Below are 141937 nucleotides of genomic sequence, written 5' to 3'. Positions count from 1 at the left end.
ATCAGCTTTATCCTAAGGCCAATTTCACTCATAGTAGCAATACAGCTGCAGCATTCTAGGCTTCTTATCCGAACACAACATTTTGGAAGTTGAGAAAGATAAAGAGAGATTTTTTTCTTAGATGTTGCCAGAAAATATCTTGTCCACTTTCTTTGATCCAAATCAGCCCATATGTCACCTCTGAACCAAAATCTCGGCCAGGTGATAGGATTATGTTGCTGCATATGCAACCCCCTCCCTAGAGACAGGAGTGAAGTCAAGTTCCCACAAACACATGCACTGAGTCAAAGGAGTAGATACTCAAATGAAAATCAAGTGACCAAAAAAAAAAAAAGAAAAGAAAATCAGGTGACCAAGAGAAGGGGGAATGAGGAAGCAACCACAATGGCCACTATACCCTGAATTTTGCTTTTCAGAGCTCCCTTGGCTCCACGTTCTGAAATCCATATTCAAGCCTCTCCCATACAACTTCAGAGTCTGACCCCAGACCGGAGGGGGGCTTTAGAATAAATAATATCTTGGAAATAAATTTATTTCATGACCTTATTTCTCCTTATTTCGCTACATATATCTGTAATATACTATATTTATCATCACTGAGGTGAAATAACTTCAAATACTTAATTCAGTACTCAAATAATTTATCTTCTCTGTGTCTCATTTTCCTCATTTGTAAAATGGGAATAATAATTGTACTTATTTATGGAATTTCAGAAGAAAGTAAGCTTAATGTATTAATACACATAAAACATTGAAACACGCCTGAATGTAGGAAACATTCAATAAATGTTCACTACTTATTTGTTATTTTTATATTATTATTTTTTAGTAGCAGTAATACTGTTAGTATTGATATTTGAATATGTGACAATATACAGGTCCATTCATGATGTGACTCAATTAGAGACAATTATTCTTCCTATATTTATCCCTTAGGCATATCATCCCTTTATTATCTCAAAGCATATATATACATAATACTATCCCAAAGCAAATATAGCCATGCCAACTTTGTTTCCCTAGAAATTTATAAGTTAAAATAAATTATGTTGATATGGACAATACCTAAAAGGGCCTTTTTGGTTAAACAAAATTGTGAAAACATTTAACAAAGGTTTGATAATACAAATGACCTATAAAAGTTACTGAAAGTTAATTTTAATGTTATATAAAATAAATAATAAAATATATAAGTGGCACATTCCAAACAAGCCATGATAATGGGAAATACCCAACTCGTTTCTAGTATTTGGAAAGGTAAGGATTCCTAAGAAGGTGGGTTTCAAAAAACCTGAGACGATGTTAAGGAGGCAGCTTGTTAATTAAAGAGGCAATCAAATGAGCCAAATTTGGACAAAGATGGTAAGCCCTGGGGGAAAAAAAAATTTAATTTTTTAAAAGGAAGGGGAAAAGGTAGAAAGGGAGAGAAGGGAAAAGGGAAGGAAGGCAATAGAAAACATCTAGGGGAAAAAGATCTGGATTTGTTTCCTGAATCTGCCACCTACTAGGTATGTACTCTTGGGCAAATAACTTAACCTTTCTGATTCAATTTATGCACTCTTAAAATAAAAATAATAGTACCTACATAATATCGTGTTGTATCAGTTCTAACAATTTAACATCTCTGAAATGAGAAAAAGCATGTCTTATAATCTATGGAATCTTAGATTCAATAAAATGTGGTAGTACTATGATGAGCATTGACTAAGATACTGTATGTAAAGCACTTAGCACAGTGTCAGGGCAATCTTCTTATTTAACTTCTCTGCCTACACTTGTAATTTCTTAAATTAGAAAACCAAAGTTATTTCTCTTAAATTAAGCAGCTTGCCCAGGGTACAAAACAAAATTTGGAAGGAAGAATATCAAAATGTCTACTAATCATTAATAAAATTAAATCAACAAGAATTAGGAAAGCAAGCCCTAAAACTGACTGCAAGGAGAAATAAGAATATAACTCCATTTGAAATAAATAATATGACCTCAAAAAAAAAAAAAAAGAAAAGAAAAGAAGAAAGAATGCAAGGAACTGGGACTGTATGTCCTCAGCCTAAGAAAAATGTATTAAAAAAGAAAAAAAAAATCTAGGTAACTTTAGAATCCAAGTACCTATGGCTCACTGACCAAATCCAGATCACTGCCTGCTTTTTGCACATAAAGTTTTATTGGAACACATCCAAGGTTTTTTGTTACATATTGTCTATGGCTGATTTCTGTAATGGCAGAGTTGAGTAGTAGCGGCAGAGGTAATGTGGTCCACAATGCCTAAAATAATTATCTGACCGTTTACAGAAAAAGTTTGCTGACCCCTGCTTTAGAACATAATTGTGATAGCTAATTTTGTATGTCAAGTTGACTGACCACAACATTGTCAACTTGAGGTACCCAGACATTATTTCTGGGTGTGTCTGAGAGTGTTTCAGAATGAGATTAGCATTTGAATCAATGGACTCAGTAAAGTAAACTACCCTCCTCTATGTGGTGGGCATCATCCAATCCCTTGAGGGCCTTAATAGAACAAAAGGCAGAGGAAGGAAGAATTAGTAGTCCCTTTTTTCTTGTTTCACTGTTTAGCTAGGGCATCTCATCTCATCTTCCCTGGCCCTTGCAGTGGAACAATTTGAGCAGAAAAAATAATAATGTAGTATTGAATTATAACCCAAAGAATAAAATAAATATGCATGAGTCAATACCAATATAAACAAATGACTTAATAAATAAATAAATGGGAACAAATTGAAGGGACAAATATACCTTAGAGAAGATAAAATATTTCAAATAATATATGTAGATATTCCCTCCTTCAAGAAGTGGAGCTTAATTTAAATCCACTTGAGTGTGGGCTTCTTTCCAAAGAAAAGTGTCTAGCTTCCAAAGAATAGAGAAAGGAAAGGGGAAAATAGAAGACTTCAGTAGAGAAATCTAGCAAACACTGCCTTAAGCAAGTGATCAAAGTTAATGTCATCAGTGATGAATCAGGTTAATATCATGCACCACCTAAATATAAGGCAATGAAAAAAGCACCTTACCTCTGTGGTATCCTTCCCCCAAACCCATAACCCCAGTCTAATAATGAGAAAATATCGGACAAATCCAAAGTGAAGGACTATCTACAAAATACCAGACCAGTAATCTTCAAAACTGTCAAGGTCATGAAAATAAGGAAAGACTGAGAAACCACTACAGATCAGAGGAAACTAAGGAACTATATTGTCTAACTGAATTGTGGTATCCTGTATTGGATCCTAGAAAAACTTGTGAAAGGCAAATAAAGTCTCTAATTTAGTTAACAGAAATGTTCCAACGTTAGTGTCTTAGTTCTGACAATTATATTAATGTAAGATGCTAACATTAGGGGAAACTGGGTGAGGAGTATACAGGAACTCTCTCTACTATCTTTGCAATTTTTCTGTATATCTAAATTATTCCAAAGTTAAAAGTTTATTTTAACAAAGACTGACAATAACAAAGAACTGTAATACATTTAAGAAAACAGGAATGCAAGAGTACATACTGATAGTAAACATAAATGAATGAATGAATGAATAAGAAAGAAGGAAAAGCTCATTCTAACTGCAGAATATCAATTGATAAATGTTAAAGGAATGATAGAGTTAGAAAATTCCATTTTACAACTATCACAGAAATAATTCAAGCAATAATCAGAAAAAGATGTTATAACTATTGGGTGTTACTTTAAGGAGAAAAGGATACTCACACAGTGTCAGAGAATCTTCTCACATATTACTAATTTCCAAGGGAAAATGGTTAATGTTGCCAATAATGGGACAAATGACATCACATACCCTCTAATATGATGCACTGAGAAGGACACAACATCACTTATATAATTTTCCTATCAAAAATTCCTAGCCTGGATTTACTCATAAGGAAACAGGCAAACCCAACTGAGAGACATTCTGTAAAACAACTGGCAGATATTTTCCAAAAGTATCTATGGCATGAAAGAAAAAAAAAAGATCAAGGAACTACTACAAGTTAAAGGAGACTACAGAAGCATAACTACTAAGTGCAATGCATAATCGTGGATTGAATACTGGTTTGGAAAGAAAAAATATTATATTACCATTGGTTCACGCTAATAAACCATTCAATCTACATCCATTTGTAACTGAATGAGTTCTGCCATACATGATGCTGAAAACAGAGGCAGACAATCATGTTCAAGAATTCTAGGAATTAACACTGAAGAAATAATTAAAGATAGTCCAAAGAGTTAACAGTGTGAGGATGTTCATTGTAACTATTTATAATAGCCAAAATTTCGAAAGTAACCTAATTGCCTATATTTAGGGTTCTTTAGGTTGCAAGTGACCAAGAACTCAATTTATAAGGGTTTAAACAAAAAGAAAATGTGTTGGCTCTTGTAACTAAAAAAAAAAAAAAAAGGCAAAAAACAAAACCAAGAGAGGCAGGCTTTAAGGCTGTATTCAGGTTCCAACAATGTCACCGGAATGAATCTTTTGAGTCTGCTTATTCTGAGGATCAGCTTCATCTTTTAACTGGTCCACTTAATGGTCATCATTTGAACACCACCAAATCCAGAGCATGAAAATCTTCTTTTTCCCAGAAGTTCTGTCAAATGTGTTCTTGCATCATGCTAGCTCTAACTTGGTTACATATCCACCCTGATCCTGATCATACAGGTTTGCTAAAGCAATCTCACACAAAACATACAGCTAAAATTTGGGTAGTAGGAATTTACAAAAGAAATGTGGGATACAATAACCACTAACAGGGAGAATTGACACTAAGCAAAAGACAGGGATTTACTATGATGTCTAGTGATAAGCCAATGCTTAAATATATTACATCCATTAAAATTATGTTGAAGAAGAATATTTTTCCATGGAAACATTGCCACAATGTATTAAGACAGACAAAAAGCACTAACTAAAAGAATAGAAAACATTTACAACAAAATATTAATAGTGGTTATCTCTGAGTAGTGGGAGTTCATAAATCATCTGAACTCATAAGCAAAATTTTGTGTGTAAAAGCCATTTAGTATGGATAGGCTTCATAGGATTCATCTGGTTCTCAAAGAGTTATATAGTTCCCCAAAAAAGGATAAGAATAAATGATTAGGACACCCTTGCAATTTTGAAGATGAGAAAACTGGGGTTCAGAGAGATTAAATGCACTCCTCAAGGTCACAACAGTCTGCTAAATGACGGACCAAGGTAAGAGTCCCAGTCTTCAAATCCCTGAACAGATGCTCTTTCCATTTTGCCATGATGCCTTAACTTAGCTCACTGGGCAATATGGCCCAGGTTGCAACTCCTTGCAAATTAAAATTCTACTGAAAGTTGTGAACTAGATAAACTATTCTATTTTTAAATGTATTGCAAAAGTTAGGAAGTTCATAATGCAAAAGAAAGAAACTAAAGAGAGCAAGCTTTCTCAAATTTGGATCATGGATCTCTTAGAATGTGCCATGGACTTATTCCCAAGGGTCAACAAGTTCCTTATAGGAATATTTTTATTTCTATTTTCATTTTATAATAATCTAAAATTAATATTCTAAATCATCTGATGATTCCTAGTAGAATATAAGCTCTGTAAGGGCAGAGCCTTTTTCATTTTTAATCACTGCTGTATCCACAGTGCCTAAAACAGGGCCTGGCACATAGAAGTATCTGGTATATGAATTACTAATGAACAAATAAATAACTAATTTCTGCCACATAACTTCAGTGCTCATGTCTGTGTTACATTTACACTGGCACTAAATTGTACTGTTTTAATTATTAAAAGCTAAAAAGGAAAGGGAAAGATAGATTAAGTAAGTAAATGATATGGCTGCACTTAGTCGAGGCCAGATAACATCCCAGTTTACTGTGCAAATAAATAAAGGAAACTGGTTAAACAGTTGAGTCATGACATGGCACTATTAATTAAGTGTGCCAAAGTCAAAGAAACCCATCACATAAGACAGGATCAAGTAATAGATGATTAGGTTTCAGTAAAACAACATCTTCCAGCTTATTAAGTTAAATTAAATTTTTAGGTCTTTTATGTTTAATTTATTGATGTCCTTCTATTTTGTAGAAACTACAAGCGTAAGACGTGTATGCTTAATTTTATGTTCTTAAATATTTACATAATTCACAATAAATAATTTGACCACATCAGGAGTCTAAAATATCTTTTCCTCTAAAAGTTGTCTTTGTATTATTCAAGCTTTTTAAAAAACATTTATTTATTTATTTATTTATTTATTTTGACTGCACCGGGTCTTAGTTGTGGCACACGGGATCTTCTCTGGGACATGCAGGATCTTAGCTGCAGCATGCAGACACTTAGTTGCAGCATGCATGCGGGATCTAGTTCCCCAGCCAGGGATTGAAGCCAGGCCCCCAGCATTGGGAGCATGGAGCCTTACTCATTGGACCACCAGGGAAGTCCCTGTATTATTCAAGTTTTAAAACCAATAAAGTAGTGTTAGCGTGAATCAAGAATTAGGAATTCAGGGCTTTCCTGGTGGCGCAGTGGTTGAGAATCTGCCTGCCAATGCAGGGGACACAGGTTCGAGCCCTGGTCTGGGAAGACCCCACATGCTGCGGAGCAACTAGGCCCGTGCGCCACAACTACTGAAGCCCATGAGCCTAGAGCCCGTGCTCCGCAACAGGAGAAGCCACCGTAATGAGAGGCCTGCGCACCGCAACAAAGAGCCCCTGCTCGCTGCAACTAGAGAAAGCCCATGTGCAGCAACGAAGACTCAATGTAGCCAAAAATAAAATAAATAAATAAATAAATTTATAAAAAGAATTAGGAATTCAAATCAGTTTTATAACACTTACTGTATAACCCAGAGTTTCAATACCACTGTGGTTCCATTTTTATTCATAAAAGTGGGATTAACTTGAAAAGTATTCAGCAGAGTAGTTTTATTAATTAATTATTAATTAATTATTTATTAATCATAGTTAAGAATCTGAAATAACCTGGAAAAACATCAAATCCAACCTGTCATTTTACAAATGAGGAAGCTCAGAGGCATTAGGGTGACTTGCCCAAGGTCACCTAATAAGCCATGGTAGGAGTGGGCTGAGAACATAGATCTAATCATTGCATCCACTGAAAAATGCCAAGCATTGTAAAAATACCTCTTAATGATAATGATACTTTAACTCAACAGCCTATTGTTCTTAAATTGATTCCTGGGCACTGTTCTTGTTACATTCTTTAAGTACAAAGAAAAGCAGCGTACTGTTCTGGATTTACACAATCAGATTTGAGGGCTGACATTATTGTAATTGCTTGGTCCTTGAGTCAACTGGCAATGCATCAACGATTAAAATCAAAAGCATGTAAGGAAGCAGGAAGATCTTGGCAATGCATAAATGCACTTAGGAAGAAAAGTCAAATTTGAACCTATCAACCTTGGCAGTTTTCCTTTAAGAGAACACAGAAAAGCCACGGTGGCCATGGAAATTAAAACCGTGTTCTAAATGAATGAGAGATGCTGCAAAAATGAGGAGCTGAGGAAAGAATAATAAGCAGCTGAAGCCTCTATATACCAATCAGGGTTTTTAAGATACATTTGGGATTCCATGTAATAGATGAAGCATTGGAGTGAATAATAAGACCAAACTATAAGAATAGTTCTCTTCTCCTTATCTTAGACCAATCAGTGTGATAGTGCACAATTTATATTTAAATGTAAATTTCAAAACTAATTATGATTTCCAAATAGCAGATGGTAATTCAGTTAGAAACACAGTCAAAAGAAAGATTCATTTAGTTTGCTTAAAATGTTTTAGCAAACAGGTTGAAAAACAAAGTTCATACTGGTCATGGGTTTCAAAAAGTACACTGGAAGCTGTGGGCTTCCCATGGATATTCTAATCAATTCAATTTAATTAAGGTCCCAATTGAACCAGAATCTTCTGGTTTCTTGCTGAAGTTACTCTGAAGACTTACAGAATACCCATGTCAACCCATTCCCATAGGAGTTCCTCTCCAGAAACAGTTCAGCCAGTAGACGATACAATGGCTTTCTTTGCCAAGCATCTTAGGCCTGTCTTTATAGGTACCGTACACTATATCGTATACCCTAGATGTGCTGGAATGGTCTCAATCTCAGTTTTTCTATCTCATTATCAGAATCATGAGTCCCAATATTTTGGCTAGGGAAACATGATCTCTACGACATGGCACAAAAGTGAACCAACAAGACCCCCTTAGGGGGCTCCCAAATATTTGAAGCAGGCCTAGAATTTGGCATTAAAGATGAGTTCCTGGTTAACATCATGTAGAAGCCAGTTTCATAGAAAGAGGACCAATGGGCAGTGAGGTAGCATGTTACTACTAATTTAGCAACCAGCAACTGGTGAGTCATGAGTACACTCCCATTCTGAAGACATTGCACTTAGCTAGCTTTACCATAACTATATGTATCTGCTACCAATGTCTGCAATATTTGTGTTCAAAGAACATTCTCTAACTGAGGCACTATGTGCATCCAGCAACACCATCTAAAATGAAATTATGATATTTATAGAACAATTTCATTTCTCCCTGTAAAATAACTCTGGCATTCTGGATTTCTCATTGCTAACAGCACCTATATTTAGGGAGAGAGAAAATATATCTATAAACTTTTACTTTTGTTATCACTTCTTTGCCTTTAAAGGGAACTAACAATTAGTTGGAAATATTCAGCTGATTGCTTCCATATGACAAATTTTGTTTTCACTAACAGAAAAGCAAAACCAAGGAGAGCTCTGGTATACAACTGTCACTCAGCCAGCTACGGATGGCCTTGACACTCATAATTCAGGTATTTTCTTTGGGAAGCTGATTTTGAATTTTTCTTTCTTTTTTATTTTTAAACTTTACATCCCTGCCTAGGAGGAATAAGCACAGCTCTCCTAGGTCTCAGTTATGTCATGAGACTAAAAAGATGCTGTTCTGGGCTGAATTGTGTCCCCCCAAATTCATATGTTATAGTCCTAACCCCCAAATTGACTGCATTTGGAGACAGGGCCTTTAAAGAGGTAAGTAAGGATAAATGAGGTCATAAGGGTGGGGTCCTAATCCAATATGACTGGTGTCCTTATAAGAAGAGGAAGAAACACCAGGGGTCTGCTATGCATGAACAGAGAAAAGGCCATGTGAGGATACAGCAAGTAGGTGTCCATTTGCAATCCAAGGAGCGAGGCCTCAGGAGAAGTCAAATATGCCAACATCCTGCTCTTGGACTTCCAGACTTCAGAACTGTGAGAAATAAATTTCTGTTGTTTAAGCCACCCATTCTGTGGTATTTTGTTATGGCAGATCTAGAAGATTTATATAGATGCCAAATACTCAATATCAACTAGATGATGCCTGAAACCTCTCTTTAAGTACTCCTCTTAAATTTTTTTAGAAAGCAAAGAACTGAGGCCCAAGTACATGACATTTGGGACATTAAAAACTAGATAGAAGCACACAGTCTTACTGGCTTGACGTGTTAAGTAAAGGCTCCAGGTTAACCACAACATCTAGAAAGAAGGACATCCCAGAAAGAAGAGAACCAGAAATGAGTGTCCAAAATTCTGTGTATAAACTCTGCCCAAATCTCTGGCCAACTCTTGAACAATGTTTGCACAGGACAAATTCCAATCAGTCTAGATAAGGCTAAAAGAACTGAAGTTAAATTTTAGCTATTGCTCTCTACAGAAAAGACTAAATTTTCAGTCTGAGCTGAGCCAAACTGATAAAACAAAAGACATAAATATATTCAAAAAATAAATAACAGGAGTGATATTACCAAAAATGGCAGAGTAGAGAACTCCAAAACGCCACCCCACCATTAAAGCAATGATTAAGCTTAAAAAAATGTCAGAATCAACTTTTTCAAAACTCTGGAATCTAATCAAAACCTTGCAACATCCAAGAGAACACTTATGAGGAAAGAAACTACTGAATTCTGTTAAGAAAGGGTTGTGGCATTTTTAACCTAAAATCTCCCACCTGCTAGCTCAGGTGGCAACCATGAAGATGGTGGTGCAGACTCTTGACAGTGCCAGAGGGAACAATATGGACATTGTTCTAAAGGATTGTGGTTGTGTGTTTTGACCTATCCGGTGGCTCCTGGAGAGATCAGCTCAGGGGTTTATCTACTCCCTCTCTACCCCTGTACATTTTGGAGCTTTCTCAGTGCTAAAGAGTGGTGGGAATATAAAATTGTGCATCTCCTTTGGAAAACAGTTTAGGAGTTGCTCGAAAAATTAAATAAAGAATTAACATGTAACAAAACAATTGTACTCCTAGGTATATATCCCCCCAAAACTGAAAACAGTTATTCAAACAAATACTTATATATGAATGTCTCTAGCACCACTATTCATAGTACCCAAAGGTAGAAACAATCCAAACATCCACCAACTAATGAAGGGATAAACAAAATGTGGCATATCAATATAGTGGAATATTATTCAGACACAAAAAGCAATGAAGTACTCATACATGCTACAACATGGATTAACCTTAAAAACATAATGCTAAGTGAAAGAAGGCAGACACAAAAGGCCACATATTGTACTATTCATATATTTATATAAAACATCAATGGAGAAAAAAGGCAGATTAGTGATTTCCGGGGGATGAAGGCAGGGAGGAATGGGAAGTGAGTGATCAACTAGTGCTGGTTTTCTTTTGGGGCAGTGAAAATGTTCTGGAACAAGATAGTGGTGATAGGGGCTTCCCTGGCGGTCCAGTGGTTGAGACTCCCTGCTTCCACTGCAGGGGGTGCGGGTTCGATCCCTGGTCAGGGGAACTAGGATCCTGCATGCCACGCAGTGGGGCCAAAAAAAAAAAAAAAAATAGTGGTGATAATTACACAGTATTGTGGATGTACTAAATGCCAATGAATTGTATACTTTAAAATGGTTAAAATGGTGAATTTTATGTTTTATGAATTTTACCACAATTTGTTTATTAGAACTAATAAATGAATTAAGTAATGTTGCAGGATATAAAATCAATACACAAAAATCTGTTGTGTTTCTATACACTAATAAAGTATCAGAAAGAGAACTTTTCAAAAATCCCACTTACAATTGCATCAAGAAGAATAAATATCTAGAAATAACTTTAACCAAGGAACTGAAAGATCTATACACTGAAAACTAGTAGACATTAAGGAAAGAAATTGAGGAAGACACAAATAAAACTTAAAATATCCCATGTTCATGGATCAGAAGAATTAATATTGTTAAAATTTCCACACTACTCAAAGCAACCCACAGATTCAATACAACACCTATCAAAATTCCAATGGCATTTTTAACAGAAATAGAACAAACAATCTTAAAATTTGTATGAAATCACAAAAGATCATGAATGGCCCAAAGCAATCTTGATAAGAACAAAGTTGGAAGCATCACATTCACTGATATGATTTCAAGCTATATTACAAAGCTATAATAATTAAAACAGTATACTATTGGCATAAAAACAGACATAGATCAATGGAACAGAATAGAGAGCCCAGAAATAAACCCACACATGTATGGTCAATTAATTTACAACAAAGGAGCCAAGAATATACAATGAGGAAAGAACAGTCTATTCAATAAGTGGTGTTAGGAAACCTGGACAACCACTTGCAAAAGAATGAAATTGTAGCACTATCTTACACCATACACAAAAACTAATTTGAAATGTATTAAGAATTTGAACTTAAGACCTGAAACCATAAAAATCCCTAGAAGAAAACATAGGCAGTAAACTCCTTTACACAGTTCTTGGCAATGATTTTTTTAATCTGACACCGAAAGTAAAGGGAACAAAAACAAAAATAAACAAGTGGGACCGCATAACACTAAAAAGCTTCTGCACAGTAAAGGAAACCATCAACAAAATGAAAAAACAACCTACCAAATGGAAGAAGATATTATATCTGCAAACGGTATATCCAATAAGGGTTTAATATCCAAAATATACAAAGAACTCATACAACTCAATAGAAAATAATAATAATCTGATTTTAAAATGGGTACTTCTACACATTTTTAAATTATTTAATAATTTCTGAACTGATTATTTTGCCAAAGAAGACATACAGATAGCCAACAGGCTCATGAAAAGATGCTCACCATCGCTAATTATTAGAGAAATGCAAATCAAAACTACAATGAGGTATCACCTCACACCAGTCAGAATGGTCATCATCAAAAAGTCTACAAATAGGGAATTCCCTGGAGGTCCAGTGGTCAGGACTCAGTGCTTTCACTGCCGGGGCCCAGGTTCAATCTCTGATTGGGGAACTAATATCCCACAAGCCGTGCAGTGTGGCAAAATAAAAAGAAGTCTACAAATAATAAATGTTGGAGAGGGTATGGAGAAAAGGGAACCCTCTTACACTGTTGTTGGGAATGTAAATTGGTACAGCCACAATGGAAAACAGTATGAAGGTTCCTCAAAAAACTAAAAATAGAGTTGCCGTATGATCCAGCAGTCCCACTCATGGGCATATATCCAGATAAAACTATAATTTGAAAAGACACATGCACCCCTATGTTCATAGCAGCACTATTTACAATAGCCAAGACATAGAAACAACATAAATGTCCATCGACAGATGAATGGATGAAGAAGATGTGATGTGTGTGTGTGTATGTGTGTATATATATATATATATATATATATATATATATATATATATATACACACACACATACACATACATACACAAACAATGAAATATTACTCAGCCATAAAAAGGAATGAAATAATGCCACCTGCAGCAACATGGATGGACCTAGAGATTACCATACAAAGCGAAGTAAGTCAGAAAGAGAAAGACAAATACCACATGATATCACTTATATGTGGAATCTAAAATATGACACAAATGAACATATCTATGAAACAGAAACAGACTCGCAGATATAGAGAACAGACTGTGGTTGCCAAGGGGGAGGGGGTGGGGGAGGGAAGGATTGGGAGTTTGGGATTAGCAGATGCAAACTATTATATACAGGATTGATAAACAACAAGGTCCTACTGTATAGCACAGGGAACTATATCCAGTATCTTGTGATAAACCATAATGGAAAAGACTGTGAAAAAGAATGTGTGTGTATATATATACATATATATATATATTTATATATATATATATATATATATATATATATATATATATAAATGGATCACTTTGCTGTACACCAGAAACTAACACAACATTATAAATCAACTATACTTCAATAAAAAAAATTTTTTTAATAAAATAAAACCCTGGTCCAGAGCAACACACGTTCCTTACACCCACATACCACTAGAGAGATGTAACTCACAGCCAGTTTACACAAGTGAAGTCAAAAAATATAGTCCCAGGCTTCCCTGGTGATGTGGTGGTTAAGAATCCACCTGTCAATGCAGGGGACATGGGTTCAAGTCCTGGTCCAGGAAGATCCCACATGCCACGGAGCAACTAAGCCCGTTTGCCACAACTACTGAGCCTGCACTATAGAGCCCGCAAGCCACAACTAGTGAGCCCACGTGCCACATCTACTGAAGCCCGTGCTCCTAGAGCCTGTGCTCTGCAACAAGAGAAGCCACCGCAATGAGAAGCCCATGCACCGCAAGGAAGAGTAGCCCCCGCTCACCAGAACTAGAGAAAGCCTGTGCACAGCAACGAAGACCCAACGCAGCCAAAAATAAATAAATTAAATTAAATTTAAAAAAAATATATATATATATAGTCCCTGGTGGAACAACTGCCTCCCAACAACAACTCCACATTATAGAAGGGAAAATACTCCTTTCTGGTAGACTCTGCCATTCCTTCATTCCCCACTTATGCCTAAACTCCCAAGGAAGAATGGAACTTATCATCCATTCCAGGAACTGTATTATTTTCTTCTCATACGTTATCTCACTTAATCTTTCCAAAAGCTCTGTGAATTATTATCCTGACTTATCAGAAAAAGAAGTTGAGACTCCAAGGTAGGAAATGAGTAGCCCAATGTGATGTAGTTGGTAAATGATAGAACATGAATTTAAATCTAGTAGTCTGATTCCAAAGCACATTCTCTGTCCACTGAACCAAGGGAGGATTCATATTACCAAGGATTTGCCTATTTCTTCAAAAGAATCTGAGTTTTAGCTGCACTGATGGTTTATATTATTGTATTGGACTAATCTTTAAAATATATTGAACAGTTTTTTCCTCTTGATTAGTGGGTGAGAGTCTAGGGAAGATATGTGAATTACTTATGGACAAAATAAGTTAAATGAGTTAATCTTTTGCTCTCTCCCTCCCTTTGTCCCTGTCTCTCTCTTTCTTTTCTATGTGTCAGCTTTAGTCACTTCTACTAAAGAATGGCTTCCTCATATGATTCCATTTATATAAAATGTCTAGAATGGGCTAAATCATAGAGATAGACAGAGTGGTATACAGGGGCTGGAGGAAATGGAAGGGACTGCTAATGAGTACAAGATTTCATTTTGGGGTGATAGAAATATTCTAGAATTAGTGGTAATGGGTGTATAACTCTGAATATACTAAAAATCACTGAATTGTGGACTTTAAAATTGTGAAATTTATGGTATGTGAATTATATCTCAATAAAGCTGTTATTAGAAAACAAGCAAAAAAAAGAATGAAATCTTGCAATTTGTGACAACATGGATGGAGCTCAAGTGCATCATGCTAAATGAAATAGACAGAGAAAGGCAAATACTGTATGATCCCTCTTATACATGGAATCCATAAATTAATTAATTAATTCAAGCTCATAGATACCGAGAACAGATTGGTGGTTACCAGAGGCGGGAGTTTGGGGGTGAGAGAAACGAGTAAAGGAGTCAAAAGGTAAAAAATATTTTTAAAACATAATGGAATCCAGAGTCTTGACAACATATTTTTCACAATGTCCAGGATATAATCCAAAGTTAGTTAACATATGAAGAAAGAGAAATCTGTTTTCTCAAGAGAAAAGACAGTAAATGAAGTGTGACCTCAGGATGACCCAGATGTTGGAATTAGTTGACAATGATTTTAAAGGAGTTATAAAACTATACTTAAGGATATAAAGGAAAATATGTTTGTAATAAATGCAAATATATATCACAGTACAGAAATAAAACCTACACAAAAGAAACAAATGGAAAACATTGAGCTGAAAACTAAAATATCTGGATAGATATTACATGTTCACAAATAGGAAAATTCAATATGGATAAGGTGTTAACTCTTCCAAATTTGATCTATAACTCCAATGCTATCACAATCAAACTACCAGAAAATTATTTTGTGGATATTGAGAAACTGATTTGAAAGTTCACATGGAAACACAAAAGACCAATAATACCCTTACACAATACTGAAATAGAAAAGCAAAGTCAGAGAACTGACACTACCTGACTTCAAGACTTACTATGAAGTTACAGTAATTAAGGCTGCATTGTATTGGTGAGAGAATAGACAAGTAGATTAAAGGAACAGATTAAAGAGCCCATTAATAGATCCACCCTTATACAGTCAATTGATCTTTAACAAAGGAGCAAAGGCCATTAAATGGAGAAAGGATAGTCTTTTCAACAAATGGTGTTAGAATAATTATACATCCATATGCAAATAAAAAATTAGACACAGATCTTACACCTTTCAAAAAATTAATTCAAAATGGATCATAGACAAAAATGTAAAACACAAAGCTATATATAAAATACAATATAGGAGAATATATTATAGGTAAAGTTTAGGTGACCATGGGTTTGACTGAGTTTTTATATATGAAACCAAAAGGACAATTCATGAAAGAAAAAAATGATGTCATTAAAGTTTAAAACTTCTGCTCTGTGAAAGACACTGTTAAGAGAGTGAAAAGACAAGCCCCAGACTCAGAGAAAATATTAGCAAAACACATATCTAAGACTTTTATCCAATGTTTACAAAGAACTCTTAAAACTCAAAAATAAGAAAACAAACATCTCATTAAAAATGGGCAAACTATCTGAACACTTTACCAAAGAAGATATACAGATGTCAACTAAGCATATGAAAAGATGGTTTACATAATAAGTCATCAGGGGAATGCAAATTAAAACAACAATGAGATACCACTACACACCTATTAGAATGGCCAAAATCCAGAATACTGACAAGACCAAATACTGGCTAGGATGTGGAGCAACAGGAACTCACTAATTGCTGATGGAAATGTAAGAGACACTTTGGAAGACAATTTGGAAGCCAGTTTGGCAGTTTCTTACAGAACTAAACATACTCTTATCAAATGATCCAACAAGCATGCTTCTTGGTATTTACCCAGATGAATAAAAAACTTCTGTCCACACAAAAACCTGCACACAGATGTTCATAGCAACTTTTTTATAGCTGCCAAAACTTGGAAGCAACCAAGATGTCCTTCAGTGAGTGAATGGATTAGTAAACATCCAAACAATGGAATATTATTCAGTCCTTAAAAGAAACGGACTATCAAGACATGAAAAGACATTGAGGAACCTTAAATGCATATTACTAAGTGAAAGAATTCAATATGAAAAGGCTACACACTGTGCCATTCCAATATTTGACATTCTGGAGAAGGAAAACTATGGAGACAGTAAAAAGGGCAGTGGTTGCCAGAGGTCGGTGGGGTTGGCAGAATGGGATTAATACATGGAGCGCAGAGAATTTTTTAGAGCAGTAAAAAATACTCTGTATGATACCATAATGATGGACACATATCACTAAACATTTGACCAAACCCATACAATGTGTAACACCAAGAGTGAGCCATTATATAAATTATGGACTTTGGGTGATTATGATGTGTCATTTGTAGGTTCAGCAATTGTAACAAATGTACCACTCTGGTTGGGGATGTTAATAATAGGGGAGGCTATGCATGTGTGGGGACACAGGGTGTATGGAAAATCTCTTGGCTATTGTAAATAATGCTATAATAAACATGGGCATTCAGATACCTGTTCAAGATCTTGATTTCATTTCCTTTGGATGTATACCCAGAAGTGGAATTACTGGATCACATGATAGTTCAATTTTTAATTTTTTGAGGAATTTTCACACTGTTTTTCATAATGCTTATTCCAATTTACATTCCCACCAACATGGTACAGGGGTTCCCTTTTCTCCATATTCTCACCAACATTTGTTATCTCTTTTCTTTTTAATAATAGACAACCTAACAGGTGTGAAGTGATATCTCATTGTGATTTTGATTTTCATTTCCCTGATGATTAGTGATGTTAAGCACTTTTTCATATACCTGTTGGACATCTGTATGTCTTCTTTGGAAAAATGTCTTTTCAGATCCTTTGCACTTTTTTAAAAAGTTTTATTTAATTAATCAATTTTTTTGGCCACACTGCATGACATGTGTGATATCAGTTCCCTGACTAGGAATCAAACCTGCTCCCCCTGCATTGGAAGCTCAGAGTCTTAACCACCGGACCACCAGGGAAGTCCCCCTTTGCACACTTTAAATAGGATTATTTGTTCCTTGTTTTTGTTTTTGCTACTGAGTTGTATGAGTTCTTTATATATTTTAGATATTAATCCCTTATCAGATATACAGATTAAAAATATCTTCTCCCACAGGTTGCCTTTTCATTTCTTGACTGTTTCCTTTGCTGTGCAGAAGCTTTTTATGGTTTCAGGTCTTATATTGAAGTTTTTAATCCATTTCAAGTTAATTTTGTAAGTGGTGTAAGATAGGGATCCAATTTCATTCCAATTTTCCCAACACCATTTATTGAAGAGACTCCCCTCATTGTGTGTTCTTGGCACCTTTGTCAAAGATTAGTGGGCAGTATATATGCAGCTTTATTTCTGGGCTCTCTATTTTTTTCCAGTGATACATGTGCCTGTTTTTAATGTCAGTGCCATACTGTTTTGATTACTATAGCCTTGTAATACAGTTTGAAATCAGCTTGTTCTTCTTCCTCAAGATTGCCTTAGCTATCTGGGGTCTTTTGCGGTTCCGTATGAATTTTAGGATTGTTTTTTCTGTTTCTGTGAAAAATAACATTGGAATTTTGATAAAGATTGTGCTGAATTGGTAGATTGCTTTGGATAATATGGACATTTTAACAATATTAATTCTTCTGATCCATGAACACAAGGTATCTTTTCATTTATTTGTGTCTTCTTCAATTTCTTTTATCAATATCTTACAGTTTTCAGTGTACAGATCTTTCACCTCTTTGGTTAAATTTTCTTTTCTTAAAGTGTCCTTGTCTGGCTTTGGTATGTTAACCTCATCATGAGTTTGGGAGTGTTCCCACCTCTTCAATTTTCTATAAGAGTTTCAGAAGAATTGGCATTAATTCTTCTTTAAATGTTCAGAAGAATTCATTAGTGAAGCCATCTGGTCCTGGGCATTTCTTTGCTGGGAGATTTGTGATTACTGATTCACTCTCCTTCCTAATTATACATCTATTCAGATATTTTATTTCTTCATGATTCAGTCTTGGTACACTGTATGTTTCTAGGAATTATCCATTTTTTCTAGGTTATCCAATTTGTTGGCATATAATTGTTTATAGTAATCTCCTATGATCTTTTGAATTTCTGTGCTATCAGTTGTAATATCTCATCTTTCATTTCTGATTTTATTTGTCTTCTCTCTTTTTTTCATAGCCTAGCTAAAGTTTTGTCAATTTTGTTTAGTTTTTCAAAAAATAGTTCTAAATTTTATTGATTTTTCTATTGTTTTTCTAGTCTCCATTTCATTTCTCTCTGCTCTGATCTTTATTATTTCCTTCCTTCTACTAACTTTGGGCTTGTTTGTTCTTCTTTTTCTAGTTCCTTGAGGTGTAAAGCAAGATTTTTTTACTTGAGATCTTTCATTTTTCCTAATGTAAGTGTTTATTACCAAGAATTTCCCTCTTAGAACTGCTTTTGCTGCATCCCATAAGTTTTGGTATATTTCCATTTTCATTTGTCTCAAGATTTTTTTTTTTTTTATGGCTGTGTTGGGTCTTCATTGCTGCACGTGGGCTTTCTCTAGTTGCGGCGAGTGGGGCTACTTTTCATTTCAGTGCGCGGGCTTCTCATTGTGGCGGCTTCTCTTGTCGCGGAGCCCGGGCTCTAGGTGCATGCTTCAGTAGTTGTGGTGCACGGGCTTAGTTGCTCCGCAGCATGTGGGATCTTCCCGGACCAGGGCTTGAACCCATGTCCCCTGCATTGGCAGGTGGATTCTTAACCACTGTGCCACCAGGGAAGTCCCGCTCAAGATACTTTTAAATTTCCTTTTTGATTTCTTCTTTGACTCATTAATTGTTCAGGAGGGTGTTGTTTAATTTTCACATATTTGTGAATTTTCCAGCTTTCCTCCTGTTATTGATTTCTAGTTGCATATCCTTATGGTTTGGAATGATACTTGATATGATTTCAGTCTTCTTAAATTTCTTTAGACTTGTGACCAAAAATATACCAATCCTGGAGAATGTTATGTGTGCATTTGAGAAAAATGTATATTCTCACATTTTTCTACTGTTGGATGGATGTTCTGTATATGTCTGTTATGTCTATTGGGTCTAAAGTATAGTTCAAGTCCTATCTTCCCCTATTGACTTTCTATCTGGATGATCTATCCATTGTTGAAAGTGGGTTACTGAAGTCCCTTAGTATTATTGCATCGTTACCTATTTCTGCCTTCAGATCTGGTAATATTTGCTGAATATATTTAGGTGCTCTGATGTTGGGTGTATATATATTTACAATTGTTTTATTCTCTTGATTAATTGACTCTTTTATCATTATATAATGACCTTTTTGTCTCTTGTTACAGATTTTTACTAAATGTCTATTTTGTCTGTTATGCACATAGCTACCCTTGGTCTCTTTTGGGTTCCATTTTCATGGACTATCTTTTTCCATCCCTTCACTTTTAACCTACGTATATGTCTTTAAAGCTGAAGTGAGGCTCTTGCAGGCAGCATATATACACACCTTGATTTTTGTCCATTCAGCCACTCTGTCTTTTCAATGGAGAATTTAATCCATGTACACTTAAAGTAATTAGTAATAGGTATGGACTTACTATTAGCGTTTTTTAAATTGTTTTCTGGCTGTTTTGTAGTTCCTTTGTTCCTGTCTTCCTCTTTTGCTGTCTTCTTCTGTGATTTGATGATTTTCCATATTGATAGTCTTTGATTCCTTTCTCTTTATGTTTTGCATATCTACTATATGCTTTTGCTTTGTGGTTACCATGAGGCTTACAAAAAAAAAACTTATAACAGTCTATTTTAAGCTGATAACAACTTAACTTTAGTCACATACAAAAACTCTACCCTTTTACTCCCCCCCTTTATGATTTTGATATCACTTTTTACACTTTTTAAAATTATGTATCCATTAAAAAATTATTTTAGCTACATTTTTCATTTTTTGATCTTTGTACTAGAGTTAAGTGATTTACACACCATCAATATAATATTAAAGTATTGTGAATTTGACAGTACACTTACCTTTACCAATGTGTTTTATACTTTAATATATTTTCATGTTACTAATTAGTGTCCTTTCATTTCAACTTGAAGAACTCCCTAAAGGAGTATTTCTTCTAAGTCAAAACAGTCTGTTGACTCAGGAAGTGTGAGGTGGGGCCCAGGAACCTGTATGTTTTCTCCCCAGGCGCTGATGATCAACCAGTTATAGGAAATACAATGGTGTACAATGGTGAAACTCTCAGAGCCTTCTGAGCAATATAGAACTGTATTTCTTCTACATCTTAGGCTTGGACAGTTTGCACATCTGATTATGAGCCATAGTGAATCTACAACCATTTTTAAGAGATCCAGAGTAATTCCAAATTATTCACTAAAGAAGAACCCATAAGTCACCAGCCTGTGCATATCATCAGAAATGACTTTGTTATTACTCAAGTTATTATGATATGATCCCCACTGGCCTACTACCTGGAAGTTAAAAGTGTTTCTCTTGGTCCTGTCACCCCCAGAATAATTCCTGGGAGTTCCCTAGTGAGTTGCCACAAGCATGCTCCCGAATAATTTCCTCTGTATCTTCTGCTATGCCCTCTCATCTCATCACTATAGTACACGGCCTCTTCCAGGACTGCTCCTTTGGAGACTGCTGCTCTGCTGAGCATAATTTCACTAGAAAGCCTGTTGATGTCCCCGCCGTAACCTTGGAGAGGAAAAGATGCTTCCCCTAAATTCCACAGTAGAGTAATACTTTTAAAAGACTTTATGGAAGACCTGAAGATGGGAAGTTCAACACAGAATGTGGCTTATACTAGAATAGCTCTTAGAGGTCTTAAGGTACCATCTGACTTTGAATCCATGCTTGGCTCCTGCAAGAACAGCTTGTGAAGCAAAAGCCATTCAACTCACATCAGTGGAATCTCCATGTAATCCTGTACCTCTGACTTTGTGTTTAATACCCCTTTACTCCTAATAAAAGGAGAAAAGGAAAATAGGAAAAAAATTGTCCTTTCTCCCCTTCAAGTGGAAAAAGTCTATTTCCTTCAGGAAAATCCCATTTACTCCACCATATCATTTCCATAGGTCACGTACTTTTTTAGCTAGTACCCAGGTCTCCTACTTCCATCCCAATACTCTTTCCACTGCTGTGTTGAGTGTGTATCATTCAAACACTAGCCCAGAGAATTGTGATTTTTTTTCAAACACAATACACACAAACACACAGATTGGCCTAACTGACCAATTAGGAAGCTACCCTAATAATCCACCCAAGAGTTGATGAGAGTCTAAACTAAGGCAGTACCAGCAAAGAAGAAGAAAAGGGAAGAGAATTCAAACCTACAGTTAGCAAAATGTAGCGACCAATTCAATGTGAGAACTGAGGGCAAAGATAACAAGACAGAGAAGACCAGGAGCTGAGTAGCACTGAGACTCTGTTTAGACCAGAGAGACTAGGTATCAAAAAATTAACACCATAAAGTCAAAATAGGGATGAGGTAAAAGTACCATGTGTTCAAATGAGAATATGAAGTTCAAAACTCATGGTAGGTAGATAGGAGGGGGCACAGTTCTCATTAAACCACCTACTCATAGATGTGTTCTTCTGGCAGAGCTGACAATAGAAGCTCTTAGAAAAAAGAAGATGAACCTAGGATGCTTCTTTATTAACACATTAAATAAGAAGAGTTATTTCAAAATACTCTAATTTGAAGTACAGTAAATATAAATGATATCTTAAGATTTAGTATAAATTGAATGTGCTATAATAATATCTGATTTCTATTGATGACAAAGTTACAGGTACTACTAATATCATGATGTTTTGTTGCCTACATTCATAATTGAAGGAAATGATAAATTTCAATTAGAAGTTAGTGAAAATTAAAATGGAAGTTTTAATTCCCTTTTCTCCACATCCTCACCAACACTTGTTATTTCTTGTCCTTTAGATAATATCATTCTGACAGGTGTGAGGTGGTACCTCATTGTAGTTTTGATTTTCATTTCCATAATGATAAGTGATGTTGAACATCTTTTCATGTGCTTACTGGCCATCCATATGTCTTCTTTGGAAGAATGTCTATTCAGCTCCTCTGCTCATTTTTAAATCACATTGTTTGGTTTCTTGGGTTGAGTTGTATGAGTTCTTTATATATTTTGGATATTAACCCCTTATCAGATGTATTATTTGCAAATTTCTTCTTCCATTTGGTAGGTTGTCTTTTCGTATTGTTTCGATGGTTTCCTTTACTGTGCAGAAGCTTTTTAATTTGATGTAGTCCCATTTGTTTATCTCTGTTTTTGTTTCCCTTGCCTGAGGAGACACATCTATAAAATATTGCTAAGAACAATGTCAAAGAGCATGTTGCCTATGTTTTCTTCTAGGAGTCTTATGGTTTCAGGTCTTACATGCATGTCTTTAATCCAATTCAGTTGATTTTTGGGTTTGGTATCATATAGTGGTGATCCATTTCTTTTCTTTTCTTTTTTTCTTTTTTTGCTTGTGGCTCTCCAGTTTTCCCAATATCATTTATTGAAGAGACTATCCTTTCTCCACTGTATGTTCTTTACTCCTCTGTTGTTTATTAACTGTCCATATATGGGTGGGTTAATTTCTGGGCTCTCAATTCTATTTCATTGATTCATGTATCTGTTTTTCTGCCAATACCATGCTGTTTTTATTACTATGGCTCTGCAGAATTCTTTGAAATCAGGAAGTGTTATACCTCCAGCTTTGTTTTTTTTTCTTAGATCTTGCTAGTTTTTTTTTTTTATTGCTATAAAGAAGAGAGAGACTTTGGATTTCAGTCATCATTGATTAAGTAATTCAGATCATCCTACCAACAAAGGATGGATAACATATATAAAACATTGACCTGAATGGGTTGGAGAGCTAACAAGTTTAAAGAATAACTTGTCTAAGATACTGGAGAAGTCAGAAATCCAGAAAGGTTAGCTGAACATTGGCCTCTTCTGCCCTAATGGCATTTGTCAATTTTGGGTGAAGTGACTGAGATACTAAAGAACACTTTTTTGACAGGCTTATGTAGCAAAAATAACAAAATTGAGTCCAGACCTCCTAATGATAAGGGCTCTAGTAAGTCCTCCATCTTTGCATTGGCACTCCCAAAGGGCTGTACCTTATGAGTTGGGAGATCCAGAATGAAATCTCAGCTTCAAGTCATCTGAACAGTCCAGAAAATATCAGTCTCTAAGATGGATTAATGTGATGCCAAAGGTTAGTGCTTGCAGACACTTGAAGGAAGAGAAAAAAATCCACTCTGGAAGAAGGTAATGTCTTGCAAGTTCCCAAATAATTTCTACAAATAGTTTTTCAAATAAAATATCCACAGAAAATCAACTAGAAGACATAAGAGAAGGCAAGACAATATACAGCAGACAATATACAGCAGAATAAGTATAAACAACAGGAGAAACAGAGCCATAAAAGCTCCAGATATTAAACTGATCAGATATGCACTTAAAATAGCTATGCTTCTTTTTTTCATTGAAAAGATTGAAATTTTCATCAGCTAGAAACTATATACAGTGACTGGAAAATTTATAAAGAGCCAAACAGAAATTCTAGAATTGAAAAAGATAAGAGCCAAAATTAAGAACTCAATCAATGTGTTTAATAACATTAAACTCAGCTTAAAAAGACAATCTGTAAAATGAAAGGAAGAAAAAAATATTTTAAGAATAAAGTACAAAAATAGAAAAGGATGGACAAAACAGAATTCAAAATGTGGTTGTTTTAAAATATATCCAAAAATTATCTAACATTTGTCCTCTCAAAATGTAGAACCTAATTACTCTCCCGTTGCATGAGCTGGACTTACTAACTCACTTCGAGCAAACAGAATATGGCAGAAGTAACAGTGTATGACTAACAAGACTAGGTCACAGAAGGCAATGCAGTCTCTTCCTTGCATTCTCTCTCATTTCACTTAATCTGGGGAAAGCCAGATGTCATATCATGAGACACTCAAGCAGCCTTTTTGAGCAATCCATGTGCTGAGGAAATAAGGCCTCCTTTCAACAGCCATGTGAGTGAACCGTCTTGAAAGAGTTCACTTCGGCCCCTTCAAACCTTTAGATGACTACAGCTCTGGCCAACATCTCGACTGCAACCTCATGAGAGAGCTTAAGGCAGAATGATGGTTGCTCCTTAATTCCTGATCTAGAGAAACTGTGAGATAACTAATGTTTGTTTTATGCCATAAATTTTGGGGTAATTTGTTACTCAGTCACAGTCAACTAATTCACAGAGTAAAATAAAGCAGATACAGTAAGAATTTTTCACATGCATCTAATTGAGGTTTCAGAAAGAGAGAAGAGAGAAAATGGGGTAAAAATAATACTGAGAATTTGTCAAAATGAAAAAAATCCATAGGTTTATGAAGAAAAACAGTCCCCAAGATGTGTAAATTTTTAAAAATCCACATGTAGGTACCTTATATTAAAATTACTGAAAAATAAAGATAAAGATAAAGAAACTTAAAAGCACCCAAAGAAAAATGATAAAGGTGAAAAATTTGACTGAGATCTTACTTCTCACCAGAATACAATGGGAGCCAGAGACAATGAAATGATCTATCTAATGTGGTGAAAGAGATTAGCTATTAATCTACAATTGTATATATAGTGACTATATCCTTTAAAAAACAAAATAAAATAAAGATATTTCCAAGCAAACAAAAACTGCAGGTCACTAACAGACCCACAATTAAGGAAATACTAAAAGTATTTCTTCAGGTGGAGGGAATATGATCACAGACAGAGGCATGGAAATGAAGAAAAGAAAAAAGAAGAATAAATAGCAATAGAAAGGTAAATATCTGAGTAAATCTCAATGAATATTGACTGCATAAAATAAAAATAAAGTTTCTGGTATTTAAAATACATGTATAATTGAAATGCATAACAACAAAAACACAAAAGGCAGAAAAGGGAAAAGTCTTTTAGGAAATAGCAAAAGTATTAATTTATATTAGATTTTAATAAGTCAAAGATTCATGCTGTACTATCAGAGTTGACACTAGAAGAATTGTAAAAGAGTGTGTAACCAACAAGTAATGGAGGAGCAGAAATGGAATTTTAAAAACAAAACACTTGACTAATATAAAACAAGACAAGAAAAGAGGACGATAATATAGAATAGGAGGGTCAAGTAGAAAACAAATGATATACCATTAATTATATTAAATATAAATAGGCTAAATAGACAAGTTAAAAGACTAAAATTATCAGATTGGAATTTTTTAAATCTTCAATTATATGCTGCTTACAAGACTACATTAAAGAAATAGGGATGACAGAAATAGGCGAGGGAGATTAAGAGGTATAAACTTCCAGTTAATGAGTTACGAGTATGAAATGTACAGTGTGGGGAATTTAGTCAATAATAATGTAATATCTTTGTATGGTGACACGGTAAGTAGACCTATTGTGGTGATCATTTTGTAATGTACAGACATATCAAATCACTATGTTGTGCACCAGGAACTAACATAGTGTTGCAGATCAACTATACTTCAAAAACAAACAAACAAACAAATTCATAGAAAAAGAGATCAGATTTGAGATTCCTGAGGTGGAGCTGGGGAGATGGGGAATTGGATGAAGGCAGTCAAAAGGTACAAACTTCCAGTTATAAGATAAATAAGTACTAGGGATATGTTATACAACATGATAAATATAATGAACACTGCTGTACGTTATATATGAAAGCTGTTAGGAGAGTAAATCTTAAGAGTTCTCATCACAATGAAAAAAAAAATTTTGCCTTTCTTGTATTTTTTATCTATATGAGATGATGGATGCTCACTAAACTTATTGTGGTAATCATTTCATTATGTACATAAATCAAATCATTACATTGTATACCTTAAACTTATACAGTGCTGTATGTCAATTATATCTCAATAAAACTGGAAGAAAGAAAAAATAGGGTTGCAAGTGAAATTATATGAAAAGATACAGCATGCAAAGGGTAACCAAAAGAAAATTAGTATAGCCACACTAAAATTAGAAAATAAAACTTTAAAGCAAGAAATATTACTGGAGATAAAAAATATATTTCATAAGGATAAAAGGTCAATCCAACAGGAAGATATAATAATTCTGAATTTCTATGCATGCTAACATAGCCTCCAAACACATAAAGCAAAAATCAAAAACACTAAAAGCTGAAATGGAAAAATCCCTAACTACAGTAGAATATTTTAATCTACCTCTTTCAGAATGTGCTAGAACAAACAGACAAATAATAAATAAGATATAGAAGATTTGAACATTATTAGCGAACAAATTAATGATATATATTGAACAATGGCAGAATATATATCTCTTTCAAATACACATGAAATATTTATTAAAAGTGACCATATCCTGGTCCATAAAGCAGGAAAGTCTCAGGAAATTTCAAACAAATCAACAATATAGAATATCTTCTGACCCACTGCAATTAAGCAAGAAGTAAAATTTTAAAGTAACTTAAAGAACCCATAAGTTTGAAAATGAATAAATCCATTTCTATACAACCAATGGATCAAAGAAGACAAACTCTCAATAGAAATTAGGAAGATTTGGAATTGAATGATAATAAAAATACTACATATCAAAACTTGTGGGATATAGCTAAAGCACTGTTTAGAGGGGAATTTATAGTCTTAAATGCATGCATCAGAAAAGAGGAAAGGCTGAAAAGTAATAATTTAAGCAAACATCACAAGAAGTTAGAATATGAAGAGCAAAATAAACTCAAATAAAGAAAAGAAAAGCCAAAAATATGAGCAGAAATTAATAAAATCAAAACCAAAAATATAATAGTGAAGATAAAGCCAAATTTGGGTTCTCTACAAAACTATTTAAATTGATAAATGTCTAACAAGACTGATCAAGAAATAAGAAAGACGGCATAGCTATCCCAAGAAGACATCATTATGGATAATTCAGATACTATAAGAGAATATTTTAAATAACTTTATGCCATAAAATTTGGAAATTTAGATTAAAGGGGGAAATTCCTAAAAAATACATAACTTACCAAGGAGAAACAGAAAATGTCAACATTTCTATAACTATAAAAGGAATTAAATCTATAATTAAAACCTTCCCAAAAAGAAAACCTCAATTCAGAAGTATTTACTGGTGACTTCTACCAAACATTTTAGGAAGAAATTATATCAATTTTTCACATTCTTCTAGAGAATTTTAAAATATAATAAATAAAGAACCTTGCATATATTAGTTTCCTATGGCTGCTGTAACAGATTACCACAAACTGGCCTGAAACAACAGAAATTTATTCTCTCACAGTTCTGGAGGCGAGAATTTTAACATCAGTTTCACTGGATCAAGGTGTCAGCAGGGTCACACTCCCTCTGGAGCTTCTAGGAGAGAATTCCTTCTTTGGCTATTCCAGCTTCTGGAGGCTGTTGATATTCCTTGGCTTGTCCAATCTCTGTCTCCATCTTACACTGCCTTCTCCTCCTCTGTGTGTAATCTCCCTCTGCCTCTCTTTGTGGGGATAATCTCTTCACAAGATTCTTAACTTTATCATATCTGCAAAGACTCTTTTTCCAAATAAGGTATTAATAGATTCCAGGGATTAGGTCATGAATGTCATTTGGGGGGTCATTTTTCTAGCCTACCACCCATCCCAATTCATTTTATGAGGCCAGCTGAACTTTGACATCAATACCTGAAATGACATTACAAGAAAGGCAAATTATAGGCCAATATCTTGAGTAAACGTATGTGCAAACCTTAAATAAAATATTAGCAAACCCAATCCAGCAATACATAAAAAGAATAAATATACCATGATCCAGCTGAGGAATGCAAAACTGTCTTAACTTTAAGAAATCAGTTTAATTCTCCGCATGAACACTGACCAAAAACAAGGGAGAAAAAATAGGGAGAAACACAGCTCTTTACATCCTCAACCAGAAAGAGGAGTTGTTATATGTCACTTTAATCTACAATGAACAAACTGAATGAAAGGAGCCGTAATGCCTTCACCACGTCCACCAGCACCTCCCTCAAATAGGAGACCATTGGGTCTGTGGATGCTTGCAGGTATCCCCCCCACCAGCTACCTATAATTACCAAGAGAGCCATAACAACTTTCCTGGAAGCCCAGAACTGATTTGATGATCGAAGAATACCTTCTTGAGGTAGGGAGCAGGAGAAAGGCAGATTATATCTAGGTAATGTCTAGCACTTTGTTTTATCATGAAGATGGGGCATGTGAAAATTTTCTCACTGGTCTCTGACTTTGATAACTTAAAATTGCCAGCTCATTGAAATCAAATAAAGTCAATGTATGATCTAGTCCAGAGATGGGTAGCAGACCAAGTTTTAGCAGTCCCTAAAATATTATAGTGCAATAGTTTTCAACCCAAAGCATATCCCAGCCACCAGGGGACTTTGACAAACTACACAAGCCTTAGCTCCACCCTTGGAGATTTACAGGTATAGGGAGCCGCTATTGTGATGGAAAGGTATCACATTCTTCAGGTGTATTGTTTGTGTATTATAGTGGGGAAAACAGAGTAGAACCACTGGAATAATGATGTAACAAACATAAAAATAGAAATGTATGAAACATAAATACACTCCTTTCCCTTTCCCCTGATATTTTTGGACTTTATCACACAAACCAAATTAATGTACATGTATTCATTTTCTATTGTTGTATAATAAATTACCACAAATGTATTGGCTTACAATAACATTTATTATCTCACTAGGTCAGAAGTCTAGGCACATTGTATCTAAATTCTCTGCTCAGGGTCTTACAAGGTTGAAATCAAGGCGCCAGCTAGGGCTGCCATTTCATCTGAGGGTTGGAGGTGTCTTCCAAGCTCACTGAAATTGTTGGCAGAATTCAGTTCTTGCAGTCATAGCTGTTACTGCTAACAGCTCGTAGAGGTTGATCTCAGCTCCTAGAGGCCACCTTCAGGTCCTGCCCATAAGACCTTTTAAAACATGATAGCTTACTTCCTCAAAGCAAGCAGGAGAATCTCACTCCAGTCTGCTACAATGGTCTTACATAAAGTGAAATTACAGAAGTGAACTATCACATCACCTTTGCCACTTTGATGTAATCAATCAAGGGGGCCATGTTCCCACCATATTCACAGGTCCAGCCCACACCCAAGGGTACAGGATCATACAGGGGGTGTACACCAGTGGCTGGGAATCCTGGCGGCTATCTTAGCTTCTGACCTACCACAGTGTGCACTGCAGAAAGGGAAAGAATATAAAAGAATGGGAAAACCTTGGATGGGCAGAGAGTAACTGGAGAAGAGAATCAGATTGATTGAGGAGTGGTGGCAAGAGGAGAAAGAGCTGGGCAAACAGCCTTGGGGGAGAATCGGGAGAGTTAAGAGTTTTGTCTGGCAATGGACTTTACATGAGGCAGACAGAAAGATACAATAAGGAAGGAGGACTTTAAGGAAATTCTTCTGACTACTAAGAACTTACTCCTTTTTTGATATTTTCTTTAGAGACTGCCATAAAATATCTTAATTTCTTTCAGCTAATTGTATGTGTAGTTGTTTATCTTTCTTATTTTTATTTTTTGCTTCACTGTCATTCATTTCAGTGCAAATCTGTGCTCAGAATGAAACTCAATGTGATCCAACAATATTTTGATTACATTGTAAAGATGAGGCTTAGGATTCAAACAGACCTTAAATCAAATCTCCACACCTTCATTTACTAAGTCCGTTATTTTTTTAAACCTCCACCAATTATTAAGCACAATATGCCTATTCTAAATGATGTTGCTTAATTTAGCTTGTGATCAAGATATAGCCTCCATTTGATTGATTTATCTCCTGTTATCTGGTTAAGTGACAGCTGTGATCACCAGTTTATCCAGATTGACAACAAAATAAATAAATGCAATGAATTGCTTCATTAAATTCCTTAAGTGGTGGTACATATTAAAAAGAATATCGGGCTTCCCTGGTGGCGCAGTGGTTGAGAGTCTGCCTGCTAATGCAGGGAACACGGGTTCGAGCCCCGGTCTGGGAAGATCCCACATGCCGCGGAGCAACTAGGCCCGTGAGCCAACTACTGAGCCTGCGCGTCTGGAGCCTGTGCTCCGCATCGAGAGGCCGCGACAGTGAGAGGCCCGCGCACCGCGATGAAGAGTGGCCCCCGCTCGCCACAACTAGAGAAAGCCCTCGCTCAGAAACGAAGACCCAACACAGCCAAAAATAAGTTAATTAATTAATTTTTTTTAAAAAAGAAAACTTAAAAAAAAAAAAAGAATATCTATAACTATTTAAGGTGTGCAATAGATGTCAGCTTCTACTATTATAGTTTTATTATTTCCTGCACCCTGGCAAACCAACAGGCAAAATGTATTATTATTATGTAAATGACATGAAAAACTAGGAAAGTGAAATTGAGACATATCAGGAGGAGAGCTAATATTAAGCTCATGCTTCTCAGCCTAGACTGTAAAGCACCACAGCAGCTGAAGTTTCTGTCTATCCACTGATGTTTTCTCAGAGATTTGCATGTAATAAGTGTTGAATGAATACAACATTTAATAAATGAAAACAATATTCTGTGTCTAATTACCAGTTCCATTTATGGTGCTCAATGCCTTATTAAGGGGTCCAGGATCAGGATAGAGGTGAAAGACCTACCTATCAGAAAATTAAGGGCTTGGAAGAGTTGGGAAATAAATTATGTTCTTGCTGGAAGATATTATAAGTAATTTATGCATTCATTTAAAAATATCCTTTGAGCACCTTCTGTGTTCAGATACCATAATAGATGTTGTAGGGGTTAAATAAAGTATACAAGATTTAATTTCTACTCTCAAAGTCTTCAGTCCAATAGAGAAAATACTTGTATACCAATAATTTATATACAAGGCTAGATGTGATAAGCGGCATGTATAACACAAACAAAATTGTATAGGACTTCAGAGAAAGAAGAGATCACCTTAGACCATGGATTGGCTAACTATGGTCCATGAGCCAAATTCATTGTGGCCTGTTTTTGAATGGACCATGAGCTAAGGATAGTCTTTACATTTTGAGAAAACAAAGAAGAATATAGAGGCTGCATGTGGCAAAGCCTAAAATTTTACTGTTACTTTACATAAAAAGTTTGTGGACACCTGTTCCAGACAAATGAACAAAGAAGGCTTCATAGAAGGCAAATTTGATCTAGGCCTTCAACTGATGGACGGAGCTGGGGTTGGGGAAGGGCACTTGGAATGAAGGGAATTACTTTTACTCAAGCCCAGGGGCAGTGGACTTCAGGACCCACCTGAGAATAATGGTGACAAATCCCATTTGGCATGACTAGGAGTTTTATGAAGGGAGAAGTGGAGGAGTCTGGAAGGGTTGTCTGTGGTAGGTGGGCTAAGGAAATGGACTATGCAGTAACTGAGGACATCACAGTTGCCAGAAAGAATTTCATGCAGTTTTTGCAATGGCCTCTCTTCAAGGATTCTAATGATGAGAATGAAGATGATTTTTCATAGCGAAGGACTATAGTAATGTAATTTTATGACAATTAGCCAGAGATGAATCCCATGCTTCACTCCAGCCACCAAAACACTCATGACAGCAATGCATATTCTCTTAACTTCAGCCTAGGTCAGACTGAAACTCCCAACCAGCTGCTTAAAGACACCTTGCTTTATTATTTCCCATCTCCTCCACCAGCTAGCTCCCTGAAAATGTGACTGAAAATGGGATTTCAGACAGACTCTCTAGTGTAGCTTTGTTTCACATGACACTATGTTATTAATGCATGACACTATATTATTAATAATATTCACCAACAAGTCTCAGACCCACTATTTCACCCTCATTTAGTGGCAATCTCCAGCAATCAAATAATTGCACTTGTCTGTCTAGCCCAGCCACAAGACACACTTACACAGACTGTTCTGTTGGTCAGTTCCATTTGCTGACAGCTCAGCAGGGAAGGATTGATTTATTCAATGCATAAAGCTGCTGCATACAAGTGGAACTCGGGCTAGGGAAGGGGGGAAAAGACTGAGAAAGGCAATGGAAAAAGACATGCAATGCGGAATGAAATGGCGGGTTGGTTGGGAAATCTCCATTTGGGAAAAAACACATCTAGTCCACCCCAATTTCCAACTTTCCGCTGAAATCCTGAACGCCTCAGTTTTCCTCTCTCACAGGCTGAGAAGATAGCAGAGCCTTTATCCAGAAATACATGCCTTCTGGGTGCTGTCACTCTGGTCAGACACATTGCAATTCTCTGACTGGCCCTCCACTCACATGCTCTGGACTTTGATAAGGACAACAGTTCTTGTTATTAGAAAGGAAAGTAGGAAGTCAGACTAAAACAGACGCAGCAAGGAAAAAATAAAACAAGTTGAAGAAAAAGGAAAGAAAATCACAGGAGAAATGGTTATAAATTATTTTACAATAGCCACAAGGCAGGGTGGGATCGCCTGACTTGGATGCAGATAAGGCCGACAGGAGGAAAGGGTGGCTGAACCTCAGCCTTCCCTTCTGACTTTCCAACATCCCCTCCGCTTCTCCACTGCCCTAGGCCCTCACATTCCTACCCAGGCCTGTCCTCCATCCCACTTGCTCTAAATATCTCCTTTCTTCTTTCCATTCTGCACCAGAATTAGAGCATTCCTTTTACAAGCTATAATAGTGAAAGGATCTCTTAAAACACTTCATGAAGGAGTCTGTTGATCATAGCTCAGTATGATAATTTACTAAGAATATTCACTTCCAAACAGGGAAAAATAGGATGAATTCCCATTGGTAGATTGTCAGGTCATGGTAGGATCACTGAAGGTAAGGAGGAAAAGAAGAAGATTAAAAGGGGTGGAATGAAGGAGAAGGGAAGGGAACTAAATATGTACTGAGTGACATTTAGTTTTACATATAGCATTGTGAGCAGCTGCCTACAAGAGATTCTATGGGCTAAATGGCTGCTAGTCAGGAACTTAGACTCCATTGACCCAGATGTGAGCAAATTCCTTAAGGGTGGTAAGGAAATATAGAGAAAGGCAATTCTATGACCCTCTCATGACCCAAACATTATATACATCTGGAAAGTGGACAATAAGGGTGAGCAATTACTGGACTCTGTCAGGGCTTTAGAAAAGTCAGCCAACCATTTTGAGGCTCAGTTTCCTCACTTATAAAACAAAGCTGTTGAGGTGGAAAGGGTCTCTACATTTCCTTCTCATTCTTAAATTATATAATTCAATAAATTTTGTCTAATTTTTCCCTCTGTAAGTTCATTCCTATAGCAGATAAACATGCTTTTATTTCTTCTATCTTAAAAAAAAAAAACAAAAGCAAAAAACCTCTCCTTATACTGCTTCTCTGTCTGATTTCTCTAATTTATTTCTCTAATTCCCTTTTCAGCAAAATTCCTTGAAAGAGATGTCTTATAATCCATATGTCCACTCTTTCTCTTCCCATCCTCTCTTGAATCCACTCCAGTCAGACTTTTGTCCCCATTGTGTTGCAGAAACTTTTCTCATAAATATCACCAAAGATCTCTAGTAGCCAATTCTCAGTTCTTCTTTTTTTTTGACTATTAGCAGTATTTTATACAATTCCTCCACTGAACACTTTCTTCATTTGGCTTCTAGGACACCACATTCACCTAGTTTCTGGTCACGCTTTTTCAGTCTAATTTCCTGGCTTTTCATCATTTCCCCAAATTCCAAATATGAACAATACAAAAACACAGCCCTTATTCCTCTTCTTCTCTCTCCACTCATACAATGGATGATTTCATCTGTTCCATGGCCTTAGAAGACTATCTATGGGCTGATGACTCTCAGACCTCTCTCCTGACACCAGACTTGAATATCCAAATGCCTATTTGAAACTCCTTAAATATCTAGTTGCTATTTCAAACTTAACACAACAAAAGCTCCCACCGCCAGCTTGCTCTTCCTGAAGTCTCTCCATTCCCATTAAGTGGCAACTCCAGCCTTCCAGCTAATCAAGGCTACTGCTTGGGAGTCACTCTTGAATACTTTCTCTCTCTCACACATACTATATCTCATCCATCAACAAATTCTATCAGCTCTTCCTTCAAAATATAAGCAGGAGTCCAGCCACTTCTTTCCACTTCCACCGCTACCATCATCTCCTACTTGATTGCAGTAGCCTCTTATAACAGTCACCATCCACGTTGGAAACAGATGGCATCCCCCAATAGAGTAACTGAAGAAATTTTAATTAAGGACCCTTTATGAAGGTATGGACAGGATTAAGGGAAATTAGCAAATGATGGTCAAGTGCCCAGTGTCTAGCATGGCTTTGAACGCCAATGGAGTCATTACTATCCTTAGACATACATGAAAAAGAAAAGGAGTGAGAGTAATTACCTGAAGACACACAACAGGAACTGCATTCTGCAGTGGAAAAACTCAGCCAGCCTTTGGCAACCATCAGAGAGGAAAATGGAGAAATGAAGACCATGAACTCACTGTCCTCCTGCCTTCCGATCTTCTGATCACAGACATAACTGAACCCCAAGCCAGAAGACAAGGGAGCCCATTGATGCAGTCCATTAAGGTCAGCCTCCTAGCCTCCTGTGCTCCTCTGGGACACAGAGCAGAATGGAAAACAGTAGAGAAGGGATCTGGAGGGGAAAACAAATGTATTTGGCAAAATATCTTCATCTGCAAAACAGAATAAATATTACTGTCACGGAGTGAAGTGAAATAATCAACATAAAGCATTTAGCACAATGCCTGGCACATAGTTTTTAGGGGGAAAAAAAACAACTTTTATATGCCTGGCATCATATTTCCAAAGGTGGATTTTTATGGAGTGATGTTTTCCAAACTTCAGATCATGACCAATTAGTGGGCTGTGAACTTAATGGGTTTCCTGGCATTTTTTTTAAGAAATAGAAAAGACCAGCACGCATCTCATGAAGCAAGTACAAGTATTGTCTCAAAAACATTAATTTCCTTTAAATTCACATTAAATTCAATGCATGTGTGTGTGTGTGTGTGTGTGTGTGTGTGTGTGTATGTGCGCACACGCATTCAACTGTGTATTTGTTTCCTAGGGTTAGAAGGTAAAATATATTGGGTTGGCCAAAAAGTTCCTTCCGTTTTTAAGTAAAAATAAAAGACACATTTTTCATTTTCAACAAGAACTTTATTGAACAACGTATTCACCCTTTTGTTCTACTACCTTCTGCCATTTTTCAGGCAACTTCATAATTTCATCTTCCCAAAACTTTTTATCTTTTTGAGCAAAGGACTGTTCCAGGTGCCTTTTACAGTCTTCCAGGGAATTGAAATTTTTTCCATTAGGAGAATTTTGTAAAGACCGAAATAAACGGAAATCCGAAGCTGCAATGTCTGGTGAATACGGTGGATGAATAAGAACTTCCCAGCCAAGCTGTAACAGTTTTTGCCTGGTCATCAAAGAAACATGCGGTTTTGAGTTATCCTGATGGAAGATTATGCGTTTTCTGTTGACTAATTCTGGACGCTTTTCGTCGAGTGTTGCTTTCCGTTGGTCTAATTGGAGCAGTACTTGTTGGAATTAATCATTTGGTTTTCCGGAAGGAGCTCATAATAGAGGACTCCCTTCCAACCCCACCATATATACAACATCACCTTCTTTGGTTGAAGACTGGCCTTTGGTGTGGTTGGTGGTGGTTCATTTCGCTTGCCCACAATCTCTTCTGTTCCATGTTATTGTACAGTATCCACTTTTCATCGCCCGTCACAATTTCTTTTAAAAACGGAACATTTTCATTACATTTAAGTAGAGAATCGCATGCGGAAATACAGGCAAGAAGGTCCCCCTCTCCCGCCCCCGGCTTAACTTATGTGGAACCCAAACATCAAAGCAATTAACATAACCAAGCTGGTGTAAATGATTTTCAACGCTTGATTTGGATATTTTGAGTATGTTGGCTATCTCCCCCATGGTACAACATTCATTACTCTCAATTAATGTTTCGATTTGATCGCTATCAACGTCAACTGGTCTACCCAAACGTGGAGCATCGTCCAGCGAGAAATCTCCTGCACAAAACGTCGCAAACCACTTTTGACACGTTCGATCAGTCACAGCACCTTCTCCATACACTACACAAATCCTTTTTTGTGTTTCAGTTGTGTTTTTACCTTTCTTGAAATAATAAAGCATAATATGCCAAAAATGTTGCTTTTTTCTTCCATCTTCAACATTAAAATGGCTACACAAAAATTCACCAATTTTGATAAGTTTTTTGTTTACAATGCATGCTGATATGACAGCTGTCACAATACAGTCTAAAAAAATTGTTTCAAATGAAGCTAAAGACAACTAAGCAGGGCCTCCTCAGTGGAGCAGTGGTTAAGAATCCGTCTGCCAAAGCAGGGCACACGGGTTTGAGCCCTGGTGCAGGAAGAGCCCACATGCCGCGGAGCAACTAAGCCTGTGCGCTACAACTACTGAGCCTGTGCTCTAGAGCCCACGAGCCACAACTGCTGAGCCTGCGTGCCACAACTACTGAAGGCCGCGCACCTAGAGCCTGTGCTCCACAACAAAAGAAGCCACCGCAAGGAGAAGCCCACACACCGCAACGAGGAGTAGCCCCCACTCGCCACAACTAGAGAAAGCCCAAGCGCAACAACGAAGACCCAATGCAGCCAAAAATAAATAAATAAATAATTTTTTTAAAAAAAAAGAAAGACAACTAAGCACTACTAGAGCCATCTTACAGAAAAAAAACAAACGAACCTTTTGGCCAACCCCATATTTCTTACTAAGAATTATGGTCAGAAAGTGTTTCAAAGCCACAATTCAAGAGTACTTCTAGCTACTCCCTCTCATCTCTCACTTATTCCTCCCTAAGAAGTGATTTGCCTGGTTGACAAATGTGGAAGAAGAAATTGAGCATATGTGCTTGAGTCTTTTCTCATTCTCTTGTCCCTGCTAGTCCCCTCTTCTGTCTTCTCTTATTCTCTATGGTAGATGAAATAATAGCCCCCAAAGATACCAAGTCCTAAAACCTGGAACCCATGAATATTACCTTATATGACAAAGTCTTTGCAGCTATGACTAAGTTAAGGATCTTGAAATGGGGATATTATCCTGGATTATAGGGGTCTAAATGGAATTATATGTATCCTTTAAGAGGGAGGCAGTGGAGATTCTACACACAGAGGAGAAAGGCAACGCGAAAACAGAGTAGAAAGGGATTTCAAGACACTGGCCCTCCTTGAAGATTGAAGTTATGCTGTCACAAGTCAAGGTATGCTAGCAGACACCATAAGCTAGAAGAAACAAGGAGTGATTACTTAACCATTCATCAGCCAGTAGACATTTTTTTTAAAGATTTTAATTTTTTACTTATTTTTGGCTGCATTGGGTCTTTGTTGCTGCAGGCAGGCTTTTTCTAGTTGTGGCGAGTGGGGGCTACTCTTCATTGCGGTGCACGGGCTTCTTCTTGCAGTGGCTTCTCTTGTTGTGGAGCACAGGCTCTAGGTGTGCGGGCTTCAGTAGTTGTGACGCACAGGCTTAGTTGCTCTGCAGCATGTCGGATCTTCCCGGACCGGGGATCAAACCCGTGTCCCCTGCATTGGCAGGTGGATTCTTATCCACTGTGCCGCCAGGGAAGTCCCAGTCAATAGATATTTTTTAAAATTGCTTTTAAGGGTTCTTTCCATGCCCTTAGTGGGTAGGGAAGGGATTACCAGGCTTGCAACCATGAGTGAAGTGTCATGAGAATTGGGAAGGCCTTTGCACACCAATTTGCACTCTGACTTCCCTCATAATAATAACAGCTACACTGAGTGATACTTATGTATAGAACACACAATGTACATCTCTATCCTTACAAAAATTTAGCAAGGTAGCCATCATTACCCTTGTTTTACAAATGAGAAAACTCAGAGTCAGGAATAGTTATTCCTTTTGGACAAGTTTGTCCAAATTCACACAACTAGTAAGTGACAGAGACAGGTTGTGCATCTAGTTTGATTTGCTTCCCAAAACAGAGCCATCTCCACTTCAAATGTCTCCCTGTGTTGTCCACCACTGGTTTCCTGAGGCTAGGTTCGTGTTCCTCAAGCAAGCTGCATATCATAGTTTGTATATATCAAAACTATACATAACAGGAAATTTTGAACATAGCAGTCTAGTTTTTTCTGGCCATTTTGGTCCCAAGGTCTTATGTCCCACTTATTTCTTTTGTAGTTGTTGGGTTAAAAACTAGATAAAAGGGGGCAAAAGAGGAAGATGCACACTTAACACTAGGGTCTTAGTGTTGGATCGTTTGCTGACAATAAATTTCATTACAAAAATCTCATGGCTATCTTGGAGATCCAAATGCAGAATCTTTGTATAGATGAGGAAAAGAAAGCCAACAAATTCACATATTTGTCTAATAACCAATGACCTCATCAAAGCAGAATTTCACTGCAATGTAAACAGACTCCTAATACTTTGTAAGTTCGAAGTGCGAATTAACTCCAAATTTATTTTGATCATCCAAACAACACATTGTAAATTTTCCATTACTGTCTCCATTATTTTTCTCTTCTCCTTTTATGTAGGGATATGTGAAACGTACTCTGTAAGGGCAAACCCAAACCCTACTTTTTACTTTGAGAAGGGGAGAAATTTTAAATAGCATTTTTCAGTTGTGGTGATTTTGAGATCCCATGATCAGAATATTAACTGTCCTTGAAGTAGTAATTCCATTCCACAAAACCAAACCCCAAACATTCACACAAGTTCCTGTCAAGTCACATATTTAAACAAATTATTCTAAATAAATGAATGCTACAGAACCCCCGAAACAATGTGGTTTGCTCCTTTGATTTTCTGGAACATCTTTTTGCTATACTGTGCCGCTACATACTTATTTGCCTTCATGGTGGACTTGTTACGGCATGTTTAAGAATATTCATTACTCTTGGCAGTTATAAACAAAATAAATGCCAAATGGAGATGCTAATATGCAGGCAAAAAAAAAAAAAGTTCAGAGTGTAGCTACACCGTAGCTACGCTCACGCCCTTCTATACCAATACCCTTCCCCGAAAGAATTTCTAAATACTCTAGGCCCAGGCGCAAAGGACAAAACAAGGAGAAGCCCCACCTTTGAGCCCAGTAAGGAGGTGATCCGCCCACCCACCAACCAATCCGAAGTCGTGTTCTCCACCTGCCCACGGCTTGAGCGACCATTTCCTTCCCGTTCGCTGTCCCCTTTTACGACAGTTTTCCGGCCTAGTTTACGGCCGCCCCTGCCGTATTTCCTAGGGCGCCCGTGTCTGGGCGGTTTGTACGTGCTGGGGGTGGCCGCGTCGCTTTGTGGTAGAGGCGTAGAGTTGGTGGGGTGGGATGAACCGCGCTCCCGGTGGAAGCAGAGGAGCCGAGCGGGAACCATGGTGAGTTCCGCCTTCCGGCCTCTTGGGCGATCTCAGGCCGAGGCCTTAACCTCTGCTCAAGGTCTGGGAGGAGAGGAGCCGCAGATGTCTCCCTAATGCGACTCAGAGCTGGGGGTGTAGCTTCCCGGAGAGTCACCCTCTAGGACACAGAGCTGTTGCCTCACCCCTCTCGGGCCTTTGTGCCTGCCGTCCGTGGGGCTCGGAGGTTAGTGGAAACGCATTTGATTATACCTGCTGTTCCCCTAACACATCCTCGCAGTCCTTCTCTACATTGCTCTGTCTTTCCCCTTTTCTCTTGCTGACACACCTCTTCTCGATTCCTGAACGTATTTGGCCGAAGGTGCTATGAGAAGCTAGTCTCTTAGTTAAGCCTACGTTTAACGGTGAATCAGAATTTACAGGAAACCTCTGTAAACAGTTCTCCCTTCTCTGGCAGAAACTTTATTTCCGTTGCTCTTGATTGAATTTTAATGTGACTTCACTTGCCCGGAGGTGAAAGAGAAGTTTTCAAGGGGAGGGGAGTTATCCTTTTCACTGTTGTATAAGTAAATAAGCAAATCGACTTGCCTTTTTTTTTCCTGAGTGAAAAATCCCATACCTTTTCAATGCATTGGATATAAAATTTGCAGGATCATTGGGCAGAATATTTTCATCCTAAAAGTTATTTCTCCCGTTGAAATAAAACTTGTAATAAGTTGGAATGGGAGAATGGGCATGATAGGGAAGGGTGAGAATGAGAGAAATGAATACTTACTCTGCTTCCCTTTACCAGGCCAGTACAGTGGTAGCAGTTGGACTCACCATTGCTGCTGCAGGATTTGCAGGTTTGTTTATGGTTTGGGGGTGGAACTGAAGTAGAGGAGGTTGCGGACTTTTTAATTATTTTATTGCTTTTGTTTTTAGGCCGTTACGCTTTGCAAGCCATGAAGCATATGGAGCCTCAAGTAAAACAAGTTTTTCAAAGTCTACCAAAATCTGTAAGGCTTCTTATTCAACATTTTTGCCAATTCTTTGCTGTCTGTGTATGAAGCCTAGAGCCAGACATCCATGAAGTTCTAAGTGATTGCTTTGGACCCCTTCTCTTGCTTCCCACAAAGAAGGTTTAGAAGTTCTGAGCTTTGTAATGAATGGTGCTACCCTAAAGAATCAAATGTTACATGTGACAGATTTGGGGAAGAGGTGTTAACAGTTTTAGTATCATGAAAGTAATATCACTTTATTGCTCATACACCGTTACCTTCAGTATCATCTGCTCTGCATCACAAACACAGAGGGATCTAGGGGTCTGAAGTGATCCATTTTTACTGTGTGGCTCTGGCACTCCCTAACAGAGATTACTTGGGTAACACTTCAGTTAATTGGGCTGTAGAGTATGACTGAATGTGATGATCATACCTTCTGTGGTCTAAATTCAGAATGAATATGATTTAGACAGCCTGTAGAGTATTGCTTTTTATTGTTATGATTGAATGTGACAGAGTAGGGTAATGGTAGGTTTTACCAATATAATTTCTGACATACCAAGGTCAGTGGATCTAATAGCCTGATTTTCTCAATATATATCTTAAAGTCTTGTTTTAGTAGTTGCGTTGAACCTCAAAATGTCCTTGAACCACTTGTCTCAAAAGATCTCTGAATCCTCTAAAGCACTTGTTCTAAAACATGTAGTCATATTCTGAGATCAAATTTTTATCTAGAACATGGCTAGCTTGGAATAATCTTCCCTTCACTCCCAGAAGAACTGGCTTTGAGGCACTGTTATTTTGTCTTGTATCTTCAAGACAGTTTAGATTGTCCGGGGGGGATAAATATGGATGTTTAATGATCATTAAAATATTTGTTGCTATTTATAAAGTTAAAATACCATAGGAACTGCACTTAGTTTTCTGAAGTGTCTTAGTTTTTCTGCTGGTTCTGTGAACATTTATAGACATTTTTTAGCAGCTTTCAGTTTATTTTGATAATCTTTTCTTACAAATGTATTTCCGCTTTCAGGCCTTCAGTGGTGGCTATTACAGAGGTGGGTTTGAACCCAAAATGACAAAACGGGAAGCAGCATTAATACTAGGTGTAAGGTAAAATAATTCCTCACATTTTTAATATTTTTCTTCCAAATTTAGAGCTATAAGCAAGTGTAAGAAAGACCTTCTCTCTTTTATTAGGAGAGAGTTATTCTATTATGTACATTTTTATTTAATTTTTATTATTTTTTTTGGCTACACTGTGCGGCATGCGGGATCTTAGGTCCCTGACCAGGGATCTAATCCACACCCCCTGCAGTAGAAGCGTGGAGTTTTAACCACTGGACTGCCAGGGAAGTTCCATCTATTACATTTTTAAGATTTAAGATTCCCTACAAAAGTCCAATGAGAGGGTCTAATGACGCATGAGTACTTTTTAACTCATTGAAGGTAGATTTTTCAACAGATAATCACAGTGCTCAATATTGTTCTCTGTAACGGAGTAACAAATTTTTTTGTGATGAAATTCTGCCTTCATTTCCAAATATTTAAACATATTTAAACATACTTTTCAATAAAAGGATTGTTGTAATGAATAGTTAAAAGTTCAACTAAATTTTTAAGAATGCCTTATTTTTCTAAGGAGCTCTGTTTAGTTCTGTGATTCAGAATATTAATCTTCCTAGTGTGTTTGAGAAGAGGTTCCCAAATAGCTTTTCATACTGTTGTGTTGACTTACTCGTTTCACAATTTTTTTTCAGTTTCACAATTTTTAATTGACCTTTATATAGTTTTTTAATGTGACTCAGAACTACTCTGAAGTATACAATACCTTTTCCTTTTTAAATTAGCCCTACTGCCAATAAGGGAAAAATAAGAGATGCTCATCGACGAATTATGCTTTTAAATCACCCAGACAAGGGTAAGTATCATTAAACTATTGTTAACACATTTTGTTGGAGTAACTAATTGTTATTAATAGGATAATTTTGTATCTAATTCTTGGCTATTATAAGGGAAATGCCTAGATCTGTTTGTGAGCAATGTCTCCCAGGCTGGATCCATTTGTTGTTTAGGTATCTTAAAAGAGTTAAGTTCTGAGTGAAAAATTTATAGACTAATCAGCAGATCTAGTAACTACTATAATTTGGAAGTAGTGATAAGCATTAACCGTGTTTTGAGATCTGCAGTTGTGATGTGACTTACAATAGTGAGTCTCAAATACTGCTACTACTACTGTTCGGGTTGGGGGGTGTCTACATTCTTACCTAAGGAAAATGTTGAATTTCAGTTAATGAAACTAATAAAACTTTTAATTTTTTTCCTATCCATTTAGACCTTTTAACTAGTGGTTACCTACTTAGAAACCTATAGGATGTACTTATTAGTTTCTGATACACTTCTAAGCAGCCTAGGCTGTGTTGAAAGATCAAATGGAATACCAAAATGTAGACCACAAAATCCATGTTCCAGTGTTTAAGTCCTTTTACTTTACAGGAGAAGCCTCTCATTAAGAAAGAGGGTTTTGAGCTTAAACAGGGTTGTAATTGGTTGGTATCTGACTGCATAACCTTTTACAAAACTTAGCTTGTACTAACTGGAAGGCTCTTGATTGTGTAGGTCTAGGGTGGAGCCCATAAATTTGCATCCTAACTAAGCTTTTTACTGATTGCTGGTGCTTGCTGGTCTGAGGCCCACACTTTTTTGAGAATCACTCAAATCACTGCTGCAGTTTAGTAGGAAAGCAGATGTAGGTGACATCGTGAAGGGACTGTTGATAACAGGAAAAGGATATAAAGCAAAGTGGGGTCTTCCCAACTAAGCTCAGCACCTCTGAAAATTTCATGGTTTTAAAATAACACAGTACAATAAATCGGTGTTTATGACTTGTGATCATCATGAAAAGTTAACTTACACTATTTCAAAGTCACATAAGTATGAGAATTTTTTTTAATCTTATTTCTATCAATTTAAGCTTTTTCAAAAGGTGCCATTTTTTGTGGAAATCTCCCTCCCATTGGTCAAATATATTAACCATGTTTTTGGTCATCCAGTTCCAGTGCCACAGTTATTTAAAAAAGTCAAAATTTCATTTCTGCTCATTTCACCTCTTAGATAAGCATAGGAATTCTTGAAGCAAGAGAATAGCTTTTCATGAAGCAGAAATTGGAGAGTCCATATTATAACTATTCCTTTTTTTTCTTCCTGTAGGAGGATCTCCTTATATAGCAGCCAAAATCAATGAAGCTAAAGATTTACTAGAAGGTCAAGCTAAAAAATGAAGTAAATGTATGATGAATTTTAAGTTCTTACTCATTTATGTATATGAGTACCAGCTTTTTATAATAAAATGCCTCAAAGCTACACATTTTAAAAATTAGCATAAGCTAAATGAAAGCCTTGGTATAAATTTGAGGATTTAAAATCGGATTATAGAATATTTGTAGGTTAATACTCAATAATTATGGATAAATGCATGCCATTTGAAGTGTTCATTACTCATTTGTCGAATAATTTGGTACCTATTTCAAGACAAGGTGAACAAGATAGTCTCTCCCTGAAGGAATCCCCAGTCTGATGGGAGACTGATAAACTGATAATTAAAATACAATGTGAAAATAATTAAAATACAGTGTAATAAATATGATGGAATTAGCACAGGTTGTTATAGTAGGGGCTCATATCATTAAGACAGGCGGCTGTTCAAGGTACAGAGGACTCCCCCAACCACTTAGAACCTTGAACTTAAAAGTGAATTTAGCCACAACGTAACCTAAGAAATTGATCTAGGTATGTATTTATCACTTTGTCAGTGATAAACCTGAATTGTTTCAGATTTCATACATTAAAAACTGTAACAGTATGATAAAGATTTGAGAATACAAGTCTTGTTTTTAATCGAGAAAGTATGTACATTTTATTTAGCTAACCCCTTAAAAGAGACTGACCATTTATAAACTACTTTAATTGGTTATTTTTTTACATAATCAAGTTTCACATTTGTTAAAACACAATTAGTGAAACTGAAAAGCTCTCCGTTATCAAAATATAACTAAGGACTCGAGAATTCATACACTGATATATTTAAATGACATTTCCGGGTAAATGGCTATTGGTCTAACAAAAAATATGTAAGGATCATAACCAGAGGACCTACCTAAAACACCGAGGTTAAAATAGCTATTTTGTGGTCAGCCAGAATACTTAATTTTCAGTTCTAAGATGATAAGTACTACTACCTACAATCTAAACTTTCTTAAATCATCCTAAAGTTCTTACTAATGGGGAACACAAAGATTTTCAAGGTCAAAATAATGGAGGTGGTCATATTTAGCACTGGAATGTGTTTAGGGACATGTCAAAATGGAGGTATATCTGCTTTTATTTTCCATCCCATTTCCTCATTCAAAATCTGATCAAGTTCATTTGTCATATTTAGAGTATGACGAAGCACTTGGCTGTTTCCAGGGACAAGGGGGTATGAAGGTACAGTTGATTCTTGTTGTTCAAAGTAGTTGTGTTCTATAAAGTCACTGAGAATACTAAATTAGTGAATCCTGAACCACGGTTCCTAGGGGTTTCCTGTGAGCCTCTGGTCACATTTTTGTCAACCAGTGAATATATAACCTTGTTTACAAGTGTTTCTGTTTAAAGACATCTTATTTAATATATGTTGATTCATTAACATTAAATTCACAGCCAATAACATTGTAACTCATGCCAATCCATCACAGCCTTCTTGCATTTAGGAACCCTAGGCAGCAGCACTTCACTATGCTTGGGGGCCATCTTAAACAGTGAAATCACCAATAAAAAGGACAAAAATGCAAAAAACTTGGCATTAAATGGACCACGAAAAGGATGCTTATTTACAGTAGGAAAACTGAAACAAGGCAGAGCATTACGTTGTAGGTACCGGGTGACTCATTTTCACACTTTGCACGTCCGCAACCGACCAGGCAATCACCGTGATTGTTGACTTTGGAGGTACGAACTTGAAAATAAGGAATCCGCTAATAATGAGGATCAACTTGTATTCTGGCATACTAGCCTTTTATTTCAGTCCTTTGGACTAGTCAAAAAAAATGTTTATGAACAAGAGCTTTAATTAAGGAGAAGAAATATTATCAACTAAATAGCAAATTTTTCAAATAGAAAATATGCCCAAAGGCATTCAAGCATTAACTTTAAAAAGGAAAACTTCATGTTGAAGGTGTACTTTTGAGTGTTTAATGCAAAAAACAGCATACCTGTTTCTAAGATAAGTATTGAGACAATGGAAACCACTTTAAAATAATACTAAGGAGCACAGCAGACCACATTTTTCTTTCATAGTAATGTTTTATTTTCTCTAGGCTTACCTTTTTCAAGTAGAAGAATCCATATTTCATTGAAAGCTGTTAGGCAAACCTACCATTTTTCTTGGGTAAAAAAGTCATCTTTTTTATGAGGGCTATAGATCACGGTAATTGATGCAAGTATGATGATCTATAAGAGAGCCTTCATCTTTTAATGGTATTTTCTTACAAAATGCTTGTGTATTATTAACATTTATTGACTATTTACAATGTGCTAGCGTTGTGCTAAGCATTTCCCCCTTACCCAGTAGTAGTTACTATTACATTTTACAAGTAATGAAATTGAAGTTCAGTGAGGTCAAGATACTTGCCCAAAGCAACATGCTGGCTGAGAAAACTGATCTTTCTCAAACCCAAAGTCCTACGCTGTTAACCTCTACACTGTGGTACCTTTCACAAATCTGATAACCCAGGGATGTTTTCCTTGATGGTACTGAGATGTGTGTCTGGTACTTGTCATTACACTTCTACCTTGGGCCCTTTTTATCCACTGGTCCTTTCAGATATAGACTTCTTTAAAAGGGAGGAAGATAATGGTTGAATATAGGACTAGGGAATAGGAGGTACAGGTTTCAAGTGAAACTTCTGCTTTAATAGCCAGGCAACTTTGAGCAAGGTATCTATGCACTTAGGGCTCTGCTTCCTCATCTGTTAAGAGGGGGGGAAAAAAATAACAGCCAACTTAAATTGTGAAGATTTCTCCACATTTTATGGATAGGAAATTGAAAAACTAGAGCAAATGCTTTCTGAAGTTGCACAGCTACTGAAACTATAAGCCCTGAATATCTTCTCCAATTTACTAGGTTCATTTATAATTTGGTTCTCTATGTATTAGTCCTTAATACATGCCTATTCACAGCCTTAATGTTTAGAACTGGCATACCAGAGCTTTAGTTTCCTTACTTAGCCTCTTCCCTTTTGCCTTCACTGGGCCTCTAGGTTGACAATAGATGAGTCCTATGCTACTTAATAAACTTTATAAACCTGCTTTGCTGGTGATGAAAGTAGGCTGTAATGGGTGGTCCTGAAGTTGAATCTTTTCCCACCCTTATTTTTAAGCAAATTCTCTTGCCTTCAGCTGTTTTACAAATGATGGGAATATCTATAGAAGCATTTAACAAGTCATACAGACCCAAACCATTCAAGAAATAATTGAGAACATGTATGAAAATAGATGGAACACAAGTCCATTTTCTGATTCTAGAAGCTTGGTTATATAGTTTTCTCTGCTATCCTTAATTTCCTGTGCTCTAAATCACAACAAACAGAAGCAAGAAGGGTAAAAGGCAGCTAGATGTAAAATGAGAAGTGGAAGAAACTGGATAACTACTATCTTAACACAGGGTAAAAACCTAAACATGTTGGACCATGCCACACTAAAAAGCTATGTAGTATTCGGCACACTGAAAATTTATGTTCTACCTTAAAGAAAACCTTGTATCAGAAGTAATTTAAATTAACCCAGGCAGAATGCTTCATTTAAGAGTTAACCGAGCTTAAGTTTAAACACTTCAGGCTAAAATACTGAGTTCTACTGTTTCAGTGAGAATTTATAAGGCATCTTTGTTGTTAACAACCTATAAAAGTTGTTTTGCATTTCAGAAGTGTGTGATGGGGTCATATTTTGTTCAGCATAAATGATCTCCCAAACATGTTAATTACAATGAAAATTTAGAAACTGGCTCCAAAACTTAAAACGACAGAATATGGTAGAAAGAAATCTATAAATCTGAGGTAAAGTAAAAAGCACTTACTTAGAATGCTAGAATAGGTTTTTGGTTACAGAACCCTGGACTGAGAGTAACCTTGAGTACCAGGAAACTTAAATGACTTAAGCTCTGCTTTTTGTTGCTGGCACTGTCATTCAGTGTTGTGTATCTGCTTAGAGCCAACTGTTGCTTTAGCAATAGGATATAGAAAGAGCTTCTATCCAGTGTTAACCTATTATTCCTGACCCAATGACAAGGTTGTAGTCCAGTGTTAGGGTATAATCTGGAACAAGTTAACACTTGCTGTGACCTTAGTGCTGTTTCAGTTAATGGAATTTCAAGTGAAGTATTTACGTGACATTTTCCTTCACAACCTGAAAACAGCAAGGTGAAAAATGAAGTTCAAAGAGGTTGAGGTATGAGCTCCAGGGAACAATTAAGCACAGATTAGTTCATCTAGCAAAAACCATGGGAAAATTTCTGTAATGAAAACAGTCTCTAACCTAGAAAATGAGTAGCTACATTTGACAATCCATCAAGTAAAAAGGGTACGAAACATTCAGAAAATATCCCTGTGGTTTCACCCTAATTTGAGAAACTGCTAACTAGTATACTTAATAGTGGGGCTTTGAAATTGAGAATGTTAGTGAAAAATAATTCTGCCCTTTTTTTATGTTTAGATTGCATACAATATAGCTGGAAATGTCTGGGACAGATATAAATAGAAAACACACACCATTTTAATTCAGCATACTCCTTGAGAGTACATAAGACTATGGTTAAGTATCACACAGTGTCTAACATATGATTACACTCAAGTTATATTATATTGAAAGGCCTTTATGGGATCACCTAATCTAGGCCTCTCTAGTTAGATGAAACGGAATACAGAAAAAGTTTGTACAACAAAGATAGTAACTCCCTTCTGTGCTTCAGTACCCTGAAATAGTAACATAGAAGATAGATGTATCTGAATCTAAAGTGACCCACTGATAAACCATTTTAAAAAACAAAATTAATATTTTCCTTATAGAGTATGCACCTCCCTCATCCAATAATTAGGGGTTTTCTGGATGATTAGACCCTTGCTTGGATTTCTGGAGTAAATGATTATACCTTAAAATGTATTATTAGGTTGAACCATAAGAAATTGTCTCTTCTGTTGGTCAAAACTGGTCAGCTCCCAGCAATTTCCTATGGTTCAACATAACTGACGTTTTCAACCAGCAGTTGAGTGCAGTTTCAAATTACCACCATTTGCCAAAAGTTTTACTATAGCAGATTGCAATTATTGCTTTATTGCAACAGTTCCCTGAAATAAAACCCAAATGCTGTCATAGGTTAATCATGGGTTATAAGTGAATATTATCCATTCAAGCATCCTAGTAAAACACTAAAATTTTAAAATAAGCGATCAGCAAATTTACTATATCAGATATCCTTATAAAGGGTACAGGGGATCCAAATTGTAAATAGCAAAGATAGGGAGACTGAGACTTTACAATGAACACCCTACTTGTTGCCTTTTGGAATTTTGCTAAACCCACAGATCCAGTTCAAATCCAAGTTCCTTGAAGCCTTAGAAAATCTAAGTATGAAAGTAATTTTCCTTTATTCATTTCCAATAACTGCCAATCATCTGTTTACGGCACAAGCTCACTGTAGGCACAGCCTATGAGAAGTTGGTTTCAATCTGAAAAAAGTCAATCTGTTTGCAGAGGACACAAATGGTAGGTACTATTTCCCAATCTACCAGCAATATTCAGCTAACATACCAACTCTGCAGAGACCCTTCTGAGGTTAAACACGACTCATAGCAAACAGTAGCTACAAAAATACTTCCAAAGGTGATGGATCCCAGCCACAAAAGAACGGCTGACATGGAGATCCAGAACAAATAGTAAAACACCAGCTTAGTGTTTTCCTGTTCTTTGGTTATTTTGCTTGTCTGTATATACCTGGACTTGCTTTTTAAAGAATATTTACTTAAGCTACTACCTCCCTCAGCCTTGTCCTAAGCAACGTCTCAGTTTTCATGAACTCACTGGTTTGATATGCTGTTACCTCCACATTAAAATAGTTACTTAAAATTAAGACTTTTATGTATCCCTATTATAATTTTAACAGTGGTGACTGACCTGTCAACAGAAACCCATACCATTTTGCAGAAGTTTTAGGCCCGTGGAAGGCTTAAAAGAGTGATGCCAAACCCAAGAATCCTAGGCTTCCCAAGGCTTCAGGAAAAGACCATTTTTACCGCCATGTAATCTCAGCTCTTAATTCATGATTTAGTTCAGATATCATACACTATTTCATATATGTATGCTGAAACAATATTTAAGCTGCACAAAACCTTTTGGGGGGGGGCGGGTCTGGGGTACTGGCAAGCTTTCCCATAGCAACATTCCATGTAACTAGTAGCCAAAAAAGATGCTCCCCTCTCAAACTAAGTTTGGAAGGCTACCTCTATCAAGAATATTTACCTTTGGGGAGTGGGCTTTTCACTTCTGAATCTGAGCATGTGCTATTAAAAAAAAAAAAATAGATAAAAGGCCTATCATGATTCTGCAGTACATATTTTTAAAGGACATTGGGATTAGTCATTTGTAAATAATGAAATCTTAATACTTATTTCTTAGAATCTGGTTATTCTAAAAAAACTCACTGGGCTAAACCCACTTAAGATGATTTTGTGTTTCTTCCGTTCCCATTGAAACAGTCTTTACAGGAGGATTTTAGTGAATATTCTACCTGGAAGAACATGAAAAATCATATTTTCTTTATGCCATATTTACTGATTTGGGGATTAATGAAAATTCTTCTCATACCTTATAGTTAATTTGTAACTCTACTATTGAAGAGAAGAATAAAAAGGCCAACGATTTTACGTGTTTCTGACTTTGGTGGATTAAAAAAAAGACATTTGTGGGTAATTTTATTAGGATATGAAATTACTTGATATTATTATTCAATGTTCAACGACTGCACTATTCACACTACACCTTAAAATTTTCAGTTATCAGGGTTTTAGGAAAAAGCATGTAATACCACATCTTTAACCTCAACAGTAATAAATTTCAGGACTAGGGTTTTATATACACTGACCTGGCAAATATTTTTAACTATAACCTGAATTGTCCTTCAGCCATAAATTAAAATCACTTAGCTTTTTTATGCACATAACAAATTAACACAAATTATGCACATAAAAAATACTTTTCAGATGCCAAGTGAAAGAGCTGTCTTTCTTCTTGCTCAGTAGTGTTTTTATATAATATTGTAGAGCAACTCCCATAAACCCATAATTACTTGATATCACCTTGCAACACACTTCGTGTAAGCTGTATCTTCCTAAAATTAAGACATCTGGCTAAAATATTTACAAAAAATCCATTCATTAGTATGAGAACCTTTAAAATTATTTCCTTGAGAACCAAAAATCAAACTAGTGACATTCCTTATTTAAAAACTGCTCATTGTACTTCTTTATAAAAATAACTTTAATAAAGAATCAAAGGCAAAAGTAAAATTCTGGATTTTACCCCAATGCCTTCCAAAAGTTGCCTATGATTAGAATTTTGTTACAAAGACTTTCCTAATATCAAATCTCTGATCAATACCCTAAACCATTCTAACACACTAAATTTTTTTAAGTACTAAGATTTCAGAGGATTCATTACAAAATGATAAATTGACCAGCTAATATTTTACTACTACTTATGAGCAAGTATAAATGCATCTTAAAAAGCAATCAGAATACTACTCTAGGCCTTTAAGTAGGTCCAACTACTTTTCAACAGTTGGTATAAAAAGTAGAAAGTTAAAAATCAGCAAATGGAAGATCAAAGTTTATTTACTACCTGCATACAAAAACATATTGCACATCAAACAACCAAAATCCAAAAAAAAAAAAAAAAAAGGGAAAAAAAGAAAGAAAAAAGGGGGAAAAAAGAAAAGGAAAAGATACTCTACTGAAGACTAACATGTAGTTTATACAGAATAAACCTTCTGGAAATTGATCTTTTCAGTAGTTCAGGTTATGTCTGAATGGACATGACTAATTCAGCTTAGTGTTTTAACTAAAGCTATGTTTGATTTTTTAAATACTGTACACTTTAATAAATAAACCAAACAAAGCCTCAATGTAGAACAGTCACTGCCAATATCACCCAGTATCCCTGCAGATGAGAATTTAACAAATGTATTCCAGTGGCCTGCAGATTTTCCTCTACATACAGCATTTTAAAAACACATTAAAACAGACCAGTTTCCAGACTAAACTAATGAAGAAATTACAATTCAGTGCAAAATATCGTAGACTGCATTTCACTCTAGTTTTCCTCAGGTGAAGAAGTGGTTGCATATTATTAAAAATGTAACAAAAGCAGCTAATGCTTTCATAAAGAATATTCCCTTAGGGATCCCACCCCCCACCCACCTCCCCCCATCTCTGCCATATTTTGAAAACAAAATAACATTTCCTATAGCCAGCAACTTTTTTTAATGTTACATATACTATTCTCAAGGCACATCTGATGATATATTTTATAACACAGTAGGTGTCAAAGTATGTTTAACATATGATTTCTTCAGGATCCCTCCCCTTTCTGAATTCCAAATGGAGGAACTGAAAGTGCGATGTAAAGACTGGCGATCCATGTTCTATCTTTGGCAAGCTTGTACAAGCACTATTGTAAAATGTAATGTAAAAGAACTGTAAACTAGGAACTTCTTCAGTTTATGAAACACCATTCAGGACTGCTGCTTCTTGAGTATTTTCTTCTTTTAAGGTATTAATCTTTTCTTCTCCTGGAGTACGCTGTAGCTTAGAAATTTCATCGCCAGAAGCACTAGTTGGGCCATTTATTGCCTTTTCTGAAGGACCATGCTCTTCAATCACATCTTTTGCCTGCCAAAGGGAGACAACTTTTTCAACTTCTTTATAAATGAAATCTATAGCTGAGGAGGAAAACAGCTACATAAACATTAATTAGCTAATAAATAATTTTAGTTTCACATACCACAATGGATCAAAGAATTAAAACATTCTTAAAATTCAAAACAAATACCAATGTACTCCACCTCTCTGGGCTTTTCAACTCTTTATCTCTAGTATCTAGCGGTGCATAAACCACAGGAAGAATCTGTACCTGTTTACTGAAAACTTGCACCTAATTTCATTTTAACCACTGGAAAGCTCACCATATAAAAGATATAAACATTAATACCCTAAGTAATGCAAATAACCACCTACTTACTCACCTTTTCTTTGGAACTCACATTTACATATCAAATCCCTTAAAATATTTAAAAGAATTGAAACTTAAAGGTCTTTATCCACCACTGAGAAGAGGTATATTCAGCCTACTGCTCCCCAAATTAAGGCAACAGTCTCTATGCCCAGTATCTTTGGGCAGACTGAATTTTACGAATGCTATTCAGAGTTCTAAATGAAAAGTATTTCAGGCTCAAGCATGCATATTTTCAGTTACCTGGGGCCAAAAACAAAATCAAGAGTAGTATTTAACTAAAATATTACTGGTCTAACTGGGGAAACAAGTGATCATACAAGTAAGTTAAGAAGTGAAAATAAAACTAAACCATACCAAAAACAAAAATAAAAACACCAAAACCTACAGGTTAAATTCTCCTTACCATTTCTTTCTTGTTTTTAGCCAAAGTTTCCCTTGGGAGGTTTCTTTGTCTGCTCTGAGACTCAGCTCTAGAAATATAATCTGCAACTGTGACTGTTGAAGATGAGAAAAAAATTACAGGTGTTGAAAAAGTACTTCTAAAGTTTATTTATGGATAAAGAGTAATTTTACTTTTAAAATAAATTAATGGTGGGTTACCCAATTTCAAAATTTTCTTAAGCTGGGTACCACCTCCAACCAAAAACTAACCCTGAAAAATGTGCCTGTGGTTTAGTGCTGACTACAGAAGATTTCAAGCTGGAGAGCGAGGAAGCCTAGATTAAAGTCCTCTTCAACAAGAGTCCAGCCATTTGCTTCTGGTTAGTCTACAGTTGTGGGGTAAGTCTGACATAGAAATCCACAACCAAGAATAGGGAATGCAGCATTCTAAGCCCAGACAGTGTTTGCACTTATCAGTGGGGGAAAAAATGGGGCAAACTGGGTCAAATCGTGGTGTAGCATGCTTCAATTTGAAATTTTCATCAAAGATGTAAAAGATTTACTCAGAAATTAGTTGTTCTGGTTTTGTTTTTTTTTAACATTTTTTTTAAAGCACAGTAAGATATCCAAGTGTATTTCATGGTTCCTTTTTCACATTTCACACTAGAAACCATTCTGAGTAATCTAAAAAAACTGCAAGCAAACTAAAGATGACAGAACACCAACCTAAAAATGTGGCCATTGATCATGGTGGGAAAAGGTCCACCATTAATTCAGTAACCACTCCCTTTCCCCATCTTGCCAATCTTTCAAGGGACTGACTGAAAAGGTATTTGTGTTTGCAATGGCAGTAGCGATACGGGGAAAAGACTAACCCAAAGGGGAAAAGACTAACCCAAACTAACACCCTACTGCCAACCCAATTGCAACAAACTACCTCTGGTCTGCTAGTACACTGGACTGGCCTCACTTTATACTGCAGAACTTTCTCTTCAAGGACTTACAACTTAGAATTCACTGATTTGAAGAAATATCAAAATAATCAGCCTCTTCCTTTCAAAGCATTTACTTTCCCTCAGAAACTGGTGAAGAAGAATCCCTGATTATGTGGAATACGGTGTACTTTAAATTATGGGAGCAAGTAAATTATGAAAAGAATTAAAACTCGTGTAAATTTAAAATTTAAAGTCACTACGTATGGGAAGAACTAGTCCATCAGGTTCAAATTATATGAAAATAAATCATTTTAATATAATAAAAAGCTGGACTGTATTTACAATTCATTTTTCTTAATCATGAATTAACATGCTGACACCTTTCTTTATAAGATCCAAGAACTTTCTAGAACTATTAAAATGAATCTTTTTAAATCTCAAGGAAACAACTTAATTCAGAATACACATCTTTAGAAACACCGCTAAATAAAGATGTTTCATGTCTAAAACTGTCTCTTTTCCTCCAAATTATAAGAAACTCAGTGTGCTCATTTTGGAGCTTTATAAATGGTCATTTAAATTCACTGTAAATGAATTTATAAATACATTTAATAATAGTTTCCAAAATTGGGGAGAGGGATACTATCAAATCCACTTCATCATTATATCTACATACACAGAAGCAAAAGCATCCTAGGAAGTATTCTAGTTTGGAGAGCACCTTAATGAATTCATTCTGTTTCCATGGTTGAGCCCTCAGTGACACCTGGAAGAACTCAGCTACTTGGAAACCCTGATGCATAGACACACATACTACTAAATTTGAACACGTGACAATTCTTAGAACTCTTCATCCACTATGTACAGAGAATAGTATACTTTGATACAGTTTATCAATTAATTAACAGGCACTTAGCTGGAAAGGTAAAAATTTATCAGTGCCCCTCCCCTACCAAAGGGAGGTAAAACTAAAAATAACCTCAGTTAATTCAAAGAAAAACCTATTTATAGCCAGTCTTTATAATACAAGACACTTAAAAGTTCAAAACAGATTAATAAGTATTTACAATATCTAGAAAAAAATTAAGGCAATTTGTGCAGCATAATTTGGACTCTAGAATTTAAGGGCTCCAAAGTTAATCCACTGGACACCAGTATACTGTCATACTTTTCTTAGTAAAGAATACTCACTGCTTAATTTATACCAAGGGCAACAAGAAATTCTGAGCAAATAAGAACAAATTAAATAATTGTTTATTTCAGAGAATGTTGACATTAACTTTGGATAGAAGCTGCCTTCGTAGAACTCCTTCCAGGGGCAAAGGAGAAAATGATGTGCTTTTTCCACCTATCCTATCTTGTGGGGGTGGGTGTGTGTGTGTGTGTGTTGGTTTGGGGGGCAGAGGGCACGCTGAGAAAGGCCATGAGTTCTAAAGAGGAAATCAGTACTTCCAAAGAACAGAGTAAAACAGGAATAAATGCAGTAAAGAACACAAATCATTGCAAAATTATTTAAAACTCTAAATTACTCAAGTTTCGATTAATACCATGCAGAAATCGCTTCCTCTTCTTTATCAAAGGCTTTTACGTTATTCCCTTTATGTCCTTTGACTTAGTAATGAACCACCATCCACCTAGTTAATAAATTATGTTGTAATTTATTCTATCTCAAGCCCATACTACTAATAGCTTAAATTTCCTTATTTATAAAGTACAGCCAAAAACGGTATGCACTGCTATGCCAGCTTCAAAAAACAAAATAAATAAAATCTCTTCATCTAAAAGATATTTCTAACACTAAAGAGAGAGAAAAGAAGAGAAAACTAACATTTCCTGGAACCTTCTATTTTGACAATATTTAATTCCTTTTAAATTTACAACTATCTTTAGAACATGAACTTTCTTTTTCCCAAGAATGGAAATAACACCCTTAACCAGTTTTCCCAAATGTCTCTACAACCACTAAACTTAAAATTCTAAATAAAGATACTGGAATTTACATTCTTTATTTGGGGAAAACACAAGAATTTGCTTTGGAAAGAATGCAAAATTGATTAGTTTAAAAGGGGTTTATTTCTGGTGCACACAGTTTCTTCATTGTAAATATACATGTGATTCTCCGTACAAAGGAAATGGAATTATGTTCAAGATAGTATAGACACAGCAAACAAGTTTCTTTGAAGTTACTAAAAATTATATCTACTTAAATTAACATTCTAAAACTAAGTAAGTACTATTAATTTGAATAGTTAGTAGGTGTAAGGGAAAAGGCATCACACTACAATAAACAAAAACATAACATGCATTCCTCTTACTAGGAAAAAGACACTTTCAAGTATTTTTTTCATTTATACTTTTTTTTTAAAATGTGGGTATGAGAAACCCCACAAAAATGAGGTGCTGAACCCAGATATAGTAAGCAGGCACCATGCAAAAGCTGCCCAGTTTTGCCAATCAACCTCAATCACAATCTACAACATAGTTCCTGGGATGGCAGGCCCCAACTCAAGAATGCAGAATCTGCCAAGTGGACAAAATAGCGGTCTTCTCAACAGTATTTCCATGTAAAAAAATTGAGACACAACATTAGTTCAATTAGACGGGTTTACTACACATTTACGGTGTGAAGCAAGAATGCATTTTCTTAAGAGTAGTAGTCGTATTAGTTGAGTAAACAATTTATGCAATGCACATCTTGAATGTATATGCACAGGTGTACATGTAAGTATAATATATTTAGAAAGCAGACACATGACATTTTTTTTTCATGCTTGTAACCTGGTGTTGTCAACAGGTCCACGCAAGTTACCTGGCTGTCTATCTTCTGCCTGACCCCTGAAACGACGCCTGCGGCTACGATTGCGTCGCTGGGGTTTTTTTTCACTATCATCTGTAATTGCAAAGTTCACCATGAACTATTCTTTCAAAAACAAAGCAAAAAACAAAGCAAAAAAAATAAAAAAACAAAAAACTTCTTTCCTTCAAAGATTTAAAGAAGGGAAAAGAACCTTTTAATTAAACAGGAAAGATAAAACAATACACATTACTCACAGGAAAAATACTTTTGTAGTTTGAAACATTCCTACTACATAAAAAATGGAGTTATCATCCAGAAATTAAGAGGGTTTTAACTCTTGATTAAACTCTAAGACTTAATTTAAATTATCATCATTCAGGAATAAAGTTTTCCTTTTTTTACCAAAGTTAATGACATTTTAGCCCTCTGGAAATCAATGCCTACTCAGTATACACATCTTCATTAGTGTCATTTATAATAACATTTAAAGAGGCAAACTGAAAGCCCAATTTTGGTTTAGAACAGTAAGAGTATTAAGTGCCTTGCAGTTTGAATATTTGTATTGTTTTAATGGCATCAAAGGGTACTTTAATAAACCCTCCCAGTTTCAAATTATTTGGCTATACAACTCTGAGAACTAGACATTTAAGACAGACACAAAGCCATCTACCTCGTCTGAAGTAAACACTAGGAAAAATTCAATTTGTGAACTGCATATGTTTGGGATTTATTTTTTAAAAAAAAGCTTCATACATTAACAATATTATACAATAATATATATCTTTTCCCTAAGTGCTTACATACCTAGCCCATTTTCATTAACTGAAGCTGTATCAGATTCAGTCATCCCATCCATCAGAACAGCATCTTCATCAGTCCTTCGTCTACGAGACCGCCTACGACGGTTAGTACTGTGATGAGATTCGCTGGCATCAGTGTCTGCAGTCTGATCTGATTCTGTATTATCAAGTAAGCTGTATGGATTGCTGTCTGGATCTTTGAGCACTATATGCATGTCAGAGGCAAGAAATATTTGTTTAAGAGAGCTGCAGTTATTAGGAATATTCTGACCTATATTGAACTATATCAATTAATGATAAGAAACTTCAATTTTCCCCCGATAAAAATATACCCTCTCTGTCTTCAGATAAAATGTTTTCTGTATCACTATTTTACCTGAAAAACAACAAATATAAAAACCTTTAAATGGCAATGAAAAATTAAAACAGAAGATGGGCAGACAACTTGGCTTTCTACCATTTCTCTTTGACTTGTTTTGAAAACGTATTAGGAACTAGTATATTATTACATGCTACTTTTTACATTCACATTCCTAGCTAATCCTGCCCAGAGGCTAGAGAAATAAAAATGAAAACAAATATTCAGCTAATGTGAATCAATTCCACGAAACAGCTTTTTGTCTCCATAACTGAGTTCAATGTGGTTGCTGCTTCTTTGTGCCAATGTTAATGAACTATTTCAAAATAATACTCAACACCTGCACTCCATGACATAATAGAAATCTCTTACTATGAACTGAAGCAAGCAAAACAAGTCTACACAAAAAAGCATACTAAAAAATTTGAAATTCTAACTGGTTATAGGAAAATATGGAAATGAATGTTGACTAGTACTCCCATCTCCAGAAAGAAAGAGGGAAGGTGGAGTAAGGTGGGGTGAGGGTGGGAAAGGAAAGGTTTTAAGATATAATTTATAAGAAAAAAAAAATACCCATCTTACCTATGTGCATTTATTGCTTCCACCAATCAAATTATAGAAGAAATTCACCTAATCACGATTTTTCCTTTCTAAGTTTCCTTTGGTAACAGCTAGCAAGCTAGCATCTTTGCAAAAGACACTAAGTTTATCCATTAATCATAAACACTAGGTAAAGTACATTTACTTTGTAATTCAGCATACTATAATTTTACAAACCTTGGTAATAGTGAACAATGTACTAAAATATAAAAAACTATTTCCCTGGAAGTCTGTAAACTGAACTTAGGACTTGAAGAATATCACTAGAACTAGAGAGTACTTTAAAGTCCCGTAAAAAGTATGATTTGATCCAGCCTTTTTTTAAAATTTATTAAGAGTGGTTTTATTAAAAGTTGCCATACAATAATATGTTATGGTTGTATCCCTGATATAATCTAGTCCATGGATCCCTGACAATTCTCAATTCTCCCCCCGGCCCATTATACTAAGCACGAACATTCTGAATATTCTAGCTAAACTTTCACTAAGAAACACTCTATAGTGCTTTTCCTTATGTTGCTATGTGTATGTGTGTATATATATATATATATATATATATATATATATATATATATATATATATATATATTCTACTATTTTCCTCAGACAGTTAAAAGAGAAACTTCCAAAAATGAGTGGCCCTGGTAAATGAATTAACGTATAGGAAATTATACTGTTTACCAAGAAAGGAGTCTGACATAGTATATAAAAGACTACCAGAACTGATGGAAGATTTGCCACCACGTGGTCCACCACGACCTCGACCCCCTGAAACACTTCTGCCTCTTCCTCCTGGGCGTCTCCTGCTGTCACGCTGATGCCGGCTCTCTCGGTCATCTTCTCCCGCCAATGACCAATCACTCAGCTCGTCTTTACGCTCAGATTCAGTTTCAGATGGGTTAGACAGCTCAGAGTTTGTACCTTGGGAAAGAAGAAAACGTAAGCCAACTATATTTCTATTAAAGAAAAAAGTGAAATTTTTCAACATTTCCTGCTTATCATCGTTTAATAACCCTACTGATTGGCTGCTCCAAAGAAAGAGAAATAAAAATGTTAATGAATTTGAAATTTATTAAGAAATAATTAAATGTTAATATTGTATACCGGTAATAAAGTATTTACCTAGTCAGATAGATTAAAAATTGAACTGTTTGGATGCGCAGAAACATAGCCAATAGAATTTTGCAGAAAACATACAAAACATTACACATATACAATATGAAAATGCCCTTAATATAGGGAAATATTTTTTAAATTTTGCCCATTTTTAGGTTTTTAACAAATTGTTAGTATTGGGTTGGCCAAACAGTTCATTTGGTTTTAAGTAAAAATAAAAGACACATTTTTCATTTTCACCAAGAATTTTATTGCACAATGTATTCACTCACCAAGCGAACTGTTTGGCCAACCCAATATAATAAGAAATAACCACTATCCAATATTTAAAAGCAAATTTAATCATATTTAGAAGAATGAGTATTTTAACTGCATACTATATTCTACCATTATTTCACTGATTCTAGGTGGCACCTTTTTTTCACATTTAACATCTCTGAAATAAGAATATTTCTTATAATTGATGGTCTCATGAACTGGGAGTGTATTTTTAGTAGCTCTACATAAAATTATGTTTTTCACACAATAATGTCTTAAGTTAGAAGAATACAGCGTTTGAAATCACTGAACAAATTTTAGGTTACTCTGAGAAAAGACAGCTTCAACCTGACAATGGAGTTGAAGCCATTATCAGTGAGACAAAAACTTCAGCATGACTTTAAAAGTTTACAGACTTTTTCTAACATCCCAATGACCAAATTCAATAGTGACCTTTTAAAAATGCAAACACTGCAAAGATTCTATGAAAGCCTACAATATCATTATTATTATAACACAATTAATGTGTCAGATTTATATGACCCAATCACTATCATACTCATTCCCACTTCTTTGCTAGTTCTGGGATGGCATTTTTTCATCCTTTCCTCTTAGCACAGAGGTATCCTATGCTTTTCAAAAGTTCATTTTACACCTTTTTTTTTTTTCCTGGCTGCATTAGGTCTTTGTTGCTGTGCGCGGGCTTTCTCTGGTTGCAGCGAGCGGGGGCTACTCTTCATTGCAGTGCGCGGACTTCTCATTACAGTGGCTTCTCTTGTTGCGGAGCACAGGCTCTAGGCACGCGGGCTTCAGTAGTTGTGGCACGCGAGCTTCATTGCTCCACGGCACGTGGGATCTCTCCGGGCCAGGGCTCAAACCCATGTCCCCTGCATTGGCAGGCGGATTCTTAACCACTGCGCCACCAGGGAAGCCCATTTTACATCATTCTGCTTTTACAAAAGACCTACACAAATACCTGTTTTCGCTAGCCAAAAGAAATCAAAGAGGATTTCTGCTTTAGGGAAAAAAAAGGCACGAAGAGAAAATAGCCTTCAGCATTTGCTTTGCAGCAAGCCATTACAGAGGCAGCAAGCACCCCAAACAGTGACAGCAGCACCCCCCAGCTCCTTCCTCAGGAACTAAACTCAGCATCAAGCCAACATAGTTTTGAACTGTGTCAGCGAGCATCTGTGCTTCATCTCATGTTATTTTGTGCATCTATTAGCAAGATGTGTCCTAAGGTAACTGCTTCTTCACTTTATGCCATTTCAGCTTACAAAAGGTTTCACAGGAAAACTCTACTTTCTGATAGTGTGGGAAACCTATACATGCAAATCTATCTCCTTAAGAGCCCAGTTCAATGTCTGTAGCTTCCAACCAATTTAACTAAAAACTAAAAACAGACCTCTCCCCTTATTTCCTTAAAATTAATGTGTATCTATCATGAAGTATTGTCATGTATTGTTTTCTATTTTCTCCAATGTGGATATACTTCCCACTTGGTCTACAATATAATAAAGGGGAGAGCTCTGTCTTATACCTCTAAATGCCCCCAGAAGCCTAGCAACATGCATATCAATTTTCTCTTGAGATGTGAATTTGCTGCATGATTTTGAAGTTCTTATGCTGAACTCCCAAATAAGAAAGATAAACTAAAAATACACTATATTAACTCCATAGTCATTTAATGATAAAAGCAAAACACAAGAGCTCTTCAGATGCAAAAAATGCTAAGTACTAAAGTACAGGGATTAAAACGTAAAGTTTAAAAACAAGCTTACCAACTTCCTTTCTCCTTTAAAAATAAGTCATCTATCCATCTTTTTTTCTCCATATGCCATTAAATATAGATGTAGCTACTCATTATATAAGAATGGGTAAATCAGACATACATTTTAAGAAAAATATAGCAAGCTTCTAGTACTGACATTCGAATCTTTGTTAAGAAATGAGTCTCATAGTAGAGAATGAATCAAAACACTTATTTTTCCAAATGACAAAAAAGAACTTTGTTAACTGATGTCATGGTCTGGTGGAATAAGGGTAGTTTACCATTTCATGAGTAGCTAAAAAACAAAACAAAACAATCAAAAAAAACCTTGGAATGTATCAGAACTTTGGGATTTATTTACAAAGCTATATACCCTGCCTGAAAACATTACCAAGATTTGAAGTTAGATGAGTATCTCATTTTTTAACAGAAGTTCCTTTCGAATTATCTTTAGAAATACAGTGTAGTATTTAACTCAGTATCATAAGCAAAACAATTTTCTTAAGTTTAACCTAAATCTAATACTCAAGATAAGATACTCAAAGAGGGTGTCTAAATCACAGATAGATTTCAGTAGATAAAGACAGCTATTAAGGTCAAGAACAAAAAAAGCTAATGAACTGGCTAGTGTTCCACTTCCTTCATATTAAACATCTCTGAGATGGCATAAGAAACTCTGCAGATGTAATTAAGGTTAAGGATATTGAGGTGGGAGGATTAGCCTAGATTATCCAGGTAAGGCCAAATTAATCACATGGATCTTTAAAAAGTAGAGAACCATTCTCAACTACAGAGAACCAGAGATGGCAGCATAAGGACTCTCTGTAATTACTGGCTTTATAAGACGGAGGAAGCGGGCAATAAGCCAAGGAACAGAGATTGTCTCTAGAAGCTGAAGTGTCAAAGGAACAAATTTTTCCCTATAGCCTCCAAAAGGAAATACAGACATGCCAACACTTAGATTTTAGCCCAGTGACACTCATGTCAGATTTCTGACCTACAGAACTGTAAGATAATGGTATTGTAAAAGCCTCTGAAATCATGATTTGTTGCATAATCAACAGAAAACAAATACTCTGTTAAAATCATTGCAATCATTCCAATCTCAATTTTGTAAAATATAAGTTCATGAATCCAAAAAGTCAGGGTGGGGGGAGGCTTTATAAATGATCCATGAAACCGATTCAATTTGTAACGGCTCCAACAAATAAAAAGACCTGTTTTTAACAGAATTTTAACTCAGATTTTCCCCTAAAACTTCTAAAATCACCTTATGAAGATGGTTCACATCCTTTTAAATGAACACGTATGCTGAACTTAATATTAACAGCTAAAGCCCCACATTTTATCAAATCCAACATTAGGTCATATTTTGTGTGCCATTTAAAGAAAATGCTGCCAATTAAAGTTGTAAGACATCATCCATTACAATGGATGTATATAACTTCAGAGACGTTAAATTCTTACACAGCTTATATATATATATATATATATATATATATATTCACCACCTAAGAAACCTGCTATTAAGCGGACAAGAACATCTACAACCAAATTCAAATAATTTTTATTTCTCTGGAGCCCACTTTAAGTTCAACAGCTATTTCAAGAAACACAATGTTACTAGTTTGCAAAGATTCAGAGGTAAGAGTGCCATCTACTGAACAATTTGCATAGCTTTCTTCAATCCAAATGATATTCCTCTACCATTCTCATTTAAATTTATTTCTACTGTCAACAAAAGCATTTTGCTGAAGAGTGACCTCTCGTTAATAAGTGGACTTCCCAGAGGCTTATAAAATTGTTCAATGAATTCGTCAACCAAAAAACCAAATCTGATTATTTGTACTAGTAATCTGTACCTCTAAAATCATTCAGTATGTACTTCATTTCTATTTAACTACTGATCGTCTTTTGTATTAAATGTGCTTTCAGGATTGTAATAGTTCTCAATTCTCAGTCCTTCACATACTGAACACAGTAACTGGAATTTTTTTTTTCAGGCTTCAATACAGGGTTAACTTTAAAGTAATGAAAAAAGGGAAGGAAAACTTGACCATCCAACTCTACAACAAATGAAAGACAGTACAAATCTAATATAACTCTGGCATCATTAGATGATCCTTTGGTCAAACATGAAATGTGGAAGTGGAATCTGCACACTGTAAAGCTTTCATGTATTTGTTTTCCCTAAATGCCTTCTACTCTGGAAAAGGCTTATGAAATTTTTTCCCAAAGCAGTTAGGATGAGCATAGGGGAGTAGAGAAGAGAGAAGAGAAGAGAGAAGGAAAGATAGAAGGGAAGAAAAAAATCAGGTCACTGCTAAGATCCAAGTCCAAATGCAGAAAAATGGAACAACTCCAAAGCTGAAGACAAACTGAGAAATTCAGGATTAGAGAATTGTTGACAATCACCATCCACTGGTCCCTTCCTACATAGGTTAAGCCCCATCCTCTCAGTGAAACACATTTTAGAAAAATGTTCATTTATAAAATGTTAACTAGGTTCTAACTTTTAAAGCCCTCATATTATTGAAATGCTGTATTTCACAAAATAATTCCAGATGTGAGATATTAATATTCAAAACTGCCAAATGAACCAATATAGTATATTTTAAAAACCAGTACAGATTTGCTATATGTAATCGTGGCACAGTGATTAGTGTATTGTTTTCATTTTTACTTTTCCTAGAGGGTAGGCAAAAGATAAATCCTAGTAGTATCACCACCATCACTAGGTTTTTATTGGAAAATGTATACAATTGTACAAGGAAAATACCTGAGAAAACAAGTTGCATATATATTTATTCTAAATATTTAGAACAAACATGATCATGAGCTATAAACTTAACAAAAACATGTTTCATTTCATTACACACAAACCTTTTACTTGAACACTACAAACCTTTTACTGTCATTAATATAAAGCATGCTGTCACTATTAAAACATGTACCTCAGAACTATCTCCTGCCCTCAAAGCCAAGATAAAGTGATGAACTAAACAATAATTAGCAGGACTTCCCTGGTGGCACAGTGGTTAAGAATCCGCCTGCCAATGCAGGGACACGGGTACAAGCCCTGGTTCAGGAAGATCCCACATGCCGCGGAGCATCTAACCCCGCGCACCAAAACTACTGAGCCTGCGCTCTAGGGCCCGCGAGCCACAAGTACTGAGCCCATGTGCCACAACTACTGAAGCCCACACGCCTAGAGCCCATGCTCCGCAACAAGAAAAGCCACCGCAACGAGAAGCCCACGCACCACAACAAAGAGCAGCCCCCGCTCCCTGCAACTAGAAAAAAGCCCATGCACAGCAATGAAGACCCAACGCAGCCATTAATTAATTAATTAATTAATTTAATAAAAAATAAATCCTAAAAAAACCCAAAAACAATAATAAGCAAAATGTATTGGAGCACCGAAACCACTACCAAAAAAAAAAAAAAATTTTTTTTTTACCATAACCGGAGGTGTAATTAGGGCCCCGACGACCTCTGCCTCTTCCACTATAAGACCTAGAACCTTGTACAGAAGAGACGGTACTTTCATCAGTGGCATATCCTTTCTCTTTTTCAGGCCCTCTGGTGGAAGAAGGTCTGAAACCCATACCAATCTGTCGTAGCTGTTCATCAATCTGCAGGCGTTCCATTCTTAGCTGTTCTACTTCCTATAACCAAAACAAAAAAGGATAAATCTTACATGTATTTTTTTGTCTTCTTAAAGCCCAGAGCTTGAGCTATATACTCCAGTCCTATGAATGAAAAAAGCTGTGATCTTGGGCAGTTATTCAGCAAAGTATAACTGTATTCCTAATAAACACAATTTATAAGGTCATTTGCTAATTCAATTCACCAAGCATTTACTAAATGCCTTAGCATCATGTGCCAACCATGCTAAGTGCTACAGGTATTCAAAATAAAAAGACAATGACTCTTCTCCTTCAAGGGAATGTTTACACACAAGCATTAGAATAACCTAGGGGATGTTCAACAGACAAGTGCTGAAATTTAAACAGCTAATAATTACACAAAATTACCAGATCTAGCCTTCAAGGAGTAAAAACTCTGCTAAATGAGGTAAGGTACCATTTATGACAGGTACTATTAATAACCTACTTTCCTATCAAAATAATGACACTTGAGTTCTGACCTAGATGAACTGGCACACTTGGTCATTCAGAGAATGAGGCCATTACAGGATGTGAAGGTAAGGTGTCTAGAGAAAGCTCTTGGCTAAAAGGCACTCGTAGAGTATTGGAAAGATGAGTTTTAAAAAAAGGAATGACATTATCAGGGGTGCTTTCAAAATATTAACACAGCAGCCAATGATATGAGTGACTAAAAGGAAAACATAACTAGAGACAGAGCAGTTGAGATACTATAAACAAGAAAAAAACAGCAGGAATAAGAAGAGTAGAAAATGACAATCCAACTTATAGGGAATTTCTTTTCTAAAACCTTTTCGCTTTATTCATCAACCCAGACAGACTATATTAAAAACAATGGTTAAGAATTATCAACTGATATCTATGGGGGTAGTACATGTGATTCAGAGAATATCAGTTACCAAGAAAGCCCACCTTCATTCCTGGTTCTGTGTCCTATCTGCATCAAACAAAAGACTGACCATGTCTTAAACAGTACGGAAAGAAATGTAAAAGTACAGAGGGAAAGAGAAAAAATGTACATGAGGCCAATCATTTTACTACAGCAAAAGACTTTTAATATTCTCACGCAGAAAGAAAGGGCAAATATGAAGCTGAATTAACAAAAATATTTAAAGACTTAAAATTTACTACAAATATAAAATTAAAGTTTAATGTGTAGAGCAACATGATATGAACACTATACAAACCTTTAGATAAGCAATATGATACTCTAAAAGAACTTGCACATTTCCAATGCTTTCTTTAGTGCCAACAAATACAAATGGAACCATCCCCTGTAAGAAAACACAACATCCTCAGTATTTAATATTTATGTTTTCTAATTTCTAATTCAATCTAATCTTTTAAGTATATAAACCAACTTTTAAAGAAATTTTCCATCAAACTGGCATGAATTTTCAGATTAGATATATCACTTCAGTAGTGCTTTCCTTGAAAACATAATAAAACCCATTAGCCAGGTTATCCCTGTAATATGTGCTCAGATAGCAAAACTTTCAACATGTGTGTAATGGAAGGAGTACTTCGTGACCATTAATAGAATTACCATCTACAGACTCTCAATATTCACGCAATGTAAAGAAATTACTGATATGGGCAAGTAGTCACCAGTTATTAAAGCAAATGAAAGGATTAACCCAGACCTGGTTTACTTAGCTGAATTTCAAAACAGGAAGGTTTAAAAAAGTGAGGAGGAGGAGAATATGATGATGATTTTTTTTTCCTTTAAAGAAGTAAACTTACAGCTTCCTACTGGCTAAGGGCAATGAACAGATCCTACGTAAACTCACCCAATCACAGTGTCTTTCCTCATTTTCTTGATTTTACAGAATAGTTCCTAACAGTTATCTAAACAAACTGGCTTAACTTCGGATTCTAAATATGGAATTAAGTGTGGCTTAACTTTTTATTCTACGTAAGAAACTACTACGTGACTTATTTTCAAAATAATTTTTTAAAAATTTAATTGAATTTTAGTATGGGAGATCAAAAAGAAGAAATGCACCAGGACAGTTGCTAAGGCTACAGTACAGAGCACAGCTATCATGGAGCTTAAAGCTGTAGTGACTATAAGGAAGTAATTACAACTAGGAAGGCATGAAACAAGGGACTCTAACTTAAGCTTATTAGGAAGTGAGAAAGTCTTGACAGTGTCCTCAAAAATTCACATGCAGAAAACAGAGGATACAAAGTGAATAAAAGACAGGGGAGGGGAAGAAAAGAGATCTAAAAAGTTTTAATCACATACTGTATTTCTGGGACTATATTATTTACGTTCATTATTTAATGTTCATTAAAAATTCACTTTAAGAAATATCCCAATTCTACAGCTGAGAAAACAATTTGCTCACCAGCCAATTTCATATCCAGTTACTTAATTCCAAATAACATCCACTTGTTAACTGCCAGAATCTATGCTAAGGAATAGGATAAAGTCCCTGTTCTAAAGGTAATCATAATCTCAGAAAAGATAATAAACCTTCCGATAATAATCTCATTGTACAGCATTAGTGACATGAATTTAAAAAGCACAGGAATATTAGGTAGAATGTGAATTATGCCATCCCAGATGTGGAAATTTAGGGGAATTCATAAGAATATTATTGTCATTTAAAGTCAATATTAAAAATAAATAAGACTTTTACAAAGTAGATAAAAAAGGTAAAGTCTTTCCAAACAGCTGATCTGCAAGGATTAAGAGAAACAGAATGCCTTGACCCCCAACTGGAGATAGTAACCAATAGTTACCTCCAAAGAAAAGGAGCAGTAAAAAGGCATCCTTAACTGCACGTATTTTACAGACTATTTTAATAGGTATTATAAACCATTAAAAAAAAAAAAACTGGAGTAAAGAGTAAATGATTATTACTGAATATATGCGTTTACATCTAAGTTATTTCAGTGAAATTTCTAGATTTAAAAATATTTTTTAAACTGATTATTTACAGTTAATAGGTGACATTGAGACAAACTAGCACTCAGAAGAAAATAAAGCTGATCCTGCTCCTGATAACATTACACCCAAAAAAAAAAAAAAAAAAACTGGAGGGAAAAAACTAGAAATGCACTTCTGAACAATCTATGACCTGCCAAACATGACACAAAATTGCAGAAGTCAGAAGGCAAAAATATTTGCCACATACATAAAAAGACTAACTTACTCAAAATGTAAAAGCTTACACACTTCAGTAATAAAAAATGACAAAAAATATGCAAAGGACAATCTGTTTATAGAAAATGTCTTTCAAGCAAATGGAAAGATAACATGTACATCTTCTGGAATGGCACTAATTAAACTGTGATAAAACTCAGTATTGGCAAATATGTGGAAAACAGACATTTTCTATACTGGTGGAGGAATGTGTGGGAAAACTAACAAGAGCTAAAAATTTAAATGCCATATACCCTTTGATCTAACAAATGCACTTCCAGGAATTTACCATTCAGTCACAAGGGATCTTTGTTGCAACATTATTTTTAAGAGCAGAAGACACAAAAAGGCAACCTGACAAGTCTAAAATCTATGAGACATGATGGAAGAGAAAGACATGGACAGGACATAAATATAATTTATTTTTTACACCATACCTTTCTGTGCTATTCTAACCTTTACATAAACCGTGTTTCTTTTACAAGTAAAAACTCAAATCTAATCTTAAAAAACCTTAATTAACTGACTTCAAATATTTACCAGGTGCCTACTCTATACAGTTCATTATGCTAGGGAAGAAGGGAGAATATGAGAATTTGATTTCTTGACTTCAAGGAGCTCCGTAACCTGGTTTGGAGACATAAGATAAACCAGAAAACAAAATTTAAGACTTAAAGAAAATCATTAAATACACAATTATATAGACAATAAAAGCTACGGTATACAGGTGGAAAGGTCGTATCGGGCTAGAGATGAGTCACCAAAGACTTCAGAGTAAACAAGTTATAAACTGAGTCTCCAGGGGATTTAGACAGCTTTTTTTTCCTTTCTTTTTGGCCATGACACACAGCTTGCGAAATTTAGTTCCCCAACCAGGGATTGAACCCAGGCCCACAGCAGTGAAGGTGCAGAGTCCTAAACACTGGACCGCCAGGGAATGCCCCTAGGGACAGCTTAAATGGTGAAATGGTGGCCCCAAATAAGCCAATATCAACCTTCAGATTTGTTTTCACATGCAATGTTTTGAAAATTGAAAAATTTTGTGTACTGTTTAGGTTTCCAGCTTTTCTTTAAAATATGGGAAGAAACAGCAACACATAATACATGCATTCCTACACAGCAACCAGATTAAACGTGAGAAGCACATTTCTTTCCTCCCTTTCCTATCTTGTACATCCCAACTTGCTTCGTAATTTACATAATGTGCTTGGTATCTTTTAGCATTTAAATTTCTTAACTCTGGCACAGAAATGGAGGTAACAATGACCAAAACTACAAACAAAGGAAAGTACAATAACTTCTTAATTTATGAAGGAGGGCCTAGAAGAATTAGCTTGCAACAAGATGGTAAATACTGGAAAGCAACTGGGAATAAGTCAAGCTAAGGGAAGACTTAGATATTAGTATCAAGCTAAGAAATTTATAATTGAGTCATTAATGACCTTGCCTAGTAAACACCTTGATCTTCAGATCAATTTTAGGCAGTGGTTGTATGCCAAATGGATCACCATTATTTTATATATTAAGTATAAATGGGGACAGTGCCAATTATAACAGTATGACACCCTTGATTTTAATCCTCATCTTAAAGTCAAGAAAAAATGGGATTCCCCCCCCCCCATTTGGGGCATGGTGCTTGCTTAAGAATAAGTTAAAACTACTTGAGGTTCACAGCAGTTTTTGAAGCAGTGTAGGATGAAATCAATCCACAAGTACTCATTTGTATAATAGTAAATCATTTCTTTTCTCTCATTTGTTTTTAAGTGTGTATTTACCTCCACATTCTAACTAATTAAAAGGAATAAAGGAAATGGTATCTTTCATAGGCATCTTTACAACATCGAATACCAGCTGTGAAGCTATTTATCTGAGCCAAAATCTACAATTTTCTCTGTGTCTCTCTCTCTTTTTTTTTTTTTTTTTGAAAAAAACTTACTCTGTCCGATAGGCAAACAAACTCTCTAGTTATCTATCATGCAAAACTGAGGAAGCTGTGAATGTACTGCTTTCTGGGAGATAATTTGGGGGAAAATCCTTGCCTTATGTTCAGACATGCAACTTATACAGAGTTGACCACTGGAGCCACAAAGATGAGAGATGCTTACAGTGGTGGATGAGAAGGAAAAAAAACAGCACTGTGGACAAGACATCAACATGTAAGAAAAAGACTGAAAAAGAAATTTCAGAAAGTTGGCATCAGAATTACTAGCAACATAAAGCTTAAAGATTTCAATTAAAAAATGGTTAGGGCTTACAAATTCTAAAAAAAAAGGTCAAGAAGTGTTACTTATCAAGAATTCCTTCACAGCTGACTGTTTTGTTTAGAATATCAAATTCTTTACACTCTAAGTACAAAAAAAAGAACTGTTAGGATTATCAGTCTTTTTTTTTTTTTTTTCCAAAAATTGGCTTTTTTACTGACGTACTGAGAAACCAACCAAGAGCCCAAGGCCAACAACTGAAAGATGACTTGTTTTCTAAGTGTGTTAAGCAACATTATAAGGAACAGAACTTTTTAAAAAAGAAAAATCTGCTGCAGAGCATAAGCAGTTCACCGGATATAACTTTCCTAAAACAATTTTCAAAATATAAAAAATAGTACTGTAAGTCAACCAGAAAACGAATGGGGGGCGGGGGGGAGGGAGACACACAACACAGGCAAATTATGTTTTAAATACTTACATCTTCTCTAGGCAGTTTATTTTCATTGTCTCCTTCAATTCTCACCCGAACCACACCAGATTTGTCTACTATTTCTTGAATAACTTTGCCATTCTTCCCAATTACTTTTCCTTTAATAAGAGAAAACATATATAATGGTAAGTTAAAAACCAACACTGCTTATCATTTCAACACCAGCCCAAATAATTTGACTTACTATCAAATTATAAAAACCAAGCAAAACTTCATCTTCTTACTCTCAATTAACTCACCCTAAAGACCACTGAGGAACTTTATCCTTGGTATGAAACCTCCTTCTCTTCGGTACGCCTAAGGCAACTACTATTAACTGAGATTGACAGTGCCACTCACATGTAAGCCATTTTCAATGTCTGAATATTTTTTAATATGTTCTATATCATTTTTCTATTTTTAAAATATCAAGTCCAACCCATTTATTTCAAAAACTTAGATATATAAATGAAGGCAAAAAGAAAACTTTTATTTTGGCATTAAACACATCAATTTGTTTACATTTATGACATATTACATATATTATTATTCAAACAACTAACAAAGTCATCAATCTGGCTTTTATTTTCAAGTTCCTATTTGTTCAAAAGACACCTGTGACTTCAAGATTCTTTTAAAATGAATATTCTCTTCACCAAAATAAAATGTTGACATTTAACAAGTATTACATTTTACACCTGTAAGTTTTTAAAGTACTGCAGAACTGTACAACTACATACAACATGTATATAGTCTGCTGTCTTCCTAGATATGAAATACTGTAAAATGACATAAAATTCAAATTATTTACCTTCTCCACACTTAACTTGTAAGTCTGTCACATAGCAGTTATTGAGTATCCAATAATTAGAGGAGAAACTAAAAGGAGGACACGAAGATGCTCTTCCCCTTAGGAACTCACTTGTTATAAAGCTAACATACACCCATAAAGTAACAAAGCAATACTGGGTAGTGTTACCTGGTAACAGAAGTAAATGTTCAAGTAACTATCAGTAGATGGAATAGATGTATCCTAAGTTAACAGCAACATCTTATTTGTTAAGTCCAAATCCTCAATTAATTAAAATTTCATACTATATCAGCAATCTATTTCCACAATAAATTAATTTTGGTTGTAAGAGGTTAAAATATAAGTTTCTCCTATTGCATGCTTGAGAGAACAGTTCCCAATAAAGAATAAATAAGGGGGGAAGGAGATAAATAAGGAAACAATGGCCAACAATAAGCCGGTCAATACAGCAGACACTATTATAGGATTTTCAAACCTCCTTGCCCAATAACCCTAAGTTTAAAAGCAGCAGCAATTGAACAGGTAAAAAGAAAAAACAAAGGAGTAGGACAGGGAAGTCACATGATGTATGTCTTCTCTGAGCAGCCCTAGCAGCAGCATATAAAAGCAACCTTCATGTTAACACAGTGAAGCTCAAGCAGCAACTCCATCCTTGACCCTGCTAAAAATAAGCAAATATCTTTTCGAAAAAACAGATTGATATATCATACCCCCTCCCCCAGATCTTTACCCCTTCCTTCTTGTGAACTATACCAGTGCTGAGTGAATATCCATCACCCTTCTGGGGTCTGTGGCAAGGACCTACCTGCAAGTTTTATTTAGTCCCACCAGAGACCGTCAGTATTTTAACTGATCATTTCCACAGTTTAAATTCCAAAGCATATTGACAAACTGAAGCAGACCTGTAGCATAATGAGCACTGAGCATAAATGCTGAAGGGACAGAGTAGAGAAGTGATTAAGGAAGGCTTCCAAGAGGTGAAAAGTTTCAATTAATTTTCAAATCAATGTTCATGTAATACTTTTGATTTGGGAAGGATGGGAATGGTCAACAAGTCTAGAACCCTTGGAACCTGAACATGTGCGGGAATCCTCTCTGAAACTTACCTACCAAGTAGTCCTCATTCCCATTTACGTCTCAGTCCTCTTTTTTTTCTTTCACTTGGACTAAGAATGTACTATTTTTCAAAACACTGCTTCGCCCAGAAAACATTTTGGAGGAAGATGTAGTACTACTATTATACACACCAACCAACTGAAGTCTTTACTTCTGAGTATTTCACCAATGCATAATAGTTGCTAATATTTATTTTCTAAACAGTAAACAAATAACCCAAATCACCAAAGCCAACCAAGCCAGGGTGGAGGAAAAAAAGAGACATGACAGGTACTCACATCACTGCACAGATAAACGAATAAAGAGAAAAATCTGAGAGCTACAAATACATCCAATTTCCTTATTTCTGAAATATCAGGAATTTTTACTTAAAATTAACACTACCACGAATTCTACAAGACCAAGGCTATCTTCTATAGAATTGTTGGGCTGGAAAGAACCCTGACTCCCTTGGACACACTCACCTCCAAATCATTTTTACAAGTGAAGAAATCTTAAGTTAAATTATGTTCTGTAAAAGCAGCAACCAAAATGTTAGTACTGATAGCTGTCAATAATAGAGTATTATATAAACAACAAAGGGGATCATTTTCAAAAGCAGCTTTCTTGTCAAAGGCAATTTCATTAGGCAACAATAAACATTTGGTAACTTTTTGTATCTTAACATTTATTAAAATTATGTACAATTCCTGAGATTTATATTTAATTTTAACCTCTCAACTCATAATCTCCAGCAATTCCGTGTTCAGTGAACAGTGGTTTCTAAGAACAGATTAAGTGGAGCTTACTTAACGGGTAGTATATCATACCCATCCAAACGTTTGGGCAGAAGTGAAAAGATTTTTATACAGTTGAACACCATGAAACTGTCCAAATTCTTGTGTTGTACACTATTATCCCAAGTGCACTACTTGTTACTGGCCAAAACAAACATCTTTTTTAATAGTGGAAGTGTTCTTTTTTTTTTAATTTTCACCTACTAATGTTTTACAGAATTTGACAAGTAAAACACGTATAGAATCTTCCTATAGGCGTAACTATATATAAATGGAGCCCAAGGGGCTCTAACTATTTCATTAAGGTCAAAAAACTAATGAGATTCAATAGATGACAAAAAAAAATCATAAAAAACCATTCCCCTAGTAAATTTTGCTACATCATGTTGATGCTTTATTTATGCCGAACTTTTAGGATAATCACTAAGTATTTAACATGTGACCAAAGCTTCTCCCATATGTCTCAAACAGCATTTTAAAGGACAGACAGCACAGATGTAGAGGATATTAATAACAAAGCTGTTAAACAACTAATCCCAAACTATAATGCTGATTTAACTGCACCTTCAAATTCAAAAACTGTCACTTAACTTATAACCCATGGGCGCAGCAGTTTTCACTGAGTGTCAAAAACTTAATAGTGAAACCTCCCCTCATATCATGATCACCATCCTTCTCTCCTGCCTATGACTTCTTAAACTTTAGTCTATGCCTTTGCAACAACTATTACTTACTTGAGGCCTACTGTGTAGAAGTTTATTACCCTATTGTTAGTCCACTCTTACTTTTTCTTCTACATTAAACAAAAAAAAATTACCACAAATACCTTCTCAAAAAGTACTATGACAATTTTGATGGATATATGAATGATAAAGACATCAAGCAAATGAAAATATTAAGAAAGAGGCCAAAGGATGAAAAGGCTTAAGAAAAACTATGACAAACTGTTATAAAAAAAATACTCTACATAACTTTAAGATATCAGAAAATGCTAATTTTCAATTAAGTCACTGTATGTAATTCAATAACATTTAACTTATTTAACATTTAGTAGAAGTACTTACCAACAAGATTCCTAGGAACCTGAATAAAATCCTCCACAAATTCCAAAAAACCTCTAGCCTTTTTTACAGCATCAGCACTCTGGTTGGGAGAGAGGGGAAACAAACATGAAATTCAACCTTGAAGAAACCCACAATCTACAAAAAAAATAAAATAAGAAAAACTGAATTATTACACTCTAGTACAAGATTCTGCTCAGACCACCAGAGTGACATTTCAAGTCAAGTAATGCATGAAGTACTTTTCCAAAAAAAGTCACAGTAATCATTAAACAGCTAGGAAAGAGTCTTTTACAACCAAAATGTTAGACATCTCTAAGGTCCCTTTTAAGCTCCTGAGAAAATTAACAAGAGAGTTTAATTTACTTACATTAGCCAAATTTTAACCCAATCCTAAATACATCTGGCCCACACTCCTATGCTGAATTCTCCAGGTGAGTGTTAAAAAAAAAAAATTGTTCATGTTGTCTGTACTATCTGCATTGTTTTTTCATTCTCAACATAAGAAATGATTTAAAAGGCTGTTTCTGCAGATGCATTTAAAAATAATTACCTACTGATAACATCATTAAAATTCCTAATCGCTAATGGTTATGATTTTAAAAGACTAGAAGATGGGGGGGGGTGTCTTCTCCAAAAGGAATTTATAGTTCTAGTAACAGTTAACTTCCACTTCTAACGTTTGTCCTTTAATAACCATAGGTCAAGTATATTGTGTGCTCACTGTATTATACACAGCAAAAATTTTAAAACCGTATTTAATCCTCATAAACTGTAAGGTAAGCACTATTATTATTCTCATTTTACAATTCGGAAGATTATGCAGGGAAGCTGAGTAACTTTCTCCAAGCCCTCTCAAAGTGGTAGATACAGAATTCCAATTCAGGCAGTATGGCTCCAAAGCCTTTCATCTTAATTACTTTGTTATATGGCCCACTTCTAACGGTTTCGGAAGTAAAAATCAGGCCTCTAATAAGATTTACTATATGACTCAAATGAAAAGTCAAGACTTGAAATTATCACCCCCAAAAAACTCATTTACTCTAATGTGAAGGATGGTCTCAATGAAGAAAAGTCTGATTTATTTTTCAGATTATTTTCCTGTCCACACAGATGTCACAATTAACCAGTGACAAAATATTATTCAAATTCAAGTTCTACAAAAGCTATTCTAGGGCTTCCCTGGTGGCGCAGTGGTTGAGAATCTGCCTGCCAATGCAGGGGACACGGGTTCGAGCCCTGGTCTGGGAGGATCCCACATGCCACAGAGCAGCTGGGCCCGTGAGCCACAACTACTAAGCCTGCACGTCTGGAGCCTGTGCTCCGCAACAAGAGAGGCCGCGGTAGTGAGAGGCCCGCGCACCGCGATGAAGAGTGGCCCCCGCTTGCCGCAACTAGAGAAAGCCCTCGCACAGAAACAAAGACCCAACACAGCCAAAAATAAAATAAATAAATAAATAAATAAGTAAATTTACAAAAAAAAAAAGAATAATCCTCATTTTAAAAAAAAAAGCTTTTCTATTATATGCTATTTATAACTGCCAGCGCCCGACAGTAAGCACTCAAAAAATATTTGAATAAATTATCTGTAATGCACATAAAACAGTAAAATTCAGAAGCAGTTGATTAAGGAACTTTTGAGAAGAGTACACATTAAACACAACCTTTAATCCCCCTATATACATGTAACGATTGCCAGCCAGGCTGATTAATTTAAAGCGTTACATCCTTCGGAAACTGAAATTCCAGACAACAGTTAACATGTTATAGGAAAGTTACCCAAGGTGGGGGACAAACAGCTTACCTCGCCGTAGATTCTAAATGTTCCAGTATCTTCATCTAGCTCAATAGCTGTAACTCCAGGAACCTTTCTAGCTTGCTGTATGTTACTACCATGTGTTCCTATTGCCAGGCCCATCAAATCTTCTCTCACAACAAATTCCTCATGAAAAGCTGCTGCAAGTTGTTTTGTGCACTAGTAAAAGAGGCAAATTAGAATTTATTATAAAAGATCAAAAAAAATTTTTGTACGCCTATGTTCATAGTATTATTCACAACAGTCAAGAGGAGAAAGCAACCCACATGTCCACTGAATGGAAAAACAAAATGTGATATGTGAGTACCACCAGAATTATTCAGCCTTAAAAAGGAAATTCTGATACATGCTATGACATGGACAAACATTGAGAACATTATGCTTAGTGAAATAAGCCACTCACAAAAAGACAAATACTACATGATTCCACTTACGAAAGGTATCTAGAGTACTCAAATTTATAGAAACAAAATAGAATGGTGGTGACCTGGGGCTGGGAGGAAGGGGAAATGTGAAGTTGTTTAATGGACACAGAGTTTCACTTTTGCAAGATGAAAAGGTTCTGAAGGTTGATCAACAATGTGAATACACTTCTCAACACTATCAACTGCACACTTAAAAATGGTTAGGATGGTAAATCTTATGTTTATTTCACTATAATTTTTTTTAAAAAAGAAAAAGAACTAAGAAAAAAAGGAATAAAGGAAATTCATTTGGGGTCATATAATGGAAGGGGAAAAAAGGTTGACCTGTCTATCTAATCATGGTCACAGAAAACAGTAATTCTAAAACAATTTTCCAGAATTACTGATACAGGAAGCTCTCCAATTCAGATGATTCATGTTTCAAAACTCATTCACATATCCCTTGTTTGGAACTTTTAAATTAATAAGGGCATTAGTGTACTTATCCTAAAGATAAACGTACCCTAATTTCTCTAAGACAGTGTGTGTGTGTGCACAAGTGCGTGTGGGAGGGGGTGGGGGGAACACATCTCCTAATAGTGTGGCAGCGAAGAAGAGGAGAAAACAGGAATACCTTAGGATGGAGAGAAGCAATGATAGGCTCTTTTTTAAAACTACAAGCCATGTATCCTCCTCTCTTCTTACCCAGGAGTCGTTACAGTGAACCAGTTACTAAGGAAGTGCATTGTGACTGATACAGGACAGTAAAAACCAGCAATAAAGTTCTACTGGAAATCCCTAGTGAGTTTTTAAGCTCTTTGGCATCTGTCATCCAAGTCCTAACAAATAACTCAACAGGCATTTAGCTGACAAAAGGCTATGTTTGATAAAAGTAATAGAAAAAAGTAATTCTTCTAAGGATACAATGACTCCAGTTATTAGCCATAAAACAGGTCCCAAGTTGCCTTACCTAACAGTCAAGTAGTTTCAGCCATGGAACTTGAACAACATACTCATGAAACTAAATGGAACACGCAAAAAACCTTTTACAAGTAAACCCACTTACTTCTAAATGCTTAGTGGCCTCTTCATTTCTGGACATAAGCATCAACTTCGTACGAATACTTCGCAAATGCATGTCACTCAAAATATTTACTCTCTTCACAGTTGCTTCACTGGCAGACTATAAACACACAAGTTAATCACTCAAAAACTTAAATCCTTTTTCAAGGTTAATACAAACACAACCTTCCACATTAGGCCTTCCTTGATTTTCGTCTACTATACTTCTCTCCTCACCTAACATGCACCGCCCCCCGCCACAAGTTAATCTTACTTTGCTTTCTTAATTTCCATATTACTTAGATCTACTCTTCAAATTATGATTGGGGGGCGTGGGTAGAATCCAGGATCCCATACATTAAGGATTTTATGATGTAAAGAATATTATATTGATTTTTCCTCCTTACTCCAGGAGAAATTTACAAATTAACAATTTTATAACTGCAAAAAAATTTCTCCCAGACTGTATTTTAATAAAGTCACTATAAAACAAGTTAGCTTTTATCTTTTGAAATATTTAATTATAAAATCTGTACAATATTCATTATCTACCTTAAAATATGGAGTTACCTTACCAGTATCATTAGCTGTGTGGTTTCTGGATGGTAAAAAATTCTGCATGCTCCTACTGCTTTCTTAAAATCTTTATGTGCATTTTCATTAGCACACCTAGGGAGAAAGTAATTCATGGGTAAGACCTAAATAATAGGTTAAATTTAGAGGGCAATTATAATGAAAACTCAGTATTTCATTTTGACACCACCCATTAAAACTTCTGTTTGTTAAAAAGATTTTCTATCAAAGTTTTTGACTGGGCGTCCGGGGAAAAAAGTTTTTTGTAGCACTGAAAAATCCTCTTGATTCACAAATCAATTCAACAGTAAACAAAATTACTCACGCCTCTCTCAAATCCTCAGGAACATCCACTGTGCATTTAAAGAAGGTATTTTTTTTGACAGTTTTATTTTGATTGACGGGCCGAAGTCGTTCAAATGTGACTATTTCATTGTAAGTGGCATCACAAGCAGCATATTCAATGACATAAAACTAAAAGACATCAAAATATTTTAAAAATCCCATCTGAACAAAAATAATGAGCTTTAAATGAAGTTCTAATTACCTTGCTCAGTTTAACCAGTAGACCCTCCCCCTTGTGGCACAAATACTAAGCACAGCTTAGTTACATCAATCTGATTTGCCTAAACCAGATTATACATTCTTACAAGCATGAACTATGGTGGTCCTCACATGCCTGCGTTATTTATACCTCTGGAGAGCAGTTTTGGTGTTTGCAAATCCAGAACACAAATATAAGTTACTGGTCTCATGACTTTTTGAAAGGCATGATTAACTATTTCTGAAGTAGGCTTTTAACAACTAAGAGTTGGAGTAACATTTACAGAACCAAGAGTGGAGGTGTTTCCTTGGAAATCAGTCACAAAGCAAGTTTCAACATCACTTACTTCTCCTTTCATCATTCGAACTTTAGCCAACCACCATCCACATGGTTCTTGATCATTTGCTCTTGAATACACCTGGCAAGAAAAAAAATGCCCTTATTCCTTCATCCAAAAAGATTTCAACACTATAGACAATGACTTATTATAAGCGCCAACTTCCATTAAATTCAAGAATCAAAAATTTTATTGTTAAGAGTAATACAAAGAACAGCCCCTGCTCACCGCAACTAGAGAAAGCCCGTGCACAGCAACAAAGACCCAACACAGCCAAAAATAAATTAATTTAAAAAAAAATATTGTGAACAAAATGAAATTGGTGTACTAAACATGATTTAATAAAAGTTATATACGCTTAAATTTTACTACTGAAAAATAAAACTGAACCCTCTTTGGGCAATTTGGCTCCTTGGAAATCGAATTCCAAATTCAAGAGGGTTTACTAAACATAAATTTTTTTTTTTTAAAGAGATTTATTTATTTATTTTCATTTTTATTTTTTTGGCTGCATTGGGTCTTCGTTGCTGCACAGGCTTTCTGCAGTTGTGGCGAGCAGGAGCTACTCTTCATTGTGGTACGCAGGCTTCTCACTGCAGTGGCTTCTCTTGCTGCGGAGCATGGCTCTAGGCGCGCAGGCTTAGTAGTTGTGACTCGCGGGCTCTAGAGCGCAGGCTCAGTAGTTGTGGCACACGGGCTTAGTTGCTCCCTAGCATGTGGGATCTTCCTGGACCAGAGCTCGAACCTGTGTCCCCTGCATTGGCAGGCAGATTCTTAACCACTGTGCCACCAGGGAAGTCCCAATAAGTATTATTTTAAAGAAATGCTTCTTACAAGACAGTTTTACATAGTGTAAAACATAGGTCTTTCAGTTTCTGTCAACACTGTTCATCTTCAAGCATGGCATTCTGATGATTCAAGTATCAGAAGTAAGGATAAGCTAGAACCTTAATAAGATGTATTTTAAATCTGTTATCAGTATTTATAAAATGTTGAAATTAAGAACTGTTTTTAGAAAGTTTTTAAAATTTCTTCCTATTTTAAAATTCCTTCAAGGTATGACATTTAAATCCCTTGCTGAGGAACTTAAATGTACTAAAAGTCTTTGAACAAAAAAATTATACACACATTTAGTCCATCTAGCAGAGTACATACCTTACAAAACCTCCTATGCAAAAAAAACCCTGTATCTTATGTATTCTATAATTATCAGGTATTTTAAAATATAATACATTAGAAAAGTTTCCATTGAGAATTAGACTTATTTCTTATGACACAGCAGTTTGTTTGATATATTTTCAATACATGAGAAGGGTGGGGGAGGCTGGGAAGAGATGACTAAGAAACACTCACAAAAATCTTGATTAAACTAAGGTTGCCCCTACACAGGTGGGCAGAGAAATCTACCAATCAATACATGTTAACAGCCATTTGTGAAATAATGCAAACAACTACTGATAGGCAAACAGTTTTGGAAAGCCTGAAGCTTCTATCAAGATGATGAGAGTAATCTTCGAAGTGGTGGAATACTGGAACTAAAAATAAATAAGCCAAAACTTCATGATCAACTTTACTGCACACCATGATTAGAGAAAAGCTATGAGGGGAAAAAAAGCCTATATACCAATGAAGCTCCAGTGAACTCAATTTTAGCTTCTGCATTTCTTATATGAGTAAATCTAACTATTTCTTGACTCTATCCTTTCTTACAGATCTTCCAAAAAATAAGAAATTCTTACTTTTAGAGTAGAATAAAACTCATTGTCTTGCAACTGTTATTAAGCATCCAATGAACCCTTACATAAATCTAAGACAGAATCCAGGAACCTTATTTTTCCTACATCCTAAAATACTCTGCCATCTTCTTTGACTAGAAAGAAACAGATGACGAAGAAATGCACATTAGTCAATCCAACTGGTTAAATATGAGTGATGTAATTATAGGGCAAAGATGATAATATTCTATTCGATAAAATTAGAAGCCGTCAAAAGTTCCAAAATACAATCGACCCTTGAACAACAAAGGGGTTAGGGGAGTCAACCCTCCATGAAGTTGAAAGCTGAGTGTTACACAGACGGCCTTCTGTATACGCAGTTCCACATCTGTGAACTCAACCAACCACTGATCATGCAGTACTGTAGTATTTTCTATTGAAAATAATCTGAGTGGGAATTCCCTGGCGGTCCCGTGATCAAGACTCCACACTGTCACTGCCGAGGGCCCAGGTCCAATCTCTGGTCAGCGAACTAAGACTTCCACAAGCCGCATGGGGGGCATCCGAGTATACATGGACCCATGCAGTTCAAACCCATGTTGGTCAAGGGTCAACTGTATTCTTAAACCATTGCATTCTGATAATTCAAGTGTGTAAGATGAAAGAGAAGAAATGATAAACTAGAGCTTATCAGAGATGGACTTTAAATCTGATATCAGTATTTACAAGATGGCTATGTTCTGGACTTACGCATGATAGCTGATGAGCAATAGGTTAATATTCAGAAAACTTTGCTCATTTTAGGTATATGTATTGTCAAAAACCAGGAAAACATGAAATAAAAACTTGGATTTCTTTGTTTAAATGCTTATTAAAATATCTAATAATGTTTATCTTCACCATCCTTTTATTCTTACTTCTGTAAATTTATATGTAAAATGACTTAAAAATATAAAAAACAATAAAAATGGCCCATTAGACTCAAATGGTAAATGTTGACTATTTTCCCTAGTATACTGAGAATTAAAAACCAAAAAGAAAATCCTGAGAACAAGGAAAGTGCCCTTTCCAAGCACTATCTTAGAAAGGCAGTTCAGCTAAACAGACTGGTATATCTCTTGTTGATCTACAGTGGATGGGTGCCTCAAGCTTGAATGCTGAAAAATGGGTCTTAAAATAAACTACCTGTTCTATTTCACCAAAGAATAACCGTCTAGGAATCTGGTTTTCTACGTAAGTTTACCTACAAAAAAGAATAAAACATTGTGGACTGTCTTGCAGCTTTAGTTCTCACTGAACACTAAAATGCTGGATTCCATTTTATACTTACATCCATCTCTGTAAACTTCATTAATAACGGATCCCTGAAAGACAAAGCCTCTCTCATAAAGCCAAATTAATCTAAGTTCCTGGCTCAAATCAAAATGCTATGAATTTGCCTCCACTTTTGTGTTGTGGGTCAAATAACATCCTTTACAAAATGAACAGTGTACTCAACACAATAAAAAGTCATTTTAATAACCCAGTGTTAAAACCACGCCCTAGCGTACTATGTCCGAGATGTAGATTACTGAATTTATTTATGACTACGTCATTGGAGTAAAAAGCACCTCACAGAAATTCCCTTCAGATTTCAATTCACTTAAATCCCCAAACTATTCCAAGAAAGCAATTCACACTCTAAGGCAATGGCCCTCATTTCTCTAACATTCTAAGTTTCTTCAAATCCAAGAAAGAGCTTAAAAAAAGACTAAGGAGTGCCCATGAGAGACCTAAAAACACAACAGTACCCAGATTGAAGAAGGCTACAGTTTCATGGAAGAATCAAATTCCAAAAGCCTATTTCAGTATTCTTCTACCAAATGAACCCAAGTCAAACCTTACTGGCCTCCAAATTCTAGCACACAACCAAATTATGACTTAAATGGAATTCCAGTCTGGATCCTAATGTTATCAGCTTTTCATTCAAGTTAATAATGTTCAACAATGCCTTTCAAAGTTATAACCAAATAGAAATAATGTGAACACCAGCAGACAATTTCTACCAGTTTTTACCTAATTCTAAATAATGTTAAGCATTAAACTGAATGCTTAATCATAATAACCTGTCTTACAACTACATGAAAGACGTTTATTGAGTACTATTCATATCTATTTCATCTCATTACAATCTATGAAGAAACAGAAAATGTACATTAGGAAAGCAAGCTTAACATCTAGAAAACACTAATGTGATTTATCTACTTACACAACAGTATTATCTCATTAGTATCTGTGGCTGATACTTTAACAAATGGGTTTCATAAGTCTTGGAAACTGGCCAATCCCCAAAAGAAAAAGATACAAGTAATAAAGAATATGTTCACCTATTCTTTAATGTATGAGCATTCCCAAGCACTAAGACTAACAATGCTGACTTCATATTATGAGAAAGACTGACTAACTACAGACAGCTAAAATTTTCAGACTGGTTGCAAGAATCAAACTGAAACATTTTAAAAGGTAAGATGTAAATTATACATGTATATTGTATTTGTCATATAAGTAAAATACTAAATTAAAAAAATTGTAAGGTAAGGGGGCTTCCCTGGCAGTCCAGTGGTTTAAGACCCGGCACTTCCACTGCAGGGGGGGCTCGAGTTTGATCCCTGGTCAGGGAACTAAGATCCCGCATGCCATGCGGCATGGCCAAATTTAAAAAAAAAAAAAAAATTGTAAGGTAAGGGAGTGTTCTACATCAAATTATTCTTAATCCCTTTATCAAATTTCTCTCAAGGGACCTATCCCAGGATTATAACTAAATTATAAAGATGCAGAACCATAATGTCTGACTATCTGCCATAAAAGATGGAAGAAAAGGCATACATCACAAGAACAAAAACTTGCCAATCTGTATTTCAACCAGAAAACTTCACAATTCAAAAAAAAAGTTTTTATATATCAAATATGTTAAACCCAAGAGGAAAAACTTAAGAAGTCTTATAAAATTATCTATTAGCTTGAGATGTCAGGTTTCCTATGTAACACGTTTGTGTGTGTTATTAACTTGCTGAATAAGGTAGGCATCTTAAAATAAAAAATAAGGCCCCTCACATGTGAAATCACTGGGGAAAAACTCTTTCTACTGCCCTTCCAATATCCCAGAACATTATACTATATATCCAGCTTAAGAGAATCTAAAGAACTCTTCATTTTCCCATCATCTCCAACTTTACAATCTGAGCATTATTTTCTTAGCAATCTTTTTTTTTGGCCATGCCACGCGGCTTCTGGGATCTTATTTCCCTGACCAGAGATCGAACCCAGGCTCTCAGCAGTGAAAGCACAGAGTCTTAACCACTGGACCACCAGGAAATTACCAATTTTCTTAGCAATCTTTTGTTAACAAAATCAACTATTAAGCAGACACTTGTCAAAAAAAATTAATTATATTAAATACTTTAAAGATTTAAAAATATATGCCACTTTTTAAGATATCAAACACAAAGCCACCAATTAGGTTTAAAAATAAACCTTTGAATCTTAAACTTTTCAAAACCAACTTTCTATTATAAGCCATATAGTGTCTTCTTGAGGCCACTACCAGACACTAATTTATGTTTTATAATTTCATCTAAGTCTCATAAATTGGCTGGAAAGGGCAAGCCTGAAGTAGCCAAACATGTTTGTAAAGTAATAAAATTTTAGAGTAAGCCATGTGAAATCGCCAATATTTAACCATACCTGACCTACAAGAATGGAAAGTTCATATGGCTGAATTTTTTAATTATTATTTTTTAATAGAAGCATAGTTGATTTACAATATTGGGTTAGTTTCAGGTGTACAGCAAAGTGATTCAGTTTTGTATATATATATATGTGTATATCTATGTCTGTATATATATATACGTGTATATATATTCTTTTTCAGATTCTTTTCCATTATAGGCTATTACAAAACATTGAATATAGTTCTCTGTGCTATACAGTAAGTCTCTGTTGTTTATTTTATATACAGTAGTGTGTATCTGTTAATCCCAAATTCCTAATTTATCCCCCACCCCTTCCCCTTTGGTAATCCAACTTTGCTTTGTATGTCTGTGAGTCTGTTTAGTATATAAGTTCACTTATGTCATATGTTAGATTCCACATGTAAGTGAGATCATACGGGGACTTCCTGGCAGTCCAGTGGTTAAGACTCCGCACTTCCAATTCAGAGGGCATGGGTTCAATCCCTGGTCGGGGAACTAAGATCCCACATGCTGCATGGCGCAGCCAAAATACTTAAAAAATTAAAATTTAAAAAAAATAAGTCATCATAAATTATTTGTCTTTGGCTTACTTCACTCAGTATGATAATCTCTAGCTCCATCCATGTTGCTGCAAATAGCATTCTTTCATTCTTTTTTATGGCTGAGTAGTATCCCATTGTGTGTGTATATATACGTACGTACGTGCGTGCGTGTGTGTGTGTGTGTGTGTGTGTGTATACACACCATATCTTCTTTATCCACTCATCTGCCAATGGACATTTAGGTTGCTTCCACGTCTTGGCTATTGTAAATAGTGCTGCTGTGAACACTGGGGTGCCTATATCTTTTCAAATCAGTTTTCTCCAGATATATGCCCAGGAGTGGGATTGTTGGATCATATGGTAATTCTACTTTTAGTTTTTAAAGGAGTCTCTATACTGTTTTCCATAGTGGCTGCACCAATTTACATTCCCACCAATAGTGTAGGAGGGTTCCTTTTCTCCACATCCTCTCTAGCATTTATTATTTGTAGACTTTGATGATGGCCATTCTGACTGGTGTGAGGTGATATCTCATTGTAGTCTTGATTTGCATTTCTCTAATAATTAGCCATGTTGAACATCTGTATGTTGGCCATCTGTATGTCTTCTGGAAAAATGTCTATTTAGGTCTTCTGTTGTATGGCTGAACTTTAGATAAATGCCTGGACAGCTTAATGAAAAGCTCCCTTCTGGATCATTTCTGTTCTAAATCAATTACTAATGGCCAAATCATAGTCACCTTTCCATTCTTCAAAGAGGAAGGGTTCCTAGAGCTGCAAAAGAACAAGAGTTGGGAATGTGGCACAAAACTGACAACACCCTGCAATACAGCATGACATATTAGAAAGAATTAACATTCAGGACAAAAACTTACACTGGTTATTCAACTTTCTAACCTTCAGGCTACATGAACCTTGGAAAGGCTAATTAAAGTATTCATAGAGTTTAGAAGAGGCCCTCAAGAGACTATTATGTCAAACTGATAGAATGTGTTTAAAAAGCCAGTTAGTTATATTTATATGGGTTAGTGTCAGCTGTTATCACTGCTATTATAGTATTTACGACTAGCAGCACAAAGAGAACAGTAGCCAATGACTTAATTAAAAAAAAAATCAATATACTATGCAATAAATTACCCTAAAAAGAATCAAGTTATATTAAAAACCTAAATACTCTTTAAAAAAAAAAGGGGGGGGGTGCATCTCTGTAGAAGTACTAAAATGGGTTATCTTGGAGGCCACACTGGGAAAACTGATAGATCTGAATCTGGGAAAATTGGCAGATCTGAATAAGTAAAAATATAAACTCTTAATGGCAAAAGCACTAAAGTACAGCTTTTTAAAGAATGCCTGGGAGAAAACACAATATATAACAGAAACTTACCCATAAAATGTACACATTTCCAACATCGAAAACTACATGGGCAAAAAATAAAATAGATAATAAACAGAACAAGGGGCTAACAGCCAATAAACTAATTTAAAAGACACTCCATATCACTAGTAATCAAGGTTCAGAAGATAAAGACAAAAGCTTCCTTCTATCACGTTTATGAAAACTTACAGATGAGATTAATAATAATCCAGCCAGTCAATCTATGAGGAAACAAACACCTTAATGTATTAGCAAAATTATGAAGTGGTCATTCAAAAAGCATTTTTGGAGGACAAAATGGTATAGTTTGGTATTATCAAAATTTTCAATATACATGCCTTTGATTCAGCAATTGAACCACCAAGATTTATACTAACAGAAAATGATTTACATAAGGACATTAACTCTTGCTTTTTATTGGAGGGGATAAAAGCAAAAAACAACTGTCAATAATTTCAACGACTTCTAATTATGATATACCTATACTAAGGAATATCATGGGGTGGTGAGAAAAAATGAGGTTAAATCTGTATGTGCAGACTTGAAAATGTCTACAGAATCTTAATTAACTGACTATAAAAATCACAAATAGAATGTATTCCCAATTTTTGTAACTTAAAAAAGCACACATATTCTTTATAAATTCAAAGAAAAAAAAATCTAAAGAGACATCTCTTAAATAAGATTTAAGCTGGGGTGGGCAGATAAGCACACCTACATACCTACACTAAGAGGAAAGGTTCACTTTTTACTTTATGTAACTCTGTATCATTTCACTTTTTATATTAAGTTTTGTTACTTTGAATTTAGGGGGGGGAGCTTACATAAAGTTATTTGACACAAAATATAAAGTACTAACAACCATAATTCCTAAGCATTCATTCTATGTCATAAGAATAAATTCCTAACGCTGGCAAAAAAACAAAACAAAAAAGAACAATAAATCCACAGGTGGCAAGATTAATTTTAAACTTCTTCCCTATATGAATTTTCAAAAATTTCAAAAGCACAAAAAAATTACAAAGTAACAGTAATATCTTAATTCCAGACCATGATTCTCATTAATTTTAAGGAACAAATTTCACCAAGACTGAACCATAAAACAGAAAGTGAAATAAAACACTCTGTAATCATCAATTTCCAAATCATTCAATAAAGTTTTGTATACAACTGGGGAGGCAAGCCATAAAGATGGTCCAGGAACTGGACAGGATCTTCCCAGATTGAGACTGAGGAAAGCACACTGTAACAACACCCTCAGCACTCCACCAAGTTTTTCCTTTAAACTGAGCCTTTACATTAACAATAACTGTCTGAACAACAATTTTTAAAATATGAAAAGCACTACTCACAGAAATGACTGCCACACATGTGGCACCCTGACACAATTAAGTTATAACATGCTTTGATTTAGCAAAAGCAGAAGGATGCTTGCTCTAATTACCTAGAGCAAGAATTAAAATCTAGGCAGAATTTTAGAATGTGAGTTCAAGCTGTTAGGGGTTAAAGCCCTACAATTTGACTTTCTAGCCTAACATCTACAATTAACTCAAAAGAAAATTTACCATTAAAAAAATTATGAAGAATAAAAGTGGCAAGTAACTGAGTTCATCTGCAAAGCACTCAGAACAGTGTATGGCACGAAGTACGTACTGTTAAGTGTTTATAAAAACATTTATTTAGATAGCTGTTTCATCATTAAAGATCGACCCGTGTTCCCAGTTCTCCTACCCCAGCCTACATAAATTAGGTACAAATGAGATTTGAAAATCTTTCAACACTATCAAGGCAACTCCTTGTGAGAAATACATTTAGCATATTTGAGCTCCTTGGAGGTATCAATTTCTTAAAAATCGAAAATCAAATTTTCTATCTCCAACAAACTCATTATGCTTCTATTTGACAATTATTTCCAAGTTTCTTTTTACATAACAGCAGGCATGTTAATCAAAAATAAATATAAAGACAGACATTCAAGATCTACTAAGTGACATTCAAGATCTACTAAGTGTGAAAAAAGCAAGATACAAAGAAGCAGTACAATTTTTATTTTTTAAAAGAGAAAAAAGGAAGAGCCTGGGAATATGCAAACCATGAAATGTGGTTTTTATCTCTGGGCAGTGATTTTGTTTTCTTCCTTTTAAATTTTTCTGAATATTTCTAGAACATTCAAAAAGGCAGTATGCTAATTATATTTCATATTGTTACACAGGAACTATATTAATGATCACTACAATAAAGGACAGCTACTAATACTGTACAAAGATACTGAGGAAAAAGCACAAGACAAAATGGCAAAAAAAAAAGGAAATAATGACCAACGTTCTCTCCGCCAGATTCTGTGCAAAACAACTCAAATGCACTATCATCTTTAATTCTCAAATTATTTTCACTTTAGTCATTAAAAACAAAAAAACTTGACCAAGGCTACAAACCTAAAAATGGTAGCATTGAGACATTAATCCCAGTTCTGGCTCCAAAACTCAAGCATTGCTACATTACACAGCCATTACCAATAGAAAGAATGGAGAAAAGGTATTAGATTTATTCTCTATCAGCTAAACAGATTTTCCAACAAGAATATTTATTTAAAACAAAAAAATATGCACACAAGAAAATAAACTTATAAATACATACCTCTACTTCATCTCCTTCACTAATTTCTTTTTTTATATCAGGTGGTGGTGGTAATCTAACTTCATTAAATGGAACCTGGCGTTCCGGTTGCCAACTGAAGGATTAGAAAAGGAATTAACAACTTTAAAATATATTATTCTAATAGCCCCTAATACAGAAGCTATGTAGTCTATGCTTAGTGCTGTATGCTTTTCAAATCAATCATTTAGCGTTCCCCAAAGAAAAACAACCTCTGTATTAAATCTTTTTCCAAGTAGTCAGTTGAGGTAGAACAGATTTTGCATGGCTCTTGATGAAGTTTATAAATAGTTAACATCATTGACAATTATATATTGCTTCCAAATTACTCATCCTAAGGTAACAGTACATACATTATTCTGCAAATGAAATAGGGTAAGTTCAGAGTAACAAACTGCTATAGTGGGATCAACTTATTACAAACACTTTTACCACTAAATGACTTATTAAGGAACACAATTTTAGAGATTATAAAATATAAGCTGCATAATTTCTTAGTGTACATGTTCACAGAAATATAGAAAACTACTCAATTATTCTGAATAGCTAAATTATGAAAAATTTTCTTACACAGATAGAATTTCTTTTCTACAATGAACACAAACATTGTAATTAAAACCTAGAAAAAACTTACTTTTAATCTTTGTAGCAAATACGAATGTATTAAAACTACTACTTGAGCTGTTGCTTAATTTTTTGTGGGCTGTATTTTATAACTAAGTTGATAAAGCTAAAATGCTTTCCTACTTTAAGTTCTAATAGGTCATCCACATGCCTGGGAGGTACACCAGCACGTAAAATGCTCCTATGGCTCCCCTGCGCCAACGCTGGGCAAAAAAAGAGACAAGTAAAAGACATTTGAGTGCTTCCTTTCATCTTTACTGTCTAAATGGCAGCTGCTCAAAGACAGAAATCATCTCAACACTTGTTTCTACAAGAAACAGCTGTTGGGCCGATATCTATTCAGGCAGTTACAGAAGCAGCTTAAAAGTGAAAGTTGACCACTTTCTTTTCTGACCTTCAATTATACAGTGTTCCTTTATAACCCTTCCTAACCAAGCCCAGAACACCGTCTTTAACGTTTTTAGCACAACTTACCTAACCTTTACAATATCTATACAACTTTTTATTATTCCTTATGAATAATCAAGCAATTAAAGACAGCCTAATACTTATCTACAACATGATTTCAAAATTCTGCGTTTTTAAGAAGCAAGCATATTATAATCCCATTCGTGCCGTCTATTTTTGCAAAAACTACTTACTGATTCACATCCACATGTGATTTGACAAAGAAAGGGGTCATGGAAAAAGTGCCAAGTGAATTGTGAGCAGAAAACCAGGTGAAGTCATCAAAAACTAAAATTATTTGAACTCAAAAAGATAATCAAACCAATGACCCCCACCCAAAAGCACACTCATTTTCCACTGGCAATAGAAACAGCCAAAAGCAAACAGTTTGGCACTACCAATCTTCAAAATTAGGATCTCTATCAATAAAAAAATAACTTACTTGTTCTCAAAAACAACTGTGAGGGAGTCTTCATGAACATCTTTGATAAATCCCTATAAAGAAATTAAAAGGAAATAAATATTCAATTAAATGTTAAATTAACTCTACACCACTATATTAGAGCTACAAAAACAACATGGAGTACTGATAATAACCCAGAGCTTGGAATAGGCTAATCTGGGGTTGATTTCCATCTCCATCATTCATGAGCTGTTTGACCTTGGCAGTTACTTAACCTCTCTTTCATGATTACAAATAACATTAAATGACACTGTACTACTGTCAATCAGAAAAGCAACGTTCTCAACCTTAGCCAAATGCTTACACACTCTGAACCACTTGGTACTCAGCAAAAACTTTTCAGAAACGTCTTTATCATACTACACTCCATAATGTACACTATAAACTAATTAAATACACACACTTGCAGTACTTGGTTAAAACATGGCAAAAACGAATACATCTGTTTACCTCATCTACCTCCCAAAATATTTAAACACTATGTGTCAGATATTATTTTAAGCAAATTAGCAAACCAAAGACTAAGAAACTGACGGTGGAAAAACCAAAAAGCAAACAGATCAGCACTACCACCCCAGAAAATCTTTGGAACTCAATACAGAACGTCTTACAGAAGAGAAGATAACCGATGAGGCTGAAAATAAAAACATTTTATTTTCTTTAATAATGTAGGATCACCCATCACAGAATGTATATAAGTCATGTATCTAGTCTCTCAGCACCCTCCTCCCACATTTGCTACTGAATTTTATGATTCTGTAATTTGGCCTTGATCTCTCTCCAGCGAGAAATGCCTGTGATCGACTTAATTGTGTGTTATGGGAAATTTCAATGCATATACCTTCATGTGAGGTCTAAAACTCAAGATACTTTCCTTTCAAGAGTGCTATAGTTGGAGCTTCCCTGGTGGCGCAGCGGTTAAGAATCCACCTGCCAATGCAGGGGACGTGGGTTCGATCCCTGGTCTGGCAAGATCCCACATGACAGAGCAGCTAAGCCTGTGCACCACAACTACTGAGCCCGTGTGCCTAGAGTCTGTGCTCCACAACAAGAGAAGCCACCGCAATGAGAAGCCCGTGCACCACAAGGAAGAGCAGCCCCCGCTCGCTGCAACCAGAGAAAGCCCGCGTGCAGCAACGAAGACCCAATGCAGCCGAAAATAAACTTATAAAAGAAATATAGTGGCTGCCAGAAAATTTAAAAAAGAGTGCTATAGTAGCTCTTGCCTTGCAATTCTGAAGACATTTTTTGTTCTTCTTTGTCCTCCCAAAACTAAAAACTAAGAGCTGCCATCTAGCTCAAGCTGTGATTATCTATCTGATCACGCTACAACAATGACTTCCTGGCCAGTTTCTCTATTTCTAGTAGTTCATCCATACATCTACTTTCAGCAATCATTTTGGTCAGCACTGTCATAGCTACGTTCCCAGCAAATCCATCTCTGTTATACCCTTGCCATTTGTAAGGACTATTTTCATAAACTGAGAATTACCAAATTCATGAATATTAGAGTAAAACATCTTTCCATCAGAGATTAGTCATATTTATACTTTCACTGACATTTTCTAGTCCTTCACAAACAATTTTCAGTTTGAAATGTTTCATTAATCTTTATCATTTCTGTATAATTTATACAGTGGATAAGTGCAAATTAGAGCTCCAAATCACTGGGAAATTCTACTCCTCATTATAATAAAAAGGTTTTTTTCTATCTAAAAATCAGTGCTTACACTGCTCCCCACCCCCACTTTACATCCACCACAAACATCAGCATCAGCTTTGTCTGGCTGCACACACTGTTCACACACTTTAAGAAAAAATACAGCTCTGGAACCTACTCTTATTGCTAATATCTTTCAGGCAGCAGATTAAATAAGCTAAAAACTTGATACCCAAATAAAGTGTATTTGGACTGTAGTGAACAGAAAACATGTTCTAATCCCCAAACCCTAGATTCTAGGGATAAGGGGTTTCTAATGGCCAGATCTCTATAAAAATTGATGCACTTGATACAGGACACAGTCAACATTTTTCAATTCACCAGAATAATGGTAGGTCCCTATATACTCAAGAGATGGAAAATGGCAGGGTTAGGTCTTTGCCAAAATGTTTGAGAGTCAGGAGACACCAAATAACAATGGCAACATTTTCCTGCACATGGCATGGGTGGAGGGCGGGAGGGGGGCGGCATTATGACTAAGTCTCCATAACTTCTGTCTTTCTTGTTAGTCCAACCTTTGGGGATTTGGTCTCTTTTCCTATTCATACTCATCTGGCCCAGAACCTGTATTTCTTAGAATACTCTGACATTTCTTTTTCTTCTCCCCATACATATACAAACATGGAAGCCCAAGCTATCATAAAATGGTCCCTTAATTTGTTCATTCACAAAGCCTGGTATATATTTACACTTGAAACTCTTAACTATAATTTAAAATAATCATCAATAAGTAACAAGGCACTTTAAAATATTTAAAGTGTAATCAAAATATCTTAGAATGCTATCCCTGACAAAACAACAAACAGAGCATCATATAATAAAAACCCAGGAATGCCAAAAATTATATGTAAATTAGGAGTAAGGCAGGAACAGAGGGAATAGCAGGAATCTGAGCCCTGGAAGCACTAATTGAAGAATTTTTTTTCCAAATCCAATCTAGCCTAAAATAAAAATTTAAAAAGAAAATTCAAAGATTCAGTAAGGTGGCAAGTTAACCAAATTAGCTTTTCTAGATAAAAATAAGCACTGGAAAATAAAACAAACAAAAAATATTCTACTAACAGCAAGGTCCTAGAAATGCCCTCAACAACAAAAAACTGTACACGACCTACGTGCAGACATCTGTGAAACTTGACTAATGAATAGAAATAGACCATTTAGGGAAACGTAAAGCACTCTTGATATTTTAAAATTTTCAACATGCCCCTAAATGGGATCCTACTAAAACACAAAGGAATGTGTAATTCTGTTGAGGGAATAGGGAGTTAACCTTAATAAAATTACATCAAAGCCTATCTTAAAAACAAACAAGAAGGCATTCAGTAAGGCAACTTTTAAATGGGGGTAGAGAATAATGAGAAAACACTATCCGTACCAAATACTGAAAATTATTTTAAAGCTACAATAATCAAGACAAAAAAGACAAGGTGCTTGGCAATTTTGAGGTGGGAGCTTCAATGTCCTGTGGAAAGAACAAGGTGCATTCCAGATATCTGCCTAACTTAAACACACATTTTTGAAGTTACAGAACACTACAGCTGAAAAAAACGTTTTTCAACTCGACGAGGGTAGTCATAGGGAGAAAAAATCCTATTGATAAGCAATAATACACACGGTATGAATGAATTTCAAGAATTGACAGAATGAGATTATAAATACAATCAAAAGTCAGAACAGATGGCTGTGGGAAAGCCAGTCCAAAGAGAAACACAATTTCTTTTACAGACCTTCCAGATCCCTCATTTTAGAGAAAGAGAAGCTGAAACTATATACATCTATATAGCCCCAAAGTTTTACTCCCTAGGAGGTTGTAAATGCTGAATTTAAAACCTCATCTTCTGGGACTTTCCTGGTAGTCCAGTGGTTAAGAATCGGTCATGCAATGCAGGGGACGACAGTTCAATCCCTGGTCTGGGAACTAAAATCCCACATGCCTCAGGGCAACTAAGCCCACACCAGGCAACTACTGAGCCCACGCACCACAACTAGAGAGAAGCCCAGGGACCACAACGAAGACCCAACACAGCCAAAAAATAAATAAAACGTATGTTTTTAAAAAATAAATTAAATAAATAAAACCTCATCTTCTGTCTTGAACTCTCTTCAATTAAATCATTATCAATTAAATAACAAAATGCTTTTGCTAATTCCCAGTTTTAAACTCTAAAAGGTTACCTCTAGCAGCAACACTATTATGAAGAAATAAGGCACCATTCCTAAAAAGCCTATTTAAGGCAAAGTCCCAGAACAAAATATTAAAATCTAATTTACAACTGGAAAGGCAGCTACCTTGTTTAATATACTAATCAATTTATCAGAAGCTTTGCTTAAGTGATGATGGCCTAGCAATCTGCAGAGATCCATGAATCCCTTTGAGAACATTCCCACTAAACTCATTAGGAACTATCATCCTAGTCTAAAAAAATTCCTTTGAAAAGTATCATTTCAAATTCACCTGCTACTTCAGATTTTTCAAAAATCCACTAATGACCTCCCATTATTGTAATTCATTACAACACTAAATTCACATATCTTACAAAGGGGGAAGTAGAAACTTAAAAAATTTTATACTGGGACTTCCCTGGTGGCGCAGTGGTTAAGAATCCGCCTGCCAATGCAGGGGACACGGGTTTGAGCCCTGGTCCAGGAAGATCCCACATGCTGCGGAGCAACTAAGCCCGTGCGCCGCAACTACTGAGCCTGCACGCCGCAACTACTGAAGTCCACGTGCCTAAAGCCTGTGCTCCGCAACAAGAGAAGCCACCGCAATGAGAAGCCCGCACACCTCAACGAAGAGTAGCCCCTGCTCGCCGCAACTAGAGAAAGCCCATGCGCAGCAAACGAAGAACGAACGCAGCCAAAAATAAATAAATTTATATGAAAAAAAAAAATTTAATACTCAGCAAACTATTACCACAGAAGTCAGACAGTCTGAATCCTCAAAATGAGGTTTAAAGTGGAAGCCCATACCCAAAAACCCAACACTTATGCCCTAAAGCTGTAACTCTTAAACCTCAAAATTCTTGTTAGAAGAGTTTACTGATTGCCAATAGACTGAGCAAAAGAGGCCAGCAAGACACAGAACAAGCTTCCTAAATGGAGGCTATGTTTTCAATGACTCTTATCTGAAGTGGTAAAGCAAGGAGTCATCATCAGGAATCAAACCTCTAGTTCACATTTATTCTCCTAAGCAAGCAAAAAGTTCTCACAGTCACATTACTGCCTCCTTCAAACCTGATCTAGTATTCTTATATAATTTAAGATCTTCTCTTTAAAGTCTTTCTCAGGATCACTGGTATGACATTTAAAAGTTTTATATTTATTTGGCACAACAGTCAAATAACTATATTTTAGTTGCCTTTTCCAATGTATTAAGACATTACAGTTGATGGCTCAATTATTGAAGCAAATTTGTGATAAAATGCTGTATTTCTAAAAATAAACTGATTGACATAGAGAACAGACTTGTGGTTGCCAAGGGGGAGGTGGGGTGGGGGAGGGATGGATTGGGAGTTTGACATTAGCAGATGCAAACTATTATATACAGAATGGATAAACAACAAGGTCCTACTGTACAGCACAGGGAACTATATCCAATATCCTGTGATAAACCATAATGGAAAAGAATATGAAAAATATATATATATGCATAACCGAATCACTTTGCTATACAGCAGAAACGCATTGTAAATCAACTATACTTCAATAAAATAAATTTTTAAAAAATAAACTGTTTAAAATAAATTCTCAGTACATTAAGAGGCACTGGAATCAGTTTGTTAGATCCTGTAGGGCCTTTCCTCTGACTGGGTAAACTCTCCATTTTCCCAAACTCCACAGTTAAAATTTGCTGCTGTGAATAAATGTAATTACAAAAATATAACCCATGAGAAAAGAAAAGTTAATAGCATAATTTATGCAAAATTCACCTCAGGTTTTTGTTTTTCAAGAACTGACAAAATGGATGATGACTTGTTATTCTTTGATCAATTATCAGTTTGTTTAGTGATTCATTCTCTGACCCCAGTCTACTTTCCCAGCCCAACAATTCTAACAATTGTGCATTCCTGCAATCAGGATGCTTCCTACAATTGATGGCATCTTAGAATAGCCAATAGCTGAATGGCTGCCAGGATATAAACGTCACTGTTAAGCATGCTCAAACTTGGTTTGCTTGCAATTTTCTGTGGCACTTGATTGCAACCCCTCAATAGTTCATTCAGCAAACCAATGAAGTACCATTTTAGGAAGGATTTAGGTTTCTTACCAGAAGGTTGTTCTGTTGACACCTTCTGATAAAATCAAGAAAGCACCAGCATCAAAACTTGCAGAGTGGGTGAAAATTCTTGTAAGAAAATCCTGGAGATAATAGAGAGCTCTTTTAAAGTATGCTTGCAACATCAATGCTCTCCATGACACTGAGGAAGATATTGTGAGAAGAAACACAATCATCTGAACCTGAAAATGTTTTAGCCAATTTACTTTGCTTCTATTTTCCTTATGTATGCAAATGTTTAAAGATAATCTTTCAGGTGATATAGAAAAGAATTTTAAAAGATAAAACTACCACTCATAGATCAATTGGCAACATTTCTTCTTTTTTAGTGCCTCTTACAACTGATGCCATTTTTAATACAATGAAATTGTATGGCTCTTCCACTGATTTCCCAAATCTACATATGGAAAAATAACCTGTTCCCTGGACTCTAAAACCCAACTTCCAATTATATACACATCTCCACCCATGCTTACTTTTATACCTAAAATCAATCAACATGTCAACAGTCAGAATCATCTGCTGTCCTGCTTTTGCACTCCACACATGTATGATCCATTTTACAAGATTAAAAAAAAAGAGAAAAGTGAATACAGCAAACTATTTCTTAATCAGAGTTCTACGAGAATACAGCCCAATCACCAAGTCATTCATTGTGTATAATGAACTTCTCTCCCATGTATCTAGAATAGTACTAGCCATGCACAATCCTTGGAAGAATTGAGAAAACGGTGTTCCTCTGCTTTATAATTCAGATGAGAAACCATTAGGTTGAGAAAACTGACTTAGGGACTCCCAGACCTAAGCAATTTTACACATGAGTCTCAGTCTGCGAACTGAAGGAGCTGAAGCTTCTTAAACTAAGGTAATTCCTAGGCACTCAAAGGTGTGCCAAGAGTACTTAAAGCTACTCCTTCTCCCCCTAAAAATACTACAGTTAATCTTCCTGGAACTTTTATGTCAAGTAATTTAAAGAATTTAATAAACAAACTTTATGTTTCTGGACTGTGTATACAGTTAACAGATACAGAAAGAACTCCTTATTAGGGAAGGGGAAAAAAACACTGAGCAATACAATATACTGGTTTTACTGTTAAGACTGGTCTCAGATCCACTACTTACTATGTAGTAGGTAAAAGAAAAGAGGGCCCAGAGCAGTAAGGTAAGGAAAATAAGACTCTTTTAACTGGCTTTACTTGCCCAAAAGCAAGTCACAATATCCTCCTTCAGGAACTCTTTACGGTCTTCCCAGAGCACCCTAGAAACTTTTTGGAGCAATTCTCAGAAGGTTCTATCAACCCTGAATGGGACCCACCTCTCCTAGATGGTGGAGTTCCTCCCATCCCAATCCTAGAAGTGAGGAAGATCTGGCTGATGAGAACAGTACCTAATTTCCCCATGTGCAAACAAAAACAAAAACAAAAACTTTAAAACAGAGAATTATTGTTTAATACATGGTGCTACCACAACTGCCTATGATATTCAAAATAAGACTTGATGTAGTAAATATGAAATAAACAAATAAAACACTTTAAGAAAACCTAAGGAACTGTATGTATAATCTGGACACAGGCTGTCTTAACCAGGCTGGAAACCCTGAACCCTTAACAGGGAAAAAATACCTCAGTATGTAAAAAACAGAACTTCTCTATGGCCAGGGATACCAGAGAGTTAACAAATTATAGATGGAGAGGGGGTATTCATATAATGAGTCCTAAGAAATCTCAAAAAGCAAAAAAGGACATCCCAGAAGGAAAATGGGGAAAAACAAGTGATTTATGGAAAAGCAAATCCAAATGGCCAACAAACATTAAAATTCACATGTGGGGATTTGCAAATCAAAGTTGCAATCTTTACATCCAAGAGATTCACAAAAATCAAAGATTATAATGCCTATTTCTGGCAAGGATGTAAAAAAAAAAAAAGCTGACATTCATCAATTGAGAAAATACAAAGTGTTAAGCCTTTCGGAATGTAATCTGTTAACATTTATTAGAGTTAACAGGTAAAAGTTCCCTTCCACCAAGCTATCTCGCTCTTTGAAACCTATCCAATGGAAACACACATGGAGCAGCAAAAAACTGAAAACAAAGTGTCTATTAACTGGGGAATGGCTGGATTTCACAGTAATTCTTATGATGAAATATGTAACCATTAAAAAATTAATTACACTCCAACAAAAAATGGCCAAGATGTAGATTATCTTATTTTTACAGAGCAGTATTGAAAAACACCTACGTTTGTATCTGAATGTGTATCTATGTACATTCTATGAGTATGAAGAAAAATCTGGCACGATGTATACTTGGCTACAAACAGGCTACCGAAATGGACTGTGAATGAGAGATCACGTGGAGAAGGGAAATCAAGGGAAAAAGAAAAAAAAGAAAAAAATTTACAATAAAGCAAATATGTATATGCTTATACATATGTATAAAATTATACACTTGCATATACATGTATAAATATTTTTAAAGAGTTGAGATTATCTTTAATACTCCATCAATCAGCACTACTTCCATACAGCACATATATAAACACATTACCACTCCCCATATCTTTTTAATTTTTCCATCTCTAGTGATCTCAAATCCACATTCTAAGTAATAAACTCGTTTGTTTGATGTTTACATACAACACCTAAAAGATCTGGGTTGTTATTTGATTCCCGTAATGAGCACATTCAAGACTGCTGCAATCAAAAATTTTCTTAACTTCAAACAATACACACTTTTTTTTTTAAAGGACCTACATCTATGTCTGGAAATTATTTCAAATCAATGGACACATGTTCTACAAATAAAATCCACAAATTTACTAATTATGTATTACAGAAATTATTGCATCATTATGGAATAAGTCCTTTTAAGGAAAAAAGTTACTCAAGGCAAGCCTTCAGCATCCATTAGTACTGAACACTTAACTGTTCTGAATAAAAAATGACAATGAAAATGCGAGGATTTCATAAGAATACATAAATATCTACTAATGCTTACATACTAGTAATGTTCTTGGTTTATTAATTTCACAAGTTTATAATATCCAACAGTTCCTGAAATAGAAAGACTCAGAGGTTTCAAATGGCCACACAAAACTATAATGACTTTCCTGTTGCCAAGAGTTGAGTTTAAGTTCTCTATAATTCTATATATGCATAAAGTTCTGGGACATATCTGAGCTTGACCAGGATCAATGTGTAAGCCCTCAAAAAAAAAAAATTTAAGTTCAGTTTGAATCAAAATCAGAAATAATTTAGTTTTGTATATATGCATTTATACAGATATTAACAAGTCAAAAGAGTGTCCAGACACCAAGAATGACTGATCCATTTGTTCATTCAACAAATATGTACTGAAGGTCTACTAATGAACTAACTACACATATCAAGTCACTGGAAAACTTCAGACTTGAAAATAACCTGGAAAACTATTAAAGCAAAAAGCTATGAAACAAGAAAAGTTCTACTTTTTTTTTTTTGGCCACGCTGTGCAGCATCAGGATCTTAGTTCCCCGACCACGGACTGAACCCCTGCCCCCTGAATTGGGAGTGCAGAGTCTTAACCACTGGACTGCCAAGGAAGTCCCAAGGAAGTCCCAAGAAGTTTTACTATTATTAATTAGCCAGAATAAGAAAGGCACGGAGATAGGAACCCAAAAGATGAGATTCCTGATTCTTAAGAAATACTGACAGGGAAATGCCATGTTGCTTTGCCAACAACTATAAATCTCATAGTTATTACTGGGGAGACCTCTACTCATGCTCCCAAAAAAGCTAAGCAAAATATGCTGAGGCTAGAGTATGGAAGACAAGTTATAACAACTAACATTAACTTAGATTTAACTTTGGTTCAATTTTGCCATGGCTATCAGCCTCTTAAATGTAAGGAAAAATAAATTGAAGAGATTGTTGTACGTGTAAATATATATTACACGTACAGATTAACAAAAGTAATGCTTTGCATTGCTTAATTTTGTTTTGCTCAAGCTATTCTTTATTTGGTCCTAGAAAATTTAGATTTGGTCTAGAAAATTTTACACCAGCATCACAACAGAATTTACTATTAGCTAAACATCTGCCAAAGAATTTTCTCAAGCCTTTTGATAACTACTGTGTCACATCTTAAAATTTGAACAGGACGTTTCATACATATATAAAAAAGCATTTCAAACATTTCCCAAAATACCTTACACATAACGAACACTATAAAGCTAACAATTAAGGATGGTATAAATCACAACTATCCAGCACAAATTATAATTTGAGCCATATATCTAGTTTTAAAATTTCTAAGTATATTAAAATAAGTAAAAAGCAGGTGAAGTTAATTTTAATAATTTTAACCCTATATTTCCAAAATATTATTTCAACACGTAACCAAAATTTTAAAACTCTGCAGTCTTACATTCCTTTTTTCATACTAAGTCTTTAAAATCTAGTATGACTTTTACAATTAAAGCACATCTCAATTCAGACTAGTACATTTCAGCTCCATGGCGAGTGGCTACCATTGGAAAGGGCAGATTTCTGTAATGTGAAGCAAAGCTCAAATCATTTCTCCAGGAATCCTCCCAATTCAGTCCTCTTGACTCCCATTGTATTCATCAGAATAATTTATAATTAATAATTTGATAAGCCACATATTCGTACTTGGAAAAAAAAAATCACATAATGGTTAGAGATCAGGCCCTCTGGGAGTCCAAAACATCATTATGAATCTTGAATCAGCCTATTAATTTTACGGATAGATTCGCTTAGCCTCAGTTTCCTCAAATGGGGTAACATTATCTCTTTCACTCTGACTGAGAGGACTAAATAAGATAAATTCATGTAAAGTACCTACACAGTCTGATAGTCTGAGTGCTCATCAGATAATAGCTGTTATTGTTGTTAGAGCTAGATAGGACCTTAGTGAACTAACAATCTAGCAGATTCCACCACTTGATAAATTGTCAAAAGAAATCCAAGTGCCTCATACTGCGGATGAAAAACCTAAGCCCTCACAAACTAGCTAGTACGAGAATTAAGGGTCAATCACAGAATGCATACTGCTCTTCAACTACAAAAAAGCAAGTTTGCTACATCCTTAACACTGTGGTAGAGAATTCAGTTCCTGAGTTGTTATTATCCAGTCAAGTGTCTGCCTTGTCTTCCTAGCTAAAACACAAGCTTACTGCCGTGAGATTTCCTTTGGCGAACCTCTCATGCTATGCTGAACTAGGCAACTGGAAGTGAGAAGCCCTGGTGTTAAATCTCATTTCAGCTACAGTGTAATTGGGACGTTATTTAATCATTATTGGCAGTTTCCTAATATGTAAAATGAGGATAAAAACACATACCTCATGCAGTCCCTGAGAGAAATCAGGAAATACATGTACAAGCCTCAAAGAATACACAGTAAATAACAGATAATAGTAATAAACAAATAATAGTAAACTATTATTTTACTCACAGAATACACACAAATATCTGATGATATAAAAAATATAAACATGTACAGAAAGAAAAATATGGAAAAAAGTATGTTTTCTGTAAGTAAAGCCAAGGCCTTGACAACAAATTCTCTAGATAGATAAGATTATGGTTTTTTGGGTTTTTTTTAAATAAACTTATTTATTTATTTTTGGTTGTGTTGGGTCTTCGTTGCTGCACGCGGGCTTTCTCTAGTTGCGGCGCGCAAGCTTCTCATTGCAGTGGCTTCTCTTGTTGCAGAGCACAGGCTCTAGGTGCGTGGGCTTCAACAGTTGTGGCACATGGGCTCAGCAGTTATGGCTCGCAGGCTCTAGAGCGCAGGCTCAGTAGTTGTGGCACGGCATGTGGGATCTTCCCGGACCAGGGCTCAAACTCGTGTCCCCTGCATTGGCAAGTGGATTCTTAACCACTGCGCCACCAGGGAAGTCCCGAGATTACAGTTTTCTTTCTTTGCTTTTGTGTTTTCCGATGTTTCATTAATTACACATTGTTCTTGTAATACAAAAACAAAACTCCACAGGAAAAGTATTTAAGTATTTAAATTTAATTTTTAAAAATTAAGTGGCCTTTTCACTTAGTTAAATCCTAGCTCTTCTACATATTTAAAAAACTGCATTTTAAAACATGTACAACAATAGCTTCAAAATACCTGGAACTGTATGTTCTTAATTTAATAGTGTCCCCAGTAAGAGAGCAACCATCTTTTCCTCAATTACTAATCTCCACAAAGAAATCAACAATATTCTACACTAACTTTGAAGTCAGTACATTTTCAAAACACAACTCCTTTACTGTAACTCTACAGACCATCATCATTAGCAATAATAAACCTATTGCATGATTTAATTACTCTCAAATTTCATTTAAATATTAAACTAAAGCAAAAAGGAAATTTTGCAAATATCATAGCACTTTAAAATGTTCTGTAGTTGATCAATTACACAGTCAAAACTAGAAATCACGGAGCTCTAAAAGTAATTCTATCTTCTACAGAGAAGGCCTGAAAATTCATTCAGCCATCTTAGAGATCACACATTTCCTTGGAACACCATGGAAACTTTCCTCTCCAAGAGCCAGAAACTGAGTGACTTACTTTCAACTTCTATTTAAAATTATATTCTGCTCACGGCTATGCAAGCTAAAATGCTATTACAAAGTTTAAGATCATATACATCAGTTAAAAAGCATTTTAATGACCCCAAATGGGCACAAGGCTTTTTTGGGGTTAACGAAAATGTTCTAAAATAAGATTGTGGTAATGGTTACACAACTCTGTAAATACACTATCAGAAAATGTAAATTCCATCTGAAAGCTTTAAAAAGGAAACAAAAAGAAAAAAGGCATCTTACATGACCAGTAGTATAAATCCTATGCTGCCGCACTCCAGATAAAAAAGGCTACAAAAGCGAATTTTTATATAAAATTACATCCCCCATCAAGTGCTTAATTACCATATTTCCCATTCTTCCCAACCCCTATAGAGTTATCTGGCTTCAAACAAGAGTATACCAAGTTTTTATGTCTGTAACTACCACAGATCCACTGTTAAGTAAAAAGCGCAGGATGCAGAACAAAGTATTTAGTATGCAATCGTTTGTGTAAATATTTGGGGGGAAAAAAGAGACTACTCTATTTTGGGGTTGAATCTTCTTCACCGGTTCCAATTATTTTGTGCAATGAAGTTTCAGTTCCACTAAACATCTTTAATCAATGTCTACAGCGCACTGCCTCAAGCATGATGATACTGGCTACTAATCCCATGACTTTGAAGTTCTTCAATGGCAATTCGCATTTACAGCCAAGTGTGTTGGGGGAGGGCAGGGCAGAGAAAAGGTGAGAAAATGAGGAGGAAAAATCAGAGTCACCTGTACATTGAAAACCACCACTGAAAGAAAAAAATACACCAAAATGTTACCTGTTGTTATCTCAAGGCAACTTCTGTTTTTTTCTGATAGTTTCTAAAATCCCTCACTGACCATGTATTATTTTTTAAATTAAAAAAAATTACTTAAAATAAAATTACTTCCACACTAAACAAAAGCCAAACTGAAAACTCTACACAGTTTTCTGTATGATTCTGTTTAGGACATTCTGGAAAAGGCAAAACTATGGGGACAGAAACCACCCCAGGTTCTGGGGGTGTGGAGAGAGGATGACTGCAAAGGGGCAGGATAGAAATTAAGAGGATGGTGGAACTATTCTATCCCCTCATGCTAGTGGTAGTGGCTACACAACTGTTAGCATTTATCAAAGCTCACATAATTGTATGTCAAAAAAGATGCACTTTACCATATGCAAATTAATCTCAAAAAATTCATGTAATTAAAATTAATAAAACTGTTTCTGCGGTAAGCCAATTTTTTTCCAAGCGGACAGTTTCATGGGATAAAAAATACTGCAGACTACTGAACTACTTCAAAACCCTCATTTTATACAAAAGACTATAGCCCAGGGATATTTGGTCAAGGGTGCATTGCTAGACAATGTTAAGTAAGCTGAAGTATGTACAGACCTAGAATTCCTATGTGTTTAACTTCAAATGCAGGGCTCCTTCCACTTCATCATGCTCACTCTTCCAGAGTTCGAAGACCGTAGTTTCCACAAAGTGCATGTACAAATGGATTATGGCAGGACATAAAATTCCAAACGTTCAAGTGCTATCTCAGTAGAGACAACGTGACTAGAGTCCTTCCCAACCTCTGCCAAAAAACCACCTAACTTTACTTTGTTAGGCAAAAATGGGTAATGGAATCAAAGTCTAAGAATCAAGCAGATTTTGTATAGTATGGATAGGTATCAACAACAAATACTTTGGAGTTCCAAAATGGGGGCATCTGATTCGTGAATTGACAAAAGCAAAATAAAACAACCAAAAAACTTTGGGAAACCAAAGTAAGATGGTAAACAATCTTTACTAAAACATTCAAACTGACGATCTTATTATTCAACCTTATAAATTAAAAATAAAGTATATGTATAGCAGGTGAACAACATAAAATATACTTGGATAAAAAGAAATGGTGTTGTATCTACCATCAACATGCTAAAAATAATTTGTTAAGGCAAAATAATCTTTTCTGTATTTCGATATGCCAGGAAAAAATGCATACCTCCATTACACAAGAATTGAATAGCCAAATAGTAAAAATGATACAAATATGATGAACCTTATCTACCCTTAACAGGAAAAAGTATAAGCCCATTCTTTGTGCACCGTGCCACAACTGTATCTGCAGTCGTTCAGAGAAGGCAACCATTAGGTTTAAGAAAAGAAGGGGACTTCCGTGGAAGTGCAGTGGTTAAGACTTCGCCTTCCATGCAGGGAGTATGGGCTGGATCCCTCGTAGGGGAACTAAGATCCCACATGCCCCTCAGCCAAAAAACCAAAACATAAAACAGAAGCAACAGTTGTAACAAATTCAATAAAGACTTTTAAAAAATGGTCCACACCAAAAATCATCTTAAACAAATAAAGAACAGAAGTTAATTAAGTATCTACTCAAATTTTACTCAGGTCTTTCGTCTGACACCTAGTTGTAAACATAGACTTATAACGTAACCAGTCACACATTAAAGGACTCCTTTCCACCAAGTAGTCCCTGTTTCTACTTTATGCTAACCACCTAAGAAGATTCAAACTTGTAAATACTTACAGAGATCCTTCAGACGCCAACTGTGATTCCCCACCATGCTATAACCACGTGACAGCTAAACCAATTCCACATAGATAATTAGTAAACTAGGAGAGGAAAAGCAACGCTGAAAATAGGAATTACGACCACCTAGTAAAATAAAATTCTGTGCGGGATAAAAGGCACGCTGAAACGAAACGCAGTGAGAATACATTCTGCGTACTCACAATACTACTCCTGTATTAGGAGAAGGCCCTTCATAAAAATAGCCAGGACTCTCAAACATTTGAGATGCTGGCTTAGTGAGATTGACTGACAGACAACAGCTGGGGAGATTTTGTATTGATCTCGTAACCTCGTGGCATACTTTGGGAGAAAGGGAGAATCGGGAGAAAGGACCGTTATAATGGCAAAACTAAACTGTAAGGATTTCATTTTCATTTATGTCACCCCTACACTGGAAGCCCCTACTAATTCCTCTACTCTCGAATTCCTCTTCCGTTTTCCAGACCCGATCCTATAGTAATGCACCTCCTTCCACCCGATGGAAACAGAAAACCACGGGGGGGGGGGGGGCGGGTCAACACCTTCCCAAAACACTGGGTAACCGATAAAGAAACTAGTCACCTCCCCACCTGTGTCTCCTTAATCCATTTCACATTTTAAATCTTAAAGCCTAGAACTCTCGCCTTTTCTTCCGTAATAGAGGAGCTCAGGCGCCGCCCAATTTCCCAGGCCGCAAAAAATATTTCTACCCGCCACATTTCAAGATTTTCTAGTTTTCTCTTCGATTCTAACCCTCAATCCGGCACCCGCTCACCCTTCAGACACTGAAGTTTATTAGCCCGAAACCCTAGTACAAAGGTGAATTCCTAAGATTCCGCGACGCGCCCCCCCAAGGGGGTGGGGAGGGGTCGGAGAAGCGGGCCGAGGCGCTCCCGCTCGGCCCAGTCCGAGGGGCGGGGGAGCGGCTGTGACCACACAATCCCACCACCTCCTTTCACGACTGCCCCCAACCTCCCGGAGCTCGGGCCTGCTCCCAGGGAGCTCCCTGCCGCCATTCGGCTTCTCCTCACCGGCCCGCCAAGGGCCACACTAGCATCCAAGAAGAAGATTCATAAATAGGAATACGGAAAAGATATCCGACGTGTTGTTTCAAAACATAACGGAGCCCGGGCCCCCGAGACCGTTAAACCGCGGGTGGAGGGGGGAGAAGCGAAGAACCTAGCGGCCTCAGGCTTTGGCCTAGCCGCCCTTTTCGACCCCAAACCTCACTCTCCAGGACCACCAACCCTCCCTCAAACCTGCCCCATCCCCCAGAAAACCCGACAAAGCGGCAAAAGGGTCGGTACCTTGTAGAAAGCCCCGTTGGAGCCGCGAACCTCCACCGTCAGCTCCGCCATGTTGGAACCGCAAAGGCCGCTGGGAAGAGATTCTAGAAACTTTCCAACCAGAGAGGAGGAGGGGGAGGGGCGTGAAGGAGGCAGGGGGAGGGACGGGGAAAACAGGGCGGGGACTGGGATCCCCCGCCCCACACGCCTGGGGTCTCACCGCGCAGTCCTGATTCTCCCAGCGGGATCCCTCCCGCTCCTTACATCACTATCCCCCGGCTCCGCCCGCCGCCGCAAAGTTCTGTTCGCCTCCCGACACAATCGCCCGACCTTGTTGACCCGCCCCTACGTCTCCGCCCCCCGGTGCGCGCAGCTTACCCGCCCCAGCCTGTCCGGGCCTCCAGCCGGCGGGGACTGAACTGGCCGGACGGGCGCCGCCTGCCCCACGCCTCTGCGTTCTGCCGGTTTCGGGCATCGTGCCCTGAAACTTCCTTGAGGTGCTGGTAGCCCTGAAGTAGCTTCCCCACCTAGAGAAGCCCCCACTCTGGGGGCTTCAGACGCCCACTGGCACAAACTTTGGGGGAAAGAGGGAGCCTATAAATGGACATACAATGGGCTCTAAACTCTCTCGCCTCGGTCTTGAAAAAAAATCGGTGGCCTCCTCCCGACTCCACACAGTTCGGCCCAGCTCTCTCCCCACCTGTTACCACTTTAGCTGTTTAAAAAGTCAAACTAAGTACGTCCAGTTCAACTTAGCTGTGTTCACAAGCCGCAGCAAAATGTAGGGGGTAATATCATTGTTAGAAGGTAATCAGGGAAACGAGAGAGAGGGAGAGCAAGTTTTCCCCTGCTGCAGTGCACGCGAACTTCCACAAACAGGATCAAAGCAGACCAATTTGGCTTTTCTACCAGAACCTACAGCAATACCATAAGCGTTATGATGGAGATACTTTGAATATTTGTTTTAACAATAAAAGTTTTTCCCAAACCAAGACCTTTGGAAATAATACTGGAAGTATTCTTTTCTGTGTGTTGTATTACCGTTTTGACAGGAAAACTCTGGAAAAGGATGCTTTGCTGGCACTCTACCGCCTCAAGGAAATGCCCACTGGCCTAGCTCTAGCCTTTCTGGGGAAAGGGGGCGGGGGGGGGGGTCCTTTAAAAATGTACATAACGGGGCTTCCCTGGTGGCGCAGTGGTTGAGAATCTGCCTGCCAATGCAGGGGACACGGGTTCGAGCCCTGGTCTGGGAAGATCCCACATGCCGCGGAGCAACTATGCCTGTGAGCCACAATTACTGAGCCTGGGCGTCTGGAGCCTGTGCTCCGCAACAAGAGACGCCGCGATAATGAGACGCCCGCGCACCGCGATGAAGAGTGGCCCCCGCTTGCCACAACTAGAGAAAGCCCTCGCACAGAAACGAAGGCCCAACACAGACATACATACATACATACATACATACATACATAAACAAACAAACCCAAAAGTTAAAAAAAAAAAAAAAATGTACATAACGTTCCAGCAGCACTTCTACATCTCCAAAGGTTGGGAAAGGAAATGGAGGCTTCAAAAGTGCACCATATTGCTATGTACAGAATATTCTTTTGAAAATGTTCATCATTGTGAGGAAAACGCAAACACACTAACCCATCAATGAGTAATAGCCACCATTTGCTAAGGGCTTCACGTGTCCAACACTTATGATTTCCATTAAGCAATTGAGATTTGCAGCAACTGTTACCGACCAGGGTTCTTGGCCTCCTTAATCAACAGAAATTGATAAGAGGTCAGCAAAGAAACCCAGGCAAGGCTTTATTGGGGCCCGTGCTGCAGCAAGGGGGATTGAGAACAAACAACACGTTCCCTTGTTTGCTCATTCCCTGAGGGGAGGGGGAGGCAAGCTTGTTCTTTATATGGGGTGAGGGGAGGGGTGTGTCCAGGGCTCAGGCCAGAAGGCTGCCTTAGGTGGTTTGCCCACCCCTTAGGTGGTGCAGGGGGCATGCTCAGTACCCTGCTTTTGCTCCAAGCTCTTCAAAAGCGTTAGTTGGCATTTTGGTCTCTGTATCTTTTGTCCAGGATTTGCCCTATACTGTGCATGCATGCAGTTATTTTTAGTCCCATAGAGTTTCTTTGTATTTTGTTGCTCGAGGAGCAGTGTGTCCAGGTGCAAGCACTGCAGCAAAGGGGCCCAGTTCCCAGCAAAGGGTCCCAGGTCCCAGCCTGTCTCACAACCAGTCATTTACCTAAGACCTCATAAGTTTTAAGTTAGCAGAACTAGATTTAAGTCCCCCACATTTCCATTTTCAAAGCCTACCTCCCGACCCTGTTTGCTGCCCCCATGTTATATTCGTAATGGAATATTACACAAATTTTAAAATTTTGTTATAGATCTATATTCATCATCTTGAAAAGACATTCATTATTAAAAGGAAAAGAATGTCAATTATAGCTCAATAAAACTGGGAAATAAATAAAATTTTAAAAATTTTTAAAGAAAGGAAAAGTCACGAAACAGCAAACATAATCACCTTTAAAATAATGTGTGTGCAGGACTTCCCTGGCGGTCCAGTGGTTAGGACTCTGCTTCCACTGCGGGAGGGCACAGGTTCAATACTTATATATATGGCTTGGAAGTTCATATTAATAGTTGTATATTTCTAGAAGGTGGACTTACGGTTGACATAAATTTTATAATTTTTATATTTTTTTTGCACTGTCTGAATTTTTTGGAATGAGCATATCACTTGATTCTCAGGAAAAAAAAGTATTTTCATTTTTTAAAAACTATACCATGGATATTCCACAGCTGTTAAAGTTTTAGAGGAATATTATTTATATGAGTAAATGTCTATAATGTAACTATAAAAGGAAGACTGTCAAATACTATATATGGAATCAATTTTGTACAGAAAATATATATATATATTGCATGAAAATACAAAGATGTTTACCAAAATGTTAACAGTGGTTATCTTCAGGCAGTTGCATTATGAATGATTATTTTTCTTCATGTTTTCTATGTTTTACAAATTTTCTACATTGAAAAGTATTTCTAATTTTTAAAAATTATAAATTAAATAGGAAAATGTTCCTTAAAAATATAATTAAATACACACATAATGAAACTTTGTATACACAACTACTGGAACACTAAGAACTTAAGATTTTGATCAATTTTGTGGCACTATATTTAGTTTGAGTTGTCTTCATGAAATGTGATATGGAAACATGCTATCATCATTTTACATCTTCTCGAAGTAGTTCACTTGAAAGTAATTTTAGCTTGACTAAATAGAGACTATAGGAGTTTTTCTTCCTCAAGAAACAGAGATTTAGAAAGTCTAAAATAACTTTTAATATTTTAACCAACAGTTTCCAAAACAAATTGTGCCCTGTTTTAAAAATAGCTGATAAAAGACTCAGGAGTCATAATTTAAAAGATTTCAACTTTTGTTCTATAGGTATCTTTTTTTTTAATATATAAATTTATTTATTTATTTATATTTATTTTTGGCTATGTTGGGTCTTCGTTTCTGTGCGAGGGCTTTCTCCAGTTGCGGCGAGTGGGGACCACTCTTCATCGCGGTGCGCCGGCCTCTCACCGTGGCGGCCTCTCCCGTTGCGGAGCACAGGCTCCAGACGCGCAGGCTCAGTAGCCGTGGCCCACGGGCCCAGCCGCTCCGCGGATTGTGGGATCTTCCCAGACCAGGGCTCGAACCCGTTTATCCCTGCATTGGCAGGCAGATTCTTAACCACTGCGCCACCAGGGAAACACTATAGGTATCTTTGATTTTTTTAATCACAACATATTATCAGACTTTGAGTATAAGAATTAATATAAAAGAAAATTACATTAAACCAAACTGTTGAGTTTAGTTGTCTTGATATTGTAAAGAGTCCCTATGAGATAGGCAACCCAGGATGAAGGAAGAAAGAAACCATACCGGGGACTTCTCTGGTGGCGCAGTGGTGAAGACTCTGTGCTCCCTAATGCAGGGGGCCTGGGTTCAATCCCTGGTCAGGGAACTAGATCCCACATGCATGCTGCAACTAAAAGTTCCCATGCCACAACTAAAGAGCCAGCGAGCCACAACTAAGGAACCCACCTGCCACAACAAAGACCCAGCACAACCAAATAAATAAATAAATATTTTAAAAAAGAAAGAGAGAAAAAGAAAGAAAGAAAGGAAGGGACCATTCTGGTTTTATTTTGCTCAGAAACTGAGCCTCGTTCCACCCTAGACCCTAACCTAATGTGAAGTTGAACTTAAAGCAAAAAAGACTAGATTACATACCCACTTGAAGAATAATTAATAAGAGATAAGAGCATGGATGGCCCATTTGAAGTCCAAATGAAATCTGTCATTTTCTGGTTTGGACTCTGCGTGAGCAGGAAAGAAATTTTTATTAATGTTATGCCACAAAGACTTTAGGGTTGTTTAATATAGCAGTTAGCATTAATTAATCTGACAAATGCATTTCCCTACTTTACTACTTACATCAAAATAAATTCCAGTTGAAACAAAGATTTAAGTGCAAAATAGTCATGAAAATAGTACAAGTAAATATAGATAAATTTTAAACTATTGTTATTTTTTCTGCCATTACAAAATGCCCAGAAGCCAATGGGGAAAGACTGTAAATTTGAGTACATAAACACTTAAAACTTCTCAAAGGAAAAAAAAGTTACGGTAAACAGAGTCAAAGTTAGCCAGAAGTAAAAATGACTAAGTTCTTTACTAAAGATTTTTTTTTCTTTTTTGGCCACGCCGCTTGCGGGATCTTATTTCCCCCACCAGGGATTGAACCCAGGCCCTCGGTGGTGAAAGCGTGGAGTCCTAACCATTGGACTGCCAGCGAATTCCCAAGATCTCTTATAAGTCATAAGGAAACATAATCCCACAGAAAAATGGACAAAGAACATGAACAGTTGACATAAAACTAAATATAAATAAAAACATAGTAAAAATGCTCACAACTAAAACTCCCAACAGAGAAATACATATTGAAACATCATTTGGGAGTTCCCTGGTGGTCCAGTGGTTAGGACTCTGCTTTCACTGCTGAGGGCCCAGGTTCAATCCCTGGTTCGGGAACTAAGATCCCACAAGCCTGCAGCGTGGCCAAGGGAAAAAAAAGTCATTTAGATACCACTTTTTCCTTCTTTGAATGATAAAGGTTTAAAAGTTTCATGAAACAAGTGTTAGAAAAAAATTGGAAAATGCCATGTTGATACACAAATATGTAAATTGGTTAAACCTCTTCAGAGACATATTTTTAATGGTATTACTATTTAAATTAATCATAACATTTAAGCCAGCAATTCAATTTATAGGAATTTATTCTACAGATATACTCAATAAGGTTGCAGGATTGTTCATAAAGGAATTTTCATAGATGGAAGGAACTCACAAAAACAATTAAGAAAAAAATAAATGAAAGAGGAAAAGAAATAAAAGTCAGCAAAACCTTAGTCAACCCTTAATAGAGCAGTAATTAAAACAACTTAATCCATAAAATTGATTAATATGCACCCATTAAAAGGAATGGGATTGAGCCAGAGTTCCCAAATTGAGCAACAAAAGGCACCAGGACATGGCAGTGAATTCACAGGAGTGCCTGAAGATATGTTACATTTTTTAGGTAAACACAGTAATGCTTGACACCTGTTGGACATTGTGCACACTGCTATTTCAAGGTAGTTTAGTTTCAACATTAAGTCATGCTACATTCCATTTGTTGATTTCGCATCTTTGCAAGCATGGGCTTTCAGCAATTAATGTAACAATAAAGCAAAAATCAATATGGAACAGAAAATGAGGGTGGTAATATTCTCTGTGATTCCAAGAGAGGTGTGTAGTGACCAATGGATAGGCACATCCCATTAGCAAGAAATTGGATTATTTAAGAATGAGATTAAAGTATTCTTTCTACTAGTTTATACTTATTTATTTTTCACATATATGTTGAATTGTTATGACATAAATGCTTCTTAAGTTTTTAGATCTAACTACTTAATAAACAGAATCATTAGGTATTTATTTGGGCAGTGTAGTGACTACTGAGATACTGAGAATGCTATGAACCAAGAATGTTTGGGAACCTTTGAAGTAAGTAGTACATCTATATGTGCAAAGATGGGAAGCTCTTCCACATATATCATTAAGAGAAATAAGCTGCAGAACTGTTTATTTGTGAGAGGGGGGAGAATTGGTTTCTCTTATATATATATTTTTTCAAGTGCCTGTATTACCTTTTATAATTTTTTAAAAACTGTAATTTTTGAAATGAAATGACATGCCCCTCCAAAAAAAAAACCCCAATAATCAAAATATCAATCACCAGGAACCTTACTTGGGCATGGTAAGTTATTTAAAATTTGTATTATTTTTCTGTTCTTCATAAAAAACAAATTACCACAGATTTAGAGGCTTAAAACAGCATAACTTCTCCTTTCAGAATATGTATTATACCACACCCTCCCTCCTGTGGGTGGATCTCCTCCAATCAGTTGAGGCCTTAAAAGACTGAGGTTTCCCCAAAAGGAAGGAGTTCTGTCTCCAGACTGCCCTCAGACTCAAGACTGCCACATCAACTACTGCCAGGACTTCCAGCCTGAGTGGTTTGAATGTCTTTGGTTATTCATTAAGGAGACTTGACACCACAGTATATGCTAATGAGTTGACTTAGGGTGGGGCTCCTAGATAGCCTCAGGATGGGGCTGGTTGCCAGAAAGACCAAGGGATCTGAACAGAGGGTTGGAATTTTCAGCCCCACCCCTGACCTCTGGGAAGGAGAAAGGAGGAACAGGGAGGCTGGAAATTAAAACTAAAAATTCTTGGACCACCCTGGTGGTGCAGTGGTTAAGAATCTGCCTGCCAATGCAGGGGACACGGGTTCGAGCCCTGGTCCGGGAAGATCCCACGTGCCACGGAGCAACCAAGCCCATGTGCCACAACTACTGAGCCTGTGCTCTAGAGCGCGTGAGCCACAACTACTGAGCCCTCATGCCACAACTACTGAAGTCTGTGCACCTAGAGCCCGTGCTCTGCAACAAGAGAAGCCACCGCAATGAGAAGCACGCCCACTGCAACGAAGAGTAGCCCCCGCTCACAGCAACTGGAGGAAAGCCTGCGTGCAGCAACAAAGACCCAACACAGCCAAAAATAAATAAATTAATTAACAATAAAAATAAGTTAAAATAATAATAATAAAAAAAAAACAACTAAAAATTCTTGAACAAAGACATTTGATGGTTATCCTGGTTGGTGAACACATCCACCTGCTGGTGAGGCAGGAGATAGATGGGCTCCAGGTTAGGCATTTACACCTGGCCTCCTGTTTACATTTCATAGGGCAGGAAAAAGGGGGCTTCAGGCCAGACACTTAACAACTAGTCTCCTGTTTACATTTCCTGAGACAGGAGTTAGATGGGCTCCAGGTTAAGACATTTAAAATCAGCCTCCTGTTGACTCTGCGAAATGGAAGCTACGACAGGGACAGGGTAAATAGCCAAACTTCATCTATTGTGGATGCCTTAAGGTAACAGTCATGGCAAGAACAAAGAGGGGAAAAACCTTGTTTGAGTAAAGGATCAAGGGATCTCCGCTTCTCCCCTCCTTGGGGCAAGGGAAACACTACACATGCACAGAAAGGCTCCTTGGGGCTCAAAAGTCAGGGGACAACACCAGGCCATGAGTCTTGATTCCCCCAGACTCCTTTGCATCGAGATCCATCTTGGCCGAGAGGTGTGTGTGCACCTAAGGGGAGGGTCCTGAGACAAATTAGCCAGGGGGGACAAAGCAAGATGATTGGCCAGAAGAAAGACAAAAGACCTGGAAAACTGCCCCGTTATAAAGGATTGAAACTTTCCAAAGGCGAGACTCTCTCTCTGAGTTGGCCTGTACCTCTTTCTGCATGCACTCTGCTTTTCCAATAAACTTTTTACTTTTCTCTTTACCTTCTGCCTCCTCGCCTGAATTCTTTCCCGACAAGGCAGGCAAGAACTGGGGGTTTAGGCCCTAGCCGCTGACCTCTGTGGTCTAGCAGTTAGGACTCCCAGACTGGGAACTACGATCTTGCTTCCAGCTACTGCTCACGGCTGCTTGCTGCAAGCTGCCACTTACTGTTGCGTGTGTCCGAAATCACCGGGAGTGTGAAGCATCCTAGTTCCCTAAGGACAGAAGCTCCTGCAATTGGGACCTTTCCAGACCTTACGCTTTGTACCTCTTCACGTGACTATTCATCTGTACCCTTTTTAATATCCTTTATAATAAACTAGGAAACATAAGTAAATGTTTCTGTGAGCTGCTCTAGTGAATTAGTCAAACTTGAGGAGGGGGTTGTGGGACTCTCCAATTTATAGGTTGGTCAGAAGCACAGGTGACAACCTGGACTTCGAGATTGGCATCTGAAGAGAGGGCGGACTTGTGGGACTGAGCCTTTATCCTATGGGATCCGATGCTATCTCCAGGTAGTGTCAGAACTGAGTTAAATTCGTAGGACACCCTGTCACCGTCCACTGAGAACTGGAGAATTGTTCGTGTTGGAAAAAACACATCTGAGAGAATAATCTGCTTTACTCAAAATCTACTAACAGTTAAACGTTAATCACATCTTTAAAATACGTTCACAGCCACATCTAGACTGGTGTTTGACTAAGCGACTGGGCACCATAGCTTAGCCAAGTTGACACATAAAATTAACCCTCATAGTCTCAGACTCTCTTTTAAAGGGCTCACCTGATCAGGTTAGGCCCACCCAGGATAATATCTCAATTAATTTGAAGTCAATTTATTCAAAACCTTAATTGCATCTGCAGAACTATACCTTTGCCATATTCTATTGGTTAGCAGCAAGTTACAGGTTCAAGCTACACAAAAACATGGATAACCAGGGAGCAAGAATCATGAAGGCCGTCTTGGAATTCTGCCTACTACAATGCAAAGAGAGTAGAACCTAGCGGTGACTCTGAGAATCTGTGAAGCACAGCTTTAACCAGTCAACCTCTCTCCAGACTATTTCTCTCATTTATTCATTCATTCATCATTCCATTTATCCATGTTAAAAGAAAACCAGGCACGTAGTAAACAGTATTGACTGCTGTCATTTTTTTTTTTATGGTTTAAACAATTATTGATAGTATATACCCAGTGCTAGATGTACTAAAAAGGAATACAAAGAAAAATAAGACTGATCTCTGTTTAGGGTCTGGGGTTGAGGTGGGGGACAGCCCCATAAATAAGCAATGAGAATTCAACAGACTATCTAGTATTACTCTGTACCATGTAAGATGGACGAAGGAGGAATGCCAATTCTGTGCTGAGAATCCAGTATGTTCCCATAGGGCAGAGACAATTTAGTGGCATCTTTTTTTTTTTTTTTTGGCCACACCTCACGGCATGAGGAACTTCCCCCACCAGGGATAGAACCCGTGCCCCCTGCATTGGAAGCACGGAGTCCCAACCACTGGACCACCAGGGAAGTCCAATTTAGTGGCATCTTGAAGAAACTATAGTTTGTCATATAGTCAAGGAAGGACTCATTCCAAACCCCAAAACCAAGAATAACGACCAAAGTATGAAGAAGGAAAATTCAGCCCAGTTGAAGCTTTTCACTCTGTTCACATAGAATTAAGAATATTTCTATTTCACTAAGTTATACTACTTAATTGCAAAATTTGCACTTTAATATTTTTCTCATATTATTTTCCACCAACCCATAAGCTCTTTGAAGGAAGTTTCTTTTTTTAATATTCAATTACATTTGGTACTTAATAAATATTAATGAATGGACGGATGGGTTTTGGATCCAACTGGGAAGAATAATGTAAGCCACATTAAGAGGTTTGGAATTATTATATTTCTGAAAGGCAGCTGTAATGTAATATTAAGAGCAATGACTCCAGATTCAAACTGCTGGCTTTGCCACTTACTAGCTATAAACTTGGGAAAATTATTTAAATTCTCTGTGCCCTGGTTTTCTCATTCATAAAACTGGGATGAAAATAGTGGCCACTCCAAAAAGGCTGATGTGAGGATTAAATGAGATAATATATATAGAGTACTTAGAAGAAGGCCTAGGATATACCAGGTACTCAACAAATGATGGTGATGGTGTCAGATAATGAACAAACCATTGCACGTTTAGAAGTAGGGAGATCACTTGACCACATTTGGGTTTTAGAAAGGGAATTTTTTTCAGTAAAGAGGAAGAAAGATTTAAAAACCACAATAGAGAAGGCAGAAACCATTTAAAAGTCGATTGTAAGCATAAAGGAGAGATAAGTAGAACATGAACTAAAGTGATGAGAGTGGAGAAAAAGAGATAAAATTGAGATGTTTAAAATGTTGAAGAAACGGGAACTAGTAGCTAGATATATGATGAGAAATGAGGAGAGACTCAAGGATAAATTTAAGTTTTTACTTGGACGATTGGGTACGTAACGATGCCATTAATTTAGAACATAATGGAAGATTTGTGCAGGGAGATAAGGAGTTCTGTTGGAGAAATAATTGCATTTGAGGTGTCTTCAAAACATTCAGTGAAGATTTTAGTAGAAGTATAGAGTAGAGATTAAGTTTGGGGAGACTCCGGTGAATATTTAGCATTTAAGGTCAGGAAAGCAGATGAGATTTCCTAGGGAAAGTTTATGAGGAGAAATTAGAGTAACAGTCAGTGCAATTTATCAATGGGACTATTTGGGAAAAGAGGCTACTTAGCCTAATTCACAGAGCACAGGAGAATATATTATCTTATTAATATAGACTAATAATAATATTAATAAAAGATAGAAAGCAAAATGTCTGACTAATGTAAACTAGACATAAACTCCCCTAGAGCAATGATTTACTTCTGCTTCTGCACATTAGCATGCCTAGTACTCAAAATATTGTGGGCTCTAATGATGAATGAATACAGGAGATAAGAATAATAAAAATAAATACCTAATCTATGAAACATCATGGAAAATGCTTAAAATATGTGAATAAAAACTAAAGCAGAATATAAAAGTTGATCTGCACAATTATGACAACTATGTGAAACGTACATGCACAAATAGATAAGAATAAAGACGAGCTTAAACAAATGAAAAACGTTTAATTTGTTAGGGTGATTGGAATGTTGCGCTTTTTTCCTGCATTTATTTGTAGTTAAATTCATAATGTAATTTAATACGAAAGAAAACTGTGAAAGCATATTGGACCAGAAGGGACGAGAACTCTCTATGGCAGGCCCAGTTCTATTGTGGTTACCCTATTATAGTCAATTCACCTCTCTGAGGGAGCACCACTGTGCTGAAACCTGAAAAAGTTGATTCCAGATTTAACTAGGTAGAAGGGGGACAGTAGTAAAGGGGACAGTATACTAGCCAGAGAAAAAAAGATTGTGTGAAGGCTTCTAAAGGGGAGAACGACTGGAGCACAGAGTGCAGGGGAGATGTGGCAAAAGATGAACTTGGCTAGAGATCCCTGGCAAACAACCAAGGGATTTAAATTTTATACTAAGGACAATGGGAAGCCATTAAAGGTAGAATAAACAAAGGTGTGGCTCTCTGTAAGACCAGAAGCTCAGGCTGGAGAGCACATAGCTTTATCAAAATATATTACTATAAGATGTGTCACGCTCATTTTATATTTTCTGTAGCCCAGCCTAAGAATAATATTTTTCCAATTTTTTTGTTGATTCATAATTTGTCCCAGATTTAGCCAATGGGAACCTCTTCAGACTGGCTTGGGAGTTCTTTTAATGTGGCTCATCAATATTTGAGCAATCTGTATTTTCTTGCACAAATTTTTCTAGGTTCATCTTATACCTTCCATTCCCCCAGATAGTTGTGGAACCAGCTATTTCTCCAAGGAAACCTGGTTCCTTTTACTAGGGAATTGTATTTTAAAACCAAGGTCTGGGTGATAAAAATATATCTGATTCTTTCATTTATTTATTTTTTAATTTTTAATTTTTAACCAAACTGCAGGGCTTGTGGGATCTTAGTTCCCCGACCAAGGGTCAAACCCAGGTCCCAGGCAGTAGAAGCACGGAGTCCTAACCACTGGACCGCCAGGGAATTCCCTGATTCTTTTAAAATATAAAAATTTTGTCAAAGACATTTTTATAAACTGAACTTGTTTTTAATACTTCAGAATTTTATTCTTAGATATAAAAGATGAGCTAGGATGCAATGGACTCCAAAAAGTTCCTTTTTGGACTTTGGTAGTCCTGAAAAGTAGGAGTTAACCTATTGTAAACATGGACTTGACCCTAGGCTTTCGTTATAATTTATTATTGTAGCAAAGAATTTGAGAAACACATACAATTATTTATATCATCTTTAATCTATTTTTCCATAACTGTTCTTTTACTTAAAAGGAGAGAAACACTACGAAACTTCAAATAGCATGCTTCCCTCCCATCAACATTTAGGCCAATATTTCTCAAACATTTAAATAAATCCTTCTTAGTACAAAGTACCTTGGTCTATTACTTATTACTCTGTTTTACAGTTTTTAAAATGTTAATAATGATCCATTGAATTGATTCCATGATCCAACAATGAATTATGATGAGTAGTTTAAAAAAGCACAAAATGCCCATAATGATTTCAAATAATTGTCTCATACTTAAATTAAAATATTGATTCTAACAGTAATACTATTCTAGAGTTTATTGATAATAACTGAGCCCTCATTCCATGCCAGTGTACTCAGCATCTTTACATAAGTTGCTTCATTTAATCCTCTCATTAGTCCTTAGAGGTGGCCATTATTATTCTTCATTTCACAAAAGAGAAAACTAGAGTTCAGAGATGTTAACTAACTCACTAAAGACCATATAACAAATAAAGGATCAAGTTAGAATTTAAAGTCAATCTTTCTGATTCTAAAGTTTATGCCCTTAACTGCTATATTACATCTTAATACCATTAGCAACCTAATTAAGGTGGAATGGGCATAAGAGTTAGATGATAAGAGTTGCCTAGAGAAGATGGTGAAGGAAGTCAGCTTAAAAGCGAAAAAATGATTTGATAACTTGAGGTTAAAATAGGAATCTAAACTTGAGAACGATATATTGTATATTGACCTTCTAAACATCCTTCCACTTCTCTCAGTCACCGCTGGTGCTACCAGACCTCAGACTTTCAGTCCTGGATTCTCTGTAGAGCACACAGGATACACACTCTTCCTTTTTAAAAATTATATATCTCCTCTTGAGCTTTTCTTTTTGCCAAAATTATACTTAATTTAAAGAATCAATTAGTTCTCAAGGAATTTTAGAAACTGTTGTGCCCCACTCGCATCTATAATTATCTCCCCTTCCCCAGAGACAACCACTTTTAATTTTTTAGCTTATTATTTTGCTACCTTTTATATTTCTAAATCATATGTGGGCATTATCTATTGGCTTCTTGCTATGGAAGAGGAGACCTTAGGTCTCTTCTTTCTCCTGCCTCCCCTACAACATGTACACTTTCTATTGTTTTCCTCCAATTTAGTCTTATAGAAATTTAGGTTATATCAATTATATATATCTATATATATATTCATATATTCAGAGCTGAGCCATAAGATAAATGAGGCTTACTTTTCAGGGATGACTTTATATTTTCCTAGAGTTTAAATATTTTTTTAACTTAATGTTCTAACTACTTATCAACAATTCAATTCCAAAGTCTCTCCCAGAGATGTTTTTACCTTCTCTAAATTGGACTGGTTATACTCTTCACCAGATATACAGATATCATCTTGAGATCTCCCTTCACCAACATCCTGGGGATTCATTTCACCTCTCTTCTGTATTAGTGGCCCTTGTTTACTTCAGTTGCTTCCTCAGAAAGAATGTGGGGAAGAAAATTTTTGCATTTTTCTGTGTCTTAAAGTATTTTTATTCTACTTCATAGCCAATGATAGTTTGGCTGGCTATGAAATTCTAAATTGGAAATCATATTCCTTCAGACATTTGAAGTGCATTGCTCAAGTGTCTTTTTGTTTCCAATGTTGCTACTGAAAAGTCTGAAGAAACCCTAATCCCCTATCTTTTTGTATGATCATTCTTTTATTTATGGAAGTTTATAATATCTTATTTTTGTCTCAAGTATTCTGGAATTTCATGATAATGTGCCTTGGTGTGAGTGTATTTATATATATATATGTGTTGGACACAAGATACCTTATGTCTTTTCTTTTTCTTTCTTTCTTTTTAGGTCATGTTCCTGAATTATTTCATTTACACTTTCTCTTTCTCCTTTTTCTCTGCTTTTGCTTTCTAGAATGCCTACTATTTGGATGCAGTATCTCCTAAACTGATATTCTAATTTTTTAATCTTTTCTCTCCTAGGGTTCATTTCTTAATATTTTTGCTCTATTTTCCGGAAGATTTCCCTAACTTCTCTATCGAGTTTTTCATTTTTGCTATCATACTTTTAAATTCCAGAGGCTCTTTCTAATTTTCTAAAACAAATAAATATATATTTGTCTTAGTCCATTTGAGCTGCTATAACAAAATACCACAGGCTGTGTGGCTTATAAGCAACAGAAATTTATTTCTCACTGTTCTGGAGGCTAGGATGTCCAAAATCATGGTGCTGGTAAATTCGGTGTCTGGTGAGAGCCCACCTCCTCATAGATAACTGTTTTTCACTATAACCTCACATGGTGGGAGGGGCATGGAATCTCTCTGGGGCCTCTGTTATAAGGGCACTAGTCCCATTCATAAAGGCTTAATTCTCAGAACCTAATCACTTCCCATTGCATGTATGCAATGATGCAATATAGTGCATATATATTTTTATATACTTCAGAGAAATATACATATATATATATATATATTTAAACATATAAATATTCCTGTTATGTTTTGGCTATATTGATGATATTATTAAGTAACGATCTTTTGTAAGTTTGTCTGCCTTGCATTGTCTGTATCTTCCAAGTTGACCTACATTACTGTCCTGACAGATGTTTTGCCTATTCACTTATGGCCTTGGTCACTGACTTCTTAAAAAAGGGCTCATTTACACTCTCAGGGAAGCTGAAGCAAGATTATAACATACAAACGCAGTTCAGTTTCTATTTTCCTTGGAAGGTATATGTAACAGTGGCAATATAGCCCTTTTTGTATATATCTAGGTTCAGGCTTGTTACTCAGATTTTCAAAACTAAACAAGAAGCGTGAAATTGCTCAGGGATGGGTGATACAAACTATAAAGAAAAGTTACAGGATGTTTAGCCGAGAGGTCAGGATAGCAGTTACCTCTTGGGATGGGTGAAAGGAAGATTTTCAATCTGGGAGGGACACGAAAAGAGCTTCTAAAATACTAGCAATGTTTTATATTTTAGGCTAATGGCTTTATCAACATTCATTCTATTGTTATTTTTATTCTCTGGACTGATTTTACATGCTTTTATGAATGTATGATACATCTAAAATTTTTAAAGATGATTTGCAAACTTAAAACATGATAGGCATTTTCAGTTTTGCTATAAAATTCCTTGTATTTTGAACTTAACCACTTTTGCTAATTTTGACTATAACTTTTCTAATGAGGCATTTTGAAAGATAACTGCAGATGATATATATGCTTTGCATTACTTTAAAAAGATTTTTGATAAGTAAAACTACTTTCAAACACATGTGAAATTTAATAATATTTTCTCCAATTTCCAATATGATGGAAATTTCAAAGCCCAAAAGATGGAAATACATATCTTTTAAAAATTTTACTGTCCAGTCTCTCAAGTGTTAATAAGACAGGAGAGGGAATTGGTTTTATAAAACATATTTTTAAATAGGCCATATTATTTCATAATGATATGAAATGTGCATCAGAGAAAATTATTCTAAAATTCTATAAAGCACGGCAGTACCACAGTTCTGGTCAATTATGATAAGAGGAATTGGCTGGAGCCAATCTGCATGTGAATTTGATTAAAATTGTTTTGCTTTAAATCTATCCTTGGTGATGTTAAGAAGAAGATACTCCTAAATAAACATTAAATCAGGTAGATGCAGTGGGCAAAAATGGGAAAGAAGATATCTGCTTTAGTTGAGGATAGGTGGAAAAATTTTTGGTTTTCTTAGGTTTGATGAATCTTTTAACCTGGTTTAACTGTTTCGTTTTTTTTTTCTTCTGTGAGTTTTTCATTGTGTTCCCTGTGAATAAGTTAATGATTTTTAAAAAGGAGTTGCAGTAATACTAGTGACACACTGCTATTAAGAAGTCTTAAGAACAGGGAATGGGGCTTCCCTGGTGGCGCAGTGGTTAAGAATCCACCTGCCAATGCAGGGGACACAGATTCGAGCCCTGGTCTGGGAAGATCCCACATGCCGCGGAGCAACTAGGCCCGTGTGCCACAACTGCTGAGCGTGCGCTCTAGAGCCCACGAGCCACAACTACTGAGCCCGCGAGCCACAACTACTGAGCCCATGGGCCACAGCTACTGAAGCCCACGTGCCTAGAGCCCATGCTCTGCAACAGGAGAGGCCACCGCAACGAGAAGCCCGTGCACCACAAGGAAGAGTGGCCCCTGCTCGTCACAACTAGAGAAAGCCCATGCACAGCAAAGAAGACCCAAAGCAGCCAAAAATAAAATAAATAAATTTTTAAAAAAAGAACAGCGGATGTAGAGGGTGTATTGGATTCAGTCCACTGAATAAAGCTAGTTTTTATCCATAAATAAGGGTTTTTTTTTCCTCTGCTGGGCATTATTAGATATATTGGTTAACATAATCAATGTAACCAAATATACATTTGTATGGAGTCTAAGATAGGATTTTTGAAAATTCTAGTGTAATATTAAGAATAACTGATTCTTATAAAAGCAATTTTTCATTCATTTATCAATTAAACATTTCTGGAATATATACAACATGACAAGCATTTACTAAGTGCTAAGTATGTAAAGAGCAAGAAAAGACATGGTCAGTTTCTTTGAATCTCATATTCTTTTGATGGGTATATGTTGAGTAAAATTTTAAAAATTATGTGGATTCCCCATCCCCTCCCCAAGGAGTAAAGAGTGGGAGAAAAGTGAAGAAAAAGGATATAATTCTTGGATCTTCAATTTCCTTCGAATTCTCCAATTTACTAATCACATTGTGTATAAGCTTAAATATGAAGATAGTAACCATAATACTCTTATTCATAGGTCATAATTTGCTAAGAGTGGCTCAGCATCTATTATGAGAAAGACCAACTAATATATAACTTCACATAGGAAATGGCTTGAGAATTTAACAAAATTATTAATGCACCCAGTCTTGATATTTTATTACAATTTTGTTTTCTGAAAGTCACTTATAGATTTATTATATTTCTTTTTCTGATCTTGCTTTGCAAATTCTTTTTCTACCATGGCATGAAAATAGAAACATTTTTTTCTTCTCTACTAAGAATTATCTTCTTGGGGAAAAAGATGTCCTTGGTAAGATGACATTTTGGAGAATAATATGTAATTAATTCACAGCAACTCAACAAGTTTGATAACTCTGAATTTCATCTTCTTGATGATCCCTCATTCAAAGACATCAGTTTTCCAGGCAAATATACTGTGAAGGCATTTTAATGATATTGTTTTGTTATTATTAATATTATTATTATTGCATTTTCCATTCAAAAATTTATTAATGGGTTAGAGGAAGAGTAAAGTGACCAGAACCTTAGGGGATTGCATTACTAATGAAATTATTTTTAAAGTAATAATTTTCAATACTGAAAATAAAATTTTATGAAGTGGAGAAAAAGCTCCAACTTTGACTTTTTATTCACTCTACAAGTATTTACTAGAGTTTTGTTATGTTGTATACACACACGTGATATCATTGTGCAAAAGATGGATAGTGTCCTTGTTCTCTAAGATCTTTCAGTTTATCAGGCAAGAAAGGTGACTGAAGAAGCAATTACAATAAAATGAGACAAGTTCCATATGGGGAAAGTGTTCTGTTAGAGCCCAGAGTAGAGTATCATAACATAATCATGGGGGGAGGCAATGCACTATTTCCTGGAGGAAGTGAGGTTTAAGCTGAGATCTTCAGAAATTACACTTACGCATCTATAGTAGGAATATAAGAAATTATAATGATAATACCTAAAGACACATTCATAAATCTTTATAAGCTTGACATTTAACAAGTAATTTTATAAAATAGTTTACAAACAGATGCTCATTAGGTGGGCAACTTTATCTCCATCTTAAAGAAGAGGAAACATGTTCAAGATGTTAAGGTATAATTGGGATTCTAATCCCTTGAATCAATGTATATGACGCTTAGGCATATTTCATAAAATGTGTAAGCATAAAAAAGTTGACATGAAAAGTTTAAGTTTTCCTTGCATGTCAATTAAAATCAAGAAAACCAAGAATGTAAAATGTTCAGTTACTCAGGAAATCTCAAAGCATACTGAATAAGACAGTGAAAAAGTACAGATGCATTTCGCCATCACTAATCAAATATATTATTATTCTGAGACAAAAGGCAAGAGATTTTTGGCATTGTCAAGGAATCATGTATTTCGAAATATTTTGATTTCAACATTATTTTAAGAATATTTATAAACCCACTTGTAAATCAATTTTAAAAATAATAGGTTGGAGCTACACAATCTTGGCCAAGTTGTCTAAAATCTCTGCTGGAACCTACCACACAGGATGATTGTGAGAAAATGAAATGTAACAATATGCCTTGTAAATTCCTTCAGGCTGTCTAAGTTTACTTTCATCCAACTTTCTCTTGCTCCCTGAGGGCTGGGACCAGTGCCCAGTAAATAATGAATTAATCAAGGAATAGCTGTTATATGACTTGTTTCTAATCATACAACAATTGGACACTGTTGGCTAGGGAAGGGGGTTGCTCTGCGTCACCACTCTTCTCTCCATAATCAGCTTTACTTTTATCTTGTCTGCATTTTAGACTTCACTGTAAGCCTGCCACAGGGGAAACTGTTAGTTTTATAAAATTATGGAAAACTATTGCAGTAAACCATAATTACTTGATGCTAATGTACTCAGCCATTTTGGCCCAAATTTACATATTTAAAGTCAATGAGGGGGACTTCCCTTGTGGTGCAGTGGTTAAGACTCTGCGCTCCCAATGCAGGAGACCTGGGTTCGATCCCTGGTCGGGGAAATAGATCCCACATGCATGCCGCAACTAAGGAGCCCACCTGTCGCAACAAAGACCCAGTGCAATCAAATAAATAAATAAATATTTTTTAAAAATAAAAATAAAGTCAATGAGGGCTCAGGGTGCTGGTGAGGCATACAAGCAGTGTTTCTTGGGGCTATTCCAATTTTGTGTTATGATATAGGAGCCATGATTTATTCGAAAAGCTTTTTGTAACCAGACCTAACTTGAACTGATGTTCTATTTGACGTCCATAGTGGTTTTCATAAACTCCATTCCTCTGGCAATCGATTTTGTCCAACCTTATGGGCTTCCTTGAATTCAGTGGTTAATTTCTGTCCTAAATTTGTATATGTTGATCTTCCTTCTAGAACATGGACATCTAGTAGGTGCTCAAAAGATAATTATTGATTAGTTGATAAATGCAAATGTTACAGTCCTATGCCCCTCCATGTTCTGGGATTTGGCAAAGTAAGCCACGTAAAAATCTTAGGCCTAATATAGTAGATATAGAAGAAAGATCACGAGCTTTGAATTCAGAGGGATTAAAATCCCAGTAAAACCTTACATCTCTAAACATGTTTCCTCTTCTTTAAAAGTAGGAATAATGATGCCCACTTCAGTAGAATGTCATGAGACAAAAACACTTAATACTCAATACTTATAATTCAATCCTGTCTCATCAAAACACATATCCTTTGTACATCATGAACTCTTTGGGAGCAGACACTGTATATTAATCACATGTCTAATTTAAACACCTAGCAAAATGCCTGGCCTGGCATATAGTATATAGCAAATTCTTTCATTTAATTGAATGATGCTAACAAATGGTAATGGATCTCACAAATAGCAAGACAAATTGGAGGCCTATTGTAATAGAATATTTCATTTACACACTTATTTTCAGCTATCGTTGCCTTCATTTTTCTTTAGTTGCATAGATGTCAAGATGGTCAATATATATTGGATACTTAGTGAATAGTAAGTATGTTTTGAGGCTTTCAATACTGTTGGTTCAATTGAATTGTGGAGCTGTTATACAAAAGGTAAAGAAGAATGTGTACCTTCCCTCAAGAAATTACAATCTAACTGAAAATGTATAAATGTCTTTATAAAAAGGACTAAGAGCATTTTAAAAACAACAAACAAGTAAATGTGATATATCAGAAGCCTTCCAAACTTTTTATATCTTGATCCAGAATAAGAAATACATTTTACATGGTGACCAAGCATATATACATATAAATAACTAAAACAAAAGCTTCATAAAACAATGAATACTTTTACAGTTGCATTCTGATTTTTTTTATTTTATGTATTTCATTGTACTTTGTTTAATTTAAAAAATTCTGGAATCTGCTGACTAAACTTAAACTTAGTTTATGACCCATAATAGGTCATGGCTTACAATTTGGAAAACATTGACCTTATTAGATTACTACTAAATAATTTTTCATTTATCTATGATACATGCCTTCTATGCTTTCAGTTTTTTGATCCACAAAATTTATGGATAATATATAAAATGACTACACAAAGGCAATCATTTTGTATGAGGCAGAAATTGTTTGACAGGAATAAAGTTGATAAAGCTACAGGTTTCTAGAGAGAATAATCCAGGGCCCTAAGTGCAAACTAGGCAAAGTTAATTAGAGAACTGTGGGAATAAAAATGGTGAAAGAAGCATTGGAACAGGGAAAATAAAACGGCATTAAATGAAATAAGAGCAGAGCTAGAGACAGAGAGAGAGAAAGTGACTGATTTAAGGCATTTGAGACATGGGATCAGCTAAGAGAAGCCAGGGGGAATACAACTTGACCTAAGCTTGTGGTCACTTGGAATGACCCAAAAATACTTGGTAAAATATTTTACAATGAGGGAAATATAATAGTCAACCTAAACATTAAGCATATTAGATGTGAGACCCCACACTACAAAGTTGGTTTCTGGGATTATGTTGTTTGCCTGCAAATTAGTCATTTAGATGTATTTTCTGCCCTGATGGTTCTTTATGTGGTCTCAAAGTCATTTTGAGTTTCTTTTCTTTTCTTTTTTTAAATATTTATTTATTTATTTTTGGGTGCGTTGGGTCTTAGTTGCGGCACGCGGGATCTTTTTGTTGCAATGCAGGGGCTCTTTGTTGCGTCGCGCGGGCTCAGTTGTTGCGGCACATGGGCTTAGTTGCTCCGCGGCATGTGGGATCTTATCTCCCTGACCAGGAATTGAACCCACGTCCCCTGCATTGGAAGGCAGATTCTTAACCACTGGACGACCAGGGAAGTCCCTGAGTTGCTTTCTTAATTGTGATTTATATTAAACCATCTTTACTTTTACCGTCTTCCTGTAATCAGCCAATTTGTGTCACAACAAAAACATTAATTTTTGAGATTACAAAACTTAACATTTATTCAGTGCTTACTATATGTCAGACATTGCTGCAATCACTTTGCACATGTTCATTCTTCTAAACCGTGGAACCACCTTTTGAGATAGATGGTATCATTACTCCCTAGTTTACAAATAGGTAACATAAGCAGAAATAATTTGCCCAATCTCATACAGCTAGCCAGTAGCAGAGTCTGGCTTCAGTGCCCTTATTCTTAAGCTTTGTGTGATATAGGCTGCCTGAGGCTAGTATGGTCTGGGGGCCATAGCTACTCTCAACATTGTGTTTTGTAGTACCAGGGCCTAGCCATCTGACCTAAGAGACCCCAGGCTGCCCATTTCTGATTCAGTAGTAGCATACATAACATATACACACTGTGAAAACTTAGAAATAATGATACGCATGAAAGAAATGATAAATTAATCAGGAACAGATTAAAATATTTAATGTCATTGCAATTTGTACAAAGAAATTACATGAATACTGATGGGATTAATCAGGGAAAGCTATTTCTGATATTAGCAAAAACGAAAGCTTTTGGAAAACAAGGAAATACCCCTTAGCTCAAGTAGCTGCTCTGTTTCTTCTCATCACAATTTGGACCTTGTGCTGGATGCCTTCTGTTTGCCTCTCTAGGCTCTCTCTCCAGTCTTCTTCAGCCAGCTCTATGCCTTAGGAGGCTGACCAGCACTGACTGCATCACAGGCTTTTTTCCCTTTCAGCTTTGGGTGGAGGCTGCCAAGAGAGCCCTAGTAGGAGATGGTAAGAAGGTAGAGAGCTATGGGAACTAGTTCCACCATCCTGCATCTATTTGCATCCGTTGACTGAAGATCAGAGTACCTGTCAGACGGCCCTCTTCACAGAGCTTTCTGAGTCCCTAGGTTCAGGAAGCCACAAACCCAGCCTCACCCCCGCAGCCTTCCACCCCTTGCAGGCTTAGCACTGGCAAGGGAACCCAACTCTTACTGCACTATCTCATGTAGTTTCCCTATATCCTGATGATACTTCTAAAATAGTCTCTTTTGAAAAAAATCTCCTCAAATTATCCAATTTGAGTATGCCATCTATTTCCTGCAAGTACCTAAATGATAAAACCTTTTAGGATTGCTGTTTTAGGATTCCTCCCTTACCGTAAGGAATTTGAAAATAAATAAGGCAAAATATCTAGGATATCCTTGATGTATTTTTCCCAATGCAATGAAGGAATATTTGTTGTTTACTTGCCTTTCTCCATTCGTATTGGAAAAGGAAAGAAAGAAGGGAAATGGGGGAAAAGTAAAAGAAGCATGAAAATAAGAAATTAACAGTAATCAAGGAGACAAAAGGAAATTAAGACCAATCGGATGCGCAGCAGAGTACAGTCATTAAGAACTGAGTTCTGAAGTCACCAATCCTGGCTGAACCACACAGCCACTTACTAATTGTGTGACATTGAGAAAGTTACTTTCCCTCATCTCTAAATTGTTAAATAACATTTCCTATGTCATAATACTGCTGTGAGGATTAAGGAAAAACATTTGTATCAATTCTTGGAAAATTTAGGTCTTCAGTAATTGTTACTTATTTCTCTTTTCCTTTCCCTTAGCGTTTATTGAAGGCTATTAAACAACAGGCAACTATTTTGTGTGTCTTTTCATTGACATGGAATTAATTTAGTATTGAAAGAGAATCAACACCTACTCTTTCTGATTCCTAACACCTCAGCAAAATTAATCATTCCAACTTGTCCAATTAATTTGAGTTTCATAAATTCAGAGTTTTAGGAATGAGTTCAGGATTTTCAATATCAATTTAGTGCATATTCCATAAAATAGAGCTTCTGCTTTAAGGAGGTAAAAACAAAAATATAACTTAACAATAAAAGATCATAGAGAATTTTTTTTAAAAAGTCTACCAATTCTTGGATGACTATTTGACTTCACCAAGAAACTTTTAGAAGAATCATGTATAAAAGAATCAAGAGTATTTTGATTCATTTTATAATACATAATTCACCTCATTCCCAGGAAAATGTGATTTGAAAAATGTGGAAAGCTTAACTGGTAAGTATTAACGTTTGAAAAAGAACAATATTAAATATACTAAGCATATTATTAAGAAATCATTCTCCATTGGTGTTATTTTGGTTGTTTCTTATTCACTAGTTAAATAAATGAAGAAAAAGCATATACATACAATATACAAAGAACATATGTGATATCTAGTATATGTAATATATTATATATGAATATAATACATACATGTATATATTTCAGAATCTAAGAGTAACAGAATGAAAGTTGAATGACTATATGATACAGAATTTACCTTCATAAGTACAGTAGCTCTTTATAGCATAATTTATTGTATTCAATAGGAATATAGCTATGATTGTTTTGGGTGAGTACTTGGAAACTAGTGTTCTTTTCAGTATGACTGAAAAAGTACAATGTATACATAGCATTTTGAAAACTTTGTTGCAGCATCCAAAATCAAATTCAGAAAAAATGTATCATGTAGCAAAGAAAATCTTCAAATATAAACTTACAAACATCTAAAAATTAAACCTGATTGAAACCACACCATGAATAGTGTAGTGTTCATGTATATGTCTGGAAACATTTGAAACATTTACATGTATTCATTAGTAAAAAAGTCAGAAATATGAGTCACCCTTGTAAGAAGCGAGTCAATTTTTAATTAAAGGGAGATTTTGAAGCAATCACTTGGCCACCTGGTTTATTCAGTTGCAGTGCAGTAAATGCCCCTGCTCTGGAATATTTACAATACTTTGTTCAACATTAGCTGAACCGTTTGGCCTAAGATTCAAAGCCCCAATTCAGATTGTATTTTGTTATACTCTCATTTCCTTCATAGGTTTCTTCCTCCTTCTGTCATCTGACACTCAAGTTATAAAAATAAAAAGTCTCTCAAATGTGCTACAGAAACCATGTTCTAGTACAAATATAAACACTAACCCCTATTCTTGCTTTACTTTAAGTTTTGTGATTCATGCTTTAGATATTTTCTTGAAATCATAAAACATGGCTGATATTGGAGATAAATATAGTTTACATATTGCGATATTATCTATCTCCAAAGTCTGTTTTTATTTTTTTGTTTTGTTCCTTTTTCCACCTTCACATGGGTCTTTTGTTCTCATAGTCATTAAAAACAAACAAATCCAGCTCAATGTAACTTATGCTGCTTGAGAAAGCAGTTCCCTCTATTTTTTTCTGCTGCAGTTATTTGAATTAAATTTAAATGAAAGATGCCTCAGCTGTTTTTTGAACTACAGTGTAACAGAAGATGAATATAAACTTCATGGAGACAGGAATTTTTATTTTGTTCACTGATATATTTCAAATACAGTGCTATAGAAGTTCAACAAATATTTGTTGACTATCATATATTTTGGTTGTAACAAATATAAACAATACAAAAGCATTTAAATTAAAAAATAAAAGTCTTTCCTTCCACAATCCTGATTCCCAAGGGTAACTACTATTAAGTGGTGTGTGCTCTGGCAGACTTTTTTCTATGTATATCTACTTGTTTTTAGTTCTTAGTAATGGTGCCTATTTTTATATGTTAATTGGCTATTTATATTTCTTACTCTGTTTATATACGTTGTTCTTTTTTTTCCTTCTTAGGAAAAATGATAAAAATAACAAGCTTCTACACTACTGCTCTATGGCATCAGCTACAATGCATTCCTATTTTCAGTCACTGCATTGGTATTTTAAGATCATTTGGTAGGTTAAGTCACATCTTGAAATTTCCAGAAAGCTAATTCTGATTTGTTACTAAAATGCTATGTGAGCTTGGGAAAGTTATTCAACATCTCTATGTCTTTTACTTTTTGTCTATAAAATGGCAGCGGCCAAAGGGTTCGTGGTGAAATTAGGCAAACCTTGGTCATGGAAAATGAATAATGAATGAAACTTCCACTTCTCACAGTCCAATCCCATGCCACCACTGACCAGGAACCAAATAAATTGGATATGCTGCAAAATTAAGAGCCAATGGTAGTCACTTATTTTTGTCCTATGTGATTAATAAAACCATGTTAAATTCACACTTCAAAAATTTGAATAATATTGGAACACTGTCATCATACAATCAAAATTTGAGAAAGCATTTATGATTTATAAATCACAAATGATATGAAATACTTGTGACAATTACCTAAGATTAGTGAGAGTAGAATCAGAACTAGAATTAAAATCTCTTCTGGTTTTTTTTAATCAACTTTGCAGATAAAAATGCAAACTTGATTCTAACTCATTACATTTCAAAACAATCTTTGGTCAGAGTTCGAAGAGAGTGCTCTGGATGTTAGCACAAAACTGCTGAGAGAGTATAATTAAGATTTTTAAAAAGACTCAACTGAGAGACTTAAGCCAGATTTATAGCCTTTTAAGAGAGCTATTTACAAAGTCTCTGAACTTCTTCTTTCTCTAGTATGGTTAAATTTAATCCAACCTGACTGGAAGTTTTGTTTAACAAAATTTCCTTACATGTACAAGGAATGTTACCTACATCTGCAGACTGATATCTAACCTGGCCTTTGTGCTAATTGGAATAACTTGTTCATTCCTTTATGGGCTCTTGTACTGCCAAATCACAGAAGCCTTTTACAACCTGCTGCCTGAGAAGACCTAGGACACAACAGTAAACAAGTTGAAGAACTGCTGAAAACAATATTGGGATTAAAACGAAAATGTATCCTTTGCTACTGTTTAGGACCCCAAGGAATTTTTCATTATGCATTTTGCCTTAAGGGCTTTGTGAAGTTGGGAAAACTAGTTATTGAATTTTAATACATGAAATCCACACCTAAAAAGAGCAGATCATGACCCCACAGAAGTCTAAAAATACCCTCTGATGCCTTCAGACCTTGATTCTGTTACAATATTCTTCTTAGGTTTCCAAACTAAGAATTACTGCTAATGCAGACTGTAATATGTGAGGTGTCATCGTTCGGTTTGTTGACCCATGAACCACAGGAATATCTGATACCTTATGTAAAACGTATCAAATTTCTGCTTCCTTTCTGCTGAATGAGAAAATCTATTTATAGACTACATGGTAACATGAAAAGCATGGCCGGGGTTTCTTTCAGACAATAAAAATATAATGCAAGTCTTCCCTTATAATGAAAAACAAACAGCTTGACAAGTGTTAATTCTGTAACTGCTTAAAAGAGGACCACTTTTCAAAAGCTGATCTTTTAGTCTTCTGATTGTGGACATTAGAAACACCTCTTAGTAGCTATCCATATGTCATAATTATTACACAAATGAACCTCAGTGGGTAATGGAAGTACCAAGACTTGAAAGGTGTATTCGAACATATTTAATAAATTGTTGGTGATATCTACAAGTGTGAGAAGAAGGAAGGGAGGGAAGGAAAGAAGGAGAAAAAGGAAATTTGGTCTAATAGGCCATGCCTAAAGTCAGCTTGCATTCCCAATTAGATTAGTCAGCTCATGAACTTGTCTGTTGCAGTTCCATTTTGAGACATGAGACATTTTTTAGGTATACTATTTTAGGTAATGTCCATGCAGGCAGTAATCTATTTGTTCCAATGATATATTATTATAACCTGTTTTAGATAATTCTTTACATGTAGTTGAAGCAAGAACTTTAAGCAAGCATCTGGGAGTGATTTAAAGGATATTTTATTGTTCCAGGTATATATTGTCTCAGTTTTTTTAAATGCTACAGAAAAATATGAATAAAGAAATGTCTGTGGTTCATTGCAACATTGTAATAACTGAAAATTGGAAGGAACCTAAATATCAGTTACTAGATATGGTTAAATAAATTATATGCACTCCATTATTGAATATTATGTTGTTGTTAAAATGAGCTCTGTATACTGACTTGGAAAATTTTTCAAAATAAATTATTAAGTAAAAATGCAAACCACAGAAGAGTATATTTATGATGACTACATTTATATAAAATATTTAAAGTTATATGTGTGTATGTATGCAAATACTTATAAAAAGGAAAGGAACTTGGAGATTGAATCTTTCGTAATAGAATATATTCATGTGTTACTTATGAAATTAAACAAACATCTGAAAATAGCAGTTATATTTGGGTTCAAATTGGTTCATTGTGTGTTTTGCATGCAGCTGGGTACAAAATTAGTGCTCTTTGTTCTAGTTCTTTTGGTTTCTTGTCAGTTTTTAAGGCAAATATACTACAGTTACTGCTTAAAACACATGGGCATTGCATCTAATTTTCAAAATATAGTGAAAATAAAATCTGTCAATCTCAGAAAAAACTCACTTAGGGAGGTTTAAGAAGAAAAATCTGGGAACCCTGCCCTTAGTTTATTTGGGGATAAGATTCTAAAGACTTTTAAAAATAATTCGTTATTATAATTTTTATTCATAACCATAATCAATTTATTAGTTTTCTCAATATTCTCTGAGGCCTTGAAGGCCATAAGTTTCGAGCTTCCAAAACAGGACCACTGAAATTTCCTAAAGAGAAATCAAACACACAATCAGCAACTCCCTTCCCATAAAATAAACAATACCAGGAAGAGAAAAATAAAAGTTAATGTGTCACTATTATCAGTAAAAGTGCCTTTGGTTGCAGATAACCTAAAACTATGACTCAATTAACTTAAACAATAAGGAAAATTTATAACTTCACAAAGCAAGAAATTTATCTGAGAAGATTGCCTGGGAAGGTGATTGATCTTCAACAGAGAATCTGATAAATGGGCTGTTGTTTCTAGTAGCAGCTAAGGGTGGATCAGTAGCTGTAAGTACAGAAAGAAAGACCCATGTCATGGGCGTTGCAGTTGGAAGGGTCTATCAGGTTAGTCTCCAAAGGATCCATAAAGCCATCTTGAAGAATAACTCAGCTCTAGGGAGTTCCCTGGTGGCCTAGTGGTTGGGATTCAGTGCTGTCACTGCCGTGGTCTGGGTTCGATCCCTGGTCGGGGAACTGAGATCCTGCAAGCCTCACATTAAAAAAAAAGAGAGAGAGAGAGAGAGAGGACTCAGCTTTAAATATCTGCCAAACCAGAGAATGCAGACTTTTTTTTTTTGACCGGGGATCTTAGTTCCCTGACCAGGGATTGAACCCACACCCTCAGTAGTGAAAGCGGGGAGTCAGAACCACTGGACCGCCAGGGAAGTCCTGACATCTTAAAATAGTACCAATCCTGGAAGAAATTTTCTGCCTCCCTTTCCTCTCCCTCCCCCTAGTACTCCCACTTAGAGGGGTCAGCAATAGCAGCCGAGAATGCGGGAGGAGGTGAACAAACAAGAAAAAGAAGCCTACCATGTTCCCTTTTGCCAAGGCCACCTGCGGCCTGCCTGCAATTTTGCCCTTCCTGGGTAAAAGGGTGAGTGGAGAGAATCCTATCATTAATGAAGATTGAAGTGCTGATTAATATAGTCCTGGGTACTGGAATTTCAGGTTCCAATGACTCTATAGACTGTACAATGTGATTTAAAGTGGTGATTCAACGTTGTATTACTTTAGCAAGAAGAAGAAAGTTAATTTCCCCAGATCAAAATATGTTTGAAATGTTCATATACATATGTATGTAAATGTGGTAAAGGCACACACAATATTTGTATAAAGAATCTCTCTGTACTACCTGTAAAATATAGAATCAATCTATGAGAAAAAAAAAAAAGAAAGTTAAGGAAGAGCCTGGGTCATCTTCCAAGGATTAAGGAAGAAATTTCTTTATTGAATATACTTTCTAAGGGAGAGTGGGGAATAATTACTCTTTAGATTCATTGATTAGCTTCCATTTCTTTTGTATCTTTAAATGCTCACTATTTGTTACTATGCACAAGCACTTAAATGTACTTGTCACTTCTGTTCTAATAAAGTTCCTCATCTCCACATTCCACTTTAGCTATACTGACCTCTACTTCCTTTCAAGTTCAAACTGTCAGAAAAAAAAATTTGTGTTTGATATAGTTGACATCTGTTATTTGTATCTGCCTAGCATTGGGGGGGTGTTTGTATGGGAATTGCTCTTCACCTACTCTATGTCAGAGGTGTCAGTCCCAGGGCCCTTGAATTCCTGACCTCAACAGTGGGCACTTGATTCTGACCCCCAAAATCATAGTGGTCCATCGGTATGAAAACAATGATTTATCTAAGAATAGACTATTGTTTCATTCATTGAATGATCTTGGCCACCTAGTAAAAAATCAACTAACTGTACATATAATGGTTTATTTCTGTACTCTCAATTATAGTCCATTAATCTATATGTCTATCCTTGTTCCAGTACCACACTATTTTTATTACTGTAGCTTTGTAGTAAATTTCAAAATCAGAAAGAGTGAGTCCTTCAACTTTGTTCTTTTTTTCCAAGATCGTTTTGGTTATACTGGGTCACTTGAATTTCCACATTAATTTTAAGATCAGCTTGTCAATTTCTATAAAAACTCCAGTTGGTATTTTGATATGGATCGTGTTGAATCTATAGATCAATTTGGGGAATAGTGTCATCTTAATTATATTAAATTTTCTAATCCATGAACACGGGATGTGTCTCCATTTATTTATATCTCTTTAATCTCTTTCAATAATGTTTTGCAATTTTCACCATACAAATCTTTGACTTTTTTGGGGGTTAAATTTATTATTCATATTTATTATTATTGTAATTTTTAATTTTTTTTTGGGCTGCACCATGGCATGCGGAATCTTAGTTCCCCAACCAGGGATTGAACCCGTGCCCCCCTGCAGTGGAAGCATAGAGTCCTAACCACTGGACTGCCAGGGAATTCCCAGTATTTTATTATTTTTGATGCTACTATAAATGGAATTGTTTTATTAATTTTGCTTTGGATTGTTCATTGCTGGTGCATGTAATTGAGTTTTGTATATTGATCCTGAATCTTGCAAACTTGCAGAACTTGTTTATTAGTTCTTGTAGTTTTTTGGTGTATTTCTTAAAATTTTTTTACATACAAGAGTATATCATTTTCAAATAGAGAGAGTTTTGCTCTTCCTTTCTAATCTGGACATATTTTATTCCTTCTTCTTGCCTAATTGCTATGCTTAGAACTCCAGTACATATAATGTTGAATAGAAGTGTGAGAGCAGATATATTGCTTATTCCTGATCTTAGGAAGAAACATCCAGTCTTTCACCATCAAGTTGATATTAGCTGCAGGTGTTTTTGTAGATGTCCTTTATCTGGTTGAGGAAGTTCCCTTCTGTTTCTAGTTTGTTGAGTATTTTTGACACGGAAGTGTGTTTGATTTTGTCAAATGCTTTTTCTGCATCATTGAGGTACATCCTTTCTTCATCATATGTGCATTTTAAACTTTGATAGATAATGCTAAACTGCTCTTCTCAAGCTATAGCAATTTATATTCCCAAAAGAAATTACAAAACTTCCCATTTCTTCATTGTCAGCAATGATTATTATTGTGGTCTTCTATTTTTTGTCAATCTAGTGGGTGAAAAATGCTTTGCATTCATGCTTTGAATTTACTTTGCATGTTTCTGATAACTAGTAAAGTTGAACATGCTTTAATATATTTTTTAACATCTTTATTGGAGTGTACTTGCTTTACAATTGTGTGTTAGTTTCTGCTTTATAACAAAGTGAATCAGCTATACATACACACATATCTCCATATCTCCTCCCTCTTGCGTCTCGCTCCCACCCTCCCTAATATTTTTAAATGTATGGGTGTTTGTAATTTTTTCCTGTGAATTGTCACAGTATCAATATCCTTTGATCATTTTTATATAGCCTCATTTATTTTTCTTGTTAATTTGTGGAAGCCCCTTATATGTTATAGATACTCATTTCATGTCATTTATGAATATTATAGATATTTTATCCAAGTTCATAAAAAGATAATTCTGGTGAATACAAGAATCATTAATTTTGCCTTAATCACTGCATTAACATTACTTTTTACATAAGATCTTATATTAAAAGTATGTAAAACAGTGACTCCTTTTTTTTAGGCCTTAAAAAAGACAAATGCTTTCCATTATATCTTTGACACATTTAAAATTATATTCTCAGATTCTACTGATGCCTTTTTGCTAAAGAACTTATCATAAAGGAACTAAAAATTTCTGGGTGTTAAAAACTATCATTATAACAATGCCCTGTAATTTTCCATGCTTGCTTCTGTTCTCTTTCAATTATATACTAACCTGCTTTTGCCTAACTGAGCAGAGTTGGAATTTCCAAAGGAAATTAGTAGTTTGTGTCTTCCAAGGAGTTTAATATTTCATCTAAATTCTTGAATTTAATGGCATAAAGTTGTTCATAATACTTCATTATTATACTTTTAGTATCTTCTTTTAGTGGAATCTGAAGTTAATTCACCTCTCTCATTCTTGATCTTTCATTTGTGTCTTTCTCATTTTTCCTGATCAGTCTTACTATAGGTTTGTCAATTTTATTGATTTTTCTCACATAACCAGCTTTTTTTTATTGCTTGTTCTCTAATGCTTTTCTGTTTCCTATTTTATTGATTTCTGCTATGGTCTTATTATTTCCTTTATTCTGCTTACTTTGGATTTCATTTGATCTTGTTTTCCTAGTTCCTAATGATTGAAGCTAAGATCATTTATTTGAAACCTCTCTTCTACAGTAGGTGTTTAATGCTATAAATTCCCCTCTAAATACTGCTTAAGGTGTATTTCATAAATTTCACAATACTGTACTCATATTATGTCAGTTGCAAAGACTTTATAGTTTCCCTATTGATTTCCTTGACCCATTATTTACTTAGAAGTGTGTTTTTTAGTTTCCAAATTTTACACTGTTTTCCAGATATCTTTCAGTTATTATCTGAATATTCAGGTAACATACTTTAAATGATTTTAATTAATTCAACATTTTAAGTTTTGTTTTATGACCCAGGATATATGGTCTAGCTTTGTTAATGTTCCAGATTCATTAAAGAGAATGTGTATTCTGCTGTTGTTGTGTGGTTTGATCTATAAATGTCAAATAGGTCAAGTTGGTTAATAGTGTTGTTCAACTCTTCTATACCCTTACTGATTTCTCGTCTATGTGTCAATTTTTGAGAGAGGGAAATTGAAATCTCTGACTCTAATCATAAGTTTTTTCACCTTGAAGTTCATCAAGTTTTGCTTCGTGTATTTTAAAGCTCTGGTACTAGGTACATAAATATTTAGAATTACTATCAAAATGACCCTCTTTATCCCTGGAAACATTCTTTGCTCTGAAATTTGCTTTGTCTGATATTAATATTTTATTTTATTTTCATTAGTGTTAACATGGTGTATCCTTCCTGTTCTTTAATATTGAATCTATTTAACATTCTTTTTAAGTAGGTTTAGAATATTGGTGAGTCTTTTTATTTTATCCAATCTGCCAATCTCTGTCTTTTAGTTGGAGTGTTTAAACCATCTACATTAAATGTGAGTATTGAAATGTTTGTGTTTAAATCTGTCATCTTGCTACTTGTTTTCTATTACTGCCGACTGTTCTTTGTTTACTTTTTTTCTGCCTTATTTTAGATTAATTGAACATTGTTATAATTCCATTTTATTTCTTTTGTTGGTTTATTAGCTGTAACTCTTTGATGGTTATATAGTGTTTGCTTTAGAGTTTACAGGTTTACAGTATACATCTTTAAGTCATCGTAATCTGTCTTCAAGTGATATTAAATCACTTCTTATATAGTATAACAACTTTATAATAGTATACTTCCATTTGTTTCCTCCCAGTGTTTGTACTATGATTGTAATACATTTTACTTCTGCATAGTTTATAAGCCCCAAAACATATTATTATTTTGCTTTAAACAGTCAATTATCTTTCAAAGAGATTTAAATAATAAGAGAAAATATCTTTATAATTACCTACATAGTCACCATTTCTGGTGTCCTTCGTTCCTTTGTGTAGTTCTAGATTTCGGTCTGTTATCATTTTCCTTTTGATTGAAGGACTTCGTTTCACATTTTTTATAGTGCAGTTCTGCTTGCTGGTGATGAATTCTTTCAGCTTTTGTATATCTGAAATAGTTTTTATTTTACCTTCATTTTTGGCAGATGTTTTTGCTGAGTATAGAAATCTAGGTAAACGGTTTATTCCTTTCAGTATTTTAAAAGTGTTATTGTCTTCCAGTTTCCATTGTTTCCAGTGAGAAATCTGTAGTCTTTGTTCCCCGGTACATAATGTGTCTTTTTTCCTCTGGCTGCTTTTAAGGTTTTCTCTTTACCAATAATTTTAAGCAATTTGTTTATGATGTGCCTCACTCTAGTTTTCTTCGTGTGTCTTGTTCTTGTGGTTTCCTGAGAATCTTGGATTCATAGGTTTACAGTATTTATCAAATTTGGGAAATTTTTAGCC

At 35.8% G+C, this 141937-nt stretch overlaps 2 protein-coding genes and 1 long non-coding RNA gene across 16 annotated transcripts; 1 reads left to right on the top strand and 2 right to left on the bottom strand.

Moving 5' to 3' along the window:
- Positions 1-22316: 22316 nt before the first annotated feature.
- On the bottom strand, positions 22317-39630 carry LOC309660592. Of its 2 annotated transcripts, none has more exons than XR_014263489.1 (2): positions 39542-39630; positions 22317-35110 (listed from the first exon to the last, which is right to left on the bottom strand). It is a non-coding gene; the product is annotated as an uncharacterized lncRNA (long non-coding RNA). The 2 variants fall into 2 exon arrangements; XR_014263490.1 differs by having other exon boundaries at positions 39578-39625.
- Positions 39524-44449, top strand: DNAJC19 (DnaJ heat shock protein family (Hsp40) member C19). 3 transcript variants are annotated; one of them, XM_082461414.1, is made up of 6 exons: positions 39524-39830; positions 40603-40654; positions 40734-40807; positions 41826-41905; positions 42643-42713; positions 44003-44449. In XM_082461414.1, exons 1-6 carry the CDS (start codon positions 39828-39830, stop codon positions 44071-44073), a joined length of 351 nt encoding a protein of 116 aa, XP_082317540.1. In that variant the 5' UTR covers positions 39524-39827; the 3' UTR covers positions 44074-44449. The 3 variants fall into 3 exon arrangements, 2 of the variants coding, with proteins under 2 accessions (XP_082317540.1, XP_082317539.1); XM_082461413.1 differs by having other exon boundaries at positions 39693-40035; XR_014263482.1 differs by lacking the exon at positions 41826-41905 and having other exon boundaries at positions 39693-40035; positions 44003-44017.
- A 7244-nt stretch (positions 44450-51693) lies between these two features.
- Positions 51694-108387, bottom strand: FXR1 (FMR1 autosomal homolog 1). Of its 11 annotated transcripts, none has more exons than XM_082461391.1 (18): positions 108121-108383; positions 91649-91701; positions 90118-90211; positions 80128-80199; positions 79563-79711; positions 79240-79333; positions 78669-78785; positions 77187-77357; positions 75386-75464; positions 71628-71737; positions 66982-67068; positions 65737-65794; positions 65587-65649; positions 59699-59902; positions 58028-58228; positions 57236-57316; positions 53514-53605; positions 51694-52767 (listed from the first exon to the last, which is right to left on the bottom strand). In XM_082461391.1, the coding sequence occupies exons 1-18, from the start codon at positions 108169-108171 to the stop codon at positions 52597-52599; spliced, it is 1947 nt and encodes a 648-aa protein (XP_082317517.1). In that variant the 5' UTR covers positions 108172-108383; the 3' UTR covers positions 51694-52596. The 11 variants fall into 11 exon arrangements, with proteins under 11 accessions (XP_082317517.1, XP_082317515.1, XP_082317521.1 ...); XM_082461389.1 differs by having other exon boundaries at positions 65587-65794; positions 108121-108210; positions 108364-108381; XM_082461395.1 differs by lacking the exon at positions 66982-67068 and having other exon boundaries at positions 108121-108385.
- Positions 108388-141937: the final 33550 nt, after the last annotated feature.

The sequence above is a fragment of the Balaenoptera physalus genome, assembly GCF_965194825.1.
Source record: "Balaenoptera physalus genome assembly, chromosome: 4".
NCBI lineage: Eukaryota > Metazoa > Chordata > Mammalia > Artiodactyla > Balaenopteridae > Balaenoptera > Balaenoptera physalus.
The sequence above is the reverse complement of the archived record's forward strand: the minus strand, read 5'-3'. Positions and strand labels throughout refer to the sequence as shown.

Bases quoted from the DNA above. Each gene is read 5' to 3' on its own strand.
- FXR1 (XM_082461386.1), bottom strand. From the start codon at position 108,171: ATGGCGGAGCTGACGGTGGAGGTTCGCGGCTCCAACGGGGCTTTCTAC. The intron at 79,712-80,127 runs GTAAGTGATGTT...GATGTCTTTTAG, and splicing joins TTCGAATGATGAAAGGAGAA to TTTTATGTCATTGAATATGC. The intron at 77,358-78,668 runs GTAAGTGGGTTT...CTCTTTTACTAG, and splicing joins AGGCCACTAAGCATTTAGAA to TGCACAAAACAACTTGCAGC.
- DNAJC19 (XM_082461414.1), top strand. The intron at 40,808-41,825 runs GTAAGGCTTCTT...TTCCGCTTTCAG, and splicing joins TTCAAAGTCTACCAAAATCT to GCCTTCAGTGGTGGCTATTA. The intron at 41,906-42,642 runs GTAAAATAATTC...TTTTTAAATTAG, and splicing joins GCATTAATACTAGGTGTAAG to CCCTACTGCCAATAAGGGAA.